Source organism: Megalobrama amblycephala, linkage group LG9, assembly GCF_018812025.1.
Source record: "Megalobrama amblycephala isolate DHTTF-2021 linkage group LG9, ASM1881202v1, whole genome shotgun sequence".
Taxonomy (NCBI): Eukaryota; Metazoa; Chordata; class Actinopteri; order Cypriniformes; family Xenocyprididae; genus Megalobrama; species Megalobrama amblycephala.
Genome location: NC_063052.1, coordinates 29,430,768 through 29,574,946, shown reverse-complemented (window position 1 = coordinate 29,574,946; position 144,179 = coordinate 29,430,768). Strand labels below are relative to the sequence as shown.

The 144,179-nt window shown below is 37.3% G+C and overlaps 2 protein-coding genes, 4 long non-coding RNA genes and 1 pseudogene across 6 annotated transcripts; 4 read left to right on the top strand and 3 right to left on the bottom strand.

Annotated features, from left to right (window-relative positions):
* Window positions 1-31,566: 31,566 nt before the first annotated feature.
* Window positions 31,567-122,765, bottom strand: LOC125275549 (short transient receptor potential channel 7). Its single transcript, XM_048202590.1, has 12 exons — window positions 122,186-122,765; window positions 111,393-112,155; window positions 88,179-88,361; window positions 82,592-82,756; window positions 78,534-78,750; window positions 77,157-77,390; window positions 73,634-73,898; window positions 34,904-35,099; window positions 33,885-34,106; window positions 32,985-33,065; window positions 32,812-32,887; window positions 31,567-32,654 (listed from the first exon to the last, which is right to left on the bottom strand). Exons 1-12 carry the CDS (start codon window positions 122,551-122,553, stop codon window positions 32,512-32,514), a joined length of 2,913 nt encoding a protein of 970 aa, XP_048058547.1. The 5' UTR covers window positions 122,554-122,765; the 3' UTR covers window positions 31,567-32,511.
* LOC125275550 lies at window positions 49,305-52,262 on the top strand. Its single transcript, XR_007186466.1, has 4 exons — window positions 49,305-49,457; window positions 50,052-50,134; window positions 50,273-50,393; window positions 51,459-52,262. It is a non-coding gene; the product is annotated as an uncharacterized LOC125275550 (long non-coding RNA).
* LOC125275551 lies at window positions 53,176-55,643 on the top strand. The gene is made up of 3 exons (XR_007186467.1): window positions 53,176-53,515; window positions 53,654-53,774; window positions 54,840-55,643. It is a non-coding gene; the product is annotated as an uncharacterized LOC125275551 (long non-coding RNA).
* On the top strand, window positions 57,380-58,754 carry LOC125275554. The gene is made up of 2 exons (XR_007186469.1): window positions 57,380-57,439; window positions 57,948-58,754. It is a non-coding gene; the product is annotated as an uncharacterized LOC125275554 (long non-coding RNA).
* Window positions 95,110-96,980, top strand: LOC125275553. The gene is made up of 3 exons (XR_007186468.1): window positions 95,110-95,167; window positions 96,532-96,607; window positions 96,750-96,980. It is a non-coding gene; the product is annotated as an uncharacterized LOC125275553 (long non-coding RNA).
* A 12,640-nt stretch (window positions 122,766-135,405) lies between the features above and the next one.
* Window positions 135,406-138,101, bottom strand: LOC125275548 (acyl-coenzyme A thioesterase 5-like). The gene is made up of 3 exons (XM_048202589.1): window positions 137,526-138,101; window positions 136,997-137,199; window positions 135,406-136,864 (listed from the first exon to the last, which is right to left on the bottom strand). Exons 1-3 carry the CDS (start codon window positions 138,034-138,036, stop codon window positions 136,259-136,261), a joined length of 1,320 nt encoding a protein of 439 aa, XP_048058546.1. The 5' UTR covers window positions 138,037-138,101; the 3' UTR covers window positions 135,406-136,258.
* A 2,155-nt stretch (window positions 138,102-140,256) lies between these two features.
* On the bottom strand, window positions 140,257-142,939 carry LOC125275547 (annotated as a pseudogene).
* Between the last annotated feature and the right edge of the window lie 1,240 nt (window positions 142,940-144,179).

The following is a 144,179-nucleotide window of genomic DNA, read 5'->3' as shown; positions in this document are numbered from 1 at the left end:
CATGCTAATAAGCAACTAATTAATAGTGAAAGTCAGACCCTAAACTAAAATGTTACCAAAGGATTTTGTGCAAGTACATCGGGGCCTTTAAACAGGTTCTTGATTGGCCTCATGCTTTGTGGTTCTAACTGCCCCCATTATTTACCTTTAATTAAATGCTGCCTGAAACATTTGGGAAAAAGCTGTCAGACGACTGCCAAAGCCTGAAAACATGCCACTCTGCATTAGATGACCAGGTTAATGTGCCCTAGGAAGACTTTGTCGCCTCATGTAAGCATCTTACAAACGAACGCTTCGCCTAAAGTGCAAAAATCTCCCAGCCGCCGCTCAGCATAAATATCCTCCGGTGGTATTTGCTTCCGCTGGAAAGGAAGAACGTAGCTGTAATTGCGGCGGGCTAAGGAGATTATAATTGCTTTGCAACTGACACTTTTCCTCTAACGGGCCCCGTTTTGCCACCGGGAACCTTCCTGCCTCCCCCACCACAACAATGACCCATTTTTCTGTTCTTGTGCTGTCCAATTCAATCTACCTCTAATCCACTTGCTGACAAACTAAGTCCCTCGCCTTTATGAAATTCCACCTGGAGGGCTGTTGCGATTCTAGAGATAGAGTGGACATGGACGGAAGCAAGCGAGAAAAGGAATGCAAGGGAATATTTTTAGCCCACTAAACAGCCATCTCTTTGTTCGTCCTCATTAGTATCTGGCCTGGCAATAGAATTTAGCACTTACACGTTAAGAAAAAGCTACCATTCTCCCTCCTCAGCTCTCTTGTCCCAGAAGAAACGCAGGTTCTGCGAGTAATTAACTGTGAAAAGAGGTAAAATCACACTTGAGGACAACAGTAGAGCGCCGATGCGCAAGCTTCCTCCTACGTTCCCGCTGATGACAGGAGCTTGTTCTCGGCAGGGGAGACACAGGGTAATGTGAGATAAGTCTTCCCGCCACAGGCCCCATGACGCGTTGGACGGCAGCCACAAGAGCCTCCTGTGTTCCCTAATGAAGATCTGCGATTCACACGCTCTTCATCAAGTCGATCTCCGGGTCTTTTCGAGGTTATGCGAACTTAGCATCCTACTGACGTTTGTGGCTGGGTCGCCTCGTGAGGTTATGAGTGGCTCGTAACAAAAGTGCACATGAGGGGAAGAGGGAAATGGCTGGAAATTTTTATAGAGGTGTGCCATGGAATTACTTTAGCACCTAAAACAGATCACGTCATGCAGATTATATTTTCTGAATTTAGCAGACATACTTCAGAGCGGCTTATGAAAAGTGCTTTAGCGTCAACTGACGACTAGCAGGCAGTTTAGGAAGTCACAACATGATGTTATTGATGTTGTTGTGAATTCACACTCTCACTGGTTTATTGAGGTTTGTTGAATTAGAGGCTCTTGCTAAGTCAAGCATCACTATTGCTCATATATGGAATTCAAATAGTCAAACATTTAAGGATTAAAATAGTTTGAGGAGAAGTGTGGTGATCATAATTAAGATTTTCACCAGCTTGATGCACTAGCAATGCACTAAAAATCAGTCAGACATGCATTTCCTTCAGAAAATATTAAACCCCCAGCTTTCACAGACAAGGCTTAGGCCTAGTCCCAGACTAAAATGCATGTTTGAGCTGTTTTAAAGGGGTGGTTGATAATGATTTCACTTTTTAATCTTTAGTTAGTGTGTAATGTTGCTTTTTAAGGACTACAACAAACGGCTGGTAGGGACTACAATGAGCTTCTTCACGGGTTGGTGACATCACAAACCCCATAATTTACATAAACCCCGCCCCTGAGAACACACAACAAAGAGGGTGAGGCCATGTTGGGCTGCTTTAGAGAAGAGGAAGAGTTGTTGTAGTAGAGTGTTGTTACCGTCATTTTACACCGGACTGCTTCACAAACAAGGATCAATTCAACGCTGGATTTGCACTAAAGATGAACATGACGACACATGCTAGTCGATGAGTTGAATCAACTCCACAGCAACTACATCAATTTATCCACTAACAGTTTCATTCTAAAAGTTGTAACTTCTTCCTGAGTCTCTCCATCAGTGTCGACTCCGGTTTGAACAATGTAAGGCTGAACACCGTTACTGACAATCCTCATTTTGGCTGCGTGAGATTCTCCAGCTTTGTTGTTGTTGAGCTGTTAAAGCTCCGCCCTCTTCTGGAAAGGGGGCCGGGAGCAGCAGCTCATTTGCATTTAAAGGGACACACAAAAACGGCATGTTTTTGCTCACACCCAAATAGGGGCAAATTTGACAAGCTATAATAAATGATCTGTGGGGTATTTTGAGCTTAAACTTCACAGACACATTCTGGAGACACCAGAGACTTATATTATATCTTGTAAAATGGGCATTATAGGTTCCCTTTAACTGAAATCAACTTGCACTGACACATCTTAAAATATGTCAGAGCCATATTTTTGTCTCAAGATGCACACCAGAAATGTTTTTCTCTAAGGCACATTTATAAAAGCTACTTGAATGTCCTAATTGAACTAAGACCTAATCCTGGCTTAATATATGCCCTGTTTGTGGACCCAGGCCAAAATGTAGAATATGTGTGTTTGAATGTGTAAATAATGCAGAATCTTCTTGTAAACTGAGCTAAAAAAAAAAAAAAAAAATCGTTACAGGATTTACTTTGAAACACAGGCATGATTTAATGGCTGCAGCACACTGATCTCACCCTGGTATAAAATCAGCAGGGAAAAAAGAATGTGATCGCTGTGGACCAGCGCTGGCAGACGGCAGGACTTCATTTATATAACTCTGTTAAATAAACAGACACAATCCAGGCAGGGTATGGACTATCTCTCTGTTTCCCTCCTCCTGTACAATGGAGCTCAACATCGACCGCCCACTTTTACAGCAGCCTTGGTTCTGGAAATATTTTTCTCATTCATTTTCTCCAAAGGGGTTTAAGAAAATGATTCATAATATAGAGTTGTGAGCCAAGAACTGATCCGACCAGCTTTCAGATGAATCACAACATTTGATCCAAAATGTTTATGTCAATCTGAAGCCACTCATCCAATGAAGCATTGCGAATGATGCGAAATCAAAACTTCAAAACTTTTGAAGTTAAATTGAACAGACTTTAAAAATAAAAATAAAATACAATTCCATACAGTGCTGGGTCATTACAATTTGTTTTTGTTTGAAAGAAATTAATACTTTTATTCAGTAAGGACACATCAAATTGATCAAAAGTAAACAGACTTATAGGCCTGGTTTCACAGACAGGGCTTATATTAAGCCAGGATTAGGCCGGGACTAGGCTTAAACCTTGTCTCTGAAACTGACCATCAATGATTAAATCTTCACTGGGAATTCTACAATTAAACACAATTTCTTTAACTCGAAGTTGACAGACGCATATACCATCATCGTTTTTCTTAGGGAATAAAGTTCAAGTTAGTTTAATTCTGTGAACAGTTATTAATGCTACACAAATCATTTTTACCTATTCACACAAACACACAGTTTGTTGAATAAGATGAGGTCTTTACTTCAAACATCCCCTATCAAACTCTGGATTTTGCCTGTTTGACTGTTCAACAGCCTCTCCTCTTGAGATGTCTTCATCCTCCTCTTCAAATCTGTCTCAGATTCGTCTCATCTCATGCCTGTCATCCTGAACAGGCAGAACACCTCATGCTGATTTCCTTAAGAATGTCAGCTCTTGCTTGCCATGCGTGTTTACATGCGACACAGAGCGACACGCCGTTATCATCTGACATGAGAGAGAGGAGCACGGGAATGTCTGGAAATAACCCACAGTTCAACATTATATAAACAGTAGAAAATCCCAAAGACAGACTAAACAAACACACACAAACAGGAATAGATTGGAATGAGAGGAGGATTCGGAGATGACAGATTTCATTAGCACAACCGGTGGGTTGAGACGACTGCAAGGATTGCGAGTCTATCGACATGTGCTGGACACAAAATCCCAATGCATTTCTTTATCCTTGATGTGAGAGAGAACATATGCACGCTCACACCACTCACACACAGCAGTGCTTTATGTTATTTTTATGCCAATGCTATCTGGCTGTGTGTGCTTGTGTGTGTGTTCTCATGGTTGTGCGAGCAACTATAACTAAGGTGCGTCCCAAGACTCATAATGAGCGTACTTAATCACTATTCTATGTTGTATTATAAATAATGCGATTAGTGTGTTCACACTGAAAATTCTAAATAGAAAAAGTGCACTTCAAACATCCGGATGATGCACTTCATTAACCAAAAATACAAAGGCTGCGTTCAAAATCGCATACTCTCTTGAGCAGTACTTGCTTTGCAAGTGTTAAACAGTCCCCCGGTTTCACAGGGTTAAAGGCTTAAAGGGTTAGTTCTTCCAAAACTGAAAATTCTGTCATTAATTCCTCACCCTCATGACGTTCCACACCTGTAAGACCTTCATTCATCTTTGGAGCACAAATTAAGATATTTTTGATAAAATCCGATGGCTCAGTGAGGCGTCCATTGACAGCAAGTTAATTTACACTTTCAATGCCCAGAAAGCTACTAAAGACATATTTAAAACAGTTCATGTGACTACAGTGGTTCAACTTTAATGTTATGAAGCGATGAGAAGACTTTTTGTGCACCAAAAAAATAAATAAATAAATAAATAACATTATCTAGTGTCTGGACGATTTTAAAACACTGCTTCATAAAGCTTCGAAGCTTTACGAATCTTTTGTTTCGAATCAGTGGTTCGGAGCGTGTATCAAACTGCCAAAGTCACGTGATTTCAGTAAACAAGGCTTCGTTACATTATAAGTGTTTCGAAATGTTTCAAAATTTCAGTGGTTCACGTGACTTTGGCAGTTTGATACAAAAGATTCATAAAGCTTCGAAGCTTCATGAAGCAGTGTTTTGAAATTGCCCATCACTAGATATTGTTGAATAAAGTCGTTATTTTGTTTTTTTGGTGCACGAAAAGTATTCTCGTCACTTCATAACATTAAGGTTGAACCACTGCAGTCACATGAACTGTTTTAAATATGTCTTTAGTAGCTTTCTGGGCTAAAGTGTTAATTATCTTGCTGTCAATGCAGGCCTCACTGAGCCATTGGATTTTATTAAAAATATCTTAATTTGTGTTCCAAAGATTAATGAAGATCTTACGGGTGTGGAACGACATGAGGGTGAGTAATTAATGACAGAATTTTCATTTTTGGTCCCAGACTAAAATGCATGTTTGAGCTGTTTTAACTGAAAGCGGCTTGCACTAACAGATCTTAAAGTATGTCAGAGCCATTGTTTTGTCTCAAAATGCACACCAGTAGTGTTTTTTTCTAAGGCACATTAATAAAAGCAACTTAAATGCCCTAATTGAACAAAGACCTAATCCTGCTAAATCTAAGCCATCTCTGTGAAACCAGGACAGTATGTTCTATATAGCATGAATGCGTGTAGTAAAGTAATCCGGACGTACCACATTCACCATGTTGTCATTATCATGTGACCTGCAGCGTGAGTTGTGTCGCTTCACTGCCATTCACAAATCCTCTCCCATGTGAAAACATCTTGATTGTATATGAATTTACTAGAGTAAAAAGTATTTAGGTGCTAAAAGCTTTTTTTCTGTTCACATAGAGTCCTGCAGTGACTAATCAATAAAAGAACAAATATTCCAAGTCCTAACAATGCATGTGCAATCATACAAATTGCTCTAATTTTAGATAAAGTATACTGGAACATGTTGTATCACGTTTCTCCTTCACATTTTCAATGATTTTTCAATCATCCCCGCCCCCCATACTTGTGCAATAATAACATGCTTGAGTGTGTACATTTCAGAAATGTGCAGTTGTTTCTGTCTCTTAAATCGGTGGGATTATCCTCTCAAACACAGTGATATCCACTACATGAGAGTGTCTATCTGAATTCATAGAGATCCCTGATTGTGAGATGTGTGTGCAGCGAGGGAGAGAATACAGTGAATTTGAATGGCTGTTTGTGTCGAATGTTTGTCTGCATGGCTGGACAGAGAGTCAGAAATCAGAGCAGCATCTCTCAAATATCAGAAAGAAACCAGCATTTTTACATTTTATGCACAAAAATGATAGTGGTGTCTGCACGTGAAAAATCTGCATTGGTATGCGGTTGCAAAAGTGTTCTGAGTGTTTTTATTAGCACGTTGCTAAGAGGTTGCTAGGGTGTTGCTATGCAGTATGCTGTCATGATTACACACTGGGTCCACCTAGCTAACAAAAATATGGTCTAAAGGCTCATTCACACCAAGAATGGGTGACATGCATGTAAGCGAGTAAATACAGGAGAAATACGGCAAAGTAATTTCAACGTGCCACACCTCCTGCTGCCAACAGGTGGCGCTTTGACTATTACTGAATATTGCATGTAGATGTCTTCAGGACAGGACTACTGTCAAACATGTGAAGTTTGGAGCAGGTTGTATGCCTGAGTTACAACAACTTCCTGTTTCGTGGCGTTAATCACATACTTTAGCACTTGTTGCAATCAAGTGTTGCATGATTTCTAGTATGTACTTCGAGGCATACTTAAATGTGTTTCTGGGAGTGAATTACAGTGCAAAGCATGCTATTTCCTGTTGCCAGCAGGTGGCATTATGACTAACTAAATATTGGCATACAGATGTCTTTAGGCGAGGACTCTTATCACACATGTGAAGTTTGGGGCAGATCGGACACTGTATGCCTGAGTTACAACAGCTTCCTCTTTCATGGCGAAACATCAGACTTTGTCAGGCCGTCACAAACACTCCCTTCGGTGAAAACTCAAGATCTTTGCAATTTAGTGTCACAAAGGCCTTTAGATTAGACTGACAAAATATGATGTTTATCTGATAAAATCACTAGGAAGAGTTTGTTAAAGTACACATCTGGAAATGGCAAAACCTGCAAGAATTTTGCAGAGAAAATTCAAATATCTCACTTCCTGTTGGGATTTCAGATTTTGCACCCAGGGACTTTTTTGTAGGTATTGGGCTGTTACATGTGTCTGCCGAATTTCATGCTTGTACGTGAAATGTAACGCGAAGGGTACTTAATTGAAATTTTGTAGGTGGCGCTATCGAGCCATTTGCCACACCTAATTCTGAAACCCATATCAGATGTAAATATTTATCACTTCAGACACGTGTGCAAAGTTTCATGAGTTTTTGAGCACATTTAGGCCCTCAAAAATATGATTCATTTCGGAGAAGAAGAAGAATTGACTGAGCAATTACAATAGAGTCCTCACACACCATCGGTGCTCGGGCCCTAAAGATAGCAATATAGTTCTAAAAATTGTTCTTAATATAAAAGAATAGCACTGTCCACACCACAGCTATAATGATACCTATGTACGATACCACTGAGATCACTTTTTTGTGATAAAACACTGACAGCCAATCAGAATCCATTCTAATTTAAGGGCTTGCACATTTAAAATGGCAGACATTAAATGTAGATTGCGGAGGCCAAGGTCCAGAAAAAGCCACCACTGTTCGACAAATCTAACCCCCTTTTCAAGGATACTTTAAAGAAAATGAATAAATGGAAAACAATTGGTCATACCATTTGAATAAATGGTGAGAAGTATTAACGATGAGTTCATTATGCCAGGCAAGCAAACAGTGTAACATAAAATTACCTCAGGTATCCAGCACTAGTTTCGACAACATTGTGTTGTGTCCTTTGAAGTTACAGTGAAAAAGACTAGGCATTGTTTTTATTCCTCTATATTGACTTCGTCTGCTAAATTCACTGTTAGATTAGACTAGATTGATTACACTAGCTACTCACTTGAAACATAGCATACTGAGGACATCTGCTGGTTAAAACGTGTACATGCAACAAGAACAGCAAAAACATACAGTAAGTAAGAGTATTTAAGATATTTATTGTCATTGTACCAGTACAAGTACAACAAAATTTAGGATGGCAACTCTCAGACAAAGTTAAACATTTACTCACTAAATATAGGCATGCACATTAAAAAAAAAATCATTAAAAATATAAAACCAAAATCACTAAAAATATATTGCACATTATATAAAGAGTGTTATAGTGCATGTATTGAATGCCCTTCAACATTAAAAACAAACAGTCCACAATTCTTGAGGAAAACAAAAAAAAGTTACTATAAAGAATAAAAGGGCTGTGAAGGAGTCGGAGGTCTAAGGGCAGCTACAGCTTTGGCAAAAAAAGCTGTGCTTTAACCTATTTGTCCTAACCTTAATGGCCATGTACATCTTCCCAGACGGTAAAGGGACAAAAGATATATATACTGGATGGGTGGGATCCATAATGATACTGCTGGCCTTTGTGTGCAACCAAGTAGCATACACAGTATCCAAACTCGGAAGCGCAGTGCCTATGATCCGCTGCGCTGTTTTGACTACGCGACAAAGTTCTTTGCGGTTTTCCCCAGTGCAGCTAGCATACCACACAGTTATCCCATAGGCAAGTATGTTCTCTATGATACAATGATAGAAATTCACTAAAACTGTGTGGGTAACCTGGCCTGCTTCATACACACTTTGAAACTGTGTTGGGAAAAGTTACTTTTAAAGTAAAAAGTTAACTAATTGTGTTACTTAGTTACTTTTTATGAAAATAAATGCGTTACATTACTGTTACGTTACTGTTTCTCACCTGGGCTGGGCTTTAAGGTGGCCGAGAGAGCTCAACGCGCTGCAAATAAAGAAAACATCTTCATCAGTTTGACAACACATGCGCTGCAAATTCCACAACACTTACAAATAGACAAACGCGCTGCAAATAGGACTGCTCATAATCAGAATGTTAACAAACAAAACGAAAAAACTCACCTTTCAAGTGCACACCACCTAAGAGTAAACATGAACAATCCCAGCCAGCGGTCCCAGACAGGTACGTCAATGTGTTCCTTATAACATTTTCGTTGTGGTCTGTGCCAGTCTCTGCGCCAGGACAAACGATTTGGGGGATATTAGTTTGCGTTAAAATATTATTAATAAATGATTAATAATAAATAATATATATTTTTTAATAATTTACTTGATTTTATGTCTCAAATCCCAGTCAATTATTCACTGCAGAAAGTGAAAGTAAAAACTCAGCGATGAGAGCTCTACTTCAACATGTTCTGATAACTATTTAACCTTAATTTATTTCTTAATATTTCTCTTGTGGCCCATACGTATTTAAAAAAAAAAAAAAATAGAAGAGATATAGGTGTTACTTAAAAAAAAAAGTAACACCTATATCCCTTTTCAATTTTTTTCAATACGTATGGGCCACAAGAGAAATATTAAGAAATAAATTAAGGTTAAATAGTTATCAGAACATGTTGAAGTAGAGCTCTCATCGCTGAGTTTTTACTTTCACTTTAGCTGAGTTTTTCTAATTAGCTAATCTCATCGCGTCGGTTATGCATGATGCACTATAAATTATTGCGGGGCAAATTAAATTATTATTTTAATTCTAAAAGTAGCCTAATCATTATCGTCACAGTCATCATCATCATTCAGATCAGAAGGACTTGAGATCGCTGGGCCTGGTATGTGCTATTTGCAGCGCGTTTGTCTATTTGTAAGTGTTGTGGAATTTGCAGCGCGTGTGTTGTCAAACTGATGAAGATGTTTTCTTCATTTGCAGCGCGTTTGTCTATTTGTAAGTGTTGTGGAGTTTGCAGCGCGTGTGTTGTCAAACTGATGAAGATGTTTTCTTCATTTGCAGCTTGTTTCACTATTTGTAAGTGTTGTGGAATTTGCAGCGCATGTGTTGTCAGACTGATGAAGATGTTTTCTTTATTTGCATGTGTTTTCTTCATTTGCAGCGCGTTGAGCTCTCTCGGCCACCGTAGGGCTTGCTTGTTTGTTTGTTTTTTTAATAACAACAACAACAACAACAAAATACTATTTTTGGCTAATATTAAGGCCCTTTCACACCAAAAGTGAAATGAATAAGCCTCAGGCTGAAGGAAATTCAGATGTATCCCTGTACAGTAGAGGGCACAGCTCAAACAAACTTTTTAGCTGTGCTGCCATTCTGGATTAAAGGATTAGTTCACTTTCAAATGAAAATTTCCTGATAATTTACTCACCCCCATGTCATCCAAGATGTTCATGTCTTTCTTTCTTCAGTCGAAAAGAAATTAAGGTTTTTGATGAAAACATTCCAGGATTATTCTCCATATAGTGGACTTCAATGGAGCCCAAATGGTTGAAGGTCAAAATTACAGTTTACAGCGATTCCAGACGAGAAATAAGGATCTAGAGAAACCATTGCTCATTTTCTAAAAAAAAAAAAAAAAAAAAAAAAAATTATATAAGTTTTAACAATAAATGCTCATCTTGAACTAGCTATCTTCTTCTTCTCCGGCAGTGTAGACACTGCTAAGTGTATTACAGCCCTCCACAGGTCAAAGTTTGAACTAAATAACTGTCATATACAATATGCTAGTGCAAGTATATAACAATTAGTTCAAACTTTAACCTGTGGAGGGCAGGGATACACTTAGCAGCGTCTACACTGCCGGAGAAGAAGAAGATAGCTAGTTCAAGATGAGCATTTATTGTTAAAACTTCTATAATTTTTTTTTTTTTTTTTTTTTTAGAAAATGAGCGATGGTTTTTCTAGATAAGGCCCTTATTCCTCGTCTGGGATCGTGTAGAACGTTTTGAAGCTGCAATGAATCTGTAATTTTGACCTTCAACCGTTTGGAGGTCATTGAAGTCCACTATATGGAGAAAAATCCTGGAATGTTTTCATCAAAAACTTTAACTTCTTTTCGACTGAAGAATGAAAGACATGAACATCTTGGATGACATGGGGGTGATTAAATTATCAGGAAATTTTTATTTGAAAGTGAACTAATCCTTTAAAGAAGAACAGGATACAGGAAAAGACTCTATTTCTAAATCATGTAATTTCTGTTTATTAGTATGGTTGAATTGGATAATTTAAGCTCAGCAGCAAAGACATTGGTTAATAAAGTAAATAAAGTATATTTGTGCAATTTAATATGTTTAATTACAGGTTTGCGTAAATTTCTGAGCTTGCATTTCACATTTTTTGTTCATTTTGAGGAATACTGAATGTTTTTGTGCAAGTGAGATGAGTAAATGCATGTTCTCATTTAGTCTAGAACTAAAATACCCATCATGTTCACAAAGCGGACACAACACCTATGCACTTTATTTCTCTCAACATGGGGAGCTGTCCATCAATAAATGTGAAAAAGTAACTTGTGTTACTTATTTGAAAAAGTAACTTAGATATCTTGTTGTAAATTTAAAAAGTAATGCGTTACTTTACTAGTTACTTGAAAAAGTAACTCAAGTTACTTGTAATGCGTTACCCCACTGGTAACAAGTAGTAAAAATAAAAAATGCTAGGAGAATGTCCAACTAAATGTTTCAGAAAAAACATTCCATGAATGATGTATAAACAGAGCTGGGTAGATTACTTATGAATTGTAATCAGTTACTGATTACAAATTACATGACAAAATTTGAAATCAGTAATATAATATCTTAGATTACATATTTTTGGTAACGTAATCTAACTAAAATTAAGTCAATTTAAAAAACAGCAACATTACAAAAACAAATATTGAAAAACATGAAATTCACAGCAATATCACTGCTACATCAAACATTTCATCTATATTTCATATATTATTATTATATTATCATTTCATATATATTTCATATATATTAATCTATATTTCATTTATATCTCCCCCTCACCGCCGGAAAAACTTTGGAATCACGAAGGTATATAAGCGGCAGGTTTATTATGAAAAAATATAAACATTAAAAAAATGAAAAACTTACTGCCATTGTGTAAATAATACGTAATCATGTAATCCATAAAAAAGTAACTGTAGTCTGATTACGAGTATTTTAAAAAGTAGTTTACTCTAATTACAAGCACTTGATTTTTGGAATCTGATTACAGGGGGATATTCCAGAAAGCAGGTTATGTGACATACCTGGGTATGTTTAAGAGTAAGTAAGCGGATAACCTCAACTTTCGGTTCCAAAAACGGAGGAAACTTTCAGGGTATGTTATTGTTTGAGAGCATGTTATGTTCAGGGTTAAAAGGGTTTAAAGGAAGTAGAATGGCGTGCTTTTTCCTAGCGTCTGTTTCCATAGTGAATCATCGATTCATCGCTCGGTTGAGAATGTCTTGTGTGTTAACCAGGAACATACTCTGGGTTGACTGAACTTACTCCCGAAAGCATTTTTTGGAACCAGCATACCTCGAGTAAGCAAGGTTTGAGTTAATCAACCAAGAGTTCAGGGTATATGTGACGGTAAGTTAACCTTGCTTTCTGGAATACCCCCCTGATTACATGTAATCAGTTTCTGCCCAGCTCTGTGTATAAATAATGTTTTTTGGTGCTTATGTTTTGAGAACTTTAGACCAGATAACATTGAACAGATTCTATTAGTTTTACTGGACAAACCTCACAAGAATGTTAGCTCTGAGAACATTCAGTGTTAGATGGGTAAACAATAGCAAACGCTGTTGCATTATGACATCAGATAATGAGAGAACTGAATTTGGTTCTAAGTCTCAAATTTACCATCCTTTAGCGTAAAATAACTGAAAACCACACAACTTAAAAATGAACTGCAAATTACATGCAAAACACACAAACAGTCTCAATGGGTAATTTGAGAGCGTATGTCATTATTTACACGCTCCATGCGACGTTTGGGACGCTGGCGGTCATTATCTTCAGTGTAAACATGAGCTGAACGAGGTTAGGCCTATTATTATTACTCAGCACAGCTTGATAATAATGTCACACCACTGGAAAGAGTCAGAAAGTGAGAAAATAACAGCATTTTCTCTACACAGTGATGCATTTGCACATTTGCTGTATACTGAAACCGAATCCACACAGGACTAGTTTAATTATAAATCAATGAGCAATAAGCTGGTATTTGCAGGCATCTCCTGCTGTTGACTCTGTGACTGCAGCACGTCCTACTCAGCTCTGACTCACTCCAGATATAATGCCTTCAGTTAAAATTAGAGCTAGTGTGGTTAGTTGGTTCTCGGGCTAGTCGTTTCTTCCAGCATGTGAGTGATAGTGTGTGTTTGTACGTGCGGATTTGAGCGCTGCATCCCATAATAACCCGTGAGGCGGTTGACAGGTGAGAGCAGACAGACGTGCCACGCGCACTGCTGGCGGTGTGACAGAACGGATTCTGTGTGTTCTGCTTTCACTCTCGAGTCAGCGAGACTGCAGCCTCACCTCAGATGGCATGACAGCGGTCTGTTCACGGACACACAGCAGCGGCGTTCTAAGAATCACAATCGCAGTCCGCTGTGACGCAACGGTGTTGTTTACATAGTACCAGATTGCCACAATAAGACCTTCTGTGGATAAACATATTGCTGGATGTGTTAAAGTTTGTGAGGTGCATCACATCTTTCAAAGGGATATTTACAATAAGGGGAAATTCATTAAGAGTGAATTGTACCCCTGCTGATAGCACTGTTTATTTGCACAAGTCTTCGTGTTCCCCAGCCTGGCCAAGCAGTTTAATCTGGTCTGTTTGGATAAAGACCAGCAAACCATCCTAAGGCTAGAATACACAACACGACTTTTAAAATCTGAACAGATTTTAAAACACTAGGCATCATATAGCCTACTCACCAAAAAATTGACTGACGATCACACACCTTTCAAGTCACCGGGACACATGACAAATGTTAACAATATGTGTTCTAAAATTGCTCCAAAAAAATCAAATATGTTTGATATTCTAAGACTAAATAGAATCACAGTTTGAAGCTACAAAATTGGATTATGCACCCATCACACACTACGCAATTTTCTGTGAAATGTGTCTCAAATCTGTACACTGTAAAAAATGAATGTGATTTTAACGGTAAAATATTACAAAAAAAATTGTAAATAGGTTAACAGTAAGTTCCCGTATTATATACAGGGAAAAACTGTAAAAGCTCTAACCAGACATTCATGCAATTTTCACAGTAAAATGCTGTAAATTTTATGATTTTTATAAGTAAAAAATTTACAGTCAAAATCTGTAAACTCATGTTCCCACAATTCCCTCTGCGACACTCCACATTTGAAAGTATTTTGTTTAAAGGTCCCGTTTTTCGTGTTTTTTTGAAGCTTTGATTGTGTTTATAGTGTGCAATATAACATGTGTTCATGTTTCGCGTGTAAAAAAACACAGTATTTTTCACATAATTTAATTATCTGTATACCGCTGTTTCCACTGTCATAAAAACGGGCTGATGACTTCCTTGTTCTATGAAGTCCCTCCTTCAGAAACACGTAACGAGTTCTGATTGTGCCAGCGGTTCCTGTGTTGTGATTCGACAGCAGCTCTTAGCGCATCTTGCCCGGAAAGGTCACGCCTCTTACCATAACGTGGAGATGCACGCGCTCAGTGTTATTGTAAACATGTCTTTAATTTTACCCTATCAATTTGAGCCGGAATCAGACCCGGTGATTGGACTGCGGGATGAAAATAACAGCGTTTCGACGACATGGCGACAAACACACTCTACAAACGCAACTCTTGTGTATTCCTGTGGGCGGAGGTTAGTCAAAAAACTGTTTTAGTGACGTCATTAAAGAAGGAAGTAGAGGGATGTAGTCCAAACTGGCCGTTCGTTGTAGGCGACTTCTGTTAAATAAAATATCTCGCTTGGCATTGAACTTTGAGCTTTAAAATTTTACAGATTTTATTTATACTCTAACAACAACATTACACACTAACTAAAGTTTGAAACATGGGATCACGAAGAACGGGACCTTTAAATAATCATGTTTCTTAATAGTTTTTGGTATCAGTTATGTTCATTAGGGTTTTATGTTACATCTTCTGTTGTTTAATGAAAGTTTATTGCATTATTTAAGTATTGTGGGTTACCATGATGGTGTTTTGCATTTGTGTGAATGACTCTTTGCACCTTCTTTATATTAGTATATACTAATATAAGCTACTTGTGATGAACTCTGATTCTTCATGTGGCTTTCTCTTTTGCCACCTGCATTATTGTGGTGGTTGTCAGAATATGTTAAAGGTACAAAACAGATTTTAGTAGTAGTGTGCATTGTTGAATTTACTGGTTTACATTCAAATTTTCATAAATTACAGTTTTATACTGTAAAATTTACAGTTTGTTCTGTAAATGTGTTAACAGTTTTTCTGTATTTTTTACAAAATTATTCTGGCAAACACAGCTGCCAAAATTATTTCGTAAAAACTACAGATTTTTTTTACAGTGTAGACAGCATCAACTCATAACTGTAAATCGAGGCAAAGTCTGGGTAAAAGCTGTCGTGCAGTAGGCTGGTTTAAGTTATTCATTTTTAAGTCTGGGAAACATTCATCCATTCATTTGTTTTAAATATGTTTGATTTTCACTCACTACAAAATGCAAAATCATAAATTCCCAAACTTTTTTGTCAGCTAAACCCCTCTGACATAATTTTGAGGAGAATATTTTGATAATTTAAAGGGGCTATATGTAAGAATTTCCATGTATTATTCACCAATGTGTGAACAGCTTGTAATGAAAACTCCCTAGGTTGTCTATGAAAGCCTGTAGATTGATTTTTATGTGAAGGACTCGAGTTGTTTTTACCGGGAAAATCAAAAGGAGGTGACATTTACACACGCTCCCGAGACCCACTCTTCCGTTCTATGACAGATGAAATGAATGCTTATACAACGTTCAGGATATTTCCAAAAGAGCCGATCTATACTGTAATGTCAATGTGTCATGCAAAGAAAAGCAATTAATTCAAACTAGTCTCATAACAGTGTAAATTTAATGACCTCATTTGTCGCCATGATGCTGTTGAATTGCAGAGCTGGAGCCAACATATCCACATCGCTATGATCAGATGCTTTCTGAACTGCTGTTTTCTCACCGCAGCCATTTTCGTTTTGTGTTTATTTTGTTATTGAGAGGAAAGCGTGCAGCACATATTTACATATTCATCTAAACATCGCTTTCAGCAGCATGGACGACGTCAGGATGTTCGTTTACAGTATATTGCCGCAAAGGTATTTCCAACTTCTTTTTACTTCTAAGCAAAGAACGAAAACGAACTTCGCTGTGAGTATATCGGGCCTCTTGTACAATACGTGAGCACGAGTGCGAGCACGGCTGCAGTTCACTTAATGTCCACTGGTGTTGCAAATAACAAGGGTTTCTGAATTCTGCATACAGCACTTTTAACATGTTCACGGTTCTCTAATGTTGGTTAATGGTCACATGACTTGCAGGCAGAACGTAGAAAAGTAGAACGTTCAAAATTGCCACTTATGTTATAAGACCACATCCTTCATTTCCACTCAATCATTCTCTGATACCAGTTACTCTGAAACAAGCTGATGAAGTTTTTATTTGCATTTCTTTCAAAATATAATGATTAATTATAATGAAATTATTCATTTAAAACAAGGTAACCCCCAAACTATCGGAATTGTTATCGGTATCGGCAGATATCACTCTGAATAATCCGCTATCGGTATTGGAGAAATGTAGTAATGGTGCAGATTATATATATATATATATATATATAAATTTGGTTTTCATATACCTAAAGCGCTATATATATCAAAATAGAATAAGTTGCACAGTGGACTAGACTGTACTCTAATAGTCAAAAGTCCAGCTACATAAAAGTATAAGGACTGTCAGAGAGTGTTAACGGATTGTGATCACCTGTAGATCTCAAGCGCTCATCAGTCGTCCAGTGTCTATCCCAGGGTGCCGCGGGGCGACTGGCTCAATAGGAAAGAATGAGATGGTGATGATGATGGCGGTGCTGGTGGGATTTTGCTGCTGACAGTAATGAGTGATGCTTCTCTCCAGGGAAAGAAAAAGTGAGGAAAGGAAAAAAAGAGGAATGTATAGGGAATAAGTGGTGTCATTCTTCTCGCCATACGCCAGTGCGTTTGTGCCCTAGAGGACTGGAATATAATCAATATCCTTCTGTTCAAATGCTCACACACACATACACAAACACACACACAAGAACAGGAACTTTTCAGCATGATGTTTCTCCTTATGGTTCTGGTGGATGTTGATATTAAACACAATCAAATGTGAAAATACACTGATGTTTGAGAGGGTTTGGGGGTTTGCCTAAGAAAAAAGAGGTGTCCTGTATGAATGAAAAAAAAAATTATTGGACCTTAATCAGGGTAGATGCAATAATTAATTAGATGCAAATGAATATGAGGTTTTTTGGCCACTGGAAATGTTTTGGAAAGACACACGTTTGGCTGAAACATCAAAGTACACTTTTTCATTCACATCATTTTAAATGCCATTTACTCTGATTAAGGTCAATATCACAAATGTTTCTTACAGACAGCAGAGGTTACACTGAGATCATTTACTACTTAAAAAAGACCACAGAAATGAAGATAGTTAATACAAAGAAAGAGACTGGTTAAAGGGGACCTATAATGCCCCTTTCACAAGATTTAATATAAGTCTCTGGTGTCTCCAGAATGTGTCTGTGAAGTTTCAGCTCAAAATACCCCACAGATCATTTATTATAGCTTGTCAAATTTGCCCCTATTTGGGTGTGAGCAAAAACACGCCGTTTTTGTGTGTGTCCATTTAAATGCAAATGAGCTGCTGCTCCAGAAGAGGGCGGAGCTTTAACAGCTCAACAACAACAAAGCTGGAGAATCTCACGCAACCAAAATGAGGATTGTCAGTAACGGTGTTCATCCTTACATTGTTCAAACCGGAGTCGACACTGATGGAGAGACTCAGGAAGAAGTTACAACTTTTAGAATGAAACTAGACGTTTCTGAACGGTTAGTGGATAAATTTATGTAGTTTCTGTGGAGTTGATTCAACTCATCGACTAGCATGTGCCGTCATGTTAATCTTTTGTGCAAATCCAGCGTTGAATTGACCCTCGTTTGTGAAGCAGTCCGGCGTAAAATGACGGCATCAACAACACTCTACTACAACAACTCTTCTTCTTCTCTAAAGCAGCCCAACATGGCCACACCCCCTTTGTTACGTGTTCTTGGGGGCGGGATTTATGTAAATTTTGGGGTTTGTGATGTCACCAACCCCGGAAGAAGCTCATTGTAGTCCCTACCAGCCATTTGTTGTAGTCCTTAAAAAGTGATTTCTGCAAAAGAAAATTGAACTTTGAGTGTCGTAACTTTGCAGATGTTGTTTATGCTCAAACAGCATCATTACACACTAACTAAAGTTAAAAAAATGAAATCAAGGACCCCTTTTTATTTTTAAGCGTATAGCTCTATTTAATTATAGCTCTACGATACAACTATTGACCACTTGAGACCACTTTTTATTTCTCTTGCAGGAGAAATGTCTGGGACAAAGCTGACACTTATATCACTAAGAAATCTCTTGAGCTATAAAAGAGAAAGCTGTGAGCAATGCAATGCTCCCCCAGGGTGAGACTGCAGCACTGGCACGTGTTTTTTAATGCATAAATAAATAAATTAAACCGAGTCGGGCACATACACGCACCACAAAGCCATGCCAGTGTCAGTCATGCCACCGCATTCATGTGATGCTCCCGGAGGGTGGCATCATCTCACAATGTCACACTAGCCTGCCTCCTCCTCCTCATCTTCCTCAGCGGCTCCCTGAAGATGTCTGGACAAACGGCAGACTAGATGTCACGCACCCTGAGCCTTCGGGTCCCTCTCCTGGAGCTGTGCCCGTGTTTATTGCCCATTTTATATCATTAGTTGGACGTTTGAATGTGTCGCTGCAGCTGAAACAGGATTTATACTGTTTAGCATTCAGCAGCGTGTCCCAAAACAACCTCTGCTGTACCTCGCCTGGGACACAAACAAAAAATATGTTATGATCCAACATCATGTCCCTGAACCCGTATGGATGAATCACTATCATAATTTGTCCAAAATTCAAAACAACATCCTATTCATTAATTCATTGATTCAACTCATTTCAATTCAAATGTGTCTCTGACTGGAACGCAGGAATTTGTTATACGTCTCAAAACAGCTCAAAACAAAACATGATTCAGTTCAAGTTAAATCAGTTCATTCAGTCTCAGACTGATTTAAATATTAGAAAATGTTTGTTAGCACTCAGTATAAAAGATTTCAAAACAAAAATCAAGATCACATTAATTAATTGAGTTAATTTCAATACAAAATATGATTGACAAAATTATTATTCAAAACAACATAAAATTATTTGTCTGACCAGATGTTTAATATATCAAGTCACATTTATTTCTATAGCGCTTTAAGCAGTACAAATTTCGAAGCAGCTTCACAATGATAAAAATAAAAGAATCAATGATGCAAAAATACGAAACAAATTCAAATTCTGCTCTGAAGCAGCTTTAAAAAGACAATAGTGTCCTTATTCAGATCAATGAGTCAGTTCAGTTCAATAACTTTGTAAAGTTCGTCAATTATGATTCAGCTATAAGTAGCTCTACAGAATACAATATTGTTGATATTCAGCTCGAGTCAGATCAATGTTGATTCAATTCGGTTTAATAACAGTGTCAATGTTGCTAAATTCGTCAATTATGAAATGAGTCGAATCAGCTAAACTATGAAGTGACATTAAAATAACACAAGATTCATGAATTGGCCTGATTCAAGATAGATCAGTTTTTTTTTTGTTTTTTTTTCAGACTTTATGTTTAACACAAAAATCAAGATCAAAACCAAATTAGATTAGTTGACCTGATTCAATTAATTTCAATAGAAAATCTCTAGAGAATACATGTCTTAAAACAGCATCAGATTCAATAACTGGTCTCATTCAGTTCAACTCACAAGGATGTATAATATATTGCATCAAGTCACATTTATTTCTATAACTTTTATACAACACAGATTGTTTCAAAGTAGGCTCACAATGATAAACAGGTTTATCTTACTGATTCGGATGCACATTAAAATGACTGTAATTGCGCAATATATTTAACCCTCTGGTGCTCCTGATAAAAAGTGACAGAACACCTTCAGTATAACTTTTTTCTTTCAGTGAACTGAATTTACTAGTTCAAAAATGATTCAGACACTAGATATATTTTTTGATAATATTTTTACTAGTGGGTGCAGGACACTATAGTTCATTTCTGTAAGTGAGGATAGCAAAATAAAATAAACTGTGACATATTATACCCAACAATTCTTCATGCAGTGGACTACCAAGTAAAATTGATAAACATTTGGGACCAAAAATTATTCAGACACTTTGACTTGACCATGTTTTGCTTAACTGTTATCTGACATAATTAAGAATATTTTTTTCTGACATTCACACCGAGTTTCACCATTCTGATGAAGTAAAAACAAAAAATTAAAAAACCAAACATAAACTTTTTGGGTCAAACATGAGGGTTAAAAGTAATTAAAAGTAGTGATCCAATATAAAAGCTAAATGAGGAAATACTGCTGGTTCCTGAGGTGAGAATTACAGAAGGTGAGCACCTGCAGCTGTGTTAAAACTCCCCTCACATGATTAATGTCCGGCCGCCTCTTGCACCTGACGATGACGTGCGGAGAAAGAACGTGATATCTGCAGGCATGAATGCTTTTCATTGGCTCACATTTGATATATTAGAACAGAATGATGATTACAAATAAATAATATATGATGCATTAGATATTATATGTTATATTTCAGTAGATATGCTACAGTGTTGACTGAAAAGGAAATTTCTGTCATCTATTCATGCTCACTCTCATGTTTTTCCAATATGCTGTTACTTGTCTATATATTATAATATATTACAAATATATTACAATTCTTTATATTTCAAAGAATTTTCACATCTGTCAAGCTCCAAAAAGGACAGAAAATAGCATTAAATCGTCGGCCCGTAAGGACATAATAGAGTTTTAAAGCTTTACAACGCATGAAAACCAATGATGTTTAGGCATCAGCCGACATTGACGCACCACTGTTGAAATAATTTTCATTCTTCCCTTTAAAGTCACCATGAAATCAAAATGGACAATTCTTGGGGGTTTTTTTTTTGCACCGCTTATTTTGAACGATTTATCCGTGCACATCTTTAAAAAAAAAAATGTTCCTCGTAATCTTGAATCAGAATAACTTTCCTCTCTCTTGCAGCGTCATCTCTTCTTTTCTCTGATGACGTGTTTACTGGCGCGTGGGCGGGGCAACCTGTCACTCACATAAGGTCCACCAATAGCAAACCACAACCATCCAGTCAATTCCCCATGGACAAAATCAAGCCCCGCCCTACATTTGTTCTTGTTCCAGAAGCAGTTTCACTCAGATACACGACACAATAGGGAAGAAAATACTATTGCGAATTCAGCTTCATGCCGACTTTCAGTGAACGAACCATTTTGATTCTCATAAATAGGTGTCAATGCAGAAATCTAGCAATGTGTTCACCTGCTGGCGAGTGTCATAAATATAATAATTAACCTAAGTGAAGAAGTTTTCTGAAGAAGAGGGCGAATGTGTGACCAAAGGTTCTGCTAGAGCAAATGTAAAGACAAAAGTGTTTCCTCTTCCTCCACGATCCCGCTGGGTCGAACCACATCTGCCCATGAGCGGCTCGGAGAAGAAACCAATGGAATTCTGATAGACCACAGGAGGATGAATCATCCTGCCACTCACAGGAAACGCTGAATGGAAATTAAAGGCATATTTCATAATGAAATTCCCTAAGGGCCGAGACGAGTCTCCATGGAGATAAAGAAGCTGCAAATTTGATTTTTATGACTTAAGAACACAGGAGTGATTCGCAGAAGGCCATTAATAACTAAAAATAGGCACACCTGAGCAAAGAAATCAACTATACGTAGAAAAACATCTTTTGTTTGGTGAATGTTGTTCAGCTCTTAAATTGAAGGATTTAAAGCCAACTGAAATCAAAACTGACTGAGCGTGAGTAAACGATGACAGGTTTTTAATTAGTTTCTTTAAGCACTTCCCAAACACTTCTGAAAGACAGACACACTGTCCTCATGTGAATGAAAGTGATGATGAACAGAATGTGTTTATGAGAGAACAGAGATATGAAACTGAAGAACAACACTTCACACTGCAGACATGCCTAATATATCCTGGCCTTTTATGAGACGTTTGACCCCATTGTCCCATCTGCTTACAACTTTTTATGGGGTTTTCAGCTAGACAGATGTGCTGTCTCTCGCTTCAGAGTTACAGTGCATCTAAACCACGAGCAAACAACACAATACTGCTAAATTAAACTATGATAAAAAAGTTCCCCTTATACTGAACAAATCTTTTACCATTTGATCTACGATTTCCCAGTATCTTTTTCCCAGTATTGATTTTGAATTTTTCAATCGTTTAAAAATAGCAACAAATGCACAGCCATATTTATGCTTGAGCATAAAAAATAGTAACATTGGTTAGTTAATTACATTACTTAACATGAACTAATACTGAAAAATACTTAAGCATTAATTAAATTTAGTCATACCATGGTCTGTCTGAATACTTGATTCTGATTGGCTGGAGAGATGTGCATTAAAGGCAGGGTAAGCAATTTCGGAGAGGCTAGCAATAGCAAGCTAGCTTTGAAAGCATGAGATCCCACCCTTCCTACAGAGTGTCTCCAAAGCCACGCCTCCTTCAAAACACATGAACGCCCACAGCCAGAGCAGAGTCTGCAAAGCATCATGAGAGATGACGTTACACTAACTCGTGTCTCAAAGCACATAACATTACAGTAATAATGAATGCAAACAACTTACAGAGCTCTAGTTGTACCACCTGACTATTGTAGATTCACTTCGGTGTTGAAAACGTTTACATGGAAACGCATTAATCCGAGTCTCATAAATAGGTGAACAGCTCCAGGTAGAACGTCACAGGTTGTTATCTTGTAATTACGGTGTGAACGTAGCATAAGCTCGTTGTTTTGGTTCAGGAGGAACTGTAAAAGGCGGCTACTGTTTGTTTGTGGCTCTCCGTGACTGACGTCTGTCTACAACTCTGCATATCCTTACGAAATGAGCTGATGACGTGTGATGTCTGTGCGAGCAGGTGCACGGAAGTATGGAAACACATATGTTGACAGGCAGGTAGGACATCGGAGTGAATGCAATGATTGGACAAACATTTTATTTGGTCCTGAGACTACCACAGACAATATATGTACATTTTTAACATTTAGACCATTTCTATTATTGACTGCTGTCAGGATGTGAGGTGAGTTTCAACCAGAATAACAAAAGGTGTTTATGAAAAAAATTGCCAACTTTACCTTTATGTAAGGGATAATTCACAGCTAGCTGTGCATTTAACAATTTTAATGCATGAAGTGGAGGCAAAAAAAAAAAATCATTGAATGCACAGCTAGCCGTGAATTATCCTGGTTATACCATGGTCATTTTGCCAGCATTGATAAGTTAAATTGCTTAAATCAGATAGAGATAAAGTAGTGCATGAATCATATCATTTATTTGAATGAATTAGCCAATCGAGAGAAAGAGAGAGATGCATGTGTGAATTACCTGCGTCTGTGCAGTGTCTCTCTACTAGCAATGTTAGTTTAAGTACTTCAAAAACAGCAATGTTACCACCTCCTTGCTGAGTAATATAATGTAGCGAGCGATTCAGTAGCGAAGTGTGAAGTCCCCCTGCCGTGGGGGACTTCAAGCCCAACTGCACTACAGTTGTGGTCGTCTGCTCCACCCTGGACGCCTACTCAGCTGGCTCCGCCCTGGTCATCAGCTTTGCTTTCATTTCAGGTTCCCCTTCCCCTCCACAGACCTGACCCACCATCCCTCCTCCGTTCCACCTTCCTCCTGAAATTTTTTTGTTTTCGTGATCACCTGCTGGAGTGCCCTTGACAGCCACCAGAGGGCACTCTACCCCAGACATTCTCACTATAATGGACATTGTTACATTGCATGTGGCTGAGCACTCGTGCTGTTTTTGTTTTCATGTTTTATGGACTGGTTACTTGTGTTTTTGACCCTTTGCCTGGCTGTGACAACGATTCTGGATTTTCCTATTAAACTGCACTTGGTTCTTAACTAAAGTCTCAGATCTTTCGTGACAGAGTATCACAAAATCCTTTCATAAAATATCTTTGAATAGGAAAAAAAAACACTTAAAGGAACTTAAATGAGTAAAATGATACCCTCAGGTGCACACTGGAGACTCTTTTATCAGTATATCTTTGGAAATGTTTTCACAAGCCTTTTGGCAGTCAATGGACAGTTGCCAAGCAATATCCAAATGTTAAATTGAGTGGAACAAAGCATTGTTGAGTCATTTTAAATTCAAGAGACTCTTTCAGAGAGCGACTGTAAGTCGGCAGATGTTCTGTCTAGCTCTAGTGACTGTCATTGAGGGTTCACAGCACACATGGTGTGTGAACGCAGCGATGGCGACAGAGGACAATGATGCCACAGATTTCCCTGAAGAAGAACACCGCGCTTTAAAGATCGGTGTTAAAGTTCCAGATAAAATGATCCATTTTGACATCACCAGTCTGATTAATAATTAAAATAAATCATTGCTGCGGTAATGACAGTTTGTGTCGGTGAGGACACAATGTTTAATGACGCATGTTAATAATGTAACCTTAACATTAGGTTACTATAAAAACAGTAACAGACAAAATCAGAAGGTATTTTGTCAAAGACGTATTGCAATAAAAACTGGGTTAAACTGAGTTTCTTGTTTCAAAAACTAATACTTTTATGAACTTATATTATAACAACAAACTAATTTGAGACCTTCAGTATTTTGTTTTGTCCTCTTGTTTCTTTTGTTTATCCTCAGTTTATAGTCAGTTTATCTGCTCTTTTTTTAATGCTCTTTTTCCATAACTATTCATATCTGTCAGGGTCATTTTCTCATTACGTCTGCATTCCTGTCATCTTATTAAATGAATTTGGTATCATCTAGGGTTACAAAAAGGGCATGTTTATATTTAAATTACATAAAACATGAATTTGTCTTAACCACAAAGCAAGGTCTTTACTGCAACACCTAAAATGCTGTGGTAAAGACATGATGCGGAAATGACATTTTTGATAATATTGCTGATAACTGGCCGCTAGCAAGGTCTGATACATCAGTTTTGACTTTTATTCAACAGTAATGTAAATTAGTTTTTAAAATGTAATTCAAAATATTACTAAGCTGAATGGTAAGGACACATAATAAATACTAATGGGGGTGGCCCAATCTGTCAGCTATGTGTTCACATGCTGATTTCTGTTTCCATAGAAACTAGATTTGTTTGGCTTTGAACAAATGTCATATTAAGAGTCTTTTTTCAGTGTTGCAATAAGGACTCAAAAGTGTGGAACAGGTGTATTTAGATGAAGAAAATCACATAAATGATTAATAAACAAAACAAGAAGTTTAAGATAGTGTAAAGAAACATTTAAATAAAACTAATTTGTTTGAAATAATGTCATATTGTTAAAGAATGAGCTAATTTTACACATATCAGCATTGAAACCACAGGTGTGGGACATGAGCAAAAATGATGTTTGGACCTATAAATGCTTCATAATTTTTCATTAAATCTTATTATTCATTCATTATTTTCTTAAGTCAAGGTGTGTAATGACACTGTGTTTATATTTATGAAGCTTTAGATGACAAATTTTAACATAAACCTTAAATTTCACTACTGGGACTTAAAAGTGCCCGTAGTTGCAGAACCACCCATATATACAAATATTCACGTATTTTGAGAGCTTGGAGAGATCGACTCGATTACATCATTAGCAGTACTTCATGGGAGTGGGCGGAGCTAACGAGATATTTGGCACGTGTTGTTTTTTTCAACTCTCTGATTGGTGTAATTTTCTGTACTGCATCATGGGAAATTAATTTTTTTCACCAGGAATGCCACTGTTACGATTATTTAAAAAATAAGCTGCAATAATGCATTGTTTCCAAGTCTACGGTTTTCCCACAGAATTGGTCAACTTTAACACTGTTGCCGCTGGTTATTTTCATGTCCGTGTGTTGAAGCAACCCCAAATAACATATTTTAGCCCCTGGAATGCGAATTTTACCAGAGGAACCCTGGCAAAAACATGGATTTTACCCTCCAGAAATGGCTTTTTACCATGGGGGAATCCCCCTGAAATGTGTTTGGGCTAGTATTGAGTAGCAATTGGGCAGGTTTTGTTGTGAAAACCTGCCAACCCTGAGGTTGACATCTTCAGCAGAAGCAAATACCATCAATTAAGAACCTTGTAGCTCACAGTAAGGCTGTCAAATGTGTTCTTGTTCAAAATAAATTTCCCTATGGAGAAAGTGAATGGAGTTTTTTGCTTCAGGAACCCGACTGTTGCACTCTATTGTCATCTGTAGAGCTGCATTTACATGAGGAATATGACTTCAGGTATTTTTCAGTTCATTAGAACTAATACACCGAATGCCACAGTCAGGAATCGATCCGAGGGAATTTCGTGAAACAGCTCGTGAATTTAAGCAGCAGTCACATCATCATTTGAATCACAATCAGACACACTGTGAGCGTGTGCCGCCTGCTCATATTAAAGTGCCACATCGTGTCAGACAAACAAAACAATGGCTTGATTTCCTGGTCACCATCAGTGAGAGCTCGGGCTGTAGATGCCATGGTTACCGTCGCCCTCGAGACTCTTTGCTAGTTATTCTGTCATTTATACAGCCAGCAGCCCCAGTGTCAATATCGTCCTGACAGTGTGATAAAATACCTGTCGCAGGTGTCAAGCGATGGCTTCTTGAAGACACCATCTTCACGCGTGGCAAATATTATAGGACGACCCGTTATATGTTGAGCAGTGACACTAATGGAATGGGGATGTTACCGTGGAGACAAGCACGACCTCATCTCATGGCTTATAATGGAAGTTGCCGGATAATGTAAGAATGGGACATTATATAGTAGCCTAATAACCACAAACCCCATGAAGCTCATTTGTGTAATATTCACGTTTCATGTTGTATCCTCCTGAGGAAAACTACATTTGTTTGTGTTTAGTGCTAGTTTGTGTAATCAAGTTTCATATTAGAGTGTCTACAGATTCTGATTTATTGTTTACAGCTTGGAGCTCTGAACGTGATGAGCACCAGGGGAAATTTCATGTTTCAATTTCACTGACATTCGTCTTCTATTCCACAGTGTGCCAATAATACTCCCCGAGAGAATTCAGTTGAAAAGTTGCTTTAAGAAAAAGGTAATTTCCGAACTGAGCCCATTTTGAAAATCGAATTTGGGTTATAAATAGCAGAATATATGCCTTTGCCTTTTTATTTTGTTTGTACAGGTGAAAAATATACTTTACAGGATGCAAGTGAATCTCACAAAACGTTTCCAGGTCACAATTCACCTCAAAATAAAGAAGATAAGAATATGCATATGTAAAAAGAGACCTTTTTTTTTTTTTAAGGATAATCAGGTTTTCTGCATTGTGACACTATTTAAGCACATTTTCACATATTTAACTTTAAAAAAAGAAATCAGCATCAATTAAAATCAGTTAAAGAAATATTATATTTATCTAGAAATATTTAACAATAAAACAATTTATATATATATATATATATATATATATATATATATATATATATATATATATATATATATATATATGTGTATTTAATTCATATATATATATATATATATATATATATATATATATATACATACACTACCACTCAAAAGTTTGGGATCGGTAAGATTTTTAATGTTTTTAAAAGTTTCATCTTAATTAAAAATACAGTAAAAATAGTAATATTGTGAAATATTATTACAATTTAAAATGACTGTTTTCTATTTGAAAATATTTTAAAATGTAATTTATTCTTGTGTTGGCAAAGCTGAATTTTCAGCATCGTTAATCCAGTCTTCAGTATCACATGATCCTTCAGAAATCATTCTAATATGTCAATTTGCTGCTCAAGAAACATTTATTGTTTACAATTGTACAAAATATTTGTGTACAATATTTTTTTCAGGATTATTTGATGAATAGAAAGTTCAAAAGAACAGTGTTTATCTGAAATCTAATCTTTTGTAACATTATAAATGTCTTTACTGCCACTTTTGATTGATTTAATGCATCCTTGCTGAATAAAAGTATTCATTTCTTTAATTTCTTTTCAAAAAAAAAAAAAAAAAAATTCTTACTGACCCCAAACTTTTGAACGGTAGTGTATAATGCTACAGAAGCTTTGTATTTCAGATAAATGCTGTTCTTTTGAACTTTCTATTCATCAAGGAATCCTGAAAAAAAAAGTTTTCAACATTGATAATAATAACAAATATTTCTTGAGGAACTAATCATCATATTAGAATGATTTCTGAAGGATCATGTGACACTGAAGACTGGAGTAACGATGCTGAAAATTCAGCTTTGCATCACAGGAATAAATTACTTTGTAAAATATATTCAAATAGAAAACAGTTATTTTAAATTGTAATAATTTTTCACAATATTACTGTTTTTACAGTATTTTTAATTAAATAAATTAATCCTTGGTGAGCAGACAAAACTTCTTTTAAAAACATTAAAAATCTTACCGATCCCAAACTTTTGAGCGGTAGTGTATATATATATATATATATATATATATATATATATATATATATATATATATATATATATATATATTTTATTTTTTTATTTTTTTTCTTTAATATTTTCTTTATATTTGTGCTTTAAGCACTAGGGGAAATTATTTGTCCCTTTTTTCCTGACATTTGTTTTCTAAAGGTTCCCATTCCACAGCATGCCAAATATATATTATAGAGAGAATTCAATATTTTTTCATTTCCTGTACGTGTATGAAAAATGTCAAATGAAATAAAGGTACACAGTCAAACTAAGACCATTTAAAACTTTTAATTTTAGTAATAAATAGCACAATATTTTGCTCAGTCATGTGTTTCCTTGTACAAGTGAAAAATACACTTTCTGATCATCTGTGTATTTAATTCATTTACTGTTGGTGAAACAAAAATCATACATTCAGATAAATCTATAACTCTTACTGTAAAACTAGTAAAGGTGAACATGTCATGTAAACGCTCTCTTTCTCTGACTTAAGTCTCAGCAAGAGCAAGAGCTTTATACAGGCAAAGTCTTTAATAAAAGCTACAAATACAGTAACGTGTGTGTGTGTGTGTGTGTGTGTGTGTGTGTGTGTGTGTGTGTGTGTGTGTGTGTGTGTGTGTGAATCTCAGATAACCTGGCAAGAGTCTGTGTCATTTACCATACATCAAAATCAAAAGTAGAAACTGAAATCATATATATGCACATTAAAATTCAAAATAGATTAAATTTAAAAAAAGTTTAAAACTGTGCCTTACTGTGCCTCCAAAATAAAAAAATAAAAAAAATGAAATCATATTTTTCACATTAAAATTCAAAATATATTAAATTGAAATATATTACAATATTTATAATAAATAATAAATTAATATATTATAAAGTAAAATGTCCAGGTGCCATACACAAAAATCAAAAGAAAAGAATATAAAAATCATATTTTGCACAATAAAATGTAAAATATATTAACTGTGTATATATTAAAAATCTCCAGGTGTATTCCAGGAATGGAATGAGAATTTAAAGAGAAATGCATTTAGTTGTCAATTTCATTTTTTTGTGGGGGTTAAATGGTTTTATTTTTTTTTGTGAGATTCACCCATGTGTGTGTGTGTGTGTGTGTGTGTGTTAATTAGACAGCCTGTATGTGTAAAGAGGAAATGATATTTATGTACATTCTCAGTGTTACTGCCAATTTGACTCGTACTTAAATGAATAAAACAATTTTATATGAAATCATATCATAAATGGCAACATCACAGTGTTTTCACCTACTGTTCTCCTTTTCTCTGTATATTTCTCTCCTGTGAGATATGATCTCAGAACAGGAAATGACTCTTAAGGGAGGTGATATCCCAGAATGCACTGCATACCTGCTGTGAGCCTGTTAGATTCGTTTAGTCTCCGTTTATCTCTCACTCTCTGTTTTTCCTCATCTCTCACTCTCTCCTCAGGACGATGTTCAGTATCTGAGTGAATTCAGATCAACTCCTGCTGTACAGATTTTAACAGTCACCGATCACAGTCTTTTCCCATTCACTCACTTCCTCCAGAAAGAGGAATCATCTCTGAGATGAATCACACCATTACAACATTCAATCTGACTCATGATGTGATCCAATCAGTCTGGGGAATTAAAGCTGTTTCACTATACTTTTTTTTTGCTTCAATGTTGCAACATCCATCATTTACTAACATTAAAAATGTCTGAATGTGATTCACTTGATCAAGTGTAAAAAAAAACAACAAATTGGATTGAAAATTATTGTAGTACATTTTACAAGAAAATACTATTTCAGTCTACTTCAAAATGTCATGTTTAATTCCATGTGGCTTCTCTTTGTAATTAATTGTGAAATTTATTAGCAATTTGTGAGAGAACATTGTTTCTACACCATTTAATGGGTGTATGAAGTCAGTTAGAGTATCACATTCACTATCAACATTAACAAACCAAAAAACATTACTGTCTGTCTTCATTTCTAACACTAGATCTACTGTTTTAGCATTTCAAACCATACAAACATCCGTATGTCAGCTGTTTTGCTTATGAAGTGTGTTTATTAGAGGTGTGACGAGACAGGTAGCTCACGAGATGAGACACGAGATTGAGTTCATGAGAACGAGACGAGACGAGATTTGTACACAGTATTTTTAAAGGTGCCCTAGATTATGTTTTTAAAAGATGTAATATAAGTCTAAGGTGTCCCCTGAATGTGTCTGTGAAGTTTCAGCTCAAAATACCCCATAGATTTTTTTTAATTAATTTTTTTAACTGCCTATTTTGGGGCATCATTATAAACGCGCCGATTTATTCTGCGGCCCCGTTAAATCCCGTGCTCTCCGCCCACAGAGCTCGCGCTTGCCTTGAACAGTGCCTTAACAAAGTTTACACAGCTAATATAACCCTCAAAATGGATCTTTACAAAGTGTTCGTCATGCATGCGTCGGATTATGTGAGTATTGTGTACTGTTATATTGTTTACATTGATTCTGAATGAGTTTGAGGCTATGCTGCATGGCTAAAGCTAACATTACACACTGTTGGAGAGATTTATAAAGAATGAAGTTTTGTTTATGCATTATACAGACTGCAAGTGTTTAAAAATGAAAATAGCGACAGCTCTCGTCTCTGTGAATACAGTAAGAAACGATGGTAACTTTAACCACATTTAACAGTACATTAGCAACATGCTAACGAAATATTTAGAAAGACAATTTACAAATATCACTAAAAATATCATGATATCATGGATCATGTCAGTTATTATTGCTCCATCTGCCATTTTTCGCTGTTCTTGCTTGCTTACCTAGTCTGTTGATTGAGACGTTGATCCAGACGTGTTGCCCTTGTCTAATGCCTTTCATAATGATAATGTTGGGATCGTGGGCTGGCATATGCAAATATTGGGGGCGTACACCCCGACTGTTACGTAACAGTCGGTGTTATGTTGAGATTCGCCTGTTCTTCGGAGGTCTTTTAAACAAATGAGATTTATATAAGAAGGAGGAAACAATGGAGTTTGAGACTCACTGTATGTCATTTCCATGTACTGAACTCTTGTTATTTAACTATGGCAAGATAAATTCAATTTTTCATTCGAGGGCACCTTTAAGAAATCCTCAATGATGAAATACCTGACTAGAAGAATATTCTGCAGGTGCATTTGAAATATTTTAACTAATCATCTTCTAATGAATGTCATTTCAGTTCTACTTTGAGTACTCTGTGAATAAGGAGCGGCGGTGCTGAGCGCATTCTACAAGATAAGACGTTTGTCAGACGCTTAGGCTCTGCTGTGCAACGAATCCTCCGCCATGGTCTTGTCAGTCATCTCGTTACTTACTCTCATCACATGATCAGTGAACTCTGATTCCTGCTGCACTACGTGCAACTCGTTAAATGGTTTTAATTTCTATAAAAAGCAAAACAACAGTGGAGGCGTAATGTAAACGTAGCAGTGGCATATTCTATCCTAATTTCACCCTCACACTCCATCATTCACCCCAAAGAGAAATCTCGTCACATTTTAATCTTGCGAGATCTTGTGGCATCCTTTATGTATCTGTCATTATATTAAAGGGTTCACCCAAAAATGACATTTCTGTCATTAAGTGCTCACCCTCATGTCGTCCCAAACTTGTAAGACCTTAGTTTGTCTTCGGAACACAAATTAAGATATTTTTGATGAAATCTGAGGGTATTTGATCCACGCACTTTGAGGTCCAGAAAGGTACTAAAGGGTGAGTACTTAATGACAGAAATTTCATTTTTTGGGGTGAACTAACTCTTTAAGTGACACTTGATTTGATATTTTGTGACCGATGAATGACATTCAGACATTTTTAGGTGTCTCAAGTGTGGAGATACTTTTCCTAAACTACTTTAAACTTGATACTTTGTCACGTAAACTGTGTCTCTCTCTCTCCCCCCGTCTGTCAGTCTTTCTGTCTCAAGGTTGTTTCTTGGCGTTCCTGCCGAACTTGTCGCTGAGCTGTTGAATGAGGTCAGCCAGTTCTCCAGTGGCCTGAGATTTCTCTTCCAGAAGCTCGTAGCGCAGACTGGAGATGTCCTGTTTTATTTCCTTCAGTTCACCTGTAACACACACACAGAGCTTGAGTTACTCGGAAATAATCAGATTTTGACTCCAAGAAAATGTGAGTGATCATCAAGACACGTGATTTAAAGTGACCAGATGCTTCTGCTCATGAAACACACACATGACTTTACAGTGAATTTACTGGGTTTTTACCTTCATTGACTTCATCATTCTCTCTGTCGACCTGAGCCTTCAAAACATAGCGCTTAATCAAACGCTTCATTATCTTCTGTTAGACAGACAGACAGATACAAGAGAGAAAGATTCATTTTAACATGATCATAATGAACTCTGGTCAGTTTCACATGGTTTGTTGAGTCTCTCACCTGATATCTTGTGGGGTTTTTGATGGGTTTCTTGAAGGTGTTCTCCTCTCGGCTCCTGAGATTCGCTCGATGACGATCAGCCTGAAAAAACGCCAATATTCAGCTGACATGCATCACAGGTGTATAAGTTATTTTGCAATAGCATCCAATCATATTCATAATGCATGACTGATTTAAGCCTTCATAATGTGAAATGTTTTTGTTCTGATGGATTTGTTATGAGTAACAAGAAGTTTTATTTTGTGTGCATTCTAAAGGAAAGGAGAAAGTATTCAAAAGACATGAAGTACATCGCATTGATAAATTAATAGACAATAACACCTAGTTATGTAATATGTATATAAACCTTTTTTGGCACTGAATTGTCAGCAAAAATAACTACATACATCATAATATATATCATGATCATAACTATAATTATATATTACATGTTTATTTAAATTATATATTATTTACAATATAGAATATTACATTATATATTTTACCGTACGCATATTCTATGCTAAATCTAATTCGATCCTGCCCTCTGTGTTTCAGTGTGAATTCTCCTCAGCGGTGTGCATCGATCTCTACAGACGTCTGCTGACGCGGCACTTCCAGAAGCTCACAGACGCAAACACGGTCTGATACATGTAATATCAGATTTCAGTCGTACGTTCTTTAAATGATACTTGATTGAGTCTCACTGTCGAGATCATTTCCACTGTGAATTACATCCGGCTGTGAATCAGTTTGTAAGGTGCAAAACTGCAGACGAGAGTGAACTGAGATATCAGTGAGACGGATTAAACCAGTTAAATTAAATCTACAGTATACAAGGAACATAAGTTGAGTTAAAAAATAATATATAAGTACCCTGAATTGCATACTTTTAGCGTGTAGTACAAGTATGCATTTTACCTTCGGCCGTGAATTGAGCATGCCCATCTCCAGCTCGTTGTCATGGTGATGACCTTTGCCCTTACACAGTCGTATAAGGCAGGACTTGATCCGGACGATCAGGTAGTAGAAGGATTTCGGGGTGGGCACCAGGTTAAACGGAGCGGGCAACGTCCGTCCCTCATCGAAATACGACAACCAGAGTTTAGCACGAGCAAACTTCCACTCCACATCAGCGTCTTCCTGCAAAAACATCAAGACATAAACCATATAATTCATTTAGTGAGATTTCTGCTTCCATAATGTGAAGTATTTCTGCATGAAACAATATTCAACAAGAAAAAACATTTTAATTGGCTTGTCAGTAGTGTTGGCTACTAACTGGTTACATGTAATCTGGATTACATAATCAGATTACAAAAATTAAGTACTTGATTATTAAATTTATTCCCATTTTTTTGTCAGCCATATGACCTTAAATATTTACTTAAAATAATTTCAATTTCAATTTTTAATTTAAAGTTGAAATGTAAATAATTTATCAACACATTCAATGGTTACAGTTCTCTGTCACATTGACATGCAGGTAAACAAATAAAATATGTAATCTTTTTTAGTGATCAAGTGTTTTATTTTGATTGTTTATTAAATTAGTTTTTTTTTTTTTTTTTTTTACATTTTTATGATTTAATTATTTATTAACTCACAAACCCCCTGCAGTTTAGAAATGTTTAATGCACTTTATCTTGTTGGTAACAAAGACAAATATTTTCTCTTAACATTTTATATCAATATGGTACAAAATAATCCTATTTAAATCTATTTGATAAATGAGTTAGTTCCACAGTAATCTAAAAGTAATCAAAAAATAAATAAGTAATCTAATAGATTACTAACTACAATTTTCATCAAGTAATTTGTAATCAGCAATGGACTATCTAATCTATCCAGAACTGTTTGTCATGTAAATGTCACTTGCTTTAAGGATATTTAGATATTTTCTATTCAGAATCGATTCTCAGTCTATGGATTGAGCGTACCTCTATTTCCTGGTAGGAGCTGTTGATCATGGCGATCAGCATGTTGAGAAGAACCACCACCATCGTGACGTTATAAACCCCGTACAGCACGTAACCGATGTTCTCAATGAACTTATGATCATACTTCAGAACCACAGAAATCACCTCTGAGAGCCCAAATATGGACCAGAACAGAGTCTTGAAGCTCTCCTCAACCCTGTTAACACACACAGATCACAGGAAAATGTTATTGATCAGATGCTGTGTTTTCATAGATTCTCATAAAATTTGATTAAAAAAAAAACACAATGAAAATGATACTTTGGACCAACTAAAAAAAAAAAACTCTTATTTGTTGCAGTCAATTTTATTATTTTTTTCTTAAATTATATTTATGGTTTGGTTCAAAACTACGGAAGAGGATTAGGGCCAAGCAATAATAAAAAAATAAAACCATCTCGAGATTAAAGTTGTTAAATTTCGAGAAAAAACTCGTTAAATTTCGAGGAAAAAAAGTCTAAATAAAATGTTGAGAATAAACTCATTAAATTACGAGAAAAAAGTCGAGATAAAATGTTGAGAATAAAGTCATTAAATACGTAATTTAACGAATTTGTTCTCATAATTTAACAACTTTTTTCTCATAATTTAATGACTTTATTCTCAACATTTTATCTCAACTTTTTTTCTTGAAATTTAACGAATTTTTTCTCATAATTTAACGAATTTGTTCTCGTAATTTAACGACTTTTTTCTCGTAATTTAATGACTTTATTCTCAACATTTTATCTCGACTTTTTTTCTCGAAATTTAACAACATTTTTCTCATAATTTAACGAATTTGTTCTCGTAATTTAACGACTTTTTTCTCGTGATTTAACGAGTTTATTCTCAACATTTTATCGACTTTTTTCTTGTAATTTAATGAGTTTATTCTCAACATTTTATCTCAACCTTTTTCTCGAAATTTAACGAGTTTTTTTCTCGAAATTTAACAACTTTAATCTCGAGATGGTTTTATTTTTTTATTATTGCTTGGCCCTAATCCTCTTCCGTACAAAACTGTTTCAATATTAATCAAAAAATATTTATTTTCCCAAAGACAAAATTATACAAAGTAAAAATATTTTTGGTAACACTTTACAATAAAGTCACATTAGTTAAAGTTAGTTAATGCAGTAACTAACTATAACTAACAATTAATATATATATATATATATATATATATATATATATATATATATATATATATATATATATATATATATATATATATATATATTTATTATTTATTTATTTATTTTATTTTTTTCAGACACCTTGAACATTTCATTCAGTAATACAGTTTATTCAATATAGATTAAAAAATGGTATTAAAATATGACAAGATCTCAGAGTTAAACTGTGTCAGAAAAAAAAAATATGTCAGATAACACTTAAGCAAAACATGGTCAGTTCAAAGTGTCTGAATAATTTTTGGTTTCCAATTTTTGTATCAATTTTACTGGTAGTCCACTGTATGAAGAATATTTGGGTATAATATGTCACAGTTTACTATCCTCACTTACATAAATGAACTATAGTGTCCTGCACCTACTAGTAAAAATATATCAAATATATCAAAAATTAGTTTTGTTTTAATTAATTTTTAATTGTAATTAAATTGTATGAATTAAACAGTTTGTAAGCATACTTTATCACTAGAAAAAAAAAAAAAGAAATAACCTGTTAAACATAAAAAGTATTAATGTACTCATTTAAGACATTTCTCCTTATCTAGAATCTTTTTGGCATAAAGCGTTCTTTAACATTTGACTCAAGAACCCTAGAGTTCTATATAGAACCCCATAGAACCTTTTTTCTAAGAATGATGCACTTTAAATAATTGACACAGTCATTTCACTTTTTTTTCAATGCAACAAATGAGAAAGTTGCTGACATGAATGCATGCCCAGACAGAGAGACTTCTGTTAGCAGACACTGGACTCTCGGTAAACCTGAGCGGTTTGAGGCCGGTTTCGATCTGTTCTGAAACTCTTGAAGAGACTCATGTGAGATCACTAGACTCCTTTGAGAACTTCAGCAAGTCTTCAATCTTACTGTCTGACAGATTGTGATTGTGCTTTCTTGTGTGCCACTTGGACACATTTTTATTCCATCTGCACCTGTTTTTAAACAAGAGCCGCATTCATGAGCTGAATGACGGCAGAACGAGGATGATGAATCATCCAGTGAATCAAATGGAGTGACGCTGGAGAACAGAGGAGCAGAGGGTCTGTTAAATAATGGATTTGTTTTGTGTTTTAACGCTGAACTCATAGAGTGGACGCAGTCAAGGTCTCGCTCCCTCCGTGCCGCTCTGAATTTTTACACAGGTTGTGTCCGTGTGAATGCTACTAAAAGGTGTGCATTGTGACTGTTTTCAGAACAATTAAGCACTTTTTCAGTCCAAATTCTCACTGTAATGCAATTACTTTCATTTGTAGTTCTCATTAGATTCTCACTACTGTAATGATTTTTTTATTCAAATCAAATCACATTAATGGCAGCACTACAAACACCACAATGATTTATAAATATTTTACAATTTAAATGATACATTATTATGTTTTTCACATAACAGTACTGCAAAAGTTGGGGTAAATACATTAGGATTAATGGTCCTAAAAATGTTTCATTTTCTTTATGCATTTCTTTATTATGGATTTGAGGTGAAATATGAGCAGGTTTTGTAAGATTCTCGCAGATATTTTTCACTCTTGCATATAATTGAACTACAATTAAATCTAATTACATATACATTTCTACATTAAATATAATTGCGTTCACTTTTCTTCCGTTTTTCATTATAATACTCTCTAACGCTTTTCCTTCGTTTAATTTAAGTCTCTCTTTCACACTTCAAATTTTCTCAGTCTCTCATTTATTATTAATATATCTAGATGTGGTTTAGAGTTTCTCTCTATCTCTAGTAATTTATCTGATGATTTCAGACAGCAGGCATATTATAGCCATGAGCAACTGGTTTTATTAACACGTAAATCATATTATAAAGAGAGTATTAAATCATATTATAAAGGAGAGTATTCAAAAAAATTATCCACCTAAGAAGTTCTTCTGTTATGATCTTCTTCCCTCTCTCTCTTTCTATTTTCCCTCATAAATGAATCTCCTTCTCTTTATTGTTCTTAATGGCACTTCTTTTCTACTCGTCTTTCCTGTTTTCCATCCATTCGTCTGTCTCGCTCGCTCTCACCCAAACACACCGGCTCAGCTCAATAAATATAAGCGGGAGATTAGATGCCATCGACGCCAATCAAAATGATGAAATGAGCTCGGCTCTTTAATATGAAAGAGATAAAAACTTCAGTTCCTCCGTCAATCTTCATGTTTGCTGATCAAAATCCATTAAGTGCGTGTGAGATTTCAGCTGTTAGCTAAAGCTGAGCCCTAAAGGAAATCTGACAAACTCTACCTCTACTCCAATCCAGATACATTTCAAAGCACATCTTTTTCTCTACATTTTGTCCTTCCGTCCACACAGAAACAGTGTTTTAGTCCTGCGAAAACTGAGCTTTTTGAAGACGCTCTCTCAAGTGCATCAATTGTAGCGTGGACTGTGAAAACAATGACACGTTTATGTGAAGAATATTGTACCGATAGATATTTATGTTTATATCGGCATGTCTCTGATGTGCTGTTCACTTTCACAGTGTTGCTAAAGATAGATCTTCATATTACATTCCTGCAAAGATGACAGAACATTTACTTGCAATTGTTGCCCTGGGGCAAAACATTTGGGTGATTGCATTTTAGACGATGCATGAGTGCGTCTTGGACGCAGCTGTAAGTAGTGGGATATTTTGGTAATAAAATGATCATGCCAGAAGATTAGCATGAGAAATTTATTAGATCTGGTCTCTCAGTATCATCTCAGGGAGCTTTTATTATGTTTTATGCATGCGCAGTAAGATGATTTTAGCATCTTCCAATGTTTCAGTGTGGACGAGAAACTTTTGGAAAACACTTGAAAACAGCATGTGGGCAGAGAGTATTTAGAAATTTTGCAGATTAATGAAGATGTAGCCAAAACTTCAGTGACGTCCAGCGACATTCTGTCAAGAAAAAAACAAGTGAGCTCTACGTAGACAACTATTTTAGGCATCACAAGTTAAGACATGCATCAAGTCAATCCCAGAATGCATCACAACAAAATAATGCAAAATAACATGATAAAAGAGGAATCATCATGGTAACACTTTACAATACAGTCTTATTTCTTATTAACTAACAGGAACTAACAATGAACAAAATTTATTTATTAAAGTATTTATTAATCTTTGTTAATGTTAGTTGGTATAAATCTAATTGTTCACTGTTTCTTCATGATAGTTCACAGTACCCCTATTATGCTATTTTAAAGGTTTCTAATTTTGTTTTGGAGTCTCCTACAATATATTTACCTGCATCCGAGGTCAAAAAACACTTGAATGTTCTCATAATATCCACTGCAGCATCAGCTCTTTTCTCTCAGTGTCTCAAACAATTCGATCAAGGATTCAGTCTCTCTAAACCCCTCCTTTCTGAGAGCTGCTCTGCTCTGATTGGTCAGATGGCTTAGACTGTTGTAATTGGTTGACTGCTTACAGTGTGTGTGCAAAACCAAATTCCCATTATCACATCTGAATTTCAGTTCTTAATCAGCACTTGATACACAGTGATATGAACAGTAACGACAGTGTCCATTTTACCTTATCAATCTCATTCTTTTGGAAGTTCATTAAAGTGGATTTACTTTCACAGCACAGAAAACATCATCTTCTTGACATGAACAACATGAACCAAACTCTCCCAGGCCTCAACTGCTCATGGGCAGCCAATTAATGCCATAGGCTGGCATTATGCAAATTAGTTACAAACTAATTTGTTTGAACAGGAAGCGAGACTAGAATTACTGATGACTCTTTTCAGTCAAAAAACAAACAAACTTTATTGTAAAGTGTTACCATTAATGCATATGATGAACAATTGTGAGTTGCAATATTTGTCTAACACTCCAAATCTGTCATTTATGGGGCTCAATTTCAATCAGCATGTCATCTTAGAAGACAGCTGACTATGTAGGAGGCAGATGGCAAAGGTTTTGGAACAGAGTGATTATAATTAACTTCACAGAAGTCTACAGAAGAGCTTCTCAACTGGTTTTACTTCAGATGCGAGTCTGTGTGTGGCTTAGTAACTGGTTAGTTGCAGCAGGAAAACATGTCCTAAAATCGCACAGACACACACAGAAGCATTCATCAATCTCATCTTAATGATATTTTCTTTGCTCTGTTCTCTCTGCTTCTCTCCTCTGTGTTTCACAGAATAACTTCACAGTGAATGTGTTTAAAGATGTAGGCAGAGAGAAAGAGAGACTCTTTCTGACTCATGTTTAGGTCATCTACCTTCCTCTACACATACACACACACACGCACACACACACACACACACACGCACACACACACACTCTTTCACAGCAGGTTCCAGTTTTGTGTTCGTTTTTCTTCTTTTGCTTTGCGCCTACAGACTGGGCAAGAAAACCATCTCCTCTCTCTATATATATATTTCTCTCTTTCTTAAAATATCATCCATATATATTAAACAGCCACAGTTTGACTTTCATTCCCCTGTGTTTACAGGAGTAGCTCTCACATCTTCTGCTTCATCAGGTCCTTAACATTTATATTTAATTAATCGAGCAGATGCTTTAATACAATTGTACTAACGAGGCCTGGTACAACCCAAACAATACATCTTATCCAAACCACTAGCGAAACTCTGGGTTTTTGGCTCAGACTCAGAATGCAAATGAAGGGGGTGGAGTCTTGAAAAATATCCTGAACAATGTCATGCTGGAAGCAGCCATCAGAAGATGAAAACACTGTGGTCATAAAGGGATGGACACGATCAGCAACAATATTTGGGTGGGCTATGGCATTTAAACAATGCTCAAATGGTACTAGGAGGCCTAGAAAATATTCCCCATACCATAGGCGGAGGGTGAACCACATGTTTAAAAACATATAGATTTCCACTAAATAGTTTCAAGTTTCATGTCGGAACAACCTACACATTCCAGCATAAATTATTTGTTGTTAAAGCGGCTACATTCACAAACCACTGTTAATTTTAATGGAAATGCAAGCATACTGTATGTGTGATTTGGCATGGCAGCCAATATGAATCATAAATAACCATTACCTAACCTAATGCAGCAAAACCCTGCTTTTGAACCAGAATTTCCAAAATCAAATCACTGAGGGTGCTTCTGAAATTAGTGAGGGTGCTCTAGCTATAATGCACACCTATTTCAACTCATCTTCACCGCGATTTCACAAAATTTCTTTATAATCAATGAAGCTGACTGCACAATGAATCTCTCACTCGCGTAATGTCTACTACACTTTGTTATAATGATATGCAAGCATGCAGAAGTCAGCACTGGACAATAACTCCAAAAAAAAATTCTAACTAGGCATGTGACAGTATCAAATTTTCATGTTGCGATAATTGCTTAAGCTTTTATCACGATATACTGTATTATCACGATATTGAAATAAGTTGCAAAAAATGTGTTGTCATAGTATAACAGGTGTACGAACTCTTAAAAAATAACTCTGAACATTTAAATACAATAATGCAGTACACAAATTATAAAGTAAAATGTTTCAAACAGATTAAAGTTCAAAAGAATTATAAAGAACAACAGGTAACACTATATAAGGTCTCATTATTTAACATTAGTTAATGCATTAACTAAGATTAAGAATGAGCAATAGCTACATTTGTTACAGAAGGTATTTGTTTTATATATTAGTTAAAAAATACAACTGATCATTGTTAGTTTTAGGTCCATTAAATAATAATTACAAATTTTGATTTTAGTAAAGGTTAATAAACATTAACTAGAAATTAACATGAACTAAGATGCTATTATGTTCCATGAACTAAATGCTATTTTAAAGGTGCCCTAGAATCAAAAATTTAATTTACCTTGGCATAGTTGAATAACAAGAGTTCAGTACATGGAAATGACATACAGTGAGTCTCAAACTCCATTGTTTCCTCCTTCTTGTGTTAATCACATTTGTTTAAAAGACCTCCGTAGAACAGGCGAATATCAACATAACACCGAATGTTACGTAACAGTCGGAATCATTAATATGTACGTCCCCAATATTTGCATGTGCCAGCTCATGTTCAAGGCATTACACAAGCCAGAATTAACGTCTGGATCTGTGCACAGCTGAATCATCAGACTAGGTAAGCAAGCAAAGACAACAGCGAAAAATGGCAGATGGAGCAATAATAACTGACATGATCCATGATTACATGATATTTTTAGTGATATTTGTAAATTGTCTTTCTAAATGTTTCGTTAACATGTTGCTAATGTACTGTTAAATGTGGTTAAACTTACCATCGTTTATTACAGTATTCACGGAGACAAGAGCCGTCGCTATTTTCATTTTTAAACACTTGCAGTCTGTATAATTCATAAACACAACTTCATTCTTTATAAATCTCTCCAACAGTGTAGCATTAGCCCATTAGCCACGGAGCACCATCAAACTCATTCAGAATGGGAAAAGTATTTATTGGGGCTGGGAGCGCGAGATTTAAAGGGGCCGCACGCTGAATCGGTGCATAGTTAATGATGCCCCAAAATAGGTAGTTAAAAAAAAGAATTAAAAAAAATTGATGGGGTATTTTGAGCTGAAACTTCACAGACACATTCAGGGGACACCTTAGACTTATATTACATCTTGTGAAAGAACGTTCTAGGGCACCTTTAAATGCTAATTGTCAGTTTGGTAATAATGAATTACCATGTTAACTAATAAAGCTTTAGGTCATCAAGTGTTACTAAACAATAACAAATAATCAGAAAATTTTCAATATAGGGCATGTTGTAGCCCATATTAAAATATAAAAATGTTTAAGTTTGAAAATAAATAGCCAGATAATTCTTTAAGTATTAAGTATTTGGTGCTGTGAATGAACAACATTGCGAATACAAAAAAATGAATGGCTGCTTGAAGCATTTTAAATACTGATCAGTAGCAGCTGCTTTGTTTAAGGGGGTTTACGGGGTAACCGCAGCATTTCTGCTGCTCCATCAGCACCCTCTGCTGTCAGACAGTGAAAGTGCACTTTCATTCAGCTCATCTCTTTCACTCGTTCTGCCATGTGCTTCTCATATCGGCACGTCTAATTCTAAGTTAATCACCTCTGATTGGCCATTGCGTTCAATAAATCAACAGATATGTCTGTGATTGGCTTCATTGCTCAACGCTGCAAAAACATGTTGTAAAGAGAAACCTTTGACACTCTCCGGAGCGCAAACACAGATATGCACTGGAGCGTTTGCCAAATCCGTTTAACAAATATGCTATCATTACAGAGAAAACTGATCCTAGACTAGCAGTTATGGGCAGCTTTTCCCTCTAAAAGCAATCAGGAGAAGCAGCAGGAAGTGGTTTGAGTGAGAAAATTCCACACTAGTCTTGAGTCAGTGTCCAAGGGAAGGCTAAGCCTTGCCAAGCTTTACACACGCTCCGCCTATGCTTCACGAAATTACATCACCAGCAGCATGAACCGCTGATACAAGGCAGGATGGATCTATGACAGGGGTCATCAACTATATTTGTCCAAGGGCCAGAATTTTTCACTGCAGACACTGTAAGGGCCAGATACTCGTAATATAAAATAAAATTTGAATTGTATCCTAATATGTTATTATTTGATATACTAATTCTAATTCCAAATTTATGTTATTTTTTACATATTACCTACTGCAGCAAGCCACCAGGGGGCGATAGCGATATTTTAGGCTTCATATTCGTGAGGCTGTCAAGCTGTCCATCACTGTCACGCAATTGTGCGAAAATCCCAGGCAAGGAAAATTTTGACATTTGTGAAAAAATGAGCACGTGAAACAATAAAAGATGTTCAATGAGAAAACGCGTTTATCGTCATTCTTGACTGAAGGCAGGCTATGGCACAAGCTACTTTTCAGAAGGCTTTTTTTTTCGTTAGATTTAAAAATAAAAAACGGTTCTCATTCCCCCTTGAATAAGGCCGGCGACACACTGGCTGCGTGAGCGTCTCACCTGCGTGGCGTGTCCGTTTTTTTTTCGGCTCCCATATTTAACAGGTTGGAGTTTGCACACTGAGACGCGCGTCTCAGGCGCGCTCGAGCCACGCAGAAAACGCGTGCATGCTAGAAATAGAACCGACGCGTGTTCCAGCCCTATGGTTCCAGCAACGGGAGTGTTCTCTGGCTAGAGCGCAGAACAGTGGAGTTTGTATGGACCTAAGTGCATGTCTGAACTTGTGTTTTGTTGCTTTGACATTGTGTAAAATAGAATAATAGAAACAAAATGTATTAGCATTTTTACCCGTTATTATCAATCTAAATTGATCTCGTTTTTAATTTAACTTAATTTCGTTTTTCTTTATTTAAATTTCGTTTTTTCTTTATTTAAATTTCGTTTTTCTTTATTTAAATTTCGTTTTTTCTTTATTTAAATTTCGTTTTTTCTTTATTTAAATTTCGTTTTTCTTTATTTAAATCTACCCTTACTGTGCCAATTTGTTAGTCAGAAAAATATTAGACTACCTTAAAAGTATTGCTTAATTTAACAGACCTGTGTGTGCGTTTTATATCACTAGTGCAGTGTCCGTTCTCGGAGCATAAGCCCTGCCCGCGTGAGGTGCGCCGCTTCCCGCCCAGATAGCAAACGGATGTGGGCCACTTTAGGCAATGATGCGGCACTACAGGCCTTCTTATGGCCCGGACAAAATGTATGTGAGCCTTAAGTGGCCCACATGTAACATGGCAAATATGGCCCAAATATTTCAAATCACATGTGGGCCTTTTTAGGCAAAGATGCGGCACTTACGGCAATGTGTAATCTGAATGTGAGCCTGAAGTGGCCCGTGTGATAAATAATGAATATGGGCCAAATATCGCAAACCAAATGTGGGCCATCTTTGGCAAAAATGTGGCACAATCAATAATGGCTAATCTGGCTTTAAACCAAATATGGCCCACATATGCTGCAGCAAATGTGGCCCAGTTATCTTAAAACACAACTGGGCCAGTTTTGGCAAAGATGTGGAAAGTAAACACTGGCGATTCTGAATGTGAACCTTAAGTGGCCCAGACATGGCATAACAAATATGGCCCAGATACATTACACCAACTTTGGACCACATTTGGCTAATGTACGGCACAGTCAGCACTGGCTAGCAGGGTGTAAGCCTAAACTGGCCCACATATAATGCAGCAAATGTGGCCCAGTTATTCTTAAAACATATCTGGGCCAGTTTTGGCAAAGATTATGGAGCGTAATCACTGGCGATTCTGAATGTGAACCTAAAGTGGCCCACAAATGGCATAACAACTATGGGCCAGATACATTATTTCAACTTTGGACCACATTTGGCTAATGTACGGCACAGTCAGCACTGGCTAACCAGGATGTAAGCCTAAACTGGCCCCCATATAATGCAGCAAATGTGGCCCAGTTATCTTAAAACATATCTGGGCCAGTTTTGGCAAAGATTACGGAGTGTAATCACTGGCGATTCTGAATGTGAACCTAAAGTGGCCCACAAATGGCATAACAAATATGGCCCAGATACATTACTTCAACTTTGGACCACATTTGGTTAATGTACGGCACAGTCAGCACTGGCTAACCAGAGTGTAAGCCTAAACTGGCCCACATATAATGCAGCAAATGTGGCCCAGTTATCTTAAAACATATCTGGGCCAGTTTTGGCTAAATTGTGGGACAGTAATAACTGGCAAATCTGAATGTGAACCTTAAGTGGCCCACAAATGGCATAACAAATATGGCCCAGATACATTATTTCAACATTGGACCACATTTGGTTAATGTACGGCACAGTCAGCACTGGCTAACCAGGATGTAAGCCTAAACTGGCCCACATATAATGCAGCAAATGTGGCCCAGTTATCTTAAAACATATCTGGGCCAGTTTTGGCTCAATTGTGGGACAGTAAAAACTGGCAAATCTGAATGTGAACCTTAAGTGGCCCACAAATGGCATAATAAATATGGCCCAGATACATTATTTCAACTTTGGACCACATTTGGCTAATGTACGGCACAGTCAGCACTGGCTAGCAGGGTGTAAGCCTAAACTGGCCCACATATAATGCAGAAAATGTGGCCCAGTTATCTTTAAACTTATCTGGGCCAGTTTTGGCAAAGATGACGGAGTGTAATCACTGGCGATTCTGAATGTGAACCTAAAGTGGCCCACAAATGGCATAACAAATATGGCCCAGATACATTACTTCAACTTTGGACCACATTTGGTTAATGTACGGCACAGTCAGCACTGGCTAGCAGTGTGTAAGCCTAAACTGGCCCACATATAATGCAGAAAATGTGGCCCAGTTATTCTTAAAACATATCTGGGCCAGTTTTGGCAAAGATGACGGAGTGTAATCACTGGCGATTCTGAATGTGAACCTAAAGTGGCCCACAAATGGCATAACAACTATGGGCCAGATACATTATTTCAACTTTGGACCACATTTGGCTAATGTACGGCACAGTCAGCACTGGCTAACCAGGATGTAAGCCTAAACTGGCCCCCATATAATGCAGCAAATGTGGCCCAGTTAGCTTAAAACATATCTGGGCCAGTTTTGGCAAAGATGACGGAGTGTAATCACTGGCGATTCTGAATGTGAACCTAAAGTGGCCCACAAATGGCATAACAAATATGGCCCAGATACATTATTTCAACTTTGGACCACATTTGGTTAATGTACGGCACAGTCAGCACTGGCTAACCAGAGTGTAAGCCTAAACTGGCCCACATATAATGCAGCAAATGTGGCCCAGTTATTCTTAAAACATATCTGGGCCAGTTTTGGCAAAGATTACGGAGTGTAATCACTGACGATTCTGAATGTGAACCTAAAGTGGCCCACAAATGGCATAACAAATATGGCCCAGATACATTATTTCAACTTTGGACCACATTTGGCTAATGTACGGCACAGTCAGCACTGGCTAACCAGGATGTAAGCCTAAACTGGCCCACATATAATGCAGCAAATGTGGCCCAGTTATCTTAAAACATATCTGGGCCAGTTTTGGCTCAATTGTGGGACAGTAATAACTGGCAAATCTGAATGTGAACCTTAAGTGGCCCACAAATGGCAAAATAAATATGGCCCAGATACATTATTTCAACTTTGGACCACATTTGGCTAATGTACGGCACAGTCAGCACTGGCTAACCAGGATGTAAGCCTAAACTGGCCCACATATAATGCAGCAAATGTGGCCCAGTTATCTTTAATCTTATCTGGGCCAGTTTTGGCAAAATTGTGGGACAGTAGTCACTGGCAATTCTGAATGTGAACCTAAAGTGGCCCACAGATGGCATAACAAATATGGCCCAGATACATTATTTCAACTTTGGACCACATTTGGCTAATGTACGGCACAGTCAGCACTGGCTAGCAGGGTGTAAGCCTAAACTGGCCCACATATAATGCAGAAAATGTGGCCCAGTTATCTTTAAACTTATCTGGGCCAGTTTTGGCAAAGATGACGGAGTGTAATCACTGGCGATTCTGAATGTGAACCTAAAGTGGCCCACAAATGGCATAACAAATATGGCCCAGATACATTACTTCAACTTTGGACCACATTTGGTTAATGTACGGCACAGTCAGCACTGGCTAGCAGTGTGTAAGCCTAAACTGGCCCACATATAATGCAGAAAATGTGGCCCAGTTATTCTTAAAACATATCTGGGCCAGTTTTGGCAAAGATGACGGAGTGTAATCACTGGCGATTCTGAATGTGAACTCCAACTGTACTCCATTACTCCAACTTTGGACCATATTTGGCATATGTATGGCACAGTCAGCACTGGCCAACCAGGGTGTAAGCTCAAAATGGAACAGTAAGCATGTTAATAGTTCATAACAATTAGGTCCAATGTTGGTAAATATTTGGTACAGTTGACACAGCAAATATGCTCTAAATATCATAAAAAACTAGGCTACTTCTGGCTTTGTATGGAGCACCTTTTAAAACTGGTTAATTTAAATGTATAGCTAAAAATGGAGCTGAAAATATATCATTAATACTTTTCAGGGATATTTGATGTAGGATGCAACACTTAATTGTACAGGCTAATCTGGAGAAGGCAGATATTTCAGGTTTTTTTTAACATAACTTTATTGGTGTGTTTGTGTGTACAGGTATATGTGGTTTGTGAGGACACAAATATCTATAATGACATTTGCATTACAACCAAATGGCTTAAAAACATACAAAACTTTTTTCTTTTTTTAATTCAAAACATGCAGAAAGTTGTGTGTGGTGGGTAGGTTTAGGGCTAGGGGAGGGGGGATGTACAATAAATGGGGAAGGGGGGTAATAATAAATGATGTTTTTGGAAAATGTAAATTGTAGAAAGTTTTCTGTGATGGGTAGGTTTAATGTTGAGGGATAGGTTATGCAGTTTGTACAGTATAAAAACCATTATGTCTCTGCATGGTCCCCATAAAACATGAAAACACAGCATGTATGTGTGTCTGTACTGTAGAGCAGAAACACAGATGTGCACTATTACAGCTCTTACAGTCAGTTATGCTGTACATGTACTGTAAGTAAAGTGTCTGATTGAGAAATGTGTACAACATAGTTAAAATTAGTGAACTATGGTCTTGGAACATATATTTAGTAGAGTGACATTTTGAGCTGCTGTATGTTAAAATCTTTGCCATGGTTTCAAGCAGAACATATTCCACTGTCCATGTTTTGTTGAACTTGTGACAATATCCCAAGGACAAGTTAGTCATAATGCTACCCTAAACCTAACCCAACCCATTATCCTTAAAGTAAATGATAACCGGCACAAAACCCTAGTTGTATGCATAAACTTGACATAAACTGTAAACTTGTCACTCAAATATGATTGGTTGAATGAAATGCAGGATTAACAATGTAAGCAGGCAGTGTCATTTTATAAACTGCTTCAAGTGACCCCGATATTGTAATAAGTACATAAATGAATGAATGAATAAACTAATAAATAAAACATTACAAAACAAACATTAATAAAAATATTTATTTTATCTTACATTTTAACTGAATATTGACATTTACATTTATAAATGACTTTTTTATTAATAAAAATAGCCTGTCATATTATTAATTGATAAATTAAATTATGAATGGGTAAATCAGCACAGCATAAAACTGCAATGAGAACATTGTTTTTTGATTTGATTTGATATTAGGCTAATAACTTTTCAAACATTTTGTATTTTTATTTTATTATTATCATCATGTTATAGGCTTCAGCTAACTTTATTAGACATCATTATTTAATAGAATTCAAACTGGTTCGAATTCCTATTTCCGGCCCTTTAAATTTAAAAGTAGGCGCGCGGAAAAGGCGCCTAAACAGCAGAGAGGATCGGCTGGAGAATTGACGGTTGAAAACTGCACAAAGTAAAGTCAAGGTAAGACTTCATAAAAAAATAATGGATTTAAACAATGTTTTTATGTTGTTGGCGATTGCTTCGTTATATTTGATTGGAGTATTTATGTGATATTAAAGTTAGCTAATGATTACTTAAATCGTTAGCAAGCAAACACATAGGTAAGGCTATTTGAATTTAAGTTACTTAGTCATTTCAACTTTTGCTATCTCTGGATTTTCAGGATTTTATTTAAAAAAAAATATGAATGTTTATGTAGAAGATTTGTAGTTTGTGTAGGCTACAATGATTAAGTGACCGGACATAGTAATTTGCTATGTTCGCGCTGTTTACATTTTTCTTATGATACGGCCAGTAGATCAAGACTGATTAGTTCATTGTTTTTAACTATTTTATGTAATATCTCGTGAATAACGTTGATTAGTTCACCTCCGAGTCTTTTGAACCGAGTCTCTTTCGTTCATTCACGTCACGTGACGGCATACATTCAGTTAACGTTAGTTTGGTTTTACTTAAGTAACATGATATACAGTTAAGTCCCATGTAGCCCAGTTAAACTGTAAATCCAGTGGTCAATAATACTGAAGTGATACATTGTCTATCTCCTCAATGTAGATCGTCCTGCTGTAAAAACCAGCATTGACCAGCATGAATTCCCTTTCACTCACTGTTTCCCAACCTGCAGTCGGTTCAGCACGGTACTGTAGACAAGTGTTTTTACTTATGCTTTATTATGGCACAACAGTAAAATAAAATTATGACTATAATTCAATTGGACATTCATCTATGTATTCATTGTACTTTATACTGCACTAACTAGTTTTATTACTTGTCAGAAACATCAGGCTCACAGCAACAGATTAAGAAGAATCCTGCATCAAAAGATGACTTCAACTTGCATGTGAGACAGAGTGAGAAGAGAAAAAGAGGAATGAAGATGGACTGTCTAAGAAACCTGTAAGTCAGTTACACTGTCTATTTTGCTATATGTGTGTATTAATTTGTATTATACTACGAGGATGTTGAATGCTTGAATTAGAGCTACGATAACCGCAATACCGCAGTAATGAGATGCCTACCGCGATGTTGAGGCCATCAACGCCATCACCGCACCGTTTCTATGGTAACCAAGAGCTCCTGAACTCATCAGATTCATGCGGCTGCGGCTTGTTTGTAGTATCGGCCAAAAGAATTTCTTGAACATCTGCGAAAATGTTAAAGTATGTAAAATAGTGGCTGAACTTAAACATATGCTTTTATTAAAACTGGTGCTCTGCTGTGCCAAGGGACATTTCGAAACATTTCACCAGTTACTTTCGTTTACTGCATAGACCTTTATGTCCTATAAATGTGTCATATTCGTATTTGTGTGACAGTCCACGCAGCTTTCAGTGGGCAGGGCTATTGGCATTATTAATAAAGAAACATGAATGAATGAGAAAGTAAAGAGCAGGACGTGGTTGATATTAAAAATAAAATTAAATACTGGCGGGATGTTTCTATGCGCATACTCTGAGTGTAAGACGGACAAGCATTGAAGCCTCTGTTTGCGCGTCTAATTGGTCAAATACACCGTGTGAGCCAGAAAGTGAGCTAATGTATATCACACAAAAAGCAAAGTGCAAACTATTCTCAAGAGACAAATTTCAGCATAACATGCTGATAACGGTAGGCTATCCTAACTGTCTTAATTTATTCCTTTATTTATTTTGTGGACCATAAATATAGTAAAACAAATGAGAAGAATAGTATTTCGTGTTAAACAGGTTGGTTTTTAAAATGCATCTAAGGGTGCTTTCACACTTGGTTCGATTGCCTGGACCGAACGCGAGTTCAATTGCTCTCCCCTCTCTCTGCGCCCACTGGACTGTGTTCACATTATATTATTTGGGTCCGAACCGCGGTTCGTTTTCGTCATCAAACCAGCAGCTGTTGACTACGTTGCTTAATAACGATGGCACAGGAGAAGTCGGCAAAATGCATAACGTTGCTCTCCTCACTATTTTTGTTTTTGAACCGTAGGTTTTGTTCATAACGGAACTTGCATCTATCTCCCACGAATGTAGAATGCTGAAGGCGAGCAGAAATGAGAAAAGTTATGCTACAGCTCTCTGTTTGCAGCACGTCAGTCACGCTCGTCGGGAAAGTGAGTGAAACACACACACAAACACACATTTTTATCAAATAATACGGCATTAATAGCGATTCACTTCCACAACTTGGAGCGTTTGCATTTATATCAGAAGCGAACTGTACCTGAGTTCACTTGAACCGCACCCCAGACCACCCTTTTTAAGCGGACTCGGGTACGGTTCGTGGGTGTCCGCAGTTACACACAGCACACAGTTACTCCTCGTGTTTGCTGGATAATGATATAATGATATTATATTTAATCTTTCAAAATCACTGTGCAATAATGAGTGTGTTAAGTGAATAAATGTAAACTCTATGAATGAAATGAGCGCAAATCAAATAGCTGTATTGCTGTTGCCTCTTCATGTGCCACAAATCAGCTTGGAAAGAATAAATCAACTGAAATACTTAGTGCTTTTTCCAGTTTAACGCATTAAAATATTTAACACAGTTAATGCAGCATACGTTTTTTTTGTTTTGTTTGTTTCATCCTTTGGCTAGCATTACAATATATGATTACGCTCTTATTTCTGCGAATGCTTTTAAACCATTTAAGCGCACCAAAAGAGAAAAAGAGAACGCACTGTCTGTGAATGTCCTGTCACACACACGACGCACAGAAAGACATGCACCAGTATAGTGAGCATGGACGGCCCACCAGTATCGAGTTCTCTGTCATGCTTGAAGAAACAATAACACACACGATAATGTCAAAAATGTCAGTTTTGTTAAATATCACCAATGGAGCAGCCTTAAATGAGTTAAAGTCCCCGTGAACCGGAAGTGCAAACGTCTTTTCTCCAGTGTTGTGACATATTTCCAAGCGAAACAGAATATTGAATAGAGGGCAGAGTTTTAATTTAACGCTCCTCCTCTCCGTCTCTCGCTCATAGCAGACTGAGGGTTGGGGGGGAGTGGTTTTATTTTATCAGAGAAGGAACACCATTTCAGACCAGAAGTAACATTTCAGATTTTGATTAAAGATTACCACGACAAACAATTTTTTTCGGTGTATTAACTTGCACGGATTAATTGTTCACCACAAGACTAGTAATATGCACTAACAAAGTAAGTAAGGTCAATTTTGATTTTATGACATCTTGAAATGAAGTCTTAATTGAAAAGTAAATGAGTTGTGAGAAAGTGGACATCAGTAGCTGTATTAAGACCCGGGTATACTTCACTTTCCGCAGCCAGACGCATCTCACGTGCAGTCTTGTCTGCGCATCTTTCAAAATATACTCAACTACAGATGTGCGTGGATGACCGAGTTCAACACATGCAGTACAATTTAATTCACGAATCGTGCCATCAACGGGACTTCGCTGGGTAGGATCAGAGAATAAAAATAGTGCATCCACCATCTACCACACAGTCTTGAAATTTGGCCTGCACACGGACGATGTATGCAGACGTCCGTGAGCCCTCCAGATGACGAACATTACGTCATGCAGACAGTGCACGAACGCGGCTTTAGTTTCAGTGAGACTGTCCTTATTTCATAAAAACATGCCATTAAAAAGTATTTAAAATATACTCTTTATGTTGTTTCTTTATGTTAGCTATGTTCGCGCTGTTTACATTTTTCTTATGATACGGCCAGTAGATCAAGACTGATTAGTTCATTGTTTTTAACTATTTTATGTAATATCTCGTGAATAACGTTGATTAGTTCACCTCCGAGTCTTTTGAACCGAGTCTCTTTCGTTCATTCACGTCACGTGACGGCATACATTCAGTTAACGTTAGTTTGGTTTTACTTAAGTAACATGATATACAGTTAAGTCCCATGTAGCCCAGTTAAACTGTAAATCCAGTGGTCAATAATACTGAAGTGATACATTGTCTATCTCCTCAATGTAGATCGTCCTGCTGTAAAAACCAGCATTGACCAGCATGAATTCCCTTTCACTCACTGTTTCCCAACCTGCAGTCGGTTCAGCACGGTACTGTAGACAAGTGTTTTTACTTATGCTTTATTATGGCACAACAGTAAAATAAAATTATGACTATAATTCAATTGGACATTCATCTATGTATTCATTGTACTTTATACTGCACTAACTAGTTTTATTACTTGTCAGAAACATCAGGCTCACAGCAACAGATTAAGAAGAATCCTGCATCAAAAGATGACTTCAACTTGCATGTGAGACAGAGTGAGAAGAGAAAAAGAGGAATGAAGATGGACTGTCTAAGAAACCTGTAAGTCAGTTACACTGTCTATTTTGCTATATGTGTGTATTAATTTGTATTATACTACGAGGATGTTGAATGCTTGAATTAGAGCTACGATAACCGCAATACCGCAGTAATGAGATGCCTACCGCGATGTTGAGGCCATCAACGCCATCACCGCACCGTTTCTATGGTAACCAAGAGCTCCTGAACTCATCAGATTCATGCGGCTGCGGCTTGTTTGTAGTATCGGCCAAAAGAATTTCTTGAACATCTGCGAAAATGTTAAAGTATGTAAAATAGTGGCTGAACTTAAACATATGCTTTTATTAAAACTGGTGCTCTGCTGTGCCAAGGGACATTTCGAAACATTTCACCAGTTACTTTCGTTTACTGCATAGACCTTTATGTCCTATAAATGTGTCATATTCGTATTTGTGTGACAGTCCACGCAGCTTTCAGTGGGCAGGGCTATTGGCATTATTAATAAAGAAACATGAATGAATGAGAAAGTAAAGAGCAGGACGTGGTTGATATTAAAAATAAAATTAAATACTGGCGGGATGTTTCTATGCGCATACTCTGAGTGTAAGACGGACAAGCATTGAAGCCTCTGTTTGCGCGTCTAATTGGTCAAATACACCGTGTGAGCCAGAAAGTGAGCTAATGTATATCACACAAAAAGCAAAGTGCAAACTATTCTCAAGAGACAAATTTCAGCATAACATGCTGATAACGGTAGGCTATCCTAACTGTCTTAATTTATTCCTTTATTTATTTTGTGGACCATAAATATAGTAAAACAAATGAGAAGAATAGTATTTCGTGTTAAACAGGTTGGTTTTTAAAATGCATCTAAGGGTGCTTTCACACTTGGTTCGATTGCCTGGACCGAACGCGAGTTCAATTGCTCTCCCCTCTCTCTGCGCCCACTGGACTGTGTTCACATTATATTATTTGGGTCCGAACCGCGGTTCGTTTTCGTCATCAAACCAGCAGCTGTTGACTACGTTGCTTAATAACGATGGCACAGGAGAAGTCGGCAAAATGCATAACGTTGCTCTCCTCACTATTTTTGTTTTTGAACCGTAGGTTTTGTTCATAACGGAACTTGCATCTATCTCCCACGAATGTAGAATGCTGAAGGCGAGCAGAAATGAGAAAAGTTATGCTACAGCTCTCTGTTTGCAGCACGTCAGTCACGCTCGTCGGGAAAGTGAGTGAAACACACACACAAACACACATTTTTATCAAATAATACGGCATTAATAGCGATTCACTTCCACAACTTGGAGCGTTTGCATTTATATCAGAAGCGAACTGTACCTGAGTTCACTTGAACCGCACCCCAGACCACCCTTTTTAAGCGGACTCGGGTACGGTTCGTGGGTGTCCGCAGTTACACACAGCACACAGTTACTCCTCGTGTTTGCTGGATAATGATATAATGATATTATATTTAATCTTTCAAAATCACTGTGCAATAATGAGTGTGTTAAGTGAATAAATGTAAACTCTATGAATGAAATGAGCGCAAATCAAATAGCTGTATTGCTGTTGCCTCTTCATGTGCCACAAATCAGCTTGGAAAGAATAAATCAACTGAAATACTTAGTGCTTTTTCCAGTTTAACGCATTAAAATATTTAACACAGTTAATGCAGCATACGTTTTTTTTGTTTTGTTTGTTTCATCCTTTGGCTAGCATTACAATATATGATTACGCTCTTATTTCTGCGAATGCTTTTAAACCATTTAAGCGCACCAAAAGAGAAAAAGAGAACGCACTGTCTGTGAATGTCCTGTCACACACACGACGCACAGAAAGACATGCACCAGTATAGTGAGCATGGACGGCCCACCAGTATCGAGTTCTCTGTCATGCTTGAAGAAACAATAACACACACGATAATGTCAAAAATGTCAGTTTTGTTAAATATCACCAATGGAGCAGCCTTAAATGAGTTAAAGTCCCCGTGAACCGGAAGTGCAAACGTCTTTTCTCCAGTGTTGTGACATATTTCCAAGCGAAACAGAATATTGAATAGAGGGCAGAGTTTTAATTTAACGCTCCTCCTCTCCGTCTCTCGCTCATAGCAGACTGAGGGTTGGGGGGGAGTGGTTTTATTTTATCAGAGAAGGAACACCATTTCAGACCAGAAGTAACATTTCAGATTTTGATTAAAGATTACCACGACAAACAATTTTTTTCGGTGTATTAACTTGCACGGATTAATTGTTCACCACAAGACTAGTAATATGCACTAACAAAGTAAGTAAGGTCAATTTTGATTTTATGACATCTTGAAATGAAGTCTTAATTGAAAAGTAAATGAGTTGTGAGAAAGTGGACATCAGTAGCTGTATTAAGACCCGGGTATACTTCACTTTCCGCAGCCAGACGCATCTCACGTGCAGTCTTGTCTGCGCATCTTTCAAAATATACTCAACTACAGATGTGCGTGGATGACCGAGTTCAACACATGCAGTACAATTTAATTCACGAATCGTGCCATCAACGGGACTTCGCTGGGTAGGATCAGAGAATAAAAATAGTGCATCCACCATCTACCACACAGTCTTGAAATTTGGCCTGCACACGGACGATGTATGCAGACGTCCGTGAGCCCTCCAGATGACGAACATTACGTCATGCAGACAGTGCACGAACGCGGCTTTAGTTTCAGTGAGACTGTCCTTATTTCATAAAAACATGCCATTAAAAAGTATTTAAAATATACTCTTTATGTTGTTTCTTTATGTTGTTTTTATTTTAGAGATTAACTGTGACATTATTAAGACCTGGGTGTTATATTAGACAGCAACTTGTCCTTTGAAAATCATATTTCATATGTTACAAAAACAGCCTTCTTCCACCTCAGAAACATTGCTAAAATACGGAATATGTTATCTATTTCTGATGCAGAAAAGTTAGTTCATGCTTTCATGACATCTCGACTAGATTACTGTAATGCATTATTAGCTGGTTGTCCTGCTTCATCAATAAACAAGCTACAATTAGTACAAAATGCAGCTGCTAGAGTTCTTACCAGGTCAAGAAAATATGATCATATAACACCAATCTTATCATCTCTACACTGGTTACCTATTAAGTTCCGTATCGATTATAAAGTATTGCTAATGACCTATAAGGCTCTAAATGGTTTAGCTCCTGTGTACTTAACCGATCTTCTATCGCCCTACAATCCTTCACGCTCTCTAAGGTCACAAAACTCTGGACTTCTGGTTGTACCTAGGATAGCTAAGTCCACTAAAGGAGGGAGAGCGTTTTCACATTTGGCTCCGAAACTCTGGAATAGCCTTCCTGATAATGTTAGGAGCTCAGACTCGCTCACCCAGTTTAAATCTAGATTAAAGACGCATCTCTTTAGCCAAGCATTCACATAATGCATCTCATACCAGATCAACTGCACATGACTATCTTTGCTTAAAGTTATGAACAGCAGCTACGCTAATTATTCTCCTTTTGCTTTTCTGTTTTACCTCGGGACACCCGCCCTGAGGTGACTAGAGAGGACTTCAGCTTCAGTTTGGATCCAGCCTCTTAAGAAGACCTCAGACAACCATCACCTGTGAAGAGACGGCGCCAGCTCCTGCGAGGACTTCAGAAGACGCAATCATCTGGATCAACATTCACATTGCACAATCTCTATATCCTAATTTATTGTTAATGTAATTCATCTTCCAGGAGCTCTTTGCTTCTACCTTCAGTTAAACTGCTAACAGTGATTGTAATTAATTACCTAAAGTATATTATTTGCTAACTACATTCTTTAAATTGTAATGTTGACATCCATTTTCTGTAAAGCTGCTTTGAAATGATATGTATCGTGAAAAGCGCTATACAAATAAATTTGAATTGAATTGAATTGAATTACATAATAATATGTATTATTAAAAACTTGACTATAACATTACATTTAGATCTATTGCATTATATTTAGATAGTGGCATGAAAGGTTGCAACTTTGAATGAGCATTGTAGCTGATCACAGTCATGTTGAGTGTATGTAAGCAGTGATCTCATCATTGAAACTCGAATTCTGCTCACTAACAAATACGTTCATCGTAACTAACAGTGCAAACACAATGTAAATAAGAGGTTTGTTGATTATAATGGGAGTTGTGGTGTGAGTTCAAAACTCAGTCAACATTTTGTCTGTCTCTTCCTTATCCCAAGGTTTCCATAGTCAGCTGGATCCCCTCCAAATCCAGATCAGATGGTGGACCTGCATCTTGGCATGACCACGACGGAAGCCTAAATGTCAACGAAGACCATGTCAACTAGACAAGCCAGACAGATCCCCTGTGAGAACTTCGTTGACAGCCATCGGCAAAGATCCTCAGCAAAGACCACAAGAACCAGACAAGTCCTCTGCACAGACCCCTATGGCTAGCTTCAACTCTATGCCGGCGTGTTGTATCTTGATCTTCAAACTGATGGAACCATATGAAATATTCTAGATTATACCAATCCACAATCTGACTTGTGTTGCTGCCTGAATCACATCACACCATATTCGTTCATTGGCCAGAGAAGAACTGGTCCCTGACTGAGCCTGGTTTCTCCCAAGGTTTTTTTTTTCTTCTCCATTTTTGTAACCTGATGGATTTTGGGTTCCTTACCCCTGTTGCCTTTGGCTTGCTAAGTTTGGGACACTTAATATTCAGCATTAATATTGATTTGATTGCACTGACACTATCATATGAGAACTGAACTGAGCTGGACGATGACATCACTGTTTTTTGCAGAGCTGCTTTATAACAAATTGAACTGATTTCATAATTGATTAACTTTATACAGCTATTGAACAGAACTGAATTAAAACATACTGACTTCAGCTGAACAATGACACTATTTCTTTTAGAGCTGCTTTACAGCAGAATTGAACTGGAATAATTGAATCATTCTCCTGTTTATACCTGTAAAGCTGCTTTGAAACAGTCTATAAAGTGTTAAATTAAAGGTGACTTGACTTTTGAAATAGCCTGATCTGGTAAACAGTAATGCGTTGTCAAAATGTCACCATTCTAGGCAGCATGTGGGCCACATGAGGATTTTTATTTTAATCCACTAGGGTTAAAATAAAAATATACTGTGGCCCACATTAGGGTCAGTTCTGGTTTATTATTTGGTTTGTTATTGGCTTACGTGTGGCATGATTGTGGCTTTATTGTGGCCCAGATCTTTCAAACAGGAGTGGACCGCTCATCATGCCATCATTCAACGCAGTATGTGGGCCAGAGCGAGGTGTTGGATCTGGGCCAGAATTAAAATGAACTGTTGCCCAGATTAGGGCCAGTTATGCTTTATTTGTATTGCTTATGGCTGACATGCGGCATTGGTATGGCTTGCTTGTGGCCCAAATCTGGCCAACAGGAGTGGTCCGCCTAAGTGCCATCATTCCATGTGGTATGTGGGCCAGAGCAAAGGGGTTGGATCTGTTGCACACTTGACACTTTCATGTGGCCCACATTTGGCAGGAATAATGGCACTTGGGCGGTCCGCTCCTGTTTGCCAGATTAGGGCCACAAGCAAGCCACAGTTATGCCGCATGTCAGCCATGAACAAAACAAATGAAGCAGAACTGGCGCACATCTGGGCAACAGTTCATTTTAATTCTGGCCCAGATCCAATACCTCGCTCTGGCCCACATACCGCATGGAATGATGGCACTTGGGCGGTCCACTCCTGTTGGCCAGATTTGGGCCACAAGCAATCCATACCAATGCCGCTTGTCAGCCATAAACAAATCGAATAAAGCAGAATTGGCCCACATCTGGGTAACAGCAAGGTGATGGATCTGGGCCAGAATTCAAATGAACTGTTGCCCAGATGTGGGCCAGTTCTGCTTCATTCGTTTTGTTTATGGCTAACATGCAGCATTACTGTGGCTTGCTTGTGGCCCTAATCTGGAAAACGGGAGCGGACCGCCCAAGTGCCATCATTCCTGCCAAAAGTCAGCCAAATGAAAAGTGTCAAACTTGCGCCAGATCTGGGCCACAAGCAAGCCATACCAATGCCGCATGTCAGCCATAACCAAAACGAATATAGCAGAACTGGCTCACATCTGGGCAACAGCAAGGTTGTTGGATCTGGGCCAGAATCAAAATGAACTGTTGCCCAGATGTGGGCCAGTTCTGCTTCATTCGTTTTGTTTAAGGCTGACATGCGGCATTACTGTGGCTTGCTTGTGGCCCTAATCTGGAAAACGGGAGCGGACCGCCCAAGTGCCATCATTCCTGCCAAAAGTCAGCCAAATGAAAAGTGTCAAACTTGCGCCAGATCTGGGCCACAAGCAAGCCATACCAATGCCGCATGTCAGCCATAACCAAAACGAATATAGCAGAACTGGCTCACATCTGGGCAACAGCAAGGTTGTTGGATCTGGGCCAGAATCAAAATGAACTGTTGCCCAGATGTGGGCCAGTTCTGCTTCATTCGTTTTGTTTATGGCTGACATGCGGCATTATTGTGGCTTGCTTGTGGTCCAAATCTGGAAAACAGGAGCGGACCGCCCAAGTGCCATCATTCCTGCCAAAAGTCAGCCAAAAGAAAAGTGTCAAACTTGCGCCAGATCTGGGCCACAAGCAAGCCATACCAATGCCGCATGTCAGCCATAACCAAAACGAATATAGCAGAACTGGCCCACATCTGGGCAACAGCAAGGTTGTTGGATCTGGGCCAGAATCAAAATTAACTGTTGCCCAGATGTGGGCCAGTTCTGCTTCATTCGTTTTGTTCATGGCTGACATGCGGCATTATTGTGGCTTGCTTGTGGTCCAAATCTGGAAAACAGGAGCGGACCGCCCAAGTGCCATCATTCCTGCCAAAAGTGGGCCAAAGGAAAGTGTCAAATTTGCGCCAGATCTGGGCCACAAGCAAGCCATACCAATGCCGCATGTCAGCCATAACCAAAACGAATATAGCAGAACTGGCCCACATCTGGGCAACAGCAAGGTTGTTGGATCTGGGCCAGAATCAAAATGAACTGTTGCCCAGATGTGGGCCAGTTCTGCTTCATTCGTTTTGTTTATGGCTGACATGCGGCATTATTGTGGCTTGCTTGTGGTCCAAATCTGGAAAACAGGAGCGGACCGCCCAAGTGCCATCATTCCTGCCAAAAGTCAGCCAAAAGAAAAGTGTCAAACTTGCGCCAGATCTGGGCCACAAGCAAGCCATACCAATGCCGCATGTCAGCCATAACCAAAACGAATATAGCAGAACTGGCCCACATCTGGGCAACAGCAAGGTTGTTGGATCTGGGCCAGAATCAAAATGAACTGTTGCCCAGATGTGGGCCAGTTCTGCTTCATTCGTTTTGTTCATGGCTGACATGCGGCATTATTGTGGCTTGCTTGTGGTCCAAATCTGGAAAACAGGAGCGGACCGCCCAAGTGCCATCATTCCTGCCAAAAGTGGGCCAAAGGAAAGTGTCAAATTTGCGCCAGATCTGGGCCATATCAATTTTGCTATCTGGGCGCTGTCTCGCGTGTCCATCTATATTGCACCAAATTCGACACTGCACTCCCTTGTGAAGTCGATTGGATGAACGGTTCTCGAAATAATATAAATGCAAACGGACATACAGACACAGATTCCTGCCTTTATTAGAGAGAAAAATATGTTCAGCCCCTCTCTCCGAAGCTTCGAATAGTCGATGTTCATCAAAAATGGTATTCGGACAAGCCCTAAACTTTTTCCTCTTACAAGGCTATTCCTGATTTCATTATTATTCTGGGGGCCGGATGGAAATCTCTGGCGGGCCGGATTTGGCCCGCGGGCCGCCAGTTGACGTTGCATGATCTATGATTTCATGTTGTTTATGCCAAATTCTGACTCTACCATCTGAATGTCGCAGAAGAAGTCCTGGCTCATCAGACCAGGCAACGTTTTTCCAATCTTCTATCATCCAACTTTGGTGAGTCGGTGTGAATTGTAGCGTCAGTTTGCTGTTCTCAGCTGACAGGAGTGGAACCGTTGTGTCTTCTGCAGCTGTAGCTCATCTGCTTCAAGGTTTGACATGTTGTGTGTTCAGAGATGCTCTTCTGCAGACCTCGTTATTTGAGTTTCTGTTGCTTTTCTATCAGCTGAACCAGTCTGGTCATTCTCCTCTGACCTCTGCCATCAACAAGGTATTTCCACCCACAGAACTTACACTCACTGGATATTTTCTCTTTTTCTGACAATTCTCTAAACACTAGAGATGGAAATCCCAGTAGATCAGCAGTTTCTGAAATACTCAGACTAGCCCATCTGGCAGCAACAACCATGCCACGTTCAAAGTCACTTAAATCACCTTTCTTCCCCATTCTGATGCTCAGTTTGTACTTCAGCAGATTATCTTGCCCATCTTGTCCAGGATTTCATGAGTAGCAAGTAAACACAACAGTGTTCCTTTTGCTGCTGCAAAACTGACACAAACAGATGTTTTACTTTGTCTTGCTGTCCAAAGAGGTGGACTTAGAGGTTTTTGTGAAAAATCACTCATGTATTTGCAGCAAAAGACAGTCCAATTTGTTAAATACCAATTAATTGACATTTTTGAAAATAAGTCATTTCAATAACTGACTAATAACCTTTTTATTGCCATTAAAGTGTCAGTAAAGTGGTTACTGAACCTAAATATATGAGCCTGGTAAAAAATACTGATTTAAAAGAAAACATGTCAGATGGACTTAGAGGTTTTTGCAACGGAACTCTTCATATATAAATATGTGTGTGTGTTTGTGTGTAGCTCTACGCATTTATGCGTTTTCATAAAATCGGCAAAATCCTTGGCTGGCAGACAGCCTCAGGCATGACATTTTTCAAGAGTTTCTTAAACATTTTCATATGTTCCCTGGTGAAAACCCACCCACCCCCCACACACACAAGCTTAAAAAGACTCAATAAGAGAAATCCTGGGCTCAAATTAACTCTCCTCACACACCATGCATGTTTTCTGATCGATGTGCTTTTGCCAGCAGGAGAGTTGTGCCTTTTCTCTCCTGGTTTGAGGACATTTTCACTCATTCTGTCCATTCCTGACTGCCTGTTTCCTCTCGTTCTTTATCTCTGGAGTGTTAAAGTGCAAACCCTGCAGTGTTGCTTTACAAAGACTCGCTCCAGCATCACGTCTCTCTCTCTCTCTCTCTCTCTCCTGGCTGAATTCATTGAACAGTGAGGCTACTTGAGCATGTTTGAGGATTCAGATTGTCATTCTCATTCTTTCTAGCACAAACCTGCTTTATGTGTAAATTAGGCTCAGTATTGATTGAGCCTTATTCACTAAACGAACATACCCTAACAGTCAGAACGACCCGCAAGATGGGGACAAAGGAACGCAATTACTTTCAGCACATTTTGTGGCACATTTGCATTAAGGGACTTAAGCATCTGTAGTGAAACAGGCACTAAAACACAGACGGTGCAAGCAAACACATGCAATATACATGCAATTAGTTAAACTTCTCTCTTTCCTGCATTTATATATATCTATACATCCAGCATGCATGTATATTACAAAAAAACATTGTTAGCTAAAACTAAAACATTTTTTTTTTATTGAAAAAATATGGTAAACTGAAAAAAATATATTGAAAATTAGATGGAGAACTCATTGAAAACAAAAAAGACTAAACAAAAATGAGAAATGTTGTGTTGGCAATAGCAACTAACCAAAATAAGTTAAAGTTGAAGCACTAAAATTGAAAAAAAAAAAAAAAATTAAAACTGAAAAAAAAAAAAAAAACTTATAAAAAAAATAACATTAACAATAAAAAAATGACAAAATCACACACAAAATTACTAAAATCTAAATGACAATGAAAACATGTAAAGTTAAATCTAATTCAAAATATGAATAAAAAAAATATATAAATATAAAAAAAGATAATTTACCCCAAAATCAGATCTTAATGGGATTTATTATATTTATGCAAATGCATAATTTCTTATGTTTTATATATGATTTAAGGTGAAATGAGATCTGGATGTGCTTTCGATGCGTCACTGCTCTCCGACTATGACGCCTTCTGAGCAAACCATCTCTCTCCCTTGACAAGTGTCATTATGTTTGTGTGATTAGATTGTGCCGCTGTCTTTCAAGTATTAGCTTTCGCCAGCACTTCTTCAATACTGTCCACTTACACATACACACACACGGCCCCAAGAGAGATCATTATCACATCCACCTGCATCACACACACGCAAGACACTGAGCCGCAGAGAGACTGCATGCACTCACACACACACACACACGCACACAGAGGGAAGTATCTGTGCTCTAACCTTTAAGGCTTGTTAGCAAACCCGTGAGTGTTTCCACATTGCTGAACCTCAGACCAAACTGTCTGCCGTTCATTTCCCATGATTCATTGTTGCACATCACACTGAACCCAGGGAAACGCTGTAATGCTGGATGGAAAATCATGAACTAAAACTCAAATTATTAAAAACATTTCTGTTGATTGAAATAAAGCTAAAATAAAATAAAATATAAATATTAGATAAAAATGAAAATTAGATGAAAATTAGAAAACGTTGCCTGAAATACAACCCGATTCCAAAAAAGTTGGGACACTGTACAAATTGTGAATAAAAAAGGAATGCAATAATTTACAAATCTCATAAACTTATATTTTATTCACAATAGAATATAGATAACATATCAAATGTTGAAAGTGAGACATTTTGAAATGTCATGCCAAATATTGGCTCATTTTGGATTTCATGAGAGCTACACATTCCAAAAAAGTTGGGACAGGTAGCAATAAGAGGCCGGAAAAGTTAAATGTACATATAAGGAACAGCTGGAGGACCAATTTGCAACTTATTAGGTCAATTGGCAACATGCTACTGCAATGGAAATCACAACATGGGCTCAGTAATACTTCCAGAAAACATTGTCGGTGAACACAATCCACCGTGCCATTCGCCGTTGCCGGCTAAAACTCTATAGGTCAAAAAAGAAGCCATATCTAAACATGATCCAGAAGCGCAGGCGTTTTCTCTGGGCCGAGGCTCATTTAAAATGGACTGTGGCAAAGTGGAAAACTGTTCTGTGGTCAGACGAATCAAAATTTGAAGTTCTTTTTGGAAAACTGGGATGCCATGTCATCCGGACTAAAGAGGACAAGGACAACCCAAGTTGTTATCAGCGCTCAGTTCAGAAGCCTGCATCTCTGATGGTATGGGGTTGCATGGTTGCGTGTGGCATGGGCAACTTACACATCTGGAAAGGCACCATCAATGCTGAAAGGTATATCCAAGTTCTAGAACAACATATGCTCCCATCCAGACGTCGTCTCTTTCAGGGAAGACCTTGCATTTTCCAACATGACAATGCCAGACCACATACTGCATCGATTACAACATCATGGCTGCGTAGAAGAAGGATCCGGGTACTGAAATGGCCAGCCTGCAGTCCAGATCTTTCACCCATAGAAAACATTTGCCGCATCATAAAGAGGAAGATGCGACAAAGAAGACCTAAGACAGTTGAGCAACTAGAAGCCTGTTTTAGACAAGAATGGGACAACATTCATATTCCTAAACTTGAGCAACTTGTCTCCTCAGTCCCCAGACGTTTGCAGACTGTTATAAAAAGAAGAGGGGATGCCACACAGTGGTAAACATGGCCTTGTCCCAAATTTTTTGAGATGTGTTGATGCCATGAAATTTAAAATCAACTTATTTTTCCCTTAAAATGATACATTTTCTCAGTTTAAACATTTGATATGTCATCTATGTTGTATTCTGAATAAAATATTGAAATTTGAAACTTCCACATCATTGCATTCTGTTTTTATTCACAATTTGTACAGTGTCCCAACTTTTTTGGAATCGGGTTTGTAACTGAAATAGTTAATATTATTAACTGGAAATAAATAAAAACTAACTAATTAAAACTAAAAGTGAAATAAAAATAAATTAGACCTAAATAGCACTATTTAAAAGTAATAATAATAATAAAATGACAAAAGCACATAGTGAAATAACTAAAAAATAAACTCAAATTAACATAAAACTAAAAAATATATATAATAAAAGCTAATTCAAAATATGAATAAAACTATAATAAAACTAAAATAAGCCTGGGAAAACATCTGCAAAACAGCAGCAGCTGACGACCTGAGAATTTGAAAAGTTCACGTCGGATAATTACATGAAATCACATTTGCAATTCGGCAGACTTCCATAATATGACATATTTCTGAGCTCAACTAAGTATTCAGTGGGAAATAATGTACAGTCAGTGGTACGTTTTTAATAGAAACTTTTGCTATTCTATTTTCAAAAAGTCAGCTAAATTATTAAAAGTATGAAATATTCAGGGCTGAATCTGTTGAGGTCGAACTGTCATTTTGCGGCACTAGCACAGCTAAACGTCAACTACTATCTTTATACTTTTGAAATATAAAAACTGGCTTCGTCAGCAAAAACGTTGTTTGAGAAGTGTAAAGTTATTTTTCATAGTAAATTATGAAAGCAAAAATAATTTCCTCATTTCAATAACATGCACTCATGAATCATGCAAAATAAAACCACAATAAAGTTATAACATTACATGTTGTATTTAAGCACTTATTAAAGTTCACGACACGCACTGATAAAATGTATATGAAAATGCATGAACTGATAAAATGTATAGTCTTAATGCACTGCAAGTCAATTTGAATAAAAGCACCTGTCAAATGCATAAATGTAAATGTAAATGAAATGTCCAGCGGCCAGGGGAAGGTGACTTCATCAAACACAATTTGAGTTCATGCATTTGGCAGATGCTTTTATCCAAAGTGATACACTTCATTCAAGGTAAACAGTTGATCAGTTCATGCATTCGCTGTGAATCAAACCCACGGCACTGGTGTTGCTAGCGCCACGCTCTACTGCTTCAGCTACTGTGAGAATGCCTCTTTTTGATGCGTTCTGAACTTGTATGTTGCTATATTTGAAGTGTTCTATTTACAGATTCTGATTCCTCCACATTAAGTTTCCGTCTTCTACATCTGAGGTTAGTTAAGTTCATCTGAGTCGCAGAGGTGTTAGACTGTCTCATGACTAATGAGTTCCACATTCTCCATGTGAACTTTATCAAGGCCCGTTGGGAGAAGCTGCATGTTGCTCAATAAGGAGCTGCAGATGAGTCCAGATCCACACTGCCCTCTACTGACAACTATCACACAACTATTTAGAACTGAATAGAATTTAGATATTTACACTATATTTACACTATATATAAAAGATTTATACACTGTATTTTTAAGAAATCCTCAATGACAAAATACATGACTAGAAAAATAGTCTGCAGGTACATTTGAAATGTTTTAACTAATCATCTTTATCATCTATTTTCTGAGAATGAATTATCATATGCAGTAAAAGACAATAATATTCAAGCACTGTAAAAGGTTTTGCCACAAACTCAACTGACTGGCTTCTCTTCAGTATGATTTCATGAGAACTTTTGACCTCCTAACTGAACAGATTGATCATAGAAATAAAAACGAATATGACAAGAGCTGACCAGAGTATACATAAAAATGAATAATAATTGCAAACAATAAGTGCAACCATAATCAAAGCACTCTCTCAATATTCATAGTGCAAATGGAGACCAATTTTTTCTTCAAGCATGATACAGAGCTAAGAGATGGTTACAACTTATGCAGAATCAAATATGCAGAAGATGCTGGAAAACCAAAGAATCTGCAAGACCTGAAGGATTTTTCTGAAGAACAGAGCTCAGTTTAACTGCTCAGAACAAACAAGAGACTCATGAAAAACCATCACAAAACAAAAAAACAGTTGTGGATCATCCAGATAACCACACACAGAATTAAGAGTCAAGGGTATGTAAACTTTTGAACGGGGTAATTTTTATAAATTCAGCTATTTTTTTGTCTTGTGGAACTTTATGTAAACAACTGTTTTGTGAAATAGTTTATTCAAGACAGTACTAAATAAAAAATAACATGCAATTTTCATGATCCTTCTTATTTTGTTGTGATTGATTAGATTCTGCAAGGGGTATGTAAACTTTTGAGCTCAACTGTATATATATAGCTTAATTAATTTTAATATGATTTATTTTGTGTCCTGGCAGGAGAGTTGGGATGAACATATTATGTGAAAAAGTGATGTGAACTGTTCCAAAACAACATAAAAATGGCAATGAGGTTTGATTTGTTATAGTGTTTTTTGGGGAAGGTTTTCGGCCCTGTGGTAGGTGTTGCACGTCACCATGGTACAGTGAACCTGAAAGTCGCGTGGCTAGATTTCCCCGTTCACATCAGGCTTGAGCTCTTCTCTGATTCAGATTAAATCAGGCCGTCGGCTGCTTCAGCGACAGTTCATTGATTACATCTGCTCTGCGGCTCTTATTGTCCTAAAACCAGTCTCCATCTCAGCAGGGCGCTCTGTGATGTGCGCCAAATGATTAAAATCAACGCCTCCTCTCTGACAGGCTGAGATACGTCGATGGGACGCCGTCACTCCTCCTGCCTCGATTTTCCATTTAGAGGCATCACGGAGGAGCGTAACCATGGCGACGCTAACAGGGTTTCCGTGGGCCGTTACGGGCCAGTAGCTGGCGAGCTGAGGCGGTGCATCACTTTTAATCAGCATGCTAATTTCCCACCTACAGCGAACAAAACTAGCAGCACAGACACAACACATGATAATTACGAGACGCGCATATGAAGCAACATTATAGCAAACGTGAATGAGATCTTTTAAATCTGTCAATGTATTTTCTGGGTGTGCGACTTTTCATCTACGATAATAACGTAATTGTTGTTTTTGTAACTGTGGAAGCTGACACTGTCACTCACTTTGCAAAACAAAAACTGGCCTTTCACTGTTGCAGATTAGTAGAATGCAGTTAAAATGACCACGAAATTCAATATATGGGGCAAAAATGCCTCTGTATGAGTTTTTGACATTTTTATATGATAGTTAAGCAATATCACATGAGCAAGCGTGTTGTTTTCGATATCTGCACGATTGCAAATGATTAACACTTCAATAAACATTTTTTTCTCTATTTCACCAACAAATATAGACCCTACTTCGTAGTGCATCTCCAAACAACTTACATCAGTGTTTCATTCCTGAATGAATCAGCGTTGTGGAACGAGTCAATGATTCAATGAACTATTCATAAAGAGTCACTTGCTTCATTCCTGAGTGAATCAGCTGCTTGAACAAATCGGCTGAATGAATGACTCAATAAGACAGTGACTTGCTTTTTTCATATTTTTTACATATTTTTTTACATTTTACTTTTATATTTTAAACTATCATTTTTTTTTTTTAAATATTTCAATATTCACAATATTACCATAACATGTATGCAATTGTAACTGCGGTGTAAATAAATGCTGCTAGATTAAGCTTAAAAATATCATCTAATTATCATTTATATGTCAATATCACACTCCCCTAAAAAAATGAAAAGACTTTAATGGACGCTTAGTATTTTTGTCTGGTTTTCTTGTATATACTTATCTAGTATAATATTTAAACATTCTTAAATCAAGATGCATTTACTTGAAAAGCAAAATGACTGAAAAATGTATTAAAATGACTTACGTGCCATGCCTAAAACAAGAAAAAATATCTGCCAATGAGGTCATAAAAATAAACTTACTTCAAAGGGAAAATAATGTTATTTTTTGACCCCATTGGCTGAAATTTTTATTTGTTTCAAGAAAAAACTTCTCAGAAAATAAGACCTAATATCTTAGGTAATTTTGCTTCTCAGTAAAATGTGTATCTTCAGAATGTTTAGATATTCATATTCAAGACAAAAATACTGAGAAGGAAAATCAATTTTTTCACTGTATGACAAAAGCTGACCAGCTTTTGCTGATTTCTCCAGAGGAATTTTAGGAGAAACATCTAGACAAGTTCTCTAACTGAGGTTTAGGATCTTAAAGTTTTCTTGTCTATAATGAGGAGAAGTTTAGAGTGGTTTATGAGGCATTTGGACCTTTTAAATGAAAGACAATGAAAGTAGCAGCGCGGGAGAACGGCCCCCGTGAGAACCAGCGGCGAGGCTCATTCTGTTTGCTTTGAAATGAAGCCGGACCGCAGGGATCCCCTTCAAAATGAGCTGACCAGAACCTGAAAACCCATTTGCAGAGCGATTTGGAAAAGATTACAGCTGAGGCATTCTCTCATAAGCCTGACATATCTGTGCACAGAATACAAATCAGCACTTACTGCTTCAAAACAGCACTCACGCTAATGTAAGATGGCAGCAGAGAGAGAGAGAGAGAGAGAGAGAGAGAGTTTGAGTATGAACAGTGAAATTTTGACATTTCACACAGAAGTTTGTCTTTTACCTGTCACAAGTCAAACTCTGTTTACAAATAAATGTTCAGCAGCAGTTATTTGGTTATGTAGCCTATGTTTGTGTATTTTGGTGCCTTACATTTTGGCCCTATGAGGAAAACAGCATCATAAAGTGAATAAATAATACCTTGCTGCAGAAGTTTAGGGTCTTGGCAGTGGCAATGGGTCACAATTGGTGAATTTCAACCCAAAAAATAGCATGGAAAAGCAAAGCTAAATGCATGTCAATGCAACTAACACTTCACTCTAAAGAATGATGGGTTGTTTCAACCCAAATTTGGGTCAAATATGGACAAAGCCAACCGTTGGGTTTAAAATTTAATTAAAAACTTTAAACTAATGGTTGGGTTTGTCCATATTTGACCCAAATTTGGGTTGAAACAGCCCAGCATTTTTTTAGAGTGTTTATTTGTCCATATACAGAGAGAAAACACATCGTAATTCAATCAAAACATGCAGCTGATCACGAATGAGATCACTTTTGTGTATCAATTTGTGCTACACTCTAAACAATGCTGGGTTAAAAACAACCCAAATTGGGTTGTTTTAACCCAGCGGCAGCTTTATTTCATTCAACTATTGTTTAAAAATGACTATAAATGACTAAATGTTCATTTATTAAGCATATTAATAAATGTTAATTTCCAACATATTTTGGGTTCATTTAAACAATAGTTTAGTTAAATAAAACTACCCAGCACACTGGGCAAACATTTAACCCAACCGCTGGGTTGCTGGGCTTGTCCGTTTTCAGCCCAACTTGGTTTGTTTTTAACCCACCATTTTTTAGAGTGTATGAGAAAAATAAGGAGATCTTCAATAAGACCTTCTGCTTGATGATTCGGTTGCACTTTATTTTACAGTGCTGTAGTTACATTGTAATTACTCAAACAAGTACTGAGTACTTTTAATTAACTACATGTACTTACTATAGAGTTACAGTTAAAGGGGTACTTCACCCCTGGAAAGATGAATGTGTATTTAAAATTGGTCATTTATGTAGTAGAAATGTGAAATTATTTTTGAATTTGGAGCTTTCTAGACTGAGAAAAGGCAGAAAATGTATTTTTGACTAATGTGGATGAAAGACAACAACTCCCAGAATGCACTTGTTTTGCTGCCCTTGCGAGGCCACGCCCAAACCACGCCTATCGGTTACAGGCGGCATTACCAGGAAAATTCAAACAACTAGGCTTGCTTTGTTACATATTAATTCTATAAATCGTGAGTTAGTTCATACATTTACTGCGAAATGGTGCTAAATTGCTTTGTACCTGGATGTACACCCAAAACCAGGAAAGGACAAGTAAGTTTCCATCATTTTCCGATTAAGTTAAAGATTTGGAGCGATGTAAACAGTGGCTGCGGGCCATCAAACACCCGAAGTTTGGAGATGACACTGTTATAGAAAACCTAAAAAACCGCAGAATATGTAGTCTCCATTTCAAGCACGAGGACTACGAACCAAATATCCTTGCAATGAAGAGAACCATTCTGAAGGACACCGCGATCGATATTCACTTTCCCAGAGGACGAACAGCCTGGGCATCTGGTACTAAACGTAGTCGCCTAGAGGTAAGACTCGCTGATACTAGACTGATAACACAGTAGCCTATATGTAGTGTTGTAGGTAGCAGTAAAACTGCAAACTTAGCAAAGTAACGTTAAATAGACAATTACATATAAGTTGACTGTTATCAAAGTAAAGCCACTGTTCTGTAAAACTGAGTTAGTCTATTTATCTATTTATGCTAACGTTACCACAAAAGCCTGTTGCTGTATTGGTTGAGATGACTGCAGAGACCGATACATTTGCGAGATGAACCACTGATGTAGTGCAGACAAAATAAAGTTAATTACTGTAAGCTTAAAAATATAATTGACACCCACTTTTGATAAAATCTTTGATCTATGTCCGTGAGTAACCTCAAACGCGCATATGTATGGGCGTGGTGAAAAAATGCGGAACTACCTGCTATTACTGGCTGTAGTTTTAAGCCTCTGGCCAAAAAAGCCTCCGGCTCATATGAAGGGGGAAAGCAGGGTAATTCGAAAATACTAGTGGTATTCTACTAATACAAAGCTTAATGCTAAATCCTGAAGTAACCCTTTAAGGCCTTTGCACACTGAGTCCGAAATTTTCGCATGCGTATTTTTCGTATCGCCGCATCGTCACGCACAGAGACCTTGCACACTGAGTCCAATGCGTATTAATGAATGCGTTGCGAAAAAAATCGCAAAACAATACAAAATGAAGTCTTCAAGCAGTGAGCACGATTAGTTGTCTCCTCTCTTCTTAAAAAGATCAAAAGAAGGAGGAAATATTGGGTCCATTCAATTTCGAGATTGCATAGGGAGAAAGGAGAGTTCACCTCATCAAGGAGCTGCGTGATTATCCAGAGCGTTTTCAAAGTTTACTTCAGGATGTCAGTGGCTCAGTTTGATGCTTTACTACTGGCACAATCTGTCTTTATATTCTGTATCTTTGTATTCCGCATGTTGTTTGTCACCAAGTTCTGCTGTTTTGTGCTGTAGAAGACGTGGATCAACTTGTCAGATGGCATTCTGGATTTTTGCATTCGCGTACGGTGGCTCTGAATTGTCAAAACGTATCTCAAAATGCATGCCGCGGATGCGAAAAACGCAGAAAATCGAACCTGATCCGAATATTTTTTTGACGGACAAAAGTTTCGGAGGCAGTGTGCAAACGCGATTGACATAACGTGAGGTCGAATTTATTTTTTAACGTGCGAAAGTTTCGCATGCGAATTTCGGACTCAGTGTGCAAAGGCCTTTAGGGTTAGGGTTTGGTTTAGGGTTAGTTACTGTAAAATAAAGTGTTACTGATACTCCTGAGAAACGAGCCTAGAAACAATCTAGTTTCAGTAGAGGAATGTCTCAAACTGTTCTTTATATTCACTAAGACAATAGTCTGTCTCAAAACTCAATATGAACACAAACATTTCTCATCAAAGATCAAATGATCTGATCTACTCCATATTCATTTAGCTCTATATGACAACTATTCACTTCTTTGTATCTATGTTTATTTCTCCAGAGGGATTTTGAGACAATGGTTCTCAAAATGGATAAGCAATGCTGAATGCATATACCAGCACAACAAACCATATAACAGCGTACAGTTACAGAGAAAACACTTTGCATATTTTTTGTTGTTGATGTCAAAGGTCAAGTGTCCAATCAAATTCTATGGTAATTTGTTGCAAATCATTTGCTCATTTACTAATGTCACGCTGATAGCTGAAAATATTGTTGGGCAATTGAGGGTCACAGTAATATTAATGACTTTCACCAAGGTAAATAAAAATATGTGATTTTTTTATTTATGCATGATAAGTAATTTACTATTCAGCCAATGCCACATGAATAATTCACATATTGTTGGCCAATTGTAGATAGCAATAATATTAAATCATTTCAGTGAGACATGTTTAATTGAAATAATTATTAGATTTTTTATTTAGGACCGATTTTAATGTTGCGTCTGTGCGTGTGTCACTCACGTGGTGAAGGCGGGGTTATATTTGGCCCCCAGGTAATACGAGTACAGGTTGAACATGCCGATCATAAACGCCACGAAGACCATGATGAAGATGACCATGAACTTGAAGATGTCCTTCACTGTGCGGCCCAGGGAGATCTGGAGCGGCCCGAAGCTCTCGTTGGCCGGGAGGATGTAGGCGATACGAGAGAAGCTCAGGACCACAGCGATGGCGTACAGACCCTCGGAGATGATCTGAGGATCTGACGGCCTCCACCTGTTCCTCGCTATAAGAGACACATACAGAGACCTTCGATAAAAATACTGCTACATTCTGTAACTGGACAGATGGAGGAATTTGATTCAGATTTAAAGGAATGGTAAAGTGTGCTCAGGTTTGAAGGTTTGAACTCAAAGAGAATCAGGAGGAGGAAGTCAAAGGTGGATAATGCTAATGAAGACTTTGTTCAGAGATTCTCAGTGAACACAATGAAGATCAAACACACACACACACACACACACACACACAGACAGTCAGCAGTAAAGCAGATTCAAAGATTTCACAGGCACATACACTCTTTATATACATATTTATATAAGTTCTGTGATTTCAGAGGCTGCAATATCACTTTCACACCAGCAGATAGCAGCATTGATAACAGATATCAGCTCTAAGCATCATTGTGTGTGTTCACAATGGTCAATAACACTATCTCAGCAGTATATATTCTGTATACAGGGAATATTGGAGCAACCTACTATTATTTCCAAAGTCATACTGCACAAGATCAGTGTTATTTTAGTTTTGTTTATATACTATTGTAGTATTTATTTTGAATTAACTTTTATTTTATATTTTTTCTTTTCATTTTAGTTTTAGTAATTTTGTTATGCACTTTTGTCATTTTTTACTTTTTACTTTAATATTTTATTTAACTTTAATTTATATTTATTTTAGTTGTCGTTTTAGTAATTTCAGTAATTTTAACTTCAACTTCAGTTTTGTTTCGGTTAGTTGCCAATGCAATGTATTTCATTTTCATTTAGTTTAAAATAACTAAAATTTTAATTAATTAAATTATTTTTTTAAAATAAAAACTATAAAAACTATTTATTTTAAAATAAAATAAAATAAAACTACTAAAAATTACAAAAAAAATCTAAAACTTTGATTAAAATTAAAACAATATAAAATATAAAATAAAATAAAACTAATAAAAATGACAAAAAATTCTAAAACTTTAATTAAAATTAAAACAATGTAAATTACAAAAATAAAAGCTAATTCAAAATAATAATAAAAATATAATAGTATTAGTTTCTCAATGATACTAAAATAAAAAATGCTTTCATCTAATATTCATATTTTAATTTATTTCATCTTTTTTCAAACAACAAAAAAGGTTTTAGTTAATATTAAAGCTGCAGTCCGTAACTGTTTTTGGTTAAAAATTATCCAAAATCAATTTTTGAGCAAGTACACTGCGTTCCAAATTATTATGCAATTGACATATCAGTAAGATTTCAGTACAATAAGATTTTAGTTTTTCTAAGAAAATGTTTGTTTGTTTATTTATCCATGTCTTTTTAGATAACTGGTATCAATCTCAGACAAAATAATTCGCCAGGTCTATGGAAACCCTACTTAGAGGTTGTTCCACATTATTAAGCAAGTCACAGTTCTCATGCAATATAGGGAGGAAGAAAGATCTTTCTGAAGATGAAAAGCATGAAATGGTGCAATGTTGTGCAAAAGGCATGAAAACAACTAATATTGTGTGAAACTGAATGGAGATTATCGAATTATCATAAGATTTGTGAGTGATTTAGAGCACAGCAGAACTAGGTCAGATATAGGCTTATTGAGGAAAGTTCCTGTCAAAAAAAGTAATTGTATTAAAAGGGCAGCTATAAAAAAGCCAGTGCTGAGCAGCAAACAGGTATTTGAAGCTTCTGGTGTCTCTGGAGTCTGAAGAAGCTCTCCATGCTGGCATTTTTGACACCACTAACCAAACCTCACAAAGAGAAACATTTACAGTGGGTGTAGAAATACATTTTCAAACAGTTTTATTGCTGCGGTGTTTTTTTGCAGCATGGGATAGTGAATAGTGCATTGTACAAATAGTGCATTGTACTATGCACTATCCTCCTTTTTATACCATAGCTGAAAATAGCCAGTTATGAGCTCCACATATCTTGCAAAAGTCATTTTAATACCCTCAATCTCACTTCCCAATATTCCAGACCAAATCATCACCCACCAGCTCCTTGCTGACGTCGCAGTCTTGTTGGAACGTGGTGGCCATTCACCAACCATCCATAAATCCATCCATTTAGACCATCCATTGTAGTACGGCATTAGTCAGTGAATAAAACTATTTAAAAATGAGTCTTCATGTATTTCTACACCCACTGTAAATGTTTCTCTTTGTGAGGTTTGGTTAGTGGTGTCTAAAATGCATCTTTATGCACAACTGCCAGCCTGCATGGAGAGCTTCTTCAGACTCCAGACACACCAGGAGCTTCAAATACCTGTTTGCTGCTCAACATTGGCTTCTTTATAGCTGCCCTTTTAATACAATTAATTTTTTTGACAGGAACTTTCCTCAATAAGCCTTTATCTGACCGAGTTCTGCTGTGCTCTAAATCACTCACAAATCTTATGATAATTCGATAATCTCCATTCAGTTTCAACAATATTAGTTGTTTTCATGCCTTTTGCACAACATTGCACCATTTCATGCTTTTCATCTTCAGAAAGATCTTTCTTCCTCCCCATATTGCATGAGAACTGTGACTTGCTTAATAATGTGGAACAACCTCTAAGTAGAGTTTCCATAGATCTGGCAAATTATTTTGATCTTTTCATATTTTATTACCATTTTAAACTATAGTGAATAAACTGTATTAATGAATGAAATGTTCAAGGTGTCTGAATAAATTTTGGTTTGACTGTATATATATATATATATATATATATATATATATATATATATATATATATATATATATATATAATGGCTATTTAAGTCATTTATTACTTTTATATTAGGCAGTAGCCTACATAACATTTAAGGCAGAATATAAGAGTTAAATCTAATCTATTAGTGCTCAGAAATAATATACAGCTAAAAGTACAGCAGTGGAGATGGGAAGCGTAAAGTCAGACTGGTCACGTAAACCACAGATTTCAGCTGAGCTAATGATGCTAACAGAGCTACAGTTCAGCATCGCTGCCTCCTCATTAATGATTCTGCCTAAAACACCTGCACTGCTTTCTACAGTCAGACACCTCACAACAATGTACTATGGTAAACAGACTTTCAGCTAAAATACTATAATCAGTTGATGTGGGCCAATACAATTATGCTAAACTTGTATTATTTACCATTGTCATCAACAAAAAGTAATGACAGAAAGATTCTGACGCTTGTCTAATGTCAGTTTGTAGGACAATTATTATTTTATTTATTAATCAGATTCAGAAGTTCTCATTCTGTCAAGAGTTCAGACAGACGTGTGATGATCTGCATGCATTTACACACCATATGTGAAGTAGGCGACGTCCGCAGGAAGTGATGCGTTGCTAATGTCGCGGTTGGGAACATGCAGGTCGACATAGAGCTGAGCTTTAGACGCCTTGAGGAACGCCATGAGACGAGCGGTGAAGGAGGCCACGAAGATCGACAGCATCCCAAAGTCTAAGACGTTCCACAGGTGCATCACGTACTCGCGCGGACCGTCGACCCAGATCTCCTTACACTCTGACCAGATCATACCTGAAACACACACACACACACACACACACACACACACACACACACACACACACACACACACACACACACACACACACACACACACATGTTTGGTTTCCATGTTTTATTTGGACATTCCATAGACAAAATGATTTTTATACTGTACAAACTATATATTCTATTCCTTAACACTAATCCAACCCCTAAATCTACCCATCACAGGAAACTTTTTGCATTTTTACATTTTCAAAAAACATGATTAATATGCTGTTTTCCTCATGGGAACCAAAAAATGTTCCTATAAGGATAAGGATTTTGGATATTGCCATCCTCATGGGGACATTTTGTCCTCATAATGTAGAGTTTACCTGAACCAAACACATACACACACACAAGTGTCATCCAGACGCTGGCCTGCAGAGGAACACGCATCTGGATTTGTACTTTTTGAATCTGAATGCAAGGCTTTAAATGGGTTTACTATAAATAAAAGCATTATTAAATCTCTCATAATGCTGCTCATCTCAAATCATGTCAGCTAATAAATCATCATTTAAATATAATGAATAAACTATTTCATATGTCTTTTGACCCTTGCCTAAAATACTAAAGACTAAAATACTATTACATTTGAAAAACTTTGAATTTGTTTTTAATGTTTTTTCAGAAAATAATTTGCTCCTGACTATTCACACTAGAGCATTATTGAGAGGAATAAAATAAGATAAAGATAAGATAAAGATCACATTTTATTACATTCAGAATTAATTTAAAATACAAGTTAATAAAATGAAAATTCATGTCTGTAATACTACAGTGGCTGTTTAAATCCCTGACTCTAAGTATGTAAATATTAATGATTAATAATTAAATTTCTATTAAAACAAAACATTTGAAAATAACATCCTCTCAAAATGGAATAAAATCTGCATTATATTTTCCGACACAGATGTTGTGAAACACATTGAAATGCACCTATAATCAGCATTATTTTACTTTCCATTACCTGTGCAGACACAGCACAGCAGGAACAAGAATAACACACACACACACACACACACACACACACACACACACACACACACACACACACACACACACACACACACACACACACAAACCCTAAACCATTCCAATCTTTCCCCATCATGCAGCTGGCTTTACCCAGAACCCATTTCATGATGAGTAGCTCGGTCCAGGAGAACTGTGTGGTCTTGACGCGGAACACCTGTCGCGGATGGTCCGTTATGGTCTCGTTGGGGAGGTTCTTTACACCCTCGAATCGGTCTGACGCGTTCAGAATCAACAGACCCAGAAAGATGGTGAACGACACGGCGTGAGCGACAAACTTCATGAAGGGACTCCGTAATATCTGACCCAACTGAGACAGAGAAATATGAACATGAGATATATATGAAGCATCCTAAAAATATTTTGTTATTTTTATATATATATATATATGAAATAATTCCATTGTGATATATCATTTATTTTAAATATTCGCTCAACGCTCTACCTTATATCAATAACAGCAGATGGATTCGCTCACAGACACTGCTCTTACTGGATGATTATGAAATTGTTTCTCCGAAAGATCATCAGATTTTCTCCAAAATCAATCATTTGTATTCAGTCCGTGTTTTTCTCACTGCAGATGACGTGAAGGTTTTGATTGCCCTCGAGTTCAAGTGTCTCGCACACAATACCTTCATCATCATCATCATCAGTCGTGTAATCATCTATCTGCTTGACATTCAACACCTTTATCTCTCAGACAGTGAAAGTTTAAATGCTTTAATGAGGCATAACTCTGTTACGAGTTGTCTTGCTGTCTACATAGGCAGCTCCCTTAGTAAGGCGGCATCCTAACTGAAACTGACCCTCATAAAAGAGTGAATTAGAACACTGTATATATGCAGAATCACATAAATAGCACTCTTCATGTGAATCGCAACTGATTTCAATTGAGTTTGATGCTAACATGTTGCTAAGCTAATGAAATGATTCACTAACAAGCATGAAAATATATAGCACACACATATATTAGGCGACGTAGTCTTTTTTAATTAGAACTTTTAATTAGAAAATATTTTTGGTACTGAATGAAACAATAATATAATATAATATAATATAATATAATATAATATAATATAATATAATATAATATAATATAATATAATATACAAACCCGATTCCAAAAAAGTTGGGACACTGTACAAATTGTGAATAAAAAAAGAATGCAATAATTTACAAATCTCATAAACTTATATTTTATTCACAATAGAATATAGATAACATATTAAATGTTGAAAGTGAGACATTTTGAAATGTCATGCCAAATATTGGCTCATTTTGGATTTCATGAGAGCTATACATTCCAAAAAAGTTGGGACAGGTAACAATAAGAGGCCGGAAAAGTTAAACGTACATATAAGGAACAGCTGGAGGACCAATTTGCAACTTATTAGGTCAATTGGCAACATGATTGGGTATAAAAAGAGCCTCAGAGTGGCAGTGTCTCTCAGAAGTCAAGATGGGCAGAGGATCACCAATTCCCCCAATGCTGCGGCCAAAAATAGTGGAGCAATATCAGAAAGGAGTTTCTCAGAGAAAAATTGCAAAGAGTTTGAAGTTATCATCATCTACAGTGCATAATATCATCCAAAGATTCAGAGAATCTGGAACAATCTCTGTGCGTAAGGGTCAAGGCCGGAAAACCATACTGGATGCCCGTGATCTTCGGGCCCTTAGACGGCACTGCATCACATACAGGAATGCTACTGTAATGGATCACAACATGGACTCAGGAATACTTCCAGAAAACATTGTCGGTGAACACAATCCACCGTGCCATTCGTCGTTGCCGGCTAAAACTCTATAGGTCAAAAAAGAAGCCATATCTAAACATGATCCAGAAAAGTGGAAAACTGTTCTGTGGTCAGACGAATCAAAATTTGAAGTTCTTTTTGGAAAACTGGGACACCATGTCATCCTCACTAAAGAGGACAAGGACAACCCAAGTTGTTATCAGCGCTCAGTTCAGAAGCCTGCATCTCTGATGGTATGGGGTTGCATGGTTGCGTGTGGCATGGGCAACTTACACATCTGGAAAGGCACCATCAATGCTGAAAGGTATATCCAAGTTTCAGAACAACATATGCTCCCATCTAGATGTTGTCTTTTTCAGGGAAGACCTTGCATTTTCCAACATGACAATGCCAGACCACATACTGCATCAATTACAACATCATGGCTGCGTAGAAGAAGGATCCGGGTACTGAAATGGCCAGCCTGCAGTCCAGATCTTTCACCCATGGAAAACATTTGGCGCATCATAAAGAGGAAGATGCGACAAAGAAGTCCTAAGACAGTTGAGCAACTAGAAGCCTGTATTAGACAAGAATGGGACAACATTCCTATTCCTAAACTTGAGCAACTTGTCTCCTCAGTCCCCAGACGTTTGCAGATTGTTATAAAAAGAAGAGGGGATGCCACACAGTGGTAAACATGGCCTTGTCCCAACTTTTTTGAGACTTTTTTCATTGTGTTGATGCCATGAAATTTAAAATCAACTTATTTTCCCCTTAAAATGATACATTTTCTCAGTTTAAACATTTGAAATGTCATCTATGTTGTATTCTAAATAAAATATTGAAATTTGAAACTTCCACATTATTGCATTCTGTTTTTATTCACAATTTGTACAGTGTCCCAACTTTTTTGGAATCGGGTTTTAATATAATATAATATAACTGACATTTCTCAACTATATATGTATTAAACAGCTATATATATATATATATATATATATATATATATATATATATATATATATATATATATATATATATATATATATATATATATATATAATAAAATGTATAGCTTATATTTTAAACAATATATGTAATGTACATGCACAAATATATAACTGTATATTTAAGTTTTAATCAATATAAAATCAGAATACATTTTTGGTACTGGAAGAAACATAAATAAAAATAAAATAAAATAAAATAAATACATATTTTATTATGTTAACTGACTTTTCTCTCAACTGTGCCACAAAAAGCTTTGTATGTGCTCTGATTGGCTGTATCATGTCACAGCAATTTCACGTACATTTATCTAAATTAACACACACCACAGACTTCTATTGTCCCATATAAAGCTAATTAAAATTAGACTAATAGACTAATCCTAAACCTAAAACAACGATAGTTAAGTAAATTGTCTCTCACACACACACAACTATACATCTCTGTGAACCTCAAATGCCCTCTCCTCTCCTCTCTCCCTCTCTCTCTCTGTCACACATCTCAAGAGACGCCACAGTTCTTCCTGTCTGACGAGCTCTGATTAGATTTCAATCCCAAACCCTTCACAAAAGCCTCCCTGTATGTACGTGCGTGTGTGTGTGTGTGTGTGTGTGTGTGTGTGTGTGTAGGGGTCTCTCTCAGCTGATATCTCTCCATGAGACAGTGCATGTTGAAGTGCCCATCAAACACAGAGTCAGTGTGTAAATCCACTTCCTCAGGATGGAAATGAAACATGTTTATCTGTGCTTATGCTTAGGTGAGTCTGTTCGTAATAGAGTTTGGAGAGATGTGTGTGCGTGTATCTGTATGTTTATTCATGTGTGTTTATGGAAAAGGTGAAGCTTTTACCCAGTTATATGAATTTTAAGGGGTCTTCTCATAGAAAATTGGATTTTTCTTACTCTTTCTGAAATGAAAAAAACTATTTTCCCCATTTACAGAACCCAAATTGCAAAAACAGCTTGTTCAGATGCATTCATGATTCGAAATTAAAGAGATTTTGTCTGGTTCAGACACAGTGTAATGGTCAGAGTGAGGGAAAATGGTCATGTAAACTAAATTACAGCTGTTTATAGAGCAAGAAACCTGCACATAAGTCATCTTATACTACAAAATATCCATAGTGTGAATTAAAATGTCTTTAAAACAGTTGGCCAGAGAAATGAAGACAGTCACTCTTGACTCAGAGGTCATCTTCTCATCTGAAGAGTCAGATGAAGCTTAGAGAAACAGCAGAGATGTGGATGTGTGTGTGTGTGTGTGTGTGTGTGTGTGTGTGTGTGTGTGTGTGTGTAGTGTGTGTGTGTGTGTGTGTGTGTGTGTGTGTGTGTGTGTGTGTGTGTGTGTGTGTGTGTGTGTGTGTGTGTGTGTGTGTGTGTGTGTGTGTGTGTGTGTGTGAGTTACCTTGCTACAGGGCATGATCCAGTAGGCGATGGCGAGGAAAGGCAGTCCAACAGTTACGCCCAGAACTGTCAAACACTTCACACTGATGGACTGCTGCCGCAGACCCGACAGATTCTCATACCAGATCGTCAGCAGCTGCTGCTGGCAGTTTGGATGAGCCACAAACTGAGACACATGGAGAAAAGAGAACGATGACAAATCATATTAGAGAAAAACACATTTTCTACATATTTTGTGCACTTATTGTGGCTGAATTCAGCAGCAGAATATTGAAATACGGTCAAATGTGTTATACATTGGATAGTCGTACATTACTGTAAAGTAAAACTGTAATTAAATTATGTGAAAATATTGATCTGCAATGAAAAATATTCTACAATTTTTGTAAATAAATAAATAAATGCACATGTACAATTTACGATAACAATTAGTAGTGCTTTTTTATATTATGTAAATTCCAATCAAGGTAAATGCATAAGAACTGATAATAAATAATACATGAAGATGATAAAAGAATCTTCTTTTATTTATTCATTTTTAAAGAAATTTTAAAGTCAAAATTAAAAATAAAATTATTTGATAAAAAATAAACTAAGTGTTTGTCTGGTCAACTACTGTCCTCTAAATATAATATAATATAATATAATATAATATACACACACTTAGATTTGATGAAATATACAATAAAAACATTAATATTGTGAAATATTATTACAGTTTATTGCTGTTTTCTCTGTGAATATACAGTAAACAGTAATTTAATCCTGTGATCAAAGCGGAATTTTCAGCATCATTACTCCAGTCTTCAGTGTCACATGATCCTTCTAATCATTCTGGCTCTGAGCAGCCGCTGGTGTTCCTGTTGTGTGGTGCTGTAGCTCTATTAGACAGGTGAACGTGTGTGTTTCTTTAGAGAAGATAACACTAGCATTGAGATGCCCTCAGAGAAACAGACAGATGGTGACACTGATTTAAGGAGAGCTGCCGGGCTGCTGTGTGATCCAGAACCGCGCTGGATCCGTCGAAAGCTGACAGTGTGTGTGTGTGTTTGCTCAGAGTAGACAATCTATTTCAGAAGTTACAAGCCATATACCATTCTCAACCTTAAATTGCCCTGCAGACCACACACACTCTCTCTCTCTCTCTTCCCACCTGAAGCTTTCCTGTCTTTAGTGATCCATTAAATTCTGACATAGAGAGTATGATGGCAGTTATCACAGTGTGTGTGTGTGTGTGTGTGTGTGTGTGTGTGTGTGTGTGTGTGTGTGTGTGTGTGTGTGTGTGCGTGTCTGACACTGTGACACACACGAATCTGAGGTCACCTGAACCTTGTACCTGGTTGCCATAGCAACAGTCCCAGCATCCCTTCTGATTGCTTTTAATGAAAATTGTCTCACTCGTCTGAATAAACTAGATGTTTAGTGTCCATCTACAAAAGGCTCCAATTTGTATTTATGCATAATTTATATTTTAATCTGCATAATTTCTAAAAGCTGAACTTGAAACGATTTGATTTGCATAATTTTTAAAAAGTTAAACATGAATGGGTTTCATATGCATAATTATTTTTTACAGGGTGAAGAGTTTCTGATTAATTGATTCTCAGGTAATTTTTCTGCATCAAATCATCCTATTCATTTGGAAGCTATAATGAAAAGTGATATTGTTCTCAATAATATGGATATGTTGTATTCTAGATTTTTTTAATTTCCTTTCACTTCCTGACATCTCCAAACTAACTAAACCAGCAGTGTCTAATCAACTCTACACACAATGTACACAAATTAAATTGTCAACATTCACAATTATAACAAGTTATAATCAATATTGCATTCTTTAATTGATGCCCTCAACTCACTGGTAATTATGATATTATGGCATTCAAGCACGCTCATCTCATAAATATGATGATTGCAATGTTCCTTGAAGGCTTTATTTAACTCAAGGGTCTGTCATTGTCACGGATCTTCAGTCAATAAAACTATTACGATTTCAATCTCAATATGAAAATGATTAAGATTCAATGGACCTGGCTTGTAATGAGAGCTCCTCTCAGGAGGGTTTGGATTGAGCTGAGGGCAACAGGACTAATTACCCTTACATTATCTGGTTAACAAGGTCGTGCGCCCTTTAAACCCACAGCAGTGATGGATGACACAACAGATCATCATCCTCTGACATTCACTGCACTGAACAACTGCAATAAAAACACACTGCAGTGGAAAATTAAATGATCACATCGACAAATTTTCATTCCTCTGAAGCTAAATAAAAACATTTCTAAAGTATTTATACATAGTTTTATTTGTTGTACCATTTTAAATTATGCTAATTTTAAACATTTGATTGATTGATTTGTAAAGTGTTTATACATCATAGTTGTGTTTGTTGTACCAAACAATAAATAAATAAATATTATTTATTTATAAACACACACACACACACACATATATATATATATATATATATATATATATATATATATATATATATATATATATATATATATATATATATAGTTAGACATCATAGTTGTACTTGTTGTAAAAATTTTATTTATGCTGATTTTAAATTAATTAATTAATTAATTTGTAAAGTATTTATACATCATGATTGTATTTTTAGTACCAATTTAATTTATGCTATTTTTAAATAAAGAAATAAAAATATATAAATGTACATACATTTATTTTAAATGTGTCCAGACTAAATGATTTTCATAATATATATATATATATATATATATATATATATATATATATATATATATATATATATATATATATATATATATACACACACACACTTTTTTAGTTTTGTTTATTTAATTCATTATTTTTTATAATGTATAATTTTTGCTATTTATTTACCAAAATAAACTTAATGAAAATGAATAGACACAAATAGAGACTAAATAGTTTATATAAAGTAAGAGTATTGAGCCATAAAATGACTGCGGATAGCAGCTCAGATCATCTGATGACAAATATTTGCATTCATATTGAGATCTCTGACACATCTGAGCACAGTTTGAGAAATTGCTGCAGTCTCTTCTGAAATTGAGAAACATGTGAGATTACTGGAGACACATGTGAGATACACATGTGAGATTACTCTTTTCAGGAGAAACATCTGAGACAGGCAAAGGTCTCTTCAGAGACACTCTTTTCCATCGTGACGCAGATCATCACAAGCTCCCTGGACACTTTACTGCCCGTCAGTGACTTCATGGTGTTTATCTTGTGAAATTAAAGCACTGCTGAGGCGTGTCACCACAAGCCCACTGTCTCAGCTTCATTTCCTCTTTCTAATGTGTGTTTGTTTGACATTTAGTCCAATAAGATCAGAGTGGATGAAGCCAAAGGAAGTATAATTCTCCAACTCACAGATCATGATGTTTACAATTCAGAAGGACAGAAACACACATGGATGGCCTAAAAACTGAACTGCCTGTGCAAACTCTATCCCAGCCTCCTCATGAAGGTAATTTCATAAGAAAGCTGATGGTGCTCATTGTTTTGAGAGCTCAGCATTGTGGAGTCAGTGGAGTGTGTGCTGAAGTCAGAAGGTGAGGAAGTTCTGGAGCCGTTAGCATGCAGAGGAGCGAGTTCTCCATCTGAGACCCAGTCGACCAATCAAGAGTTCAGCTGAGGTGAAGAACAGAGCCGGTCAGATGCTTCATTAGAATCCAAACCTGAACACCTCTCCTCACCTCACGTCTCCGTATTCTCTTCCCAAACCTACTGAGCTGCCCGCTGTCTGCTATTCTTAGGATCCATTCACACAGAACATATTTTGCATTATTGCATGTATTGCGTCTTTTGGAGCATCTGGGGGACAATTTTACAGTTAATGTCAAGTTTAGGTGCTTCTACATCAGCGCACAGAATGCACACAAATTGAACTTGAACAGACAAATACACATATAAGTATGGCAAAAGGTGGAATCGAGAACTGTGAAATTATTCTCTTCAAAGGTGCCCTAGAATTAAAAATTGAATTTACCTTGGCATAGTTGAATAACAAGAGTTCAGTACATGGAAATGACATACAGTGAGTCTCAAACTCCATTGTTTCCTCCTTCTTATGTATATCTCATTTGTTTAAAAGACCTCTGAAGAACAGGCGAATCTCAACATAACACCGAATGTTACGTAACAGTCGTGATCATTAATATGTACGCCCCCAATATTTGCATATGCCAGCTCATGTTCAAGGCATTACACAAGGGCAGCCAGTATTAACATCTGGATCTGTGCACAGCTGAATCATCAGACTAGGTAAGCAAGTAAGGACAATAGCGAAAAATGGCAGATGGAGCGATAATAACTGACATGATCCATGATATTTTTAGTGATATTTGCAAATTGTCTTTCTAAATGTTTCGTTAGCATGTTGCTAATGTACTGTTAAATGTTGTTAAAGTTACCATCGTTTCTTACTGTATTCATGGAGCCGTCGCTATTTTCATTATTAAACACTTGCAGACTGTATAATTCATAAACACAACTTCATTCTTTATAAATCTCTCCAACAGTGTAGCATTAGCCATTAGCCAAGGAGCACAGCCTCAAACTCATTCAGAATCAAATGTAAACATTCAAATAAATACTATACTCACATGATTTGATGCATACATGCAGTATGCATGATGAACATTTTGTAAAGATCCATTTGAGGGTTATATTAGCTGTGTGAACTTTGTTTATGCACTGTTTTATAGTCGAGAGCTCGGGGGCGGGGAGCGCGAGGATTTAAAGGGGCCGCAGCCTGAATCGGTGCATAGTTAATGATGCCCCAAAATAGGCAGTTTAAAAAATGTATTTAAAAAAAATCTATGGGGTATTTTGAGCTGAAACTTCACAGACACATTCAGGGGACACCTTAGACTTATATTACATCTTGTGAAAGAACGTTCTAGGGCAACTTTAAAGTTTGTATGCTAGGCCTACTTATTATTCAGTTATAATTAGCTAAAGCTGATAGTATCTTTGTTCAAATCTGTCTTGTCATCAGCATGCAATGAACATGACACTGATCAAATGCGTTTATTCTTGACTTATTTCTCAAAATGTAACATGTATTTTCTCGAAACACAATTACTTTATTCTCAAAATTTAATGAGTTTATTCTCTACATTTTATTTTGACTTTTTTCTTTCAAAATGCGAGTTTAATCTTGCATCATAATGACTTTAAGCTCAAGACGGTTTTATTTTTTTAAATTATTGCTTGGTCCTAATCCTCCTAGATTAGTCCTAGATTTCTGTACTATTTAAAATATAGTTTGACTAAGTAAGCCAAATCTGTCTTGTCATCAGTATGCATGAACATCACACTGATCGAATGAGTGTTTATTCTCGACATTTTATTTTTACTTTTTTCTCTAAATGTACCGATTTTTTTTTTTCTCAAAACACAAATTTATTCTCAAATTTTTTATGCCTTGGTTACTAGCTGAAATAAATACATTTTTGTTTAGTTTTCATCTCCATAACAGTTTGTTAATGTGGGTCTACCAAAGGGTGCTTCAACGCCTTGAACTGCTGCATTACTGTGGTAGTTTGTAGTTAATAGAGCGTTCTCACCTTTTTGACTTCATATTTGATGGCGAGTTTGATGCGGCTCAGACAGGGTCTCTGGTGTTCTGCAGGAGGGATCTGGTCCACGTCACCGTTCAGAATGGCCTCCACTTCCTCTGTGTCACGGCAAAGATCCAGAACACCCACCACAAAGTCCTTACACTGCATAGACAACTTCCTGTAGTCATTCTGAGAGAGAGAGAGAGAGTTTAGCCAGGAAGCCACATATTATGTATATATATATATATATATATATATATATATATATATATATATATATATATATATTCTTTTGATTATGGTGTGAAATGATTGAGACATGTCTTTGTGAGATTCATCCAGAACTGATTTACAAGAGACAGAAAAGCTAAACTTTCTTCAATTATTATAATATGTTTAATTTATATAGAGCCTTTCCCAAACTCAAGGACGCTTATTTCACTGATGGACAAGCAGGTGAGAACAAAACAACGACACACTGTGAACTTCCATGACAGCTCAGAATCCAGCATTCACAGCGACACCAGAGATCCAGGAAGACTGTCACAAAATCATCTTGTGGAGGTGTCTGTCTATCTGGAGAACAATTGCAGTTATCCAGCCCTTTCAATCCGTGTCAGTGTTCCTGCACCGGAAGAGCCGAACATTTGATTTCTGACACAGAGTCTGTGGGCGGAACAGATGCCGAGCGCTCCGGATGGCCGTTCAGACTGATCTCGGAGATAACGAGCAGTCTGTCCGTCTCGGGAAAGCCAGCGTTACCCACAATTCCCTTCATTCGTGTGTGTCTGAACCACAATGCGTTCAAACAAAGACAAGGATGTGGAATAATCAAGGTCTGTCTGCGGCTTCCACAGATAAACTCTGAACGGTTCCACAGTTTGGGCAGCCCGTCGTTCATGGATCAAGTAGCCCGAGATGGATTTGTTGAGCTATTCTGAAATCTGTCAAACATGCTGACTGATGACACACAGATAAATATCTGCCATTCAAAAGTTTGAGTCACTAAGATTTTTTTTGTGTGTTTTTGAAAGAAAATACTTTTATCCATCAAGGATGTGTTAAACTGGACATTTATCATGTTACAAAACATTCCTATTTTAAATAAATGTTATTTTGAACTTTCTGTTAATCAAAAATCCTGTTTCCACATAACAATATGAAGCATCACAACTGATTTCAACATTGATAATAATCATAAATGTTTCTTGAGCAGCAAATCAGAATATTAGAATGATTTCTGAAGGATCATGTGACACTGAAGACTGGAGTAATGATGCTGAAAATTCAGCTTTGATCACAGGAATAAATTACATTTAAACTTATATTCACATAGAAAATAGCTATTTTGAACGGCAATAATATTTCACAATTTTACTGTTTTTACTGTATTTTTGATCAAATAAATGCAGCCTTGGTGAGCAGAAGAGACTTCTTTCAAAAATATTAAATAATCATACTGACCTTAAACTTTTAAGGGAAGAACACTCACATTGCTTTTATAAAACACCATTACATAATAATATATTAAAGCAAAAAAAAAACATTATTTTAAGCAAAGTAATTAAATGCCATCCATCTGCAAGATCTATTCCTGGCATATACATTATGTAATCTACTGTAGATATTAAACAGACAGTCTAACAATACTCTGACTGCTAGTTGACATGTAGTTGCAAAGTTACTTATAGTTAGTAGAATGTGGACTATCAAAATAAAGTGTTACTGTATGTGCTGTTGCATTCTGAGAAATGTCAGAAAATAATTCATAATGCAATGCACAGCTTCACCGCAGAGCTTTAAATATAATGGATTTTTAGAGTGACTGAACCATGTATTTACCAATCAGTAAATTCCATATCTGAAATGTCTGCCAGTAATATCTTCTGCAGTACCATAAAGATCATTGTCTTGAAATGGCTCACATTAGCTAAGCTAGCATACATCAAACACATTCAGCAGTTAGATATCTCACACACACACACACACACACACAAACAGGTCTCATTCTGGACCTGCAGCTGTTCTGAGTGTTGAACCCTTTCATGAAAATCCATCAGCATCGATATGATTCAATGCATAAATGAACATTTCAGATTAATCAAGGACGTAAATCATTCACTTCACAGTCACAGATGTTTTAGATAATCTAAAATTACAGTCCCTTATCACTTCACAGTGTTCTTTATGAATCTATACAACTTACAAATGAACAGACTTTCAAAGAGTCAAACAGCACACTGTAACAAAACACACAGAAATGCACAAGGATTGATGTATATGTGCACATCGATCAGGCATAACATTATGAGCACCTTCCTAATATTGTGTTGGTCCCCCTTTTGCTGCCAAAACAGCCCTGACCCGTCAAGGCATGGACTCCTCTAGACCCCATGGACACCCTGACTGGTCTGCAGCTATGCAGCTCCATACGCAACAAACTGTGATGCACTGTGTAATCTGACACCTTTCTATCAGAACCAGCATTAACTTCTTGAGCAGTTTGAGCTACAGTGGCTCGTCTGTTGGATCGAACCACACGGGTCGGCCTTCGCTCCCCACGTGCATCAATGAGCCTTGGCCGCCCATGACCCTGTCACCGGTTCACCACTGTTCCTTCCTTGGAGCACTTTTGATAGATACTGACCACTGCAGACCGGGAACACCCCACAAGAGCTGCAGTTTTGGAGATGCTCTGATCCAGTCGTCTAGCATCACAATTTGGTCCTTGTCAAACTCGCTCAAATTCTTACACTTGTCCATTTTTCCTGCTTCTAACACATCAACTTTGAGGACAAAATGTTCACTTGCTGCCTAATATATCCACCCACTAACAGATGCCGTGATGAAGAGATAATCAGTGAGATTCACTTCACCTGTCAGTGCTCATAATGTTATGCCTATAAATTAAAAATGTATTTTTTTATCCAAAGTTTTAAATGAACAGACCTTTACACAGTGTGTTTTGACACAGTGTGCGGTTTGGTTCTTTAAAGTCTGTTAATTTAAAACTTTGTAAGAAATCATAAAGAACCCAATGTAACAAAAACAGAAATGCACAAGAACTATGGTCAAGCAAACTGGCTAAAAATGACAAATAATTTCAGTGAAAGCTGAATGGAAAGACCAGCCACCCGAAAACACACTCATAATGTGACTGTAAGTCATGTAAACACTTTAAACTAGAAACAACAGCTCTGGAGACACTCGTAATTGGGGCTGTTTGTACACATGATGCTGAATCATTGGTGCAAGAAGAGCATTTTTAGGAACAAATATCTGAGATAAAGCTGATCAGGCAATGAAACAATTAAAAATGAATGCAGAGCCAGTGTAACAGTCAACTTCTGATTAATGAACTCAATTTTCTCCTTTCCTTGAATAATGCAACAATACATTAGCTACAGACTGTATTTAAAGCTGCTGTGTGTAATTTTTTTCCCCTCCAGTTTAATGTTAAGAGTCAGAGGTAAACAATGCTCAAATTTTTAGTTAATTTTGCAGTTATGTTTGATGCCATATCACACGCTGCAGCTTTAAACAGTTCAGACAGTTTCTGTTCGCTGCTTCTGCACATGGAAAACAATTTGCTTTTTTTACATTAGATTCCTCAGCAGGGCCAATCTATGGGGAACAGGGGAAGAGAAACGCTTTCTCAAGAAAGGGAGAGCGGAGGAAAACCAAATAATTTAGTTTTGCAAACATCTGCAGGTTTGTGTGTTTGCAGGAGTTCAAACTCCTGCAAACACATATTATGTTCTGACACGCACAGTAAGATGACACAGGTTTTAATGCAATGCTTTTCTCATGTATTTTTAGAGCACATAAGGTGTGGACTGTATTTGTTCTTGTTTTGTTTTGTTTTGTTTTGTTTTGTTTTGTTTTGTTTTGTTTTGTTTTGGTTTGGTTTGGTTTTGTTTTGTCCCCTACATTTTAATCCTTTTCTGGCTGGGAGACTCAGGTTTTGGGAGGGTCTCATACGGTGGCCCAGTAGTGGACAACACAACGAAATTAAAAAAGCAAACATAAGTTCACAACACAACGGAATCGAGCCACAACACAACGGAATAAAGCCACAACACAACGGAATAAAGCCACAACACAACGGAAATGCTCCCGACCACTAGGGGGCTCTCAGAGCTCAGTATTGTTAGTATTCCTTGCCAATGTTTTATAGAGTCGGCAGTGATATGAATACCACGATTAGTTTCAACAGTATATAACCACTGTATATCAACATGAAATATTAATTCAAAATCACTTGAGTGCACAATAGCTTCATATTTATACTTGTGAATGATTTGACGTGCTACCACGGCGAATGATGAAGGGAACGTCTGACAATTCCACCAAGTGGTTAAAACGTATAATTTGTATTCATTAAAATTACTTTTAACATTTAAATTGTTCAAATTCCAAAGCTTGTCAGTCGTACCAACAGGAAGTAACAAGCTTTGGAATTTGAACATGTCTGTTTTTAAATGTTAAAAGTAATTTTAATGAATACAAATTATACGTTTTAACCACTTGGTGGAATTGTCAGACGTTCCCTTCATCATTCGCCGTGGTAGCGCGTCAAATCATTCACAGGTATAAATATGAAGCTATTGTGCACTCAAGTGATTTTGAATTAATATTTCATGTCGATATACAATGTTTACATACTTAAAACTAATCATGGTATTGATATCTTTATAAGACTGTTGACTTTATAGAACATTGGCAAGGAATACTAATATTAATGAGCTCTGAGAGCCCCCTAGTGGTCGGGAGCATTTCCGTTGTGTTGTGGCTTTATTTCGTTGCGTTGTGGCTTTATTCCGTTGTGTTGTGGCTTTATTCCGTTGTGTTGTGGCTTTATTCCGTTGTGTTGTGGCTTTATTCTGTTGTGTTGTGGCTTTATTCCTTTGTGTTGTGGCTTTATTTCGTTGTGTTGTGGCTTTATTCCTTTGTGTTGTGGCTTTATTTCGTTGTGTTGTGGCTTTATTCCGTTGTGTTGTGGCTTTATTTCATTGTGTTGTGGCTTTATTCCGTTGTGTTGTGGCTTTATTCCGTTGTGTTGTGGCTTTATTTCGTTGTGTTGTGAACTTATGTTTGCTTTTTTAATTTCATTGTGTTGTGCACTACTGGGTCACCGTAGTACCAGTATTCCTGGTTTGAAATGTATGGTCCAAACCCTCTAGCGCCACCAACAGGTCTGTGCCTACATTTTTGCATTCTACAATAGCGAGAAAAAAAATCAAAATTGTTTGACGAAAAGTCACAATTACATTTTTTTTTTTTTTTTTTATTCCGTAGTGGAAACAAGCTTCCATACTTTTTTGACTTCCCAGGTAAAATATATAAAAATCTTTGAAATACTGTAAAATACACTGTAAAAAAAAAAAAAATCCATTAAAAAAAAAAAAAAACGGATAATGTACTGGCATAAAATTACCTTCAAAATTCAGAAATTCAAGTTCAAAATTCAAAATAAAGGTAAAACACCTGTAAAAATAAATAAATACTGAAATGTAATTAATACAGTACATTGTGCCCTATTTTTAGGGGTTTTTTTTTAAGAGTGTAGATTTAATTAAATGTACTAAATAAACTAAAACTTAATATAAACTATAGGCTACATTTAAAAAAGAGCATCTGATCATAGTGATGTGGATGTTTTTGCATCACAAAATCGGGCTAAAACAGAGTTTATTTGGTGTTCATCTCAGGAATTCGAAATGGCTTGCAAAAGCAAACTTTTCCAGTTTTGAATTCCCGAAATGAACACTAAATAAACTTTGTTTTGGCCTGATTTTGTTTGAAATGACATCACACCAGTTCATTCTTCAGTTTCACTTGAGTCATCCCAGGTAAAAAAGTAGTATACTTTAGTGTATTTGAAATATGAATGAAGTACATGAATTATAAAACAAGTATACTTCTACTTGTTGTACTTTATTTAAAGAGTATTTGGTTTGTACTTTTTAAAAGTATACTTCGAAAAAGATGTAATTAAGTTCAACTTAATAGTCCAAACAGTAAGTATACTAATTTATCAGTAATCAAATTATTTTTTAAATGTACTTTTTGAAAGTGTACTTTGTTGTAAATGTATTTTAAATTGTATTGAAGTTTATTTTTTTTAAGTGTATTAAATTTGACATACTTAGAGTGGCAATTCAGTGTACTTATGGGAAGTATATTTTTTTGGAAATTAATTGTTAGTATACTTTTTTTAAAGTGTACTATGTTCTCACTTCATTAAAAGTGTGACTTCTGTACACTTTATACAGTACACTCTAAAATAAGTGTATTTTTAGTGGCATATCAGAGTGCTCTCATAAAATATGTTAAAATACAAAAATGTATAGTGGTAATTTAGTGTACTTTTAGTAAGTACGCTTATTTTTAATACAAAGTATAATTTATTAAAATGTACACTGATTTCACTTCATCTGTAGTGTAATCAGTCAGTCTGTTGTTCGTTATCTGGCTCGGCTCGGTGTTCATCTTCAGTTCTCTCTTCACAGCAGTTCAGTCAGTGTACTGTTTGAGTACATGAATTACTCGGGGATATTGGTTTGTTTGAACTCAGAGGGAGTGTCAGCCACATTAAAAAAAGTTAACAGTCATTTGTGGATTAATGCGTATTGGAGACGCGAACCGTTTAAAACGATTCAGTTCGATTTGGTGAACTGGTTCAAAAAGATCCGGTTACATCGAATGATTCATTCGCGAACCGGATATCACAAACTGCTTTGTTTTGAACTCTCTCTCACAACAGACACGGAAAAGAAGACAATGCTGAATAAAGTCGTAGTTTTTGCTATTTTTGGACCAAAATGTATTTTTGATGCTTCAAAAAATTCTAACTGACCCTCTGATGTCACATGGACTACTTTAATGATGTTTTTCTTACCTTTCTGGACACACAGAGAGCTCTCGGACTAAATCTAAAATAAACTTTGTTCCAAAGATAAACGGAGGTCTTACGGGTTTGGAACAACATGAGGGTAAGTTATTAATGACATAATTTTGCTATTTGGGTGAACTAACCCTTTAATTTGAAGAACATGCATGTTCACGTTATGTCTTGGAATACAGACCTGAATCCACTTAACTCTGCCATTTTTGCCGTCATTGACTACTGTTAATACTTCTTGTTTGAATTTCACTGATTAAGCAATATGGTAAAAGTGACAGTGGGTTGGATTAGGGCTGGGATAAACGATAATTTTTTTTTACGATTAATTTAGCGATTATTTTTCGGTGCATCGATTAATCTAAGGACTCTTTTTTGTTTTTGTTTTTTTCAGTCCGATTCTATTTCGGTTTGATTCGATTATCGATAATCTCTCCATTAATTGACTATTACCAATTTGTAAAAAGTCCAAAATAAAAGACTATACAAGTGCAAAGTAATGCATTCTTAGTCAGAGGTAGCGTTTGATAAAACCTTGAAGCCTTAAACACATAGGCCTAGCTTACTAATAAAAAAGTGCATCTTGTAATTCTTCTTTCAGATGAAAATAACAAATTGATGTCATTCAATAAAAAAAAGGTCACCCAAAATACTTGTTTAGAGCAATTGAAAGAATACAGTAACCAATGTAAACTTGAGGGCTTTAAGCTATTTAAGTGCTTTTCCAACAAAAAATAAATAAAAATTAACAGCGACAGTGGGAGCCAGCAGCCTGTCATGGTGTCCTTCCTGAACCAACAGAATTTAACATTTGTTGAAAACACATACCCTGTGTCTCAATCAGCTCTCTAGCTCCCTAGGTCGTGAATCAGTAATGAAAGTGAATGTGGCTGATACCCTGATCAGTGCCCTGACTACTGAACTAGGGAGCTGATTGAGACACACGCATAGCTTTAAGCTTACTGAAAAAAAGTGCATCTTTTAATTCTTCATTCACATAAAAATAACAACAACGTATAGTAGTACACTCTGCCACTCACCTTTTTCTTAAAAAAAAAATACTAATGTAGGTAACTAGAATTTAATAAATGGAACATTATTGTAAAGTGTACCGATTTGTTATTCACCGATTCAGACGTCTCATGAGTTCAGTGTTGGACAGATCAGTTGTTTTAACTATTCATTTAAGTGAATCAGTTCAAATGAGTCATTAGTTCGCGAATCGGACATGTCATTATTGGACGTGTAGCCTACGGCAAGCGCTGTGTGATTATCCCGGCAGTTTATTTTTTAGCACAACTCGCACTCCGCGGTAATTCAGCAAAAAAAATATCTCAGAATGCTCCACGTGAAACTTTGTTCATCCCAGCCCTGGTACGGATATAACTACAAGGCCTCTGGCAAATTGGCGCAGGTACCAATACTGTGACCACAAGTGACATGTTGCGTTTATAGGCAACCCTCACAGGGAAAGGAAAAAAAGGCAAGCTGAAGGAGCAGCTTGAGCCAGAAAAAACCAACGCAATTTTAGGTACAGTAATGTCATAGTTATGAATCCAAATCCATTGTCATGATTGATTGACAAATCCATTATAATCAATGATTGTATTTCAATGTTATACATTGTCTATCCTGTTTTAATTCATCCCCATGTCTCTTTCCTGTTTTCACAGATGCAGTGAGGGAGCGATTCCCCAACACCGAGGTGGCAGAGATCCGGGCCCTTCTACGGAGGAAGTGCAACAATGAGAGCTACAAGGCCTCTAGTAACTCAAGTCAGAGCTACAGGTGCTGGTCATATAATTAGAATATCGTGAAAAAGTTCATTTTTTTTATTGTAAATTATTTTTAAAAATGAAACTTTCATATATTCTAGATTCCCTACATGTAAAGTAAAACATTTCAAAAGTTTTTTTAATTTATTTTTTTTATTTTGATGATTAGAGCGTACAGCTCATGAAAGTCCAAAATCCAGTATCTCAAAATATTAGAATATTTCCTAAGATCAATCAAAAAATGGATTTTCAAAACAGAAAAGTTCAAGTTCTTTAAAGTATGTTCATTTGTACACTCAATACTTGGTCGGCAGCACATATTTCAGCAAATGACTTGCTCCTAGCACAAATTACAGCATCAGTGAAGTGTGGCATGGAAGTGATCAGCCTGTGGCACTGCTGAGGCACTATTGAGCCTTCAGATCATCTGTATATTGTTGGATCGACTGTTTCTCATCTTTCTCTTAAAAATATCCCATAGATTCAGGTCAGGCATGTTGGCTGGCCAATAAAACACAGTAATATCATGGTCAGCAAACCACTTGGAAGTGGTTGTTGCACTGTTAGCAGGTGCTAAAGTCCTGCTGGAAAAGGAAATCAGCATCTCCATAAAGCTTATCAGCAGATGGAAGCATAAAGTGCTCCAAAATCTCCTGGAAGATGGCTGCATTGACTTTGCACTTGATAAAACACAATGGACCAACACCAGCAGACGTCACGGCCCCCCCAAATCATTACTAACTTCAGAAAATTCCCACTAGACTTCAAGCAGCTTGGATTCTGTGCCTCTCCAGTCTTCCTTCAGACTCTGGGACCATGATTTCAACATGAAATGCAAAATTTAATTTTATCTGAAAAGAGGACTTTCGACCACTGTTCACTGTCCAGTTCTTTTTCTCCTTAGCCCAGGTAAGATGCTTCTGACGTTGTTTCTGTTTCAGAAGTGGCTTGGTAGTCCTTTTCCTGAAGATGTCTGAGTGTGGTGACTCTTGATGCGCTGACTCCGGCTTCATTCGACTCATTGTGAAGCTCTCCCAAGTGTCTGAATCGGCTTTACTTGACAGTCTTCTCAAGCTTGCGGTCATCCCTGTTGCTTGTGCACCTTTGCTTACCCAATTTCTTCCTTCTAGTCAACTTTGCATTTAATATGCTTTGATACATCACTCTGTAAACAGCCACCACATTCAGTAATGACCATCTGTGACTTACTCTCTCTGTGGAGGGTGTCAATGATTGTCTCCTGGACCATTGCCAAGTCAGCAGTCTTCCCCATTAGTGTGGTTACAAAGAACAAGAGATACCCGGAATTTATACTGTAGGGATGGTCATTTAATGAAACTCAAATGTAAATATTCTAATATTTTGAGATACTGGATTTTGGACTTTCATGAGCTGTACGCTCTAATCAACAAATTAAAAAAAAAAACTTTTGAAATGTTTTACTTTACATGTAGGGAATCTAGTATAAATGAAAGTTTCATTTTTTAAAATAATTTACAATGAAAAAATGAACTTTTTCACGATATTCTAATTATATGACCAGCACCTGTAGATATGCATGTGTAGTAAGTTGTTAGCCATTGTTCTGTTCCCGGCATTTCAGAGAAAGTCGACTGTTCAAAGTTGAACAGCTATTTGTTCACCACCAACCCCGCTACCAGTTACCTTCAGACGAAACCTGCGCTCTCTTTCTTCTTCTGATCTTTCCTCTACTGTATCATCCTCTCTTCCCTCACCCTCACAATTCGCATCTCTAGATGTGAATACAGCAACAGACACTTTATGTTCCACATTAACTTCTTCTCTAGATAGTATCTGTCCTCTGTCATCCAGGCCTGCACGTGCCACTCCCTCTAATCCCTGGTTATCTGATGTTCTTCGTGAACATCGGACCAAACTCAGGGCTGCAGAGAGGAAGTGGCACAAATCAAAAGACCAATTTGACCTAAGTAGCTATCAATCTCTGCTCTCATCCTTTTCTGCTGAAATTCATGCTGCTAAATCTTCCTATTTCCACAACAAAATCAACAGCGCTCCAAACACACACACACTTTTCAAAACATTCAACTCTCTCCTCTGCCCCCCTCCACCGCCACCCACCTCATCCCTTACTGCTGATAATTTTGCTACATTTTTCACTGATAAAACATCTTCCATCAGCAGTCAGTTCTCCGCTCCACACACACAGGAACTCAGACCAACCACACACACAGCCACACACCTCCTCTCTTCATTCTCCCCCTCACTGAGACAGAAGTATCCAAACTTCTCCTCTCCAGCCATCCCACCACCTGCCCTCTAGATCCCATCCCCACACACCTCCTACAAGCCATCGCTCCCACACTTTTACCAGCACTGACACACATCATCAACACATCTCTCCACACTGGCACTTTCCCTAACACATTCAAGCAGGCTCGGGTAACCCCACTGCTTAAGAAACCCACATTAAACACGTCTCTTGTAGACAGCTACAGACCTGTTTCTCTCCTACCATTCATAGGAAAAACACTTGAACGAGTTGTTTTCAACCAGGTGTCATCTTTCCTCTCACAGAGCAACCAATTGGATGTCAATCAATCCGGTTTCAAGAGTGGCCACTCGACTGAGACTGCACTGCTGTCGGTCACTGAATCCCTGCGGATTGCAAAGGCTGATTCCAAATCATCAGTTCTCATTCTGCTCGATCTATCTGCTGCCTTTGACACGGTGAATCATCAGATCCTCCTGTCCACCCTCTCATCACTGGGCATCACAGGTACTCCGCTTCTCTGGTTTGAATCCTATCTCACAGGAAGGTCTTTCAGGGTTGCCTGGAGAGGGGAGGTATCCAAAGCTCATCAACTGACCACGGGTGTTCCTCAGGGTTCAGTTCTTGGACCCCTCCTCTTCTCCATTTACACTACATCACTTGGTCCCATCATTCAGGCACATGGTTTCTCCTACCATTGCTATGCTGATGACACACAACTCTTCCTTTCATTCCAACCAGATGATCCCACAGTAGCTGCACGAATCTCAAGCTGTCTGGCGGGCATCTCGGCATGGATGAAAGAACATCATCTACAGCTCAACCTGGCTAAGACTGAGCTTCTCGTATTCCCTGCCAATCCGACTCTAAATCACGATTTCAGCATCCAGCTAGGTACATCCTCAATTACCCTGTCAAATTCGGCCAGAAATCTTGGAGTAATCCTTGATGACCAACTGTCCTTCAAAGACCACATTGCAAAGACAGCTCGGTCATGCAGATTTGCACTATACAACATCAGGAAAATCAGGCCCTTTCTAACAGAACATGCAACACAACTTCTGGTCCAGGCCCTGGTCATTTCTAGGCTTGATTACTGCAATGCACTTCTGGCTGGACTGCCATCATGCACAATCAAGCCTCTACAAATGATTCAGAACGCAGCAGCACGTCTCGTCTTCAACGAGCCCAAAAGAGCCCACGTCACGCCTCTCTTCATCTCTCTTCACTGGCTACCACTTGCTGCTCGCATCAAATTCAAGGCGTTGATGCTTGCTTACAGATCTGCCACAGGCTCAGCACCCTCCTACTTCCACTCACTCTTACAAGTCTACACTCCTACCAGAAACCTGCGCTCATTAAAGGAGCGAAGGCTTGTGGTACCATCACAGAGAGGCACAAAATCACTTTCCAGAACGTTCTCGTTCACTGTTCCTTGCTGGTGGAACGATCTTCCTGCCTCCATCCGGAATGCGGAATCCCTGGCAATATTCAAAAGACAGCTGAAAACCCATCTCTTTCGTGAGCACTTAACCTCATCTTAAAAAAAAAAAAAAAAAAAAAAAAACCTTATTCCTATCCTTTCACTTCCTCTAATCCCTCTCTATTGTATCTTAGGATAATCTGAGCAATGCCTATAACTTGTATTATGAGCACTTCTTATCTATTTGCCTCGTCATGACGACTCGCTTGTTGTATTCCTCACTTGTAAGTCGCTTTGGATAAAAGCGTCTGCCAAATGAATAAATGTAAATGTAAATGTAAAATGTAAGTTCTTCCTTTTGCCAATATCTGCTTTTGTGTGTTACTTTTGTGTTAATAATAAAGATCCTTTTCTGAAATGCAATTTGTAATCTGTTGATTTAATGTACTTGAACTGAATTAATGTAATACACTTGTAGTGTAATACCAACATTCATGCTTAAGTATAACAAAATGGGGATAAAATTACAAATGAAATGTACTTTCAATTTGTTTCTACCTTACACTATAATAACATTGCACTGAAAGTATGTGTCTATGATGTTTAGGTTGTAATTGAACTTCACTTCAAAAACATTATTATTGTCATAGTGGGACACTTTAAAAGCACTAAATATAGTTAGGAAGTGCATTTGTAGATCACTTGAAATGTTACAGAGGCATACTAAATTAACTGTTTATAGTAATTATAAGTATGATAGCAGTATGCACAAAATGTACTTAAACACAACTATAATTTGCACTGCAATGCCTTTTTAAGTGTATTTCCATTAGAATGGAAATACAATGCAATTGTACTCTAAGTGTGCTTAATTGCTCATGAATCTTGATTTTCATTAGTGTATTTTAGTGCACTTGAAGTTTAAAAAAAGTTGTTCCATTTTAGTATACAATTTACACTAGAAGTGTAGTTAAATATATGTTAAGTTGAAGTTAATACATAATTGAATACACTTAACTATACTTGGATTTGACGAAAATAGTACAAAATGTAGAAAATATACTTAGTACACTTTATTAAAGTATATTTTTAATAGAATTCTTTTTCACCTGGGATATCACGCCCTTAATAGTTACTACTACTAGTAATCTACTACAACTTTTCCTAAATTCCCCAACGAAGGTTCCCTGACCAAACAAACTTTACAATATCACTGTTCAGTATTCGCTGTTTGCATCTATAATCATACTTGTATTATTTATTTATTTATTAATATAAGGAAAATACAAATGAAAGTAGAAAAACTATGATTGATCTTCTTGATAGTGAAGTTTGAGGCCATTTTTCTTTCTGTGATTTGTTTACTAGACAGCTCATTCTTTTAATAGCGGCTCTCTCTGTTTAGCATATGATGATGGATATGAAAATGTCAAATGATGAAAACAATCCCCTGAGCCCGACCTGCCTGAGGTGTGTGTGTGTGTGTGTGTGTGTTTCATATGACTGATATCCAGCTGATCTAACAGATTTGCCCTTTTCACTGGACTGTTGTGAAGAAATCAGTCTTTCTGAAGGATGAGAGAGGCACTGTTCGAACAACCCAACACACATGAATACTGCCTCAGTGCACACACACACACACACACACACACACACACACTGGGTTTTCATGTTTTATGGGGGCATTTCATAGACATAATGGTTTTATACTGTACAAACTGTATATTATCTCCCCTAACCCTAACCAATTTTTACATTTTCAAAAACAAGGACAAGGATTTTGGATATTGCCATCTTTGTGAAGATATTCACACAACATCAGCATTACTGATACTCTCTTATCTGAAGTTTTCAGATCACATTATAGGAATATTCCAGTTCAGTTAAGCTCTACTGACAGTATCTGTGACATGTTGTCGATTACCACAGAAAATCATTTCGACTCCTTTACAGTGATACACTAACAGTAAAACCCATGGGGCAAGACACTGCAGCAGAATAACCATGAAACTCAAAGTCAAAACACTAAAAGCCAATGAGGCTGGTAGTTTTCACATGATGCATGCAAAGAAATCAGAGAGAAATGGTTTATTTAAAATCCACCAAACAGGAATGGCATTCAGTAGCAAATACCCAGGTTCATTCGCCTAGAAAAGTATTTAAAGGATGACTTAAAGGATGATTTAAAAATGTTTACAGCTCAAACAACACACAGAACAATCAATTTAGGAGCTTTCACAAAATAGAGGCTTCACATTTCTTCCCATAAACATCAAAACAAAGTGCTTTACTAGCTACGTTTCCTATTTCTTATGCAAATATTTTGGATATTGCATAAAAAAAATGCTGGATGCAATTGCCAAGATGCACATGAATTCTAAACATTCACATAAAAACTTGTGCGCTCAATTGAGGCCAGTGTTATTTCAGTAAGATTGAGATGCTATACTTGAGATGAATATTAATATTTTATTTATATTTTATTAATATTATTAATTTTTAGTTCAGTTTCAATTTTAGTTATTATAGTTCATCAAGTTAAAATGAAAAAGAGAAATGTAACTAAATAAATTAAGTTTAAGGGTTTTTTTATATTTTATTTTATTCCACTTCCCCCATCACTTAAGAAAAATCTTAAGTGACTTTGCCTCAACAGAGGGTGTGATTGGATAACTGGACTATTTACTGCACCGTGAATTGACATTCCCACAATTCCCTGCGTGACACTTCACATTTGATATATTTTTGTTGAAATAACTCTGTTTCTTCTTAGTTTTTCTCATTTTTTTCTAATCAGTTATGTACATTAGGGTTTTATTTTACATCTAATGTTGTTAAATTAATGTTTATTGCATTTTTAAAATTTCATGCATGTTACCATGATGGTGTTTAGTGTGTGTGTGAATGACACTGTGTGCACCTTCTATATATTAGTGTTGTCCTTCTCAACTTGTGGAAAATCTGCTTGTGATGAACTTTGATTCATCATGTGACTCTTATCACCACTGTGTTAGGTGACTGTCAGTGTATTATAAAGGTACAAAACAGATATTAGTACTTCATTAGGCTGGTAAATTAACATTATATCACTTAATGAAATACGGTATTTTACTGTAAATTTAACAGATTTTTTTTTACGTTGCTACTGTATTTTTTACGGTAAAGTTCTGGCAACCACAGCTGCCGGTTTTTTACCATAAATTTTACTGGGATTTTTTTTTACAGATTACAGCAACCTACATTTTTATTACAGATATTTTGCACCAATTTCCCAGGAAGTGACAAATTAGTTCTCTTGAACACATGGGATGAAAACGCGGCTTCCATCGCAAATGTTTTAAGTGATATTCCAATTTTGCGCATAAGTTAAATTCACAACTTTATATGGAAACAGCTAGTTTAGACAGTTTTTGTTATTTAAACTCAGGGATGTGACATTAATATCAATGCACTTATCCAATTCGTAACTATAAAGTACATTTTTATTAAAATAAACTCTCTATTCCTCTATTGTTCTGCTTTAGCTGCTCTGGTTTACAGAAAATCGGTTTTGTCATATAATTTATGATAAATTGCTCATATGCTCACTTGTAAATCATGTTTGAGTAAAGCGTTTGCTAAATGAATAAACGTAAATATAGTCACACAATGACAGTTTAATTTCTCTTCCTTCAATGATAAATACTCAGCACAGATGTTTCATATTCGGCCTTCAGTATAATTTCAGTATGGATTTTCCATTAAAGCATCAATGATACATGTATTTCACATTAATGTAATTAATCACAGTGATGTTCAATTACAGACTGTTTCACAACTATTACAAATGGGGTTTACTAATGTGTGTTAAACAAGATCAGACATGTTGAAGATAGAGAACCAGGCCACAATTTTTACCCTAGTGAATGCTTCACAGCCTACATTTATTCTGTAAAATATATTCTGTATAGAAATCTTAAAAGTCTTGACTTTATTAATCAACCACGCCCAGGAAAAATTTCAGTTCATTCGTAAACTATAATGGGGCAAGTTGTCACAATGTGAAGCCGCTTATATATATATGTATAGCTGGCATTTATTGCTGCATTTTACTAGAATGAATGAAACTTTAAAAGTCTTGACTAAAAACACATTTAATGCAGTTCATTGAACATGCTGAACTATAATGGGGTAATTTGTCACAATGGGAAGCTGCTCATTATTTGCACTAATTTGAGCAGAATATACCATTTGTATTCTAAAGTAAATATCTTAAAGGTGCCCTTGATTCAAAAATTGAATTTACCTTGGCATAGTTAAATAACAAGAGTTCAGTACATGGAAAAGACATACAGTGAGTCTCAAACTCCATTGTTTCCTCCTTATATAAATCTCATTTGTTTAAAAGACCTCAGAAGAACAGGCGAATCTCAACATAACACCGACTGTTACGTAACAGTATGCCAGCCCATGTTCCCAACATTATGAAAGGCATTAGACAAGGGCAGCCAGTATTAACGTCTGGATGTGCACAGCCGAATCATCAGACTAGGTAAGCAAGCAATAACAACAGCGAAAAATGGCAGATGGAGCGATAATAACTGACATGATCCATGATAACATGATATTTTTAGTGATATTTGTAAATTGTCTTTCTAAATGTTTCGTTAGCATGTTGCTAATGTACTGTTAAATGTGGTTAAAGTTACCATCGTTTCTTACTGTATTCACGGAGACAAGAGAGCCGTTGCTATTTTCATTTTTAAACACTTGCAGTCTGTATAATGCATAAACACAACTTCATTCTTTATAAATCTCTCCAACAGTGTAATGTTAGCCGTTAGCCACGGAGCACAGCCTCAAACTCATTCAAAATCAAATGTAAACATTCAAATAAACACTGTACTTACGCGATTAGACATGCTGCATGACGAACACTTTGTAAAGATCCATTTTGAGGGTTATATTAGCTGTGTGAACTTTTTTTTATGTTGTTCAAGGCAAGCGCGAGCTCCGTGGGCGGAGAGCACGAGCAATTAAAGGGCCAGCAGCCCTGAATCGGCTCATTTCTAATGATGCCCCAAAATAAGCAGATAAAAAATGAATTAAAAAAAATCTATGGGGTATTTTGAGCTGAAACTTCACAGACACATTCAGGGGACACCTTAGACTTATATTACATCTTTTAAAAAAAAGTTCTAGGGCACCTTTAAGTAAAAAGTATTAGGCTATTTAATACAAAAAAGATCTTTTAACTATTATTAATACTTAAAAGTTTTAATAAATGTATAATGTCTCAATGTTAAACAAGTTTTAAATGAAACACTGCTGGCATTCACTGTCGCATTTAGCAGAATGAATGCACTAATTTCTAACATTCTTTGCTGGATTGAGTCTGTCGCTCTTAAAAAGAGTCCTGCCTCGAGCTCTAATGAACGTTCCTTAGAAACCTCCGGTAATCCTCCGCCACTTTCGGAGACAAACGGGAGGATTCCATCAGCTCAGCATACATCTCATCGACACAGACAACAGATGTTATGTTACCGGTAGCAACAGTGATCCCGAGACACGTGGAATGCTGGCAGGCCCGGTTCATTGACGGCTGTAAAACAACGTTCCTTGCTGATTTGTCTGCAGCCTGTTTTGGGAGGATAAAACCGTGTTTGTTTTCATCGGCTGTTAATACAGATGCCACTTCTGAAGATGAAACTATCTGTGTGCCCATATGGCTCTTAAACATGAAGCACTTCAGTGGGAATTAGTTCTGAGACGCCGAACAATACCTGACAGAGTTTATATGAGGTTAGAGAGTACAACCCTCTTTACAATGTGGAAAGAAGCAAAGAATGATTGGATTTGACAAACCAATCCACCACCGGCCTGCGCCGCCTTCATCGCTGCAGATTCAAGATGATACTGCAGGAACAACAGCTTTTCATCATAGAATAGCTTTTTAGTAAGATTGCCCCAACAAAACTAGCCCAAAGTGCAATCAAAAATAGCCCAATGCGATTTTCTCTGATGCTGGATAAAATTACATTAAACATCTTTAACCTGCATCAGAATACATGCGGTGTAAAGTCTGCTGTCAGGCGGCTCTGGAGGAGAACTGATTCGGGCCACAGACGGATCAGATCCCTGAGGAGCACGACAGGATTCGGCCGTCAGATGGATTAGACTCACACTCATTAGTGAGCAGAGTGTGCTGGGGAACAGATGCTGCTCTGGTGAACGTGTGGACGCTTCACTCAAAAACACTGGATGTGCGAATTAACATTCAACTGCACACGCACACAGACAGGATTTAGATAATTACACACACTCCTGTGTGAAGAACACTTTAATTTACAGTTGTGTAGTGGACACACACGCCACCATCTGAGCCCTGACAAAAACACACACTTACTCCTGATCCTCACACACATGCCGTCCGTTAGCTCTGTTTCTAACCCTAGTGAGCTGTCTAAATAGGGAACTGCATATCACATACATTAAACATGAAGTGCATGAGATTTAGCTGATAGAGTTGAGAAGTGATCGTTTAAAGAGGCCATATTATGCCCTTTTTTATATTGTTTTTGGGCTTTAGAATAGATTTTCATGCTTGAATGTACAAAAAAGACATTATTTTCCCCATATTCTCCATTCTCCAAGCTCTTCTCTTTACTGTCTGTCAGTAACGCTCTGTTTAGTTCCTGTCTCTATGAAGCCCCTCCTTCTGAAAAGCACAATGTGCTCTGATTGGTCAGCTGGAGCAGTGTGTTGTGATTGGTCAAGCGCTTCCAGTGTGTTTGAGAAATGTTCCACCCCTTACCATAAAAGCCAGTTTCAACACACTACTACAGGGTTCCCACTCTTTCATGAACACCAGATTCAAGGACTTTCAAGGACTTTTTCAAGCACCGTTTATTTTATATCAAGCACCTATCAAATTCACATTACATATGGAGCGTCATGAAAGACCTCTACAGTACTTAACATTTTAATCATCCTATTGCATTTGCATCCATTTTAACCCGGAAGAGGAACAGAATCATTTGTACATTCATTTTGGAAATATATTAAAACTGTTTGCAGCTTTCTTATCCCTAATCTTAACAATTATTCCATACTAGTTTTGGTTTTCATTTTTTAATTATCATTACTTCAGTAAAAACATTATAATATAGAGAGAATATTATAAAAATACATTTTGCAATTGAGTGGAAAAAAAAAAGGATTATATGGATCATAATTGTGGCTTAAAGTCAGAATATATACAATATATTATAGTTCACATATATATAGATAGAACTATAAGTGAGGAGATGAAGTGGAGGAGGGATGCTGATAAACTCTCAGATAAACAGAGGTAAGTCTGCTGAATTTATACCTCACAATGGTTGAGTTGATTAACTGAATGCTCTCCACCTGTGCTAATTAGGTTAATTATATGAACTTGCTCCTCCCGAACTTTGTTAATAAAACATCATATATAAGCTTGCAATTCTGAGAAAAAAAAAAATCTGAATTGTAATTTATATATCACAATTCTTATGAGTTTCTTGTTAAACCTACTGTAATTGAAATTGAAAAAAAAAATTAAATTGAAAAGAAATTGAAAAAAAAAAAAAAAAAAAAAAAAAAAAAGGAAATTCTGTCATTATTTACTCACCGTAAGAGTTGTTTAAAACCCAAATACATTTCTTCTGTTGAACATACAAGTTTTTTTTTTTTTTTTGAAGAAAGTGGGTAACCAAACAGCTGGTCCCCACTGAGTTCCATAGTAGGAAAGAAAATACTATGGATGTCAGTGGGTACTAGGAAATGTTTGGTTACCCATGTTCTTCAAAATATGCTCTTTTGTGTTCAGCACAAGACAAATTAATACAGGTTTGGATCAACTTTAGAGTGACAGAATTTCATTTTTGGTTGAACTATCCCTTTAAGGACAAGTCGCAGCATTTGTTGTCTGTCCCTTTAAGGCTTTTGCGCGCATTTAATATATTGACACAGATTCGATTTTCTCTCAACTGTTTAACTTTACACTTAACCGATGGTGTAAACCTTGTGCATATTGACAGTATTAGCAGAATAAGATGCGAATGATAACTTTGTCCATCAAATGCAGTGTCTGACAAGGTTTTAGAGTGTGCGCGCTTCGGCTCAGAAAAACCTGTGTTAGACGAGCACGCAGATAAAGTGTTTAACCGGCAAGGCTTTAAAACGCATGAAAATAATAAACTTTTGTGATTGTGAATAACTGCAGTGTTCCGTGAGTATAACTCTACCGCTGTGTTAACATGTGATGTGAATGTATGTCGCTTTGTACTACACAGTATGTTGAGACAGAGGCGCCAGGACTGCAACTGACAGAAAGCGATATAGCACGATACAACAATATTTCTTCAAAAGCAGATCGTGGAGACCTTTTAATCGTCCACGATCAAAATCGCACATCCCTATAAGAATGTTCATTTCGGACACAGCAAGTGTCACAGCTCAAATGTCCAAACCCCGCCGAATAACAAGCAAGGGGAAATACCGCAATGGAAAACACTCGGAAACTGATTGTAAAATAATATTCCAAAACAAATATACTAGGACTAAGAGGGGCATCTTATAATAAATTTTCACAAAATTTATTTCAAATTTAATTCAAGCACTTTCAAGAACCAATATTGTTTTCAAGTACTTTCCAGGCCTTGAATTCATGTGTCTGAAATCCAAGTACTTTCAAGTACTTTCAAGAAGCGTGGGAACCCTGCTACTAACTAACTCAACCAGGCCCCGCCCCTTTATTTTGGGCAGGAATTATTTAAATTAGGAATATCGTGACGTGTTTGTTCCCGGAAGAAAACTCAAGACTACAATGAAGGCGTTTCAGGGAGTTCAGAAACACTGACACTGATACAGAGAAGAACTCCTGCTGGAGGGATCTTGTACTTTTGAAATTTTCTCATGCTCAAACAGCAACATTACACAGTAAAGAATGTTGAACATGGAAAAAAGCATAATATTTCCTCTTTAATATGTATAAAAATACAACACAAAGAGCTATTCTGTTTCTATCTTATCTTCTTTCTACTGGTTTCATCTTCTCCAGGTCAGGACGTCCGTATGTCCACTGGAGGTGAGAAGTAAAAAGCCGTCGGCCCAAAAATCAAATTCAAAGTACATTATTTGGCTGTTTCCTGCTCCATTTCTCACTCACACACACACTGTTCTTCATTGGTCTCATACAGCGAGAGATGATTGTATTGCCTGAAGATTCAGTGTCACTGCTGCTCTATTGTAGTTTGAGGAGATGAGACATGCCTATGAAATGTTATCATTATATATATTGATTGAGTTTTTGTTATCTTTTCTTACCTAACATCAAATGACTTTATACACACCTCTGTATGAACCGTTTGCGCTCCAATGAGTCTTAACGGGTGCATCACATCCTGTCAACATCACATTCAGCTTAACATAAAAAAAAAATATTTTGCATAAAGAAAATGAAGCCCTTTTTTTTTTGATTGTGGCAATATTTTAAAATATATTGTTAAGTGCTTTTCCTCTGCCCAAATTCTCATTATTTTAATAAAAATAGTACTATATTATTTAAACGTAGATATTATTTAAGTATTTATAATGATAGTATTTGTTGCACAGAATTTAGTTTATTAAAACATAAATCATTGTGTCATAAATCATAAATCAAAATAAAATTATTCTGACATTTTTGATATATGTTTGGGTTTGACTGTATGTGTAATATAATAGCATAATATACAGTTATGCTATTTTATGTATTACAAGCCTATTTTTTGTTTGTGATGAAATATGACCTTGACATTCACAAATACTGTAAGCCTGTTTTACACTGAGCCGAAATTCACTTAATTCATCTTAATTCGGTGCATTAGAGTCTCCAAACCTTATAAAACCCATTTACAAAATTTGAGTTTTCTATATTCACTAGAAGCAATGCCTGATGTGAACCATGCCTCCAACAAAACATCTCAAAACACCTCTGGACAAAATAACACACAACATTATGTGTCATAAAAATCAGACCACACCACCATTAATATCTCAAGCCAACTGTATGGAGGGGCCACTATGGTTTGGAGCTTTTTGCTGCCTCAGGTCCTGGACATCTTGCTATCTTCAACAGAAAATGAATTTTAATGTTCACCAGCACATTATTGTAATAAGAGAGGACATTAATTAAAAGAACGTAAGGCAATCTGTCTGCCAACCGAAGCTCAACAGAAATCAATGACACAATAAAAAAAAAAAAAAAACCCAAACACTGGACTAAATCAACAACAGAAGGACTTCAACAGAAGAAAAAACCCTCTGGAGTGAAACAATCAGAGTCCTGACCTCAACGCCACTGAGATGATGAGGTATCTGAAAGAGCAATTCACACCAGATATCTCAAGAAAACTGCTAAAATGTAACCACTTTGGTGCTAAATTCCTTCTGAACATGTTCAGGTCTGATGCACAATTACAGGAAAAACTCTGCATGGAGGTTATTGCTTCCAAAAGTAAGTAACAGCAATTACTAAATCACACAGCTCTTTAAAATCTGAAATATATTTTATATCCAACTTTATCTGCACACATACAGTCCACTCGCACAGGCCGATATATAGGCTGCTATATAGCAAATCTCAACCACCTGATTACTTGCATCATCGTAAAATGTAAACTATATTATCGTCCAGCTCTAATCCACTAAATGCAACTAAAAGTCATGAAGATGTTAAGATATTATAAACATTAACATCATGATTTTCTGTAAAGCTGCTTTGAAACAACGTGTATTGTGAAAAGCGCTATACAATTAGATTTGACTTTAGTAAATGACCCATTTTTCTTTGTTCTGGTTGTAGTACTATCAAATTTCTCACCTTGAACTCTGTCTCTATGTTGGCAAGTCGTGCGAGTTCATTGCTGAGCTCCAGAGCCGTCAGTACGGGATCCTCGCTGGACAGCGACAGGTAGGCGGCGCTGGCGAGCCCTTTGTATGCGTTCATGCGTGATCTTGAGTGACTGAAAGAGTCACGTCTCTGTTTCTCCGTGCACTCGTAGCACTTGCAGAAGTAGTCGTGCGGCCGCTCGATCCTGGCGCCCTTCATCAGCAGGATGTGTACGATCTCGTACTCCTGACAGTGCGCCGCCAGAATCACCGGTGTCACGTCGTGCGAAAAACGTGTCCCGTCCTCGTCGTAAGCGTAGAAGTCATCATCCCTCAGTTCCTGCTCCAGCGGGCTCAATGTCAATCTCAAACCACCCGCGAACGCCGGATGAGCCAATATGGCCTCCACGATTCGCACGTAGCCTTTGCTGATCGCCAAAAGAAGTGCGTCGCCCACACGCGCCATTCCGTCTTTCTTTAGGAGGAGCTCTGTGACCTCCAAGTGCTCGTTCCCGACTGCCAGCTGCAACGCGTTTTGACCCATGTAGTCCACGCAGTTGAAGTTGAGTGTTTTGGACTCATCCAGCATCTTGCGGACAACAGGAATGTTGCCGTACTCCGCAGCGTCGAGGAAACGCTCCTCCTCTGCCGTGAGGCTGGTGCCACGTTCATTGAACATGTAGGCTGGGCCTCGGATGGCTTGCCGACGGCCCTTCTCTCGCAGGGTGGTGTGCCTGCGATGCATGACCTCTGACCTAAGAAAAAGTAAAAAAATGGGTGAAGAACACTTAGTCGCAATCCATATTATTTGTAATAAGAAACAGAATATTCAATAAAGAACTTGACTTCATCCATCAATAAGTTAAAATGCCTCTATTACACTGTATCTTTCATGCAGTCTGTAATAGAGCTGTTTGTGAAAGTAAAAGTTCTTTAAAGTTTTAAAGGTCAAAGAGCAGATCAATGGAGTTATTGTACCCAAAAGAAATAACCAATTCGGAACTGCCTGAAATGAGTTGTCAGTAATTCCAATCTCTCTTCCTGCACAAACCTATGTTGGTTTGTAACTAATTTGCATAATGCCAGCCTATTGTCTTCATTGGCTGCCTGCGAACAACATCTATTTTGCTCCACCCTCAAACATAGTAGTTGTAGCTGAGACTGGGAGAGTTTGGTTCATGTTGTTCATGTCGAGAAGATGCAGTTTTCTGTGCTACAAAAGCAAATCCACTTATGGCTCGTTTCCACCGAGCGGTACAGTACAGTACAGTTCAGCACAGTATGATCTGGGATGGCAAACCCTGATCTGGTTTGCGTTTCCACCACCAACAGTACCCTTACTTGATAGGCGTGGTGTAGGGCTGGGCGATATATCGCATGCGATTCTCACGCGCATTTCGTCAGTAAAGCCGGTTCCCTGATTACCGCTAAATCGCCATCACCTGCTTTCAAATGGAGCGCCATTTAATAGCCAGAGCCGTAGTTCACTGATAAGCCACGTTCATATCGCAGATGAATCGCCTTCGATAATGAACGCGATATTTGAGTGGCTTATCAGTGAACTACGGCTCTGTCTGTTAAATGGCGCACCATTTGAAAGCAGGTGATGGCGATTTAGCGGTAATCAGGGAACCGGCTTTACTGACGAAATGCGGGTGAGAATCGCATGCGATATATCGCCCAGCCCTAGCGTGGTGTATGCCGGAAAGTAACGATCTAGGTCATTCTTGCGTGAAGAAGAAAGCGACACAGTAAACAACAATGGAGAACATACAGCAGATCTTGTTCTTGCTTCTCAGTATGTACACTGGTACATTGCTGCATGCCGACATTGTGTTGCAACGGTATTGCGTTTTAACTGTATATTTAAAAATGTTGCCTCTTGTGTTGTCATTCCCCTTGTAGCACTCGCAAGTGACGATTCTCTTTGAACCAATCAACGTTCTGCAGTGATTCTAGCTCCACCCTTTAGGTACCGGACTACTGTGCTAGGTACTCCAACGGAAGGGTCCCAAAAAAGTGGTGCAGTTCGGTATTTTGGTACCAATTTAAAACTTCTCACAAAGGAAATGGAAATAATTGCATACCGTACTGTACTGTACTGTACTTTACCGTCCTGCTCGGTGGAAATGAGCCATTAGATTCACTGTGAAAGGACAAGGATTCAAGCTCGAACTGATACTCAAATAGATGGTAAAACCGACACCATAATTTCTGTTTGTTTCACTGTGTATCAAGTGGTGAGGAAGATCCGGTGCTGAAATTCAGATATGCTAATGGCTGTTGATCCGGTTAAATCTCTATGAGGAGTTAATCACAGTGTAAAACATGTAATTTCATGTTGCCCACAGGTGGCGCTATGACTGTAACTGAATATTGGCATGTAGATGTCTTCAGGCCAGGACTTTTATCAAACATGTGAAGTTTGGGGCAGACCGGACATTGTATGCAACAACTTACTGTTTAATGGCGAAACATCGAATATTGTCAAGCCGCCACGGACACGCCCTTTAACGAAAACTCAAGATCTTTGCAATTTAATGTCGCAAAGGCCTTTAGATTAGACTGACCAAATGACAAAAATTGCAAAGATTTTGCAGAGAAAATTCAAAATATCTTACTTCCTTTTGGGTCTCAGATTTTGCTCCCAGGCACTTTTTTGTAGGTATTGGGCTGTTACATGTCTACCGAATTTCATACTTGTACGTGAAGCGTAGCGCGAAGGGTGCTTAATTGAGCTGTTGAGCCATTTTGCCACACCTAATTCAGAAACCCATATCAGATGTAAATTTTCAACACTTCTGACACATGTGCAAAGTTTCACGAGATTTTGAGCATGTTTAGGCCTATTGTTGGTTACAATAGGGTCCTCACACCATGGGTGCTCGGGCCCTAACTAGCTGTAAAAGGCTGCAGCTAAAGTGTTTAAATGAGTGTGCTTAATTCAACTTGTCTAATCTGCTCTGTTCACTGCACAGCACGAGATTCAATCCATGACTGTTTGTCAATAGACTGACGGTCTAAAACGACCAATCACAGCTCTGCTTTTAGAAGTTGCTAAATTGGCCTCTCACACCAATCTGACCTCTGATTGGACCAATAATCAATAACATCAGAGATCAGCTTGAGGTTGCAGCTTTTTCTATGGATCTCACACTGTGATGCACGTGATCTTCAAGAGTGGGACCAAAAGCTAAGAAATTGCCATGATTTCAACACTTTAGGGATAAAATACACACACTTCAGTTTTGTCATTTTTAGATAAGAGTCAGTGTGGTTTTCAATCATGAGAGTGGATATATCACGCTTTACAAATGACATGATGATTGCAAGTTGCAGATGCTATATTTGTTTAAAAAACCATATCAATTTTAGTCCTCTTGACAGTCTTGTCTGAAATTGCGAACATACAAAAGCGCCTCTGGAGAAAATCCATTTTCTCAGTACCGAGCAGTTTCACTCACACAAACTGCTTATGCAGCATAGAAAAAGCAATATACACACATGAACACATGAAACATACATGTGCAGCGAGCAGATCAATATGTTGTCTGGTACATGCTGTGCTGCTCTGAACATTTTATTTCCAAATGCTCTTAAACTCTGTCTCTGGGTGAGACATTTTATACAGCAGCAAAACACAGCAAATTGCAGCAAGTCACAACCTGCTACAAAACAAAAAAAGCTGTCTGCTTTTATGCAAATACACACACATACACATAACCCAGAGAGAGAAAATCCAAAGTTTACCAGCTAGACCCATCAATGCAGCATATGTTGTTTAATTAGTAGTGTTTGTTAAACATAGTCAAACATAACTATTACTGTCACTCATATTTATACTTGTGATGTGATCAAACCTCTGAAACTAAGTATTGAAGTTCAGTGTGTGTGTCATCCTGCAGCATTTGTGAATGATTCTTCAAATGTGTTGTTGAGGAGAGTGTGCTGGTATTTTACCAAGTCAACAGATGCACCATTTTCACCTACTGGACCAGAAAACAGGTGAAAACCTGCAACCAGCTATCAATTCTCATTCACTGCCCTGGCAACCACCCAAACACCCTAGCAACCACCTGAGAATGTCATAGCAATGTCCTGGAAAACACCTAAGCAACCACATAAGAATGCCCTAGCAATGTCCTTGCAACCACTGCATAGGAATGCTCTAGAAATGCCCTGCCAACAGCCTGAACACTCTAGCAACCACCTAAAAATACCTTAGCAACACCCTGGCAACCACCTCAAACACCCTAGCAACCATTTAGAAATACCCTAGCAATGTCCTGGCAACCACCCCAAACATCCTAACAACCACATAAGAATGCTCTAGAAATGCCCTGGCACCCACCCTGAACATGCTAGCAACCACTTTAAAAATGCCCTAGCAACACCCTGGCAACCACCTCAAACACTCTAGCAAACATTTAGAAATATCCTAGCAATGTCCTAGCAACCACCCCAAACACCATAACAAACTCATAAGAATAATCTAGAAATGCCCTGCCAACCACCCTGAACATGCTAGCAACCACCTAAAAAATGCCCTAGCAACACCCTGGCATCCACCCTGGACACCCTAGCAACCACTTGAGAATGCCCTAGCAATGCCCTGCCAACCATCTAGTAATACTCTAGCAACACCCTGGCAACCACATGAACACTCTAGAAACCACCTAACAATGCATTTACATTACATTTACATTGTCCAGCAATGTCCCAGCAATGTCCTAGTAACCACCTTGAACATCCTAGCAACCACCGAAGAATGTCCCAGCAATGTCCTAGTAACCACCTTAAACACCCTAGCAGCTATCAAAGAATGCCCCAGCAATGCCCTGGCAACCATCTAGCAATGCTCCAGCAATGCCATAACAGCCAGCTGTTCTTCATAAAATGTAAAATTGTAGTTATGTCTAGTTTAGTGGGGTGGGCCACCAGTTAACTGACACTCTGCTCCTCAGAGATGAATAAAAGGCTGAAGTGATAAAAAGACAGCAGATAGATGATTACACAGCGCTCTGAGACATCAAACGCAGAAAGGAGCGGGTGAAAATGGAACCCATTCAAAACAGTGCAAGTTCCCCAAGGGACATGAAAGAGCGTCGCACTCAAGAGAGGGAGCCATGCTGAGTGCAGACAGACAGCTCTGTGTGTGTGAGAGGTCATCAAGATCCTCGAGATACGTCTGTCTCTCTCTCACACACAGTTACAGGTGCACAAACTGCATGTGTTTGCATAAGTTTAGCTTTCGGCTGTGTCTGATTAAACCTGTGTGATTTCTATGACACCAAATGGAACTGCAAAAATATCTTGATTTTTTACAATTTCTGAGGAAATTATAAGCATTGTGTACCTGTGCAAAACTTAATACATGACTCATTCTATAATCCAATGTAAAAAAAATAAAAATAAATCATGTCTATAAAATATGTCTGCTGCTGTGCATTGCTAGGGTGTCCTGGGTGGTTGCTAGGTGCTTTGATATGATGCATTATGCACTGGTGAAATCTACATATCATCATTAGTTGCATTTACTGGGACCCTAATAATCCGTTTGTAATCAGAGCAGTAGCACAGTCTGCATAAAAGTCGCATGCAACCATGTCAATTGGAATGAATTGGCCAAATCCAATTTAAATTCATTTGGATTGTAAGGGGTGGTTTAATCTTTTCGAATCCATTCGATAGGACATGTAAACACTTGATCAGAATGACAACCAAAACTGGAAAGTTCTGCGCATGTGCAGTGATGTAGAAATGGCGTTCTGTCATGACTGAGAGTTTGGCATGGTAATGGATATGAAAATGTTTATATGTTTGGTCTTGGGGAATAGATCAGCTATATGCTGCTGCTGCTGGTTATTGCTGTTACTGCTGTTTTTGCTGCTGCTCCTGCTGTTATTACTGTTGCTGCTTATAGCGGCAACCTAAAGCCGCCGAGGGGCTAAGCAGCAAGACAGAATCTGTGACGCGTTTCCATGCATTTAAAATCCATTTATTGTCATGACGAAATATAGTTCTTATAACACTTGAAACTGTAGAAACATTTAGGATTAGGAATGATTAAAAAACGGTCAACAGAAAGTGAGGCTACTCACCCCCTCTCTAAACGGTAAATTCAAAAACAGGAAACACTATCAATTAAATACCCACCTAAATACCTGGAAATGCATACCGAAAATACAAAATAAAAAACATTTTTCTGCACTTACACTGCTGTTGGTTATTGCTGCATTCTCCTACTGTTAATTATTGCTGCTGCTGCTGTATAATTATTATTGCTGCTGCTGTTGGTTATTGTAGCTCTTACACTACCGTTCAAAAGTTTGGGATCGGTAAGATTTTTAATATTTTTAAAAACGTTTTGTCTGCTCACCAAGATTGCATTTAATTTAATTAAAAATACAGTAAAAACAGTAATATTGTGAAATATTATTACAATTTAAAATAACTGTTTTCTATTGGAATATAATATAAAATGTAATTTATTTCTGTGTTGGAAAAGCTGAATTTTCAGCATCATTACTCCAGTCTTCAGTGTCACATGATCCTTCAGAAATCATTTTAATATGATGATTTACTGCTCAAGAAACATTTATTATTATTATCAATGTTAAAAACAGTTGTATACTTTTTTTTTCAGGATTCCTTGATGAATAGAAAGTTCAAAAGAACAGCATTTATCTGAAATACAAAGCTTTTGTAACATTATACATATATATTATATATATTTGGGGTCAGTAAGAATTTTTATTTTTATTTTTTTTTTAGAAGATTTAAAGAAATACATTTTTTTTCAGCAAGAATGCATTAAATCAATCAAAAGTGGCAGTAAAGACATTTAAAATGTAACAACAGATTATATTTCAAATAAATGCTGTTCGTTTGAACATTCTATTCATCAAAGAATCCTGAAAAAAAAATATTGTACACAAATATTTTTTATATCTGTGCACAATAAATGTTTCTTGAGCAGCAAATCAGCATATTAGAATGATTTCTGAAGGATCATGTGACACTGAAGACTGGAGTAATGATGCTGAAAATTCAGCTTTGCCAACACAAGATACATTTTCAAATATTTTCAAATAGAAAACAGTTATTTTAAATTGTAATAATATTTCACAATATTACTGATTTTACTGTATTTTTAATTAAATAAATGCAGCCTTGGTGAGCAGACGAAACTTCTTTATAAAACATTAAAAATGTTACCGATCCCAAACTTTTGAACAGTAGTGTATATTCACATATATTTTGTGTCGAAACTTAGCTAACATCCAAAACAATGCTGCGTGCTAAGCTAAATGCGCTCGTTGTATGTGCGTAGCTACATATGATGGTATTGACCAGCTGAGAACTTGTGAAGAGCTTATAAAATGTGTAAATGTGTCAAAACGGCAGCAGGAATCCCTCACACACAAATGAAGATCTGCTACGAGACACGGTTCTGATGCCTGTACCGAACTGTGATGGGCAACATTGCGACTATGACAAGGAAAAAACAGGTATGCTTGAGCATTCTGTCCTTTTTAGAGTTGCATCTTGTGATATCACGTCCTGTTTTTGATTCCTTTACATGTCTTTGGTCCGTGTTGCGTTCATACTTTGTTCAAACTGCACCAGAGTTTGTTTGAAAGCTGTCTCAGTTAACACTAATTCAAATGAATCACACTAACAGACCAATCGCACCAGAGTTCATTTTAATCGAACCAAACATGCCAAGTGTGAACACACCCTTAGTCTTCTTACAAATAAACGTAAAGAAATTCACAAAGAAATTCACCCCTAACAATGGTGAAACTGTATATCTGTGTGGTGTGCACGTCAAAAGACTAAATTTGAAGCTTGTGACATAAATGCACACATTAACCCAATCATTTTATTTAGCGTTCATGTAAACACTATGTTCAGATTCATCAATCAGAATCATTTAATTCCGATTTAAACAAAAGGTGTCCATGTAAGCGTAGCTATTGATTTACATACTTTAATTTTTAGCAGAATAAAAAATGATTCACATGACGCATCCTCTTAGCATCAGTGATGCTCTGCCAAAAGGTCCACACTCACTCCACTGACATGTTGGGCTGCTTAAACAAACAGATCAATGTTACGAAAGAGTCTTCAGGAAGTCAAACTACCAATGACTTACAGTGAACATCAAACTGGCACAGAAGAAAGCTTTTATGACACACAGCTGCTTTAATGACTATATGATGTGCTTGAGTCTGATCTGACAGTTTAGGATTAATATGAGTGAAATTTAAACTGGGAATGAATTATGAGCCCATCCATATGGAGCTGATTATCTGGACGGACACACACTCACAGAGAAAGAATAATATGCAAACTCCTTCGTCTATCCTTTCATCCTACTGTACTATAGATCACCTCTCATTTCTCTCTCTCTCTTCTTTCTGCGCTCTTGTACAAGCATCAGCATAGAAATGGAGTTTTTGCTGCTCATCAGCACAAAGAATGAAAGGACCAGCTGGAATCGCAATGAGAGAGGAAGACTACAAGCCGGAGAAGTGAGACAGATGAAACAGAGCAGAAAGACTGAGATGAAAGAAGTGATGGCCCTCTTTACAAACGCTTTGAAATTATAGGTTCTGTTGATATTTTATGCTGGGGGGAAAAAATTAAGAGAAACTAGGAAGAAGACACTGTGACCAGGAAGTGACCAGGGTTATTAAACATTAATAAAAATCATAAAGTATATAAATAATATTAAATAAACACTGTAAGTGACAGGCTCCTACTTACTGTAAAACACAAACACACAAGCATAGTCTACATCAGCAGCTCTCTTCCAAGGCACCATCCTAACTGACATAGAACCTGATTGAAACACCCTACATAGTGAAGCACACAAGACACCACTTACAATTCCAATTCAATCTTGGCTTCAGCATGTTGCCAATCTAACCGTACAATAATATAACATAAAAAATACATTACAGACACATAATTATCTGATTATATAGTCCATTTTGTAGCAGACTGAACACTTATAATATCTTATAATAGCAATATCTTTCTGTAATTTTCTTAAATCATGGCTTTTATTGATAATGGGTGTGTCTTATTCAAACCGGACGGAGCAATTATTATAAATAAGTGAGCACTAAAGTAAAATGCATGACATGAAGGTTATATGATTCCCTCCTGGCTAAGTTTCACATGTGTAAATTCTCCAGTCATAAACCACATTTTAAAGCATTTCTCAACAAATTTCAACAATATCTTACTGTTTTTCCACATTAAATGTGGGGGGGCGGTATTGTTGTTGTTTTTTTTGTATCAATTGTTGATTGTTACCTATATTTGTCATGTGATTTGAAAATGAGATATCCTTAATCTTCACAATGAAAGTACACCGTGACAAGGGACAAGACAAAAAGCATAAAATTCAGACTTCAGATGACTTTGAATGTAGCAAAAAAGTCGTATGGAGTACTGTTATACTTTGTGAACTTTTTGGAGCGTAAAAACTCTTGGTCAGTGCTTTCAGAGTATATGAGAAGAAAATCAGCAAGAACATTTTTCTTCTTTTGTGTTCAAAGTTAGATAGTTATTCAGCTTTAGATGGCATAAAGGTGAGTAAATGATGACAGAAACTTCATACTGTATTTGGGTGAGCCCTGGAAATGCTTTTGAAAAATAACTCCAGTCATGTTCAAGTCCAGCCTCATCTGGAGATTGACATGGAGATTAATGAAGATCTGATTCTGCCTGCAGTGTCATTACCACTGGAGCAGATCAGATGATGACACTGGCAGCTTGTCTGGAATATTTTGGCAGGTTATTATTGTTTTCTCCTCAGGCTGCAGGCAGTGTCTTGAGACCAGAACCAAAATTACAAACCCTTGCCCATGTCTCTCTTTCTTTCAACCTAGCACACACTTTCAGGCAAAACATCAATACAATAAATGTTGTCAGACATCAATATTTAAAGACCTATTGTGGCGATTCGCGGCCTGTTTTTCGCACCAACGAAAATGTTGAGGGGGAACATGATCAGCGCATGCGCATCATAGGCCTACTGGAGAGCGTCAATCAGGAAACTAGTCTAACCTCTCTGTCTAATACCTTCAAAATCAGATCAGTAATCCGAATTATCAGTCAGATAATAGTTACTATTATTAAGTAACAGAACTTAAATTGAAAAAATAATCCTCGCGTCGCACCTCTGCGAGCTCCAACACGTCACGTGCGCAAGACACTACAGTAACTGAGGTGCAATGCAATTTTTAACAACTACAATAACATTAAATACATTATAAATTAATAGAATGATGCCAGAACGATAACTGAAATTATTGTAATTGAAATAAATTATTATTGTTATTATTATTAAATAAATGCTAAATTATTTAATTAAAAACTGCATGATAAATAGAAAGTAGCGCAAATCACACAAGCGATTTACTGCATAGACATACATTTTTATTTTTTATTAGGTTTTGTGAAAGTTGATCCAATTGAAAATATTAAGTTTTATACACTGTAAAAGTGAAAATATGCTACATCAAAGACCAATTTTTTACCTCAATCGATCCTTAAAAATGACTTTCGATAGTATAACCAAGTGGATTTGGTCATATTAAATGATTTAAACCAGTTAATTGATCGATAGGCTATGTCACCACATGAAGCACAGTTTTAGGTTACCTGACAAACATTTTACAGTGACCCCATCATCATAAATTCTGTCTGTTTCTAGATTCCTGTGGAATAATATGTTATAAAGTCCATCTGACTGAAGGTTTAACTCACGCGTGCGGTGGAGCGCAGCTGTGCGGGGTCTCGATCAACTCCTCCGGGCTGCGGGTCTCATGATCGGGTCTGTGCGGGGAGCGCCGCCGCTGTCCGCGGTTCTGGAGACCGTCGCGCACCGGAGACGCGCCGCAGCATCGCCCGAGATGCGCGGGTGAGCGCCCGATCAACTCCAGCGGATCGCGGGGAGACGCGTCTCTGGATGCGTCCGGGTGGTCGGTGCGTGGAAGTGGCGCAGATGCCCGCCGCTTCAGGGGTCTTGGCGGCTGAGGGAGATGAGTCTGACCGGCCGAAGCGGGAGAAGAGGGGGAGGAGGGCGGGGAGAGGGAGGAAGAGGAGGCACGGAGCCCCTCGCCTTCGTCAGACATCGGGAGAGCTCGTGCTCCGCATCTGCTAAGTGAAAGGGCTTCATGGAACTGAGACGAGCAACTTCAGCAACAAGTGGAAGAAGAGTTTTACCCTCACATCAACACACACACCACAAATGAGAGAGGTGTGGCTTGCTTTTTGATGGTCAAAAGTATGTGGACACCCGTCAATAGTAGGCCTGTGACTTTCATTCTGTGGAACACAAACGAAGATGCAATGAGGAATATCTGAGCTGAACGAAACTGAACAAGATCAAGATTTTTTAAAGCTGCAGTCCGTAACTTTTTTTCAAAATCGATTTTTGAGCAAATACTGTACATAAGCAGCCACTGTTCAAAACTATCTCCTTACCTTAGCCGATTCACAATGGTAAGCTTGTAATAATGTTTTATAATTCGGTTGGTACTGGTGGGTTTCCGCAGGAAATTCGAGCATGCAGCCGTTCGTCTTTGCGTCATTACGTCACGTTTACATAAAGAAGGAGTCCCAGCTAGTAGGCTATATGGCATGTGGAGGATGCTGCAGGTGACGGATCATTTATAGCCTCTTCTCACAGCAGCTGCAATAATTAAACTTATCATTTTGATGGCGGATTGTAATCCAGAAAGGTCCAAATGACAATCATCAGTGACAGCTGGAGATTCACCCATAGTCAAAAGCAAAAGACTTCAGACTGCGGAGTGGCTACAGAAATTGAAATCTACAGGTAACACTAACACACACTAAATATACAAAGTCACGCAATACTGATGTTATTAACATTAACAATTTGAGTACAAAATGTTTGATGTGATCTGAGCTAAGTAACTGTTCGATTTAGTCACCATTGACAGCTCGATTTATTGTTGCTTTATTTTCTCAGTTGGTCAGAGCAAAAGTGGCAGATTTGTTACTTGTTCAGATGACATTTTCTGGTGAAAATGCTTATTTATAAAATATTAAAATAAAATATATTCTTATTATAAAATTTAAAAAAAAAAAATTAACATCTTGAAAAGCTCATGTACATGTTATTGTCAGCTTGATTTTTTATGCATACAAGGAAATCGTGCACACGATGTAGCAAATCAGGGGAACTAATTAGTATGCGCACGATTTAGTAAATCGAGGGAAAAAGTAAATCACGCGCACAATTATAAATCGAGGGAGCGACAGTAAGGCATAAGTCGAGGGAAAGGATAAGTAGCTAAATCACACACATGATTTATAAATCGAGGAAACGACTTAGTAAAGCGTGCACAAAATTTAGCCTACTGTTTTTTTCCTGCATGTCATGTGCGGGGCTCCGTATATTTGATTCAGAAGTTGCACAAGCTACAGATAAGAAAACACTCTATATTATACCCCTATTTTGTATTCTCAACCACAAAATGCACCAACACTCCTGTACCATATCAGAAAACTGACCGGTTAGCATTTGCAATCAAGTCCAAGGACTTTAATCAGGGAGAGTGAGCAGGATGTGTGTGGGGGAACTTATCTAGTGCTTTGGTTCAGAGGTGATTTAATTCATGGTCAAACAAACACTTAAAAGCTCAGCAAGCATAGAATAAATAAATATCAGCAATATCAGGGTTACTGACCTGGAAGTGTTCACAGAAATGCAAAATTGTTATACAGTAAAAACAGTTTCTCAAGAAGCAAAATTACTAAAGGTATTAAGTTATGTTATCTGAACAATGTATACAATTAAGTTTATTAATTCATTTTATTCTTAAAATGAAAAAAAATCTGCTAGAAAAATAAACTTAAAGGTGCCCTCGAATGAAAATTTGAATTTATCTTGGCATAGTTAAATAACAAGAGTTCAGTACATGGAAATGACATACAGTGAGTCTCAAACTCCATTGTTTCCTCCTATATAAATCTCATTTGTTTAAAAGACCTCCGAAGAACAGGCGAATCTCAACATAACACCGACTGTTACGTACAGTCGGGGTGTACGCCCCCAATATTTGCATATGCCAGCCCACGTTTCCAACATTATAAAAGGCATTAGACAAGGGCAGCCAGTATTAACGTCTGGATCTGTGCAGAGCTGAATCATCAGACTAGGTAAGCAAGCAAGAACAATAGTGAAATATAGCTGCGAGCAGCGATGGCGGGCCCAAGCCCGGTGGCACCGCCACCCCGGTGGCTTCAGGGCAACTGTGCACAGCGGGCAATAGGCACTTAAAACGGTTAAACATCAAAGGACTATGTCAAATTCACTCCACATTTACTGCACTACAAGGTGCCACTATAGAGCCCCTCCTCCCTGCCCATTTTCAAAGGATTACATGTGCCAAGTTTTAACATTATTCTGATGAATTTTGAAGCAAATCAGGTAAAAATAAGAGGGTGATCTCAATGTATGCTGAAAGTGACACATTTTCTGCTTCCAGTTGGTGGCGCTATTACTTTGAATCACAATAGTCACATCCATGTGATCAGCCTTGTACAACGAAGACTAAGCCGAAGTTTCATCAAAATCAATTAATGTATGCAGAAGTTATAACACTTTGTTTCCCTTTTCTTGCCATAAATTCGTTGCCTCGCCACGGCCAAACCGTTTGAGATATCCAAAATCCGTTTGCAATTAAACAACTTCAATGTGTTAGCAACAAGTTAAAAAAAGTTTGGTGTAAATTGGATAAACCCTGTAGGAGCAGTAGTATAAAATTCATAGCCTGTTTTTTCAAAAAATTAACATTCAAACCAAAATAGCTGACTTCCTGTTGGTCGGAGCTAATGAATGTAAATTAGAAAATTGTCCGGCTTGATGAGAACAATATGTGTACCGAGTTTGGTGATTGTAGGAAAAACTAACCCCCCCACTTTTGTCAAAAGGTGGCGCTACTGAGCCCCTCCACCACGCCCATTTCTATGGCTTTGTCCATGTCTACTGGTTGACAATATTGATGTGTGTGTCGAGTTTCATGCAATTTGAAGCATGTTAAGAGCCTCAAAAACACTCAAGAATATTATTACAGTTTGACCTGTTGCCATGGCAACAATATTTCAAATATCAAAAATCCTGTCATAGGTCTACATCTGCTGTGTATTGACATTACACTGATGAAGTTTGAAGCAAATCAGGTAAAAATAAGAGGGTGATCTCAAAACATTTCAAAAAGTGATACACTTCCTGCTGCCAGTTGGTGGCGCTATAACTTTGACTCACAATAGTCACATCCATGTGATCAGACTCCTATAACGAACACACTCGTGAAGTTTCATAAAGATCAATATATGTATGCAGACGTTATAACACATTTCCTGTTTCCTTTTTCTCGCCATAAATTCGTTGCCTCGCCACGGCCAAACCGTTCGAGATATCAAAAATCCCCTGGCAATTTTTAATCATCAGTGTCTTGACTTCATGCTGACCGAGTTTGGTGGCGATCGGATTAATCGTCTAGGAGGAGTATATCAAATTCCAGAGCATGCGTTTTTCAAACAACCCTTAATAGCTGACTTCCTGTTGGCGTGGTGTTTAACTTAGAGCACGAAAGTTGTTCGGCCCGATGAGGTCTATATGTGTACTGAGTTTCATACTAATACGTGCAAGCGTGTTTAATATATGGACCAAATTTTCAGACTTTTTTCAAGGGGGCGCTGTCGAGCCCCCCTGCCACGCCCGGGTACCAGCCTCTCCGGCGTCCTAATGGCCGCGGATTCCAATGTGTGTGCCAATTTTCAAGAGTTTTTGAGCATGTTAAGGCCCCCAAAAAGCCCCGGAAGACGGAAAAAAATAAAAAAAAAAAAAAAAAAAAAATAAATATAGCTGCGAGCAGCGATGGCGGGCCCAAGCCCGGTGGCACCGCCACCCGGTGGCTTCAGGGCAACTGTGCACAGCGGGCAATAGGCACTTAAAACGGTTAAACATCAAAGGACTATGTCAAATTCACTCCACATTTACTGCACTACAAGGTGCCACTATAGAGCCCCTCCTCCCTGCCCATTTTCAAAGGATTACATGTGCCAAGTTTTAACATTATTCTGATGAATTTTGAAGCAAATCAGGTAAAAATAAGAGGGTGATCTCAATGTATGCTGAAAGTGACACATTTTCTGCTTCCAGTTGGTGGCGCTATTACTTTGAATCACAATAGTCACATCCATGTGATCAGCCTTGTACAACGAAGACTAAGCCGAAGTTTCATCAAAATCAATTAATGTATGCAGAAGTTATAACACTTTGTTTCCCTTTTCTTGCCATAAATTCGTTGCCTCGCCACGGCCAAACCGTTTGAGATATCCAAAATCCGTTTGCAATTAAACAACTTCAATGTGTTAGCAACAAGTTAAAAAAAGTTTGGTGTAAATTGGATAAACCCTGTAGGAGCAGTAGTATAAAATTCATAGCCTGTTTTTTCAAAAAAATTAACATTCAAACCAAAATAGCTGACTTCCTGTTGGTCGGAGCTAATGAATGTAAATTAGAAAATTGTCCGGCTTGATGAGAACAATATGTGTACCGAGTTTGGTGATTGTAGGAAAAACTAACCCCCCCACTTTTGTCAAAAGGTGGCGCTACTGAGCCCCTCCACCACGCCCATTTCTATGGCTTTGTCCATGTCTACTGGTTGACAATATTGATGTGTGTGTCGAGTTTCATGCAATTTGAAGCATGTTAAGAGCCTCAAAAACACTCAAGAATATTATTACAGTTTGACCTGTTGCCATGGCAACAATATTTCAAATATCAAAAATCCTGTCATAGGTCTACATCTGCTGTGTATTGACATTACACTGATGAAGTTTGAAGCAAATCAGGTAAAAATAAGAGGGTGATCTCAAAACATTTCAAAAAGTGATACACTTCCTGCTGCCAGTTGGTGGCGCTATAACTTTGACTCACAATAGTCACATCCATGTGATCAGACTCCTATAACGAACACACTCGTGAAGTTTCATAAAGATCAATATATGTATGCAGACGTTATAACACATTTCCTGTTTCCTTTTTCTCGCCATAAATTCGTTGCCTCGCCACGGCCAAACCGTTCGAGATATCAAAAATCCCCTGGCAATTTTTAATCATCAGTGTCTTGACTTCATGCTGACCGAGTTTGGTGGCGATCGGATTAATCGTCTAGGAGGAGTATATCAAATTCCAGAGCATGCGTTTTCAAACAACCCTTAATAGCTGACTTCCTGTTGGCGTGGTGTTTAACTTAGAGCACGAAAGTTGTTCGGCCCGATGAGGTCTATATGTGTACTGAGTTTCATACTAATACGTGCAAGCGTGTTTAATATATGGACCAAATTTTCAGACTTTTTTCAAGGGGGCGCTGTCGAGCCCCCCTGCCACGCCCGGGTACCAGCCTCTCCGGCGTCCTAATGGCCGCGGATTCCAATGTGTGTGCCAATTTTCAAGAGTTTTTGAGCATGTTAAGGCCCCAAAAAGCCCCGGAAGACGGAAAAAAAATAAAAAAAAAAAAAAAAAAAAAAAATAATAATAATCCTTAGAAGAACAAGAGGGCCCTGCGCGAATTTTCGCTTGGCCCTAATATAGTAACGAGCAGCGATGGCGGGCCCAAGCCCGGTGGCACCGCCACCCCGGTGGCTTCAGGGCAACTGTGCACAGCGGGCAATAGGCACTTAAAACGGTTAAACATCAAAGGACTATGTCAAATTCACTCCACATTTACTGCACTACAAGGTGCCACTATAGAGCCCTCCTCCCTGCCCATTTTCAAAGGATTACATGTGCCAAGTTTTAACATTATTCTGATGAATTTTGAAGCAAATCAGGTAAAAATAAGAGGGTGATCTCAATGTATGCTGAAAGTGACACATTTTCTGCTTCCAGTTGGTGGCGCTATTACTTTGAATCACAATAGTCACATCCATGTGATCAGCCTTGTACAACGAAGACTAAGCCGAAGTTTCATCAAAATCAATTAATGTATGCAGAAGTTATAACACTTTGTTTCCCTTTTCTTGCCATAAATTCGTTGCCTCGCCACGGCCAAACCGTTTGAGATATCCAAAATCCGTTTGCAATTAAACAACTTCAATGTGTTAGCAACAAGTTAAAAAAGTTTGGTGTAAATTGGATAAACCCTGTAGGAGCAGTAGTATAAAATTCATAGCCTGTTTTTTCAAAAAATTAACATTCAAACCAAAATAGCTGACTTCCTGTTGGTCGGAGCTAATGAATGTAAATTAGAAAATTGTCCGGCTTGATGAGAACAATATGTGTACCGAGTTTGGTGATTGTAGGAAAAACTAACCCCCCCACTTTTGTCAAAAGGTGGCGCTACTGAGCCCTCCACCACGCCCATTTCTATGGCTTTGTCCATGTCTACTGGTTGACAATATTGATGTGTGTGTCGAGTTTCATGCAATTTGAAGCATGTTAAGAGCCTCAAAAACACTCAAGAATATTATTACAGTTTGACCTGTTGCCATGGCAACAATATTTCAAATATCAAAAATCCTGTCATAGGTCTACATCTGCTGTGTATTGACATTACACTGATGAAGTTTGAAGCAAATCAGGTAAAAATAAGAGGGTGATCTCAAAACATTTCAAAAAGTGATACACTTCCTGCTGCCAGTTGGTGGCGCTATAACTTTGACTCACAATAGTCACATCCATGTGATCAGACTCCTATAACGAACACACTCGTGAAGTTTCATAAAGATCAATATATGTATGCAGACGTTATAACACATTTCCTGTTTCCTTTTTCTCGCCATAAATTCGTTGCCTCGCCACGGCCAAACCGTTCGAGATATCAAAAATCCCCTGGCAATTTTTAATCATCAGTGTCTTGACTTCATGCTGACCGAGTTTGGTGGCGATCGGATTAATCGTCTAGGAGGAGTATATCAAATTCCAGAGCATGCGTTTTTCAAACAACCCTTAATAGCTGACTTCCTGTTGGCGTGGTGTTTAACTTAGAGCACGAAAGTTGTTCGGCCCGATGAGGTCTATATGTGTACTGAGTTTCATACTAATACGTGCAAGCGTGTTTAATATATGGACCAAATTTTCAGACTTTTTTCAAGGGGGCGCTGTCGAGCCCCCCTGCCACGCCCGGGTACCAGCCTCTCCGGCGTCCTAATGGCCGCGGATTCCAATGTGTGTGCCAATTTTCAAGAGTTTTTGAGCATGTTAAGGCCCCCAAAAAGCCCCGGAAGACGGAAAAAAAATAAAAAAAAAAAAAAAAAAAAAAATAATAAATATAGCTGCGAGCAGCGATGGCGGGCCCAAGCCCGGTGGCACCGCCACCCCGGTGGCTTCAGGGCAACTGTGCACAGCGGGCAATAGGCACTTAAAACGGTTAAACATCAAAGGACTATGTCAAATTCACTCCACATTTACTGCACTACAAGGTGCCACTATAGAGCCCCTCCTCCCTGCCCATTTTCAAAGGATTACATGTGCCAAGTTTTAACATTATTCTGATGAATTTTGAAGCAAATCAGGTAAAAATAAGAGGGTGATCTCAATGTATGCTGAAAGTGACACATTTTCTGCTTCCAGTTGGTGGCGCTATTACTTTGAATCACAATAGTCACATCCATGTGATCAGCCTTGTACAACGAAGACTAAGCCGAAGTTTCATCAAAATCAATTAATGTATGCAGAAGTTATAACACTTTGTTTCCCTTTTCTTGCCATAAATTCGTTGCCTCGCCACGGCCAAACCGTTTGAGATATCCAAAATCCGTTTGCAATTAAACAACTTCAATGTGTTAGCAACAAGTTAAAAAAAGTTTGGTGTAAATTGGATAAACCCTGTAGGAGCAGTAGTATAAAATTCATAGCCTGTTTTTTCAAAAAATTAACATTCAAACCAAAATAGCTGACTTCCTGTTGGTCGGAGCTAATGAATGTAAATTAGAAAATTGTCCGGCTTGATGAGAACAATATGTGTACCGAGTTTGGTGATTGTAGGAAAAACTAACCCCCCACTTTTGTCAAAAGGTGGCGCTACTGAGCCCCTCCACCACGCCCATTTCTATGGCTTTGTCCATGTCTACTGGTTGACAATATTGATGTGTGTGTCGAGTTTCATGCAATTTGAAGCATGTTAAGAGCCTCAAAAACACTCAAGAATATTATTACAGTTTGACCTGTTGCCATGGCAACAATATTTCAAATATCAAAAATCCTGTCATAGGTCTACATCTGCTGTGTATTGACATTACACTGATGAAGTTTGAAGCAAATCAGGTAAAAATAAGAGGGTGATCTCAAAACATTTCAAAAAGTGATACACTTCCTGCTGCCAGTTGGTGGCGCTATAACTTTGACTCACAATAGTCACATCCATGTGATCAGACTCCTATAACGAACACACTCGTGAAGTTTCATAAAGATCAATATATGTATGCAGACGTTATAACACATTTCCTGTTTCCTTTTTCTCGCCATAAATTCGTTGCCTCGCCACGGCCAAACCGTTCGAGATATCAAAAATCCCCTGGCAATTTTTAATCATCAGTGTCTTGACTTCATGCTGACCGAGTTTGGTGGCGATCGGATTAATCGTCTAGGAGGAGTATATCAAATTCCAGAGCATGCGTTTTTCAAACAACCCTTAATAGCTGACTTCCTGTTGGCGTGGTGTTTAACTTAGAGCACGAAAGTTGTTCGGCCCGATGAGGTCTATATGTGTACTGAGTTTCATACTAATACGTGCAAGCGTGTTTAATATATGGACCAAATTTTCAGACTTTTTTCAAGGGGGCGCTGTCGAGCCCCCCTGCCACGCCCGGGTACCAGCCTCTCCGGCGTCCTAATGGCCGCGGATTCCAATGTGTGTGCCAATTTTCAAGAGTTTTTGAGCATGTTAAGGCCCCCAAAAAGCCCCGGAAGACGGAAAAAAAATAAAAAAAAAAAAAAATAAAAAAATAATAAATATAGCTGCGAGCAGCGATGGCGGGCCCAAGCCCGGTGGCACCGCCACCCCGGTGGCTTCAGGGCAACTGTGCACAGCGGGCAATAGGCACTTAAAACGGTTAAACATCAAAGGACTATGTCAAATTCACTCCACATTTACTGCACTACAAGGTGCCACTATAGAGCCCCTCCTCCCTGCCCATTTTCAAAGGATTACATGTGCCAAGTTTTAACATTATTCTGATGAATTTTGAAGCAAATCAGGTAAAAATAAGAGGGTGATCTCAATGTATGCTGAAAGTGACACATTTTCTGCTTCCAGTTGGTGGCGCTATTACTTTGAATCACAATAGTCACATCCATGTGATCAGCCTTGTACAACGAAGACTAAGCCGAAGTTTCATCAAAATCAATTAATGTATGCAGAAGTTATAACACTTTGTTTCCCTTTTCTTGCCATAAATTCGTTGCCTCGCCACGGCCAAACCGTTTGAGATATCCAAAATCCGTTTGCAATTAAACAACTTCAATGTGTTAGCAACAAGTTAAAAAAAGTTTGGTGTAAATTGGATAAACCCTGTAGGAGCAGTAGTATAAAATTCATAGCCTGTTTTTTCAAAAAATTAACATTCAAACCAAAATAGCTGACTTCCTGTTGGTCGGAGCTAATGAATGTAAATTAGAAAATTGTCCGGCTTGATGAGAACAATATGTGTACCGAGTTTGGTGATTGTAGGAAAAACTAACCCCCCCACTTTTGTCAAAAGGTGGCGCTACTGAGCCCCTCCACCACGCCCATTTCTATGGCTTTGTCCATGTCTACTGGTTGACAATATTGATGTGTGTGTCGAGTTTCATGCAATTTGAAGCATGTTAAGAGCCTCAAAAACACTCAAGAATATTATTACAGTTTGACCTGTTGCCATGGCAACAATATTTCAAATATCAAAAATCCTGTCATAGGTCTACATCTGCTGTGTATTGACATTACACTGATGAAGTTTGAAGCAAATCAGGTAAAAATAAGAGGGTGATCTCAAAACATTTCAAAAAGTGATACACTTCCTGCTGCCAGTTGGTGGCGCTATAACTTTGACTCACAATAGTCACATCCATGTGATCAGACTCCTATAACGAACACACTCGTGAAGTTTCATAAAGATCAATATATGTATGCAGACGTTATAACACATTTCCTGTTTCCTTTTTCTCGCCATAAATTCGTTGCCTCGCCACGGCCAAACCGTTCGAGATATCAAAAATCCCCTGGCAATTTTTAATCATCAGTGTCTTGACTTCATGCTGACCGAGTTTGGTGGCGATCGGATTAATCGTCTAGGAGGAGTATATCAAATTCCAGAGCATGCGTTTTTCAAACAACCCTTAATAGCTGACTTCCTGTTGGCGTGGTGTTTAACTTAGAGCACGAAAGTTGTTCGGCCCGATGAGGTCTATATGTGTACTGAGTTTCATACTAATACGTGCAAGCGTGTTTAATATATGGACCAAATTTTCAGACTTTTTTCAAGGGGGCGCTGTCGAGCCCCCCTGCCACGCCCGGGTACCAGCCTCTCCGGCGTCCTAATGGCCGCGGATTCCAATGTGTGTGCCAATTTTCAAGAGTTTTTGAGCATGTTAAGGCCCCCAAAAAGCCCCGGAAGACGGAAAAAAAAAAAAAAAAAAAAAAAAAAAAAAAATAATAATAATCCTTAGAAGAACAAGAGGGCCCTGCGCGAATTTTCGCTTGGGCCCTAATAATCCTTAGAAGAACAAGAGGGCCCTGCGCGAATTTTCGCTTGGGCCCTAATAATCCTTAGAAGAACAAGAGGGCCCTGCGCGAATTTTCGCTTGGGCCCTAATAATAATCCTTAGAAGAACAAGAGGGCCCTGCGCGAATTTTCGCTTGGGCCCTAATAATAATCCTTAGAAAAACAAGAGGGCCCTGCGCGAATTTTCGCTTGGGCCCTAAAAAAAAAAAAAAAATATATATATATATATATATATATTAAATCTGATGCTTGCCAGTTGACACGCTCGCAGATCCAAATATTACAATTCTAGACCTCTTTTTACATCAATTAAACTGTATAAGAATAAAAACCTAAACATAAAAACAGTCTGTTTGACAATCTTTTCATTTTTCCAGTGACATGTAATTCTCAATACTTGTCATTTTTTCCAGTTTACATTGATTTTAATTAAACAAGTTTTTAAACACTGTGAATAAAACAAATAGAAAATGATAGTAGAAAAGAAAAAAGAACATAAGGGACAGTTTAAAAACACAAAAGGGCAAAATAAGGTACCTACATAAGTAATCCATATACATAATTTGCAGACTTCACATATATTCACTTTTTATTCAGTCTAAAATAGCATAATAATATATAAATAAAATAAAATCATCTTTAATTTAAATTGTGAAGCACCTCCTCCCCCCATATGTTGCATACAACATGCAGCTCCAGCATTGTGATTTAGCAGCAAAAGGCAATAAACTATTTAAAATCAGTCAAAATCAAATTAAAGTTTTCTCTATACTAAATAGGATATAATCTGTGATAGATTATAACAAATATTTTTGTAGGCTCATTTAGTAGGTCTTTTTTTTACCCTCAATTGTCAATTTGAATCAAATCTGATTTAAGACTTTAAATTTTATTTCCCTTAAGTGATTGTTATTTATGGATACTGCAATCTGCTATATTATTCTCAGTACTAGATAGCATCTACTGCTGTTTAGACATAAAGGACTTTACTTAAGCTAATAAATCCTAACATTGTCCAGTGACTATTTTAGGACAAGTAAATCATTATATAAAATGTTAATTAATAGAGCAAAAGACCTCTGTAGCTCACATGCTACAGGCCCTATAGAAAACAAGAACATGTTAGCTAGCAACCGACCCTCATCTATTGTATTCATTACCATAATATAGATTTTCTTTGTTGTAGAGCTCATACTGCCGTCCACATCAGTAATTCTCGGTGTTTTTATCTGGGGAAGAGGCTGGAAAATATTCTTCAAATATATTCAACATAATTTTCAGTAACCAAATGTTTCTGCAAAACTGCATAGGATTTTCCATGTTATTACCATTATTTTATTTAACTTTGGACAATATTAATTTTCAAATAAATATTTTAATATTAATATTGTATCCCCACACAAGAACACAATCATCAATTCATGGGAATGTCATGTTATAGTGCAGCTCCTCTAACTGGAAAAGGTTCATTTTATATTTATAATCAGTATGCGAGAAATCTTGAGCTTCCTCTGAAGTAGTCCGGGTTAAACAACAAGGCCCACTAGAGTGTTTCCTTATCATAGTGCTCTCTAAATGATTTGCAGTAAGTACCACTGGAGATTTGCACAGAGAAAATCTCATCAAATTTCATGTTTTGTTTTTTTTAACATGTTGATAAATCTGAAAGTAACCGATCCTCAGCATTCATCCAGTGAGTTTGGCTTTCATGTATTGGCATATGTGTAATCATGGCAATTATACTGCAATAAACTTGACAGGGATAGTTCAGCTAAAAAGTAAAATTCTGTCAAAATTAACTCACCATCATGTTGTTTTAAACCTGCATGACTTTATTTCTTCTCTGGAACATAAAAAAAAAAGTTTTGTAAACTCCTTTGACTTTCATTGTAAGGACAAAAAACAGTCGAGACGCTCTTCAAAATCATCTTGAGGGTTGGGAGTGAATGACAATTGTCATTTAGGAGTGAACTATCCCCTTAAATCATACAGTATTGCTAAATATACTGTAATGTTTAGTGTTGTTGTGGCACAGAACGATTATTTTGGATTATTTGCTTGCTAATAACCATTTGTGGATGTTGATCAGTATTCCATCGACCAACACTTTAGATCTAAATCAAAATAATGCAAATCAGACACAGATGGGAGGTCACCTCTTAGAATCAGCATTAGACATCAACCAAAAGTTATAAAATAATTACTAAGAATAATTATACAAATAAAAAACAGACATCATCTCAAGATATCTAATTGTACTTTATTGGAAGCTCCAGTATGTGTAAGGTGAATACAGTAACTTGCTTGTAGCCAATGCCCTCTTTGAAATAAAAGCACCAGAGGCTATACAATAAAACAGACCTAGTGTAGAGATACTGACATAGAGAATGCAGATAAACAGCAGCAGTAAAGTGTGTAATATGATTTAAAATAAGTGTTGTTATAGTGCAAAAATGTGGCACAGCAGTGAGAGTACATTAGATTTTTTTTTTATTGAGCAAGGATGCTTTAAATTGATAGTGACAGTAAAGAATTTTACATTATTATAAAATACTTACATTTTAAAAAAAAATCTGCTCTTCAAAAATAGGTTGTTGTTTCCAAAATATCTCTAGCAGCATAACGGTTTTCATTCAACTGAATTGATAACATTTCTCATCATGATTCTCCTCTATTCAACATCAGAAATGTTTCTCGAGCACCAAATCAGCATATATGAGAATGATTTCACCACAGGAATAAATTACATTTTAAAATCTATTAAAATAGAAAACTGTTATTTTAAATTGTGATAATATTTCACAATTTTTACTGTGTTTTTGATCAAATAAATGTAGCCTTTGCAAGCACAAGAGAAAAAAATTATACTGACCCCAAATTTTTGAACAGTGAAACACAAATACTAAATAGTTTGATTTTACAAACAATTCTCCATACTTTGTATGAATGATATAAACATCAGTAGATTTAGAAGCAAATCAACCATTTTCACTAGTTTGACCATTTTTTTAATACTTGATAACTACATTAAAAATGCAAGTCAACATTATAACTGGATGTCATAACTATTATGTACTGCACATGCCCTTTTTCTTACAGCATAGATCTGCAGTTGTGCTCAGCAGCCGCTAAGTGTTTTTTGAAAAAATTCACCATCCTCGCCCATGCGTCCAACTGTGCTTCTGAATGAGCCTTAGGTTCCCCACCAAAGAAAACCACCTGGTTAGCTGCACCATGATAATTAGCCAGACAAAAGGGCATATAAGGCACCTCAATAAAGTGACCCGCTTTTTCATACCTCACCAGCTCATAGTTATGTTTCCCGTGTGCTTTGAGTCTGTCACATGCAAGTTTTGCATAATAGGCACTTTGCCAATTCCTGTCGGCTTCTGACATTATAAACATGAAGTTACCAGAGGCACACTCAATGGGAATAACGCTAGGAAGGCCTTCTTTGGACATTGGGTCATTCATGGCATCCCCAATATCCACAAAGCCTGACGGTGTCATTTTTGATCTCTTAACGTCAAACATGAGGGGTGGAACACAGATGTCTTTGTAGTAGATCGGGACCAAAGTATTGGCATTGCATCCATTGATCCAAATGGTGGCCGATATACCAGGCAGGAATGTTGCCATTGACAAAGCGAGATCTCCACTCTTTGATATGGACACTAGACCAATTTTTTGATCTTTGACCTTTGAATAAAAAAAAAAAAAAAAAAAGAGATGTTGGAATTGAATTTGTGATTCTCATAAATTTCCCATTGTAATTAGCTTCATTATGCTCAAGTTTATAATGAATGCACATGAATGGCTATACACACTAACCTCTGGCTGTTGTCGCAGGAAATCTATACCTTCTTCAAAGTACTCGAGGTGAAATCTGTCAGCTCTTTTGGGTAAATCTTGGTAACCTTGGAAAGCCAAAGCAAAAACGGCAAAGCCTCTTTTTGCCAGCAGAGCTGCCCTCAACTCAAAAGGACCTCCTCTAAACACATATGTATCCAAAATCCCAGGAAATGGTCCTTTACCTGAAAAATTAAAACAGCAGCATTAAAAACTCTACATTTTACAGGCTTGATTGAAATAGTGTTACCCTGCACTTTTCCGTTTTCACCACAAGGTGCTGCTACAAAACAGATTGAATATGGCCAAAAACTTTCACATCTCAGTTGACTAAGTATGAGCAAAGACTTGTAGAAGTCGATTTTTAGCATTATAATTTAGAGTTAGATGAATTTCAATATTTACAGTCATCCTGCGGCCTCCTGTTTGAGAACCACTGATATATGGAGTGCCTTACAAACTAGTCTTTAATAGTCTTTTAGCTGTAGTTAAAACAACTAAAAGAACTCACCAGGTGGCATAAAAAGAGTTCCCCTGATCCTGCCTTCGGTTACAGGAATTCTCCGTACACCATCGGTCATGCAGTGTCTCTCGTTTGTTACTTTGGCGATGACTTTATCGTCACTGACACATTCAATATCAACGAGAGCAGGGCGCGTCACGTCTGTTAGGGCAAACTTGCAGCTTACGACGTCTGCTTTTAGTGCCCAGAATAAGCCCATTGGTTCAACTCCGGTAAAGCTTCCACCAAGAGAAGGGTCGCGGTTGAGGTCAACTTGACCACTGCCGTCAGCTTGGTAGGTCGCCGAAGCTTTGAATACAAGTCCATTTTCATCGGTGATTTTAGAGCGCAGATCCACGCGCTGTTGTGGATTTAAGCCACTCACGGTCACTTGCACTGGGTCTTCAAAAGAGCACTTATAACTGGGCAAAAGCCTAATGCTGACCCCCGAACTGTAGTGCATTTTTGCAAGAGCGTTTCTTGCGAGAGGGGTAAATACATATTTCAGCACTGAAAACATGTCGCCTGTGTGTTCACTGCAAGAATGTGTTGTTGCTGCCGTCTGGTGTTCGGAGTCTCTTTTTAGTCCCAAACCCGGAAGAGATCGAAATTAACAACACTGGAGCAAAAAAAATATATATATAGTGTGTGTGTGTGTGTGTGTGTGTGTGTGTGTGTGTGTGTGTGTGTGTGTGTGTATAGTGTGTATATAGTGTGTGTATATATATATATATATATATATATATACACTCCTGATCCTGATGCTTGCCAGTTGACACACTCACAGATCCAAATATTAAAATTCTAGACCTCTTTTTACATCAATTAAACTGTATAAGAACAAAAAACCTAAACATAAAAACAGTCTGTTTGACAATCTTTTCATTCTTCCAGTGACATGTAATTCTCAAAACTTGTCATTTTTTCCAGTTTACACTGATTTTCATTAAACAAGTTTTTAAACACTGCGAATAAAACAAAGACACAATGATAGTAGAAAAGAAAAAAGACCATAAGGGACAGTTTAAAAACACAAAAGGGCAAAATAAGGTACCTACATAAGTAATCCATTTACATAATTTGCAGACTTCACATATATTCACTTTTTGTTCAGTCTACAATACTATAATAATATATAAATAAAATTAAATCATCTTTATTATGAATTGTGAAGCACCCCCTCCCCCCATATGTTGCATACAACATGCAGCTCCAGCATTGTGATTTAGCAGCAAAAGGCAATAAACTATTTAAAATCAGTCAAAATCAAATTAAAGTTTTCTCTATACTAAATAGGATATAATCTGTGATAGATTATAACAAATATTTTTGTAGGCTCATTTAGTAGGTCTTTTTTTTACCCTCAATTGTCAATTTGAATCAAATCTGATTTAAGACTTTAAATTTTATTTCCCTTAAGTGATTGTTATTTATGGATACTGCAATCTGCTAGATAGCATCTACTGCCGTTTAGACATAAAGGACTTTACTTAAGCTAATAAATCCTAACATTGTCCAGTGACTATTTTAGGACAAGTAAATCATTATATAAAATGTTAATTAATAGAGCAAAAGACCTCTGTAGCTCACATGCTACAGGCCCTATAGAAAACAAGAACATGTTAGCTAGCAACTGACCCTCATCTATTGTATTCATTACCATAATATAGATTTTCTTTGTTGTAGAGCTCATACTGCCGTCCACATCAGTAATTCTTGGTGTTTTTATCTGGGGAATAGGCTGGAAAATATTCTTCAAATATATTCAACATAATTTTCAGTAACCAAATGTTTCTGCAAAACTGCATAGGATTTTCCATGTTATTACCATTATTTTATTTAACTTTGGACAATATTAATTTTCAAATAAATATTTTAATATTAATATTGTATCCCCACACAAGAACACAATCATCAATTCATGGGAATGTCATGTTATAGTGCAGCTCCTCTATAAATATAAAATGAACCTTTTCCAGTTAATCAGCATGCGAGAAATCTTGAGCTTCCTCTGAAGTAGTCCGGGTTAAACAGCAAGGCCCACTAGAGTGTTTCCTTATCATAGTGCTCTCTAAATGATTTGCAATAAGTACCACTGGAGATTTGCACAGAGAAGATCTCATCAAATTTCATGTTTTGTTTTTTTTAACATGTTGATAAATCTGAAAGTAACCGATCCTCAGCATTCATCCAGTGAGTTTGGCTTTCATGTATTGGCATATGTGTAATCATGGCAATTATACTGCAATAAACTTGACAGGGATAGTTCAGCTAAAAAGTAAAATTCTGTCAAAATTAACTCACCATCATGTTGTTCTAAACCTGCATGACTCTATTTCTTCTCTGGAACATAAAAAAAAATGTTTTGTAAACTCCTTTGACTTTCATTGTAAGGACAAAAAACAGTCGAGACGCTCTTCAAAATCATCTTGAGAGTTGGGAGTGAATGACAATTGTCATTTAGGAGTGAACTATCCCCTTAAATCATACAGTATTGCTAAATATACTGTAATGTTTAGTGTTGTTGTGGCACAGAACGATTATTTTGGATTATTGGCTTGCTAATAACCATTTGTGGATGTTGATCAGTATTCCATCGACCAACACTTTAGATCTAAATCAAAATAATGCAAATCAGACACAGATGGGAGGTCACCTCTTAGAATCAGCATTAGACATCAACCAAAAGTTATAAAATAATTACTAAGAATAATTAAACAAATAAAAAACAGACATCATCTCAAGATATCTAATTGTACTTTATTGGAAACTCCAGTATGTGTAAGGTGAATACAGTAACTAGCTTGTAGCCAATGCCCTCTTTGAAATAAAAGCACCAGAGGCCATACAATAAAACAGACCTAGTGTAGAGATACTGACATAGAGAATGCAGATAAACAGCAGCAGTAAAGTGTGTAATATGATTTAAAATAAGTGTTGTTATAATGCAAAAATGTGGCACAGCAGTGAGAGTACATTAGATTTTTTTTTATTGAGCAAGGATGCTTTAAATTGATAGTGACAGTAAAGAATTTTACATTATTATAAAATACTTACATTTTTAAAAAAAATCTGCTCTTCAAAAATAGGTTGTTGTTTCCAAAATATCTCTAGCAGCATAACGGTTATCATTCAACTGAATTGATAACATTTCTCATCATGATTCTCCTCTATTCAACATCAGAAATGTTTCTTGAGCACCAAATCAGCATATATGAGAATGATTTCACCACAGGAATAAATTACATTTTAAAATCTATTAAAATAGAAAACTGTTATTTTAAATTGTGATAATATTTCACAATTTTTACTGTGTTTTTGATCAAATAAATGTAGCCTTTGCAAGCACAAGAGAAAAAAATTATACTGACCCCAAATTTTTGAACAGTGAAACACAAATACTAAATAGTTTGATTTTACAAACAATTCTCCATACTTTGTATGAATGATATAAACATCAGTAGATTTAGAAGCAAATCAACCATTTTCACTAGTTTGACCATTTTTTTAATACTTGATAACTACATTAGAAATGCAAGTCAACATTATAACTGGATGTCATAACTATTATGTACTGCACATGCCCTTTTTCTTACAGCATAGATCTGCAGTTGTGATCAACACCCGCTAAGTGTTTTTTGAAAAAATTCACCATCCTCGCCCATGCGTCCAACTGTGCTTCTGAATGAGCCTTAGGTTCCCCACCAAAGAAAACCACCTGGTTAGCTGCACCATGATAATTAGCCAGACAAAAGGGCATATAAGGCACCTCAATAAAGTGACCCGCTTTTTCATACCTCACCAGCTCATAGTTATGTTTCCCGTGTGCTTTGAGTCTGTCACATGCAAGTTTTGCATAATAGGCACTTTGCCAATTCCTGTCGGCTTCTGACATTATAAACATGAAGTTACCAGAGGCACACTCAATGGGAATAACGCTAGGAAGGCCTTCTTTGGACATTGGGTCATTCATGGCATCCCCAATATCCACAAGGCCTGACGGTGTCATTTTTGATCTCTTAACGTCAAACATGAGGGGTGGAACACAGATGTCTTTGTAGTAGATCGGGACCAAAGTATTGGCATTGCATCCATTGATCCAAATGGTGGCCGATATACCAGGCAGGAATGTTGCCATTGACAAAGCGAGATCTCCACTCTTTGATATGGACACTAGACCAATTTTTTGATCTTTGACCTTTGAATAAAAAAAAAAAAAAAAAAAGAGATGTTGGAATTGAATTTGTGATTCTCATAAATTTCCCATTGTAATTAGCTTCATTATGCTCAAGTTTATAATGAATGCACATGAATGGCTATACACACTAACCTCTGGCTGTTGTCGCAGGAAATCTATACCTTCTTCAAAGTACTCGAGGTGAAATCTGTCAGCTCTTTTGGGTAAATCTTGGTAACCTTGGAAAGCCAAAGCAAAAACGGCAAAGCCTCTTTTTGCCAGCAGAGCTGCCCTCAACTCAAAAGGACCTCCTCTAAACACATATGTATCCAAAATCCCAGGAAATGGTCCTTTACCTGAAAAATTAAAACAGCAGCATTAAAAACTCTACATTTTACAGGCTTGATTGAAATAGTGTTACCCTGCACTTTTCCGCTTTCACCACAAGGCGCTGCTACAAAACAGATTGAATATGGCCAAAAACTTTCACATCTCAGTTGAATAAGTATGAGCAAAGACTTGTAAAGTCAATTTTTAGCATTATAATTTAGAGTTAGATGAATTTCAATATTTACAGTCATTCCTGCGGCCTCCTGTTTGAGAACCACTGATATATGGAGTGCCTTACAAACTAGTCTTTAATAGTCTTTTAGCTGTAGTTAATACAACTAAAATAACTGACCAGGTGGCATAAAAAGAGTTCCCCTGATCCTGCCTTCGGTTACAGGAATTCTCCGTACACCATCGGTCATGCAGTGTCTCTCGTTTGTTACTTTGGCGATGACTTTATCGTCACTGACACATTCAATGTCAACGAGAGCAGGGCGCGTCACGTCTGTTAGGGCAAACTTGCAGCTTACGACGTCTGCTTTTAGTGCCCAGAATAAGCCCATTGGTTCAACTCCGGTAAAGCTTCCACCAAGAGAAGGGTCGCGGTTGAGGTCAACTTGACCACTGCCGTCAGCTTGGTAGGTCGGCCGAAGCTTTGAATACAAGTCCATTTTCATCGGTGATTTTAGAGCGCAGATCCACGCGCTGTTGTGGATTTAAGCCACTCACGGTCACTTGCACTGGGTCTTCAAAAGAGCACTTATAACTGGGCAAAAGCCTAATGCTGACCCCCGAACTGTAGTGCATTTTTGCAAGAGCGTTTCTTGCGAAAGGGGTAAAAACATATTTCAGCACTGAAAACATGTCGTCTGTGTGTTCACTGCAAGAATGTGTTGTTGCTGCTGCCGTCTAGTGTTCAGGGTCTCTTTTTAAGTCCCAAACCCGGAAGAGATCGAAATCAACAACACTGGAGCAAAAAAAAAAAAAAGAAATATATATATATATATATATATATATATATATATATATATATATATATATATATATATATATATATATATATATATATATAAAATATGATGCTTGCCAGTTGACACACTCACAGATCCAAATATTAAAATTCTAGACCTCTTTTTACATCACTTAAACTGTATAAGAACAAAAAACCTAAACATAAAAACAGTCTGTTTGACAATCTTTTCATTTTTCCAGTGACATGTAATTCTCAAAACTTGTCATTTTTTCCAGTTTACATTGATTTTCATTAAACAAGTTTTTAAACACTGCGAATAAAACAAAGACAAAATTATAGTAGAAAAGAAAAAAGACCATAAGGGACAGTTTAAAAACACAAAAGGGCAAAATAAGGTACCTACATAAGTAATCCATATACATAATTTGCAGACTTCACATATATTCACTTTTTGTTCAGTCTATAATACTATAATAATATATAAATAAAATAAAATCATCTTTATTATAAATTGTGAAGCACCCCCTCCCCCCATATGTTGCATACAACATGCAGCTCCAGCATTGTGATTTAGCAGCAAAAGGCAATAAACTATTTAAAATCAGTCAAAATCAAATTAAAGTTTTCTCAGTACTAAATACAAACCCGATTCTAAAAAAGTTGGGACACTGTACAAATTGTGAATAAAGAAGGAATGCAATAATTTACAAATCTCATAAACTTTTTTTTTCTCATAAAATTTTATTCACAATAGAATATAGATAACATATCAAATGTTGAAAGTGAGACATTTTGAAATGTCATGCCAAATATTGGCTCATTTTGGATTTCATGAGAGCTACACATTCCAAAAATTTGGGACAGGTTAAAAGTTAAATGTACATATAAGGAACAGCTGGAGGACCAATTTGCAACTTATTAGGTCAATTGGCAACATGATTGGGTATAAAAAGAGCCTCTCAGAGTGGCAGTGTCTCTCAGAAGTCAAGATGGGCAGAGGATCACCAATTCCCCCAATGCTGCGGCGAAAAATAGTGGAGCAATATCAGAAAGGAGTTTCTCAGAGAAAAATTGCAAAGAGTTTGAAGTTATCATCATCTACAGTGCATAATATCATCCAAAGATTCAGAGAATCTGGAACAATCTCTGTGCGTAAGGGTCAAGGCCGGAAAACCATACTGGA

Bases quoted from the DNA above. Each gene is read 5' to 3' on its own strand.
- LOC125275549 (XM_048202590.1), bottom strand. From the start codon at position 122,553: ATGTCTGACGAAGGCGAGGGGCTCCGTGCCTCCTCTTCCTCCCTCTCC. The intron at 88,362-111,392 runs GTGAGAAATTTG...TCTCTCTCTCAG, and splicing joins ACATAGAGACAGAGTTCAAG to AATGACTACAGGAAGTTGTC. The intron at 82,757-88,178 runs GTGAGAACGCTC...CATGTGTCTCAG, and splicing joins TCAAATATGAAGTCAAAAAG to TTTGTGGCTCATCCAAACTG.
- LOC125275548 (XM_048202589.1), bottom strand. From the start codon at position 138,036: ATGTTTTCAGTGCTGAAATATGTATTTACCCCTCTCGCAAGAAACGCT. The intron at 137,200-137,525 runs GTGAGTTCTTTT...TTAATTTTTCAG, and splicing joins AACTCTTTTTATGCCACCTG to GTAAAGGACCATTTCCTGGG. The intron at 136,865-136,996 runs GTTAGTGTGTAT...TTTTATTCAAAG, and splicing joins TCCTGCGACAACAGCCAGAG to GTCAAAGATCAAAAAATTGG.